General features: G+C 46.8%; 4 protein-coding genes across 6 annotated transcripts; 2 read left to right on the plus strand and 2 right to left on the minus strand.

Moving 5' to 3' along the window:
* Window positions 1-36,433: 36,433 nt before the first annotated feature.
* Anxa11 (annexin A11) lies at window positions 36,434-82,908 on the plus strand. 2 transcript variants are annotated; one of them, XM_070020711.1, is made up of 16 exons: window positions 36,542-36,606; window positions 38,235-38,341; window positions 65,528-65,590; window positions 67,177-67,286; window positions 68,902-69,288; window positions 71,218-71,305; window positions 71,529-71,623; window positions 72,238-72,351; window positions 73,928-74,018; window positions 74,464-74,543; window positions 74,670-74,726; window positions 76,366-76,459; window positions 79,332-79,427; window positions 80,300-80,358; window positions 80,542-80,664; window positions 82,162-82,908. In XM_070020711.1, exons 3-16 carry the CDS (start codon window positions 65,536-65,538, stop codon window positions 82,219-82,221), a joined length of 1,509 nt encoding a protein of 502 aa, XP_069876812.1. In that variant the 5' UTR covers window positions 36,542-36,606; window positions 38,235-38,341; window positions 65,528-65,535; the 3' UTR covers window positions 82,222-82,908. The 2 variants fall into 2 exon arrangements, with proteins under 2 accessions (XP_069876813.1, XP_069876812.1); XM_070020712.1 differs by lacking the exon at window positions 38,235-38,341 and having other exon boundaries at window positions 36,434-36,606.
* A 4,786-nt stretch (window positions 82,909-87,694) lies between these two features.
* Window positions 87,695-96,090, minus strand: Plac9 (placenta associated 9). The gene is made up of 4 exons (XM_070020370.1): window positions 95,939-96,090; window positions 90,258-90,355; window positions 88,743-88,866; window positions 87,695-88,354 (listed from the first exon to the last, which is right to left on the minus strand). Exons 1-4 carry the CDS (start codon window positions 96,000-96,002, stop codon window positions 88,344-88,346), a joined length of 297 nt encoding a protein of 98 aa, XP_069876471.1. The 5' UTR covers window positions 96,003-96,090; the 3' UTR covers window positions 87,695-88,343.
* Window positions 96,091-107,100: 11,010 nt separating this feature from the next.
* On the minus strand, window positions 107,101-113,394 carry Tmem254 (transmembrane protein 254). Of its 2 annotated transcripts, none has more exons than XM_070020714.1 (4): window positions 113,277-113,394; window positions 110,866-110,969; window positions 110,632-110,691; window positions 107,101-109,111 (listed from the first exon to the last, which is right to left on the minus strand). In XM_070020714.1, exons 1-4 carry the CDS (start codon window positions 113,364-113,366, stop codon window positions 108,991-108,993), a joined length of 375 nt encoding a protein of 124 aa, XP_069876815.1. In that variant the 5' UTR covers window positions 113,367-113,394; the 3' UTR covers window positions 107,101-108,990. The 2 variants fall into 2 exon arrangements, with proteins under 2 accessions (XP_069876815.1, XP_069876814.1); XM_070020713.1 differs by lacking the exon at window positions 113,277-113,394 and adding an exon at window positions 112,945-113,173.
* Window positions 113,395-130,477: 17,083 nt separating this feature from the next.
* Window positions 130,478-131,253, plus strand: LOC138825695 (small ribosomal subunit protein eS4, X isoform-like). Its single transcript, XM_070020371.1, has one exon. The coding sequence runs from the start codon at window positions 130,493-130,495 to the stop codon at window positions 131,219-131,221; it is 729 nt and encodes a 242-aa protein (XP_069876472.1). The 5' UTR covers window positions 130,478-130,492; the 3' UTR covers window positions 131,222-131,253.
* Window positions 131,254-141,769: the final 10,516 nt, after the last annotated feature.

A 141,769-nucleotide genomic window follows, 5' to 3' on the forward strand; every position in this document is an offset into this window, starting at 1 on the left:
GATTCCAAGATAGGGTTGAGCACGTGGACAGGAGATTACACAATGGACTGAACGCTTTGGGAGATAAAAAACAAAGCCTCTAAAAAACACACCGATTGGACAAAATGATAATTATTAATTCCAGAAAGGAAAAATGTTATTCAGAGTTGAAAAAGAGACTGAAGTCTAACTCCTGTGGAGTCACAACTGTGCAATGGGTAAAGATGGGAATCTGGAAAATGTCCCTAACCAACCAAAATGGAGAAGGGGGTCTCACAGGAAGTGTGTGTGTGTGTGTGTGTGTGTGTGTGTGTGTGTGTGTGTGTGTGTGTGTGAAAGAGAAAGAGAGAGAGAGAGAGAGAGAGAGAGAGAGAGAGAGAGAGGGAGGGAGGGATCCTATATGTGTGTGTGAGAGAGAAAGACAGGGATAGAGACAGAGAGAGAGATGAGGATGACTATGGAAGATGTGTAAGAGATAGGCCACTCATTCCCATAGTAAAAAGTCCATAATAAGGCTTAAAGTGGGGCTGGCATAGTGCCTTCAGTGTAGAGCTTCTACCTAGCAAATATAAGGCCCTGAGAAAAAAGAAAAAAAAAAAGCTTAAAATGGAAAATTCAAAAAGTACAAAGTTAATCAAGCTTTTTCAAAATATAAAAATAAGCTGGGTGTTGGCACCTATAGTCTTAGTTACTCTGGAGGCTGAGATCTGAGATCATGGTTCAAAGCCAGCCTGTGTAGGAAAGCCTGTGAGACTCTTTCTCCAATTAACTACCAAAAAGCCGGAAGTTGCCTGGCACCAGTGGCTCATGCCTGTAATCCTAGCTATAGCTACTCAGGAGGCTGAGATCTGAGGATTGTGGTTCAAAGCCAGCCCGGGCAAGAAAGTCTGTGACATTCTTATTTCCAATTAGTCATCCAAACGCTGGAAGTAGAGTTATAGCTCAGGTTGTAAAGTGCTCTTCTTGAGCAAAAAAGCTAAAGGATAGCACTCAGGCCCTGAGTTCAAACCCTAGTACACACACACACACACACACACACACACACACACACACACACACACACTGTAATCCTCAAAAAGTATAAATGCAAGCTAGTTGTTTGAAAATACGTAAATAAATATCAGAGTTTTAAGATTTATTTTAGTATTTATTCCCATCCAAAATATGGAATACAAATAAATACCAAAGAATTGAGAGGGCTTGGAATATGGCTTAGCAGTAGAGTACTTGTCTAACATTCATGAAGCCCTGTGTTCAATTCCTCAGTAGCACATAAACAGAAAAAGCCAGAAGTGGTGCTGTGGCTCATGTGGTAGAGGGCTAGCCTTGAGCAAAAGAAGCTCAGGGACAGTGCGCAGGCCTTGAATTCAAGCCCCAGGACTGCCCTCCCCCCGCTCCCCCCCAAAAGAGGGATTGAGCGCAGTTTCCTCTGGGAAGAAGAAATATTGAGGACAAATGGGAAGTTGGTTGTCATAGTGACAACATAGTAATTCATCTGGCTAACTACGTTCATGGATAACTGGTGCTGAGTGAAAACAAAAGCCAAGGGACAGAAAACAGAATGAGAGAGGAAAGAAAGCTGACACACAGACCCACTGAGCACCCATCTCAGCCAGCACGGTTCCGGGCACCTCCTTGTGCTTCGCCTCCTTTAAGCCTAGCCTACACAGCATTGTCCAGGAGAGGAGAGAGGCCCAGAGATGCTGACAATCTGCCTGAGGAAACAGAGCTAGAAAAACCTCCATCATCCATCCCCCTGCTGCTCCATCTTTGTTTTCCTTCTGAGTTAATGCCTCTGAAGAGGGAGGGCCTGTCTCTTTCCCAACGCCTTGCTCCAGCCCTGCTGACTCGAGACATGACAGAAATTTAATGGGATCCAGATGGAGGGCTCCCCTTGGCTCTTCAGCAGGCCTTTGGGGAGTGCTGAGATTTGCAGATAAGCCGGGGGAAGAGGGAGGGGACAGGACCCTGCAGGCTGAGGGAGCAGGAGTGACTGTCACTTGGGGCGGGCTCAGGCCTGGTGGGGCAGCCTCCTCCACAGTTGTCAGGCCTGTGGCCAGGGCTTGAGGCCTCTTCGAATCAGAAAAACATGAGCTTTACCTGCTCACCACACACAAACACTTGGAAATGAGCATCCAGCGGCCAGCTGTGGGTGGGAATCGGCTATAGTGTTGTCAGACAGATTCAGCCTAGCAAACAAGAAGGCAAGACAGAGGGACAGAGGGACAGAGGGACAGCCATGGGATCATGGATAGCTATTAGAGGCAGGGCAGAGTAGGGAGGGAGGTATAAGAGAAGTACAGTCATGGAGGAATTGACATGGGGCTGGGTCACGGCAAATGCACAGGCCCAGGCAGGGGAAGATGTTGAGAGGCAGAGAAAATAGGAGATGGGGGACAAAGCAGTGGGATGGGTGGGGAATCATGGGAGTTGGAGGAGTCACGGTTAGACTTGTCCAGCTGAGAGGAGCTGTGACATGAATCATCCATCCCTGCTCCTTCCTCTTCAAGCCTTGTGACTATAGTTTGCAAACCTGTTTCTGTATTTTTGTTTGTTTTTTGTGTCCTTATTTTTCCAGTTCTAAGGCTTGCATTCTCAGCTTGCTTCTTCACAGCTGGTGCTCTACCTTTAAGTCATGCCTTCAGCCTGGCTTTTTTGGGTCAGTTGTGGGGCTTGAATTCAGGGTCTGGGCACTGTCCCTGAGCCTCTTTGTGCTCAAGGCTTGTGTTCTGCCACTTAAGCCACACTGTCACTGCCAGTTTTTGATTGGTTAATTTGAGCTAAGACTCTCATGGGGACTTTTCTGCCTAAGCTAGCTTGGAACCATGATCATCAGATCTTCAGCCTCCTGCAGAGCTAGGATGTGAGCCACCAGGGCCCAGCTCAGCCTGGCTTTTTGCTGGTTAATTTGGAGGTGGAATCACATTGACTTTTTTGTCCTGTCTGGCTTTGAATTGTGGTCCTCGAGATTTTAGCCTCCAGAGTAACTAGGATTATAAGCATGAGCCACCAGCACCCAGCATCTCTCTCTCTCTCTCTTTCTTTCTCTCTCTCTCTCTCACTCTCTCTCTCTCTCTCAGTCTCTGAGTCTATCTCTTATCTCTCTCTCTCTCAGTCTCTCAGTCTCTCTCTCTCCTCTCTCTCTGGCTCTTTTCATCTGTTTAATGAGAAAGGCCATTTTTAAATCTGAAAAAACAAGAAGTAAGACATTATTTTGTATTTTTTAACACCAAGAAATGCTACACACATGTTTTTGATGAAGCACAAGATTCTTTGTCCAATTCTCCTTACCCTGGACTCACTTCCCCGGGGAAACTTCTTTTTAAGTATTTTTGCTTATTTAAGAGGTTAGCCTTTGTAACTCTCCAAAGTGCTTGTGCATGCAGGTCTGATTTAACAACTTTAGGTAATAAAAAATTGTTTGTAAGGAGAATTTAATTCACAATAAGTTAATTCCTTTTGCTCTCAGCCTTTGTGAATTGATCCATCTATCTACCTCCTGTAAAGGCTGCCTTGAAATCAGAATCCTTCTGTCTCTGTCTCCCTAGTGTTGAGATTACAGGTGAACACCACCATGTTCAGCCTCTACTTCTCTTCCTTCTATTTTTTTTTTTTTTTTTGGCCAGTCCTGGAGGTCTTGAACTCAGGACCAGCCCACTGACCCTGAGATTTTTTTGCTCAATATTCTACCACTTGAGCCACAGCTCTACTTCGGGCTTTTTTTCTGGTTAATTGGAGGTAAGAGTTTCAAAATTCCCCCCCCCCCCAGCCCCACACACAGGCTGGCTTTGAACCACAATCCTCAGATCTCAGCCTTCTGAGTAGCTATGATGAGAGGCGTGAGACTGTAAGACTTTTAACATGGTGTGAGTCACATCAAATATTTCCTTGAGCTGCTGAGAAAAATGGGGGAGGGAAGGGCAGTAGGGCTGTCAGTCTGCCCTGCATTGAGCAAGCAGAATCCCTGGCAAGGCTTCTAGTGAGGGCCTTGAAGCTCCTCTAGTGAGGAGTTGTACCACTGGACAGAAGTCACAGCCTGGACCCCAGTCACTGACCGGAGTGTGCTGTGGGGTGGGTCTGAGAGAGAGGAGAGCCAAGAGACTCCCTCCCTGCTCAAAGAGATGCAGAGGAAGGGGGAAGAGAGGTATCAGCCGCCCAGTCAGGCAGCCACAGCGTGGCCTCTTGCCTGCCTCCTGGTGGCTAAAACAGGTACTGCAGATTGGGGCAACAACTGCGTTCAGAAATAGAAGCTCCAATGCTCAGCTTCACTGGTCTCTTCCAGAAAGGTTCTTTTAACTTCCGGCCCTCTTCTGTGCCCCCCCTCCTCCTGATGTCTCAAAAAATGGCCACCTTCGGGTTTGTGGGAAGGCTATGGATATGTACAGCTTTGTCTCAAAGCTGGGTACCTGAGCCATACTGTCCAGAGGTACAGGCATGAGTCTGGTACTCAAACTCACAAAGACAGCACCAAGGAACAAATACCAGTGACTTAGTGAGGAGGAGGGGAAGTCACCAGACTTCTGTGAACAATGAGTCAGGAGGCTACAGAAAGGTACCTACGGAATGGCTCCATTTATACGACCTCATGCAAAAGGCAAAATCAAAACTGCATGCATTTGTTTCCAAGTCTTTCCATTTCCTTACAAATGGGGGTGGCGTCATTCTTTCTGATGGAAGCAAAGAATTCCATTGTTTGTGTGTGTGTATCAAATTTTTCTTGATCCATTCATCTACTGAGGGACATCTGGGTTGGTTCCATATCTTAGCTATGGAAAGACTAGGAAAAAGTTATATTAAGTGAAGTAGGCGAGATCCAAAGAAACATAGATCTCATGGTTTCCCTCGTTTGTAGCAATTAGTATATGTCTAGGATAATCCTAGCAGATGAGCAGAATAGCTCAATAACTATGAACATGTGACCATATAAGGTGATGCTAAGCAAAATGAACTCCAAGACATGGAAACAAGAAGTTTTTCTTTGTTGTTGTTGTTTTTAATATACTATGTAATTTTTTTTGGGGGGGGGTCCAGTCATGGGGCCTGCACTCTGGGCCTGGGCACTGTCCCTCAGCTCTTCAGCTCAAGGCTAGCGCTCTACCACTTGAGCCACAGCGCCACTTCTGGCTTTTTTCTTTTTGCTTATGGGGTGCTGAGGAATCGAACCCAGGTCCTTATGCATGCAAGGCAAGCGCTCTACCACTGAGCCACCTTCCCAGCCCCTACTATGCATTTTTTTTAAATTTTGAGGTTTTTTTTTTAATTTTTCCTATGGTTTATCCCCTGTTGTCACTGTATTTGATTTTGGTACCCTGTGTACTGTATATATGTTTATCTGAATTAGGGAAGGGAAAGAGAACAACAAATTGATCAGACAGAGGACAAAGTATTGCAACAGCAATACTCACAAGACAGTATGTTGGAAATGAACTTACAACTGCGGCGGGGGAGGCTGGGGAAAAGGAAAATGGGAGAAAATTGAGGGAGGGGTAACAATTCAACAAGAAATGTACTTACTACCTTACGTATGTAACTGTAACCCCTCTGTATATCGCCTTGACAATAAATTTTTTTTAAACCACCTGTGTGGACATCCATTGGATCGATGTCCATTGGGGGAGCTTAGAGGCTGGGCAGAAGAGCTAGCTGCTATGAGGTGAGGCTGGGAGACAGGAGGACACGGAACTTACTGGAGATGGAGAGGTAGAGAAGGTGTCCTAGCTCAGGTACCCACTAATCAGCTGCTCGACCAGCATCAAGTGGATCTCTTCCAATCCCTGCTGTGTGTGCTGACTAATATCTTAGGGATGTTGGAGGTCTAGGAAGGGGGGGAAGGGCTGTAGCCAAGGATTCTGGGAGAGGTAGGGCACAAGATGGGTACAGGGAACAATAAGAGTGACTGACAAGACCAGTGACCAACTGCCATTTGCCAGGCATGGTATATAGAAGGCTTTTTTATGTAGCATATCATTTAATCCTCACAAAAAACTAATGGTGTGTGTGTGTGTGTGTGTGTGTGTGTGTGTGTGTGTGTGTGTATGCGTGCACACGCATACCTGTGTGTGTGCCTGTGCCTGTAATGAGATTTGAACTCCTCTTCACACTCTCACTTGGCCTTTTAGCTCAAGGCTGGCACTCTACCACTTTGAGCCACAGCCCTACTTCTGTTTTTTTTGCTGGTTAATTGGAACTTCATGGGCTTTCCTGCCTAGGCTGGCTTAACTGCAATCCTCATATCTCAGTCCTGAGTAGCTAGGATTACAGGCATGAGCCACCAGCACCTGGCTTTTTCTAATGAACTTCTTCTTGCTCCCATGTTATGAAGGAGGAGACTGGAGCCCAGAGACAATAATCTTCACAAAGTAACACAGCTTTCAAGTAGACACAGGATTATAGCACCAAAACCTTCATCCTTAACTGCTTTATATTGTCACACAGGCCAGGCCCCTAGTGATGGTAGAGAAACGTCAAGTACCTTCCTGCAGTGCCTATCCTGTCTCAGTCCATGCGCTTCTGTCCACAGGTACTGGGAAACATCATACTTAAATGGACTCAAAGTCAGCTTGCTAAGACATTTCTCCACCACTCCTTTGGCCTTGAGGTGGTTGTTTTTCTTGTCCATCAGACATTTCTATTTGCTCCTGAGCCTGGCCTCCTGGGATGTGCTTTTGGGTGCCCCAAGGCAGGATATTCCTGTGGATAGATTATGGTTTGGGTAAGTGTCCCAACCGCCCAGATGTTGTAGTCCTGGATGGGGCCTTGTTGAGCCACATGAGGACTTGTTCTTGAAGGGACCCTCACCCCCTCCTTCTCTCTGTAATTCTCAGCATCCTCTGTGACCACGTGATCCCATCCTGATATCCTGATTCACCACAGGGCCCAAACCAATGACAGCTGACAATCTCAGACATTTGGCCACGGTCTCCTAACGCATCATGTGATTTCCTTTGGCCAAATGAAATGGGAGCAGAAGCTTTAAAAGCCAGTAAGTATGCTTCTTCCCTTTGCCACTGCAGCAAGATGTGGGGGAACCCGTGTCTGGAAACTTGATTTGATGGGGGTGAATAAATAATAGAAGCAAGAAATAAACCTTGCTGGGGATGTGGGGATTGTTTGTGATTGCAGCCACACCTTACCCGATCCAGGGTGAACTGGGCCCCCTAACTAAGCCAGTCTCCTCAAGGACCAGCAACCATCTGGCTCCTTTGTCCTCTGGAAGTTACCTTGCCTCCATTGGCTTTTTCAGCGAAGCCTCCACTTTATACTCCTCAACATGCTCTTTCCTTTGCTGACACATTTGCAATATGAGAACAGAACAGAATCACCTGCGAAGGGTTTGCAAAGTTGGATCGCTTCTCCCCTTCTTTCTCAGGGACACAGTAGGCTACTGTGCATGGGCTCCAGCAAAGCTGCAAGGCCACCGCACTTCTGGCCTTCATTGTGACCTGCCTCATTCTAATTCGTTGGGTTACCAGTGACATAGGGACTCACGATTCAGAACCAGGCAGATTCAGACTTGGATCTTTTATTGTACTGAATCGCAGGGGCAAGTTCTCTTCTTTCCCCATCCCTCTCCCCTTCAGGCTCATGAATCTGGGGAGACTTCAGGCAGCTCCTGTGCTTTTGTTGAGCCTCAATTCCTGAGTCTTCTTCCATCCCCTTCCCCTACCTTCCTGAGGGCCACAGCTGTCTGTGCCCCTCCCCCATCTTTGGTGGTGGGGCTTCCTCCCCCCACAGTGAGGAGGCAGTTGGGTGCTGGGAGATCAGGGAGTGGACCCCAGGCTGCAGGTGTTCAGGCTCAAGGATGGCTGCTGAGCTAATCCTAGGCTTGCTGGCCAGGCTGGGTCAGTGCTCAGAAGTGGGCTTTCAAAGGGGCCCCTCCTACCTGCAGGGCCCTGGGGCCTCCGCTTGAATTTCCCACAGCCCCATCTAGGAACAGCTGCAGTAGCTCCCTCCCTCTCCCCTATCCCCAGTCAATAGGGTGGTGAGGCTGGCCTGGCTGAGGTTCTAGATGGAGTCTATAGGCCCTGGGCACTGAACCCAGGGCCCGCTGGAGGCTTGGCACAGATACTGGTACGTGCTCTGGCCTTTCAACTCACACGTGGGGTTCCTGGTGCCCTTCCTCGTGCCCCAAATTCCATCCTAGCTTTGAAGTGTGGAGGCCTGTTGGCTCCATGGCTCCCGGGATGTCTCCAGTGCTCCTCTGTCTCCCAGGTCCTGTGATGGGCTTTGTGGTTCCCTGTCCCTGTCCCTTCCTCTCCTCCCCACCCAGGCAGGACTGTATCGCTGTGTCACAGCGTGCATGCTTCTGACAGGAAAAGCTTGTTTGGTTTTTATCTTTTATCTTTAGCTACTGGGCCTTTTTTTCCTCTCTCTCTTCGACAAATAAGGAAACGATTGAGCCACAGAGGGGGACAAAGGTGGCTGGTGCACTGAATAGTGGCAGCGTGGCCCTTGAGTCTACTGTCTTTCACCCCATCATCTGCCCACGGTGGGTGCTTTCCATCTAGATACTGAACCACATGGTATGAACCAGACACCAGGATAAGCCGATTCAGCAGAACACATTTGACCAAAGCAGGGCTGGGAGGAAGAGAATGAGAATAAATGACTTGGCTGGTATAGGAGCCAGGGGCCCACCATGCCAGCTAACTAGCCCTCCTCAGCTTCATACCAATGAGCTCCGAGTCTCATCTGATGTGCCTCTTGTATCTGGCTTCTCTCGCTGAGCTTGATATTTTCACAGGCATGTGCCCATACTTGGTTCCTGTTTTATGGCTGCATAGCTTTCCATTGTGTGCATGACCCCTGTCTTGCTTATCGCTCAGCTGTTAAAGGACATTAAGGTTGCCCTGCTGGTCCCCTTTTGAAGGAAAAGTCTTTGAGAGGTTGGAGTCAGGCCCACTGTCATTGCTCAGCCCTTTGGGGGTATCATAACCCCACCCTGGTCCTCTCAGTGGGCACATCCATCTACCCAGGTGTCCAGTATGGCTGCCCATGGCCCTCACCAGAGTAACTGGTAGGCAGGGGGCTGGCCCTGGAGAACATCTCTGAACTGTCTTGATTTTTATTCAGACCCCAAACCCAGGGTGGGGGAGAAGAGGAAGGAAGGAGACAGGGAAGGTGTTAGGGAGGATAGAGTGAGAAGGAACTCCCTGCAAGCTTCTAGAAGCTTTGAGCTGGTGATGGGAGTCCAGTGGTTCACTCAGACTATTATGGCTTTAAATTTCCTGGAAGTCCATTGAGCACTTCCAATTGGATGGGTTTGGCTTTTCTAGATGGGGAAACTGAGTTCCACAGAAGACAATAGCTTGCCCCTTCTTTGGCACAGAGGTGGTCAAACCCTGAGAATCTGGTTCTCTGCATGTATTTGCGCCGCCATTCTGGAGGTGGCCCAGGCCCAGTGTAGACCTGGTAGACCAGGCCCTGTTCTTCAGAAGCTGACCATCAAGCTGGCAATTTCCATCAGACAAGTGGACTGCAGAAGATTTCACCCTGGATCAGAGCCTGGGCTCCACCTGGGTGCTATCTGTAGCTGCTGCAAGCCTCTTGGCCTTCCTGCCTCCCTCTCTTTACATGTTTGAGTCCCTGACAGGTTCCTCTGGAAGAGTTTTTCCTTTTTTCTTTTTTTGGTGCCAGTCCTGGGGCTTGAACTCAGGGCCTGGACACCATCCTTGAGCTTCTTTGGCTCAAGGCTAGCACTCTAATACTTGAGCCACAGCACCACTGCTGGCCTTTACCGAGTAGTTTATTGCAGATTAGAGTCTCACAGACTTTCCTACTCAGGCTGGCTTTGAAGTGCAATCCTCAGATCTTAGCCTCCTGAGTAGCTAGGATTACAGGAGTGAGCCACTGGCACCCAGCTGAGATTTTGTGTGTATACACGCATGCCCACATGTGCACTGGTATTGGGGCTTGAAGTCAAGGTCTGGGTGCTGTCCCTTAGCTTATTCACTCAAGGCTGGAGGCACACCTCCACTTCTAGATCTTATTCATTGGAGATAAGAGTCTCTTGGAATTCTCTACCTGGGCTGGCTTTGAACTGTGATGCTCAGCTCTCAGCCTCCAGAGTAGCTAGGATTACAGGTGTGAGCCACCACAGGCCAGCATCATGAGAGAGGTTTGCAGATTGTAAAACCCTGAACTGAGGGAAGGTGGGCACACCAACTGCTGCCTCTTGTTGTCTGGCAGCCTGCTCCCACTCGCTCATTCTCTGTTGGAAAGATTGCTCTGTGTCAAGGGGCTGTTTACCTCCACTCTCTCTGTGTCTGGCTTCACATGTTTGGTTTGAACCAAATCCTGGCTCCCAGACAAGCTCCCAGCTGGAGAAAAGACTTACACCTGACCCACCCTGGCCTGGTTAGACTCAGGCTAAATTCAGTCCACCCCTGGCCAGCAGCTTTGGTCCCATAAACCAAAGACATTCTTCCTATTTCCTCCCACCCACAGCTGTGCCTCCTCCTCGGGCTGGGTGGCGGAAAGCCTCGGACCTCCCGTCCTCAGCCACCACAGGATGTCCTCTGGCCCTGGCCACCTCTGGACAGTGAGCAGAAGGACAGGGGTACATGCACCTGGACCCTTGGCTCAACCCCGTGGGGATGCTAGTGTTAGGCCTCTTCCATGCTTGCACACATTTATTTTTAACTCCTTCAAAAACAACAGAGCCAGTTGCTGGTGGCTCACTCCTGTAATCCTAAGGTACTCAGGAGGCGCTGAGATCTGAGGATCTTGGTTTGAAGCCAGCCGGGGCTGGAAGGCACCTTTGAAGATAGCCCTTTGTAAACAGAAGGTGCATGCACAATAAATGCTGTTTCCTCCCACAGGCCCTTAGTTACAAAATCTTTGTGGTTGCTGTTATATGGGAAATTACCAGCAGAGGGAAGCATTGAGCTTTTTCCAGTTCCCACCTCTCTGCCATAGCAGGCTTAAGAAGGATCCTTTTTCATTCTTCAAACTGTATAGTCTGTCCCTCCTTAATGGAAGTCTCATATTCCTGCTCCTTTCCTAAAATAAATAACCAAACATGTTATTTTAGCATCTTTAGGAGCTCTACTTTTGGGTGGCAGGAGGAGAATGTAAGGAAATGCAACAAGATCATGATACTTTGTGTGTGTGTGTGTGTGTGTGTGTGTGTGTGTGTGTGTGTGTGTGTGTGTGTGTACTAGGGCTTGATCTCAGAGCCTGGTGTGTGTGTGTGTGTGTGTGTGTGTGTGTGTGTGTGTGTGTGTGTGTGTGTACTAGGGCTTGATCTCAGAGCCTGGGCACTGTTCCTGAGCTTTTTTTAACACAAGGTTCGAGCTCTACCACTTGAACTACAGCTCCTCTTTCAACTTTTGATGGTTAATTGGAGATAAGAGTCTCACAAACTTTCCTGCTCAGGGTTGGCTTTGAATTGTGATCCTCAGATCTCAACTTCCTAAGTAACTAGGATTACAGATATGAGCCACTGATAACCGGTTTGGAGTTGTGTTTTGGGATTGTCCAGGGACCGCAAGCTGTTCTAGCTCAGACAACCTAGGCGATTTTTTCTGCCACCTAGAGTCTGCCATGGTGCCTTCAGCAATGCTCAACCCCTCTAGGCTGGGGAGAATGCCCCTTTGCAAGGTTGAATTTTCGGGGTTCCCAGAGCAATAGACTCATAAAGTTCTCCTTACACTATGTTCACTCCTTCATCTTAGGTTATTAATTCTATCAAACTCTCATTGTGTAACTAATATGTGGTTTCTGTCTTGGGATTAGATCCAGGCTGACATAATGCATACAGCCCTCAAATATTAAGACTCATCATACCTAATCCAAGATAAAACAAAAAACATGAAAGCTTTCTGCTCGTTGCCTGGTACATAGAGAATTGTAAGTCTAAGTAGCTATGTTACTGCCATACATTGAAGATGGAGGTTTGGGATTTGCTCCCAGGAGCTCTTACTGCCAGTAAACAAAACTCAGACTACCTTCTCTCCTGGTGTAGATGCCAAAGACCATGTAGGGACAACTGTCCTAAATAGGACATATATTTCAGACAAGCAGGGTACAAGAAGTATTGGGTGCAGAACCAGCCCCATTTCACAAATTAAAAGAAGCTAGGGGAACAAAAAGACACTACAGCTGGGTACCAGTGGTTTACACCTTTAATCCTAGCTACCAGGAGGCTGAGATCTGAGGACTGCAGTTCAAAGCCAGCCTGGGCAGAAAAGTTCATAAGACTCTTATCTCCAATTAAGCAAAAAATTGGGACTGGGAAGGTGGCTCAGTGGTAGAGTGCTTGCCTTGCATGCATGAGGCCCTGGGTTCGATTCCTCAGTACCACATAAGCAAAAAGGAAAAAAAAAGCCAGAAGTGGCGCTGTGGCTCAAGTGGTAGGGCGCTAGCCTTGAGCTGAAGAGCTGAGACAGCGCCCAAGCCCGGAGTTCAGGCCCCACGACTAGACCCCCCCCCCCAAGATAAAATATACAATAAAACAAGCAAAAAATCCAGAAACCAAATAAAGATGCTCTTAGGGGAGGAAAACAAAGGTGCCTCTGATCATATAAAATAAGATTTATTGAAATAAACTCCAGGAAATGGAAATAAGAGGGTTTTCTTTTTCTTTTTTGTATTGTTTATTCACTTTTCCATCTTTGGGGGAGGGTAAGAGAGGACACAAAAGTGGAGGGAGAAAGGGTGAGCAAATGTAGCAGTAGCACTAAGTAGAAACTATCTTGAAAATGAACTATACAACTTGTGGATAGGGACAGGAGGGAAAAACTGGGAGAGAGCGAGGGAAGGAGGGGACATTGTCCAAAAAGAAACATATTCTTTCCCTGACTTATGAAATGGGGACCCCTTTGTACACAACCTTTATCATAACAATTTAATTCTTTTTTTTTTTTTAAGCCAGAAGTGGAGCTGTGGCTCAAGTGTTAGATTGCCAGGTTTGAACAGATAAAGCTCAGGGACAGTGCCCAAACCTCAAGTTCAAGCACCAGGAACAGCAGTAGCAGACTCAGAAAAAGGAGGAGGAGGACAGCAAGGAAAAAGGGGAGGAGGAGGAAGAGGAAAGAAGGGGAAGGAGAAGAGAAGAAGAAGAGGAGGAGGAGGAGCCACTAGAGATTTATCCAAGTTTTCACAGCTGATCTCAGAAAAACTAGAATGTGAACCCAGGTGCATCCAATTCCAAAAAACAAATACATTTATATTCTCTGTCTTTCCTCTCCTTCTCCTTTTCCTTCTTCCTCATCGTCTTCCTATAAGGTTCACCCTAGGAAGGCAGGCAGGCTCCTCCCTCCTCTTGGCTAAGTCTCCGCCCAGTACCTGTGTCACCTAGGCAACTGGCACACCTGGAGCTCACAGCCTGGGCCAACCCTGTCACCCTTCCCATCAGACCAGGGGAGGGTTCCAGGCCCTAAGGTCACATCTGCATCTAGTGTGGACCCACCTTCCCTCACCTGGCCGCATCTTCTCCCTTTCCCTTCCCTACATAAACCCAGGTCAGACCTCAGCCCACCCCTTTTCAGCCATGCCTCTCCACCACGCACAGCCAGGGCAGCAGTTCAGTAAATAAACTTCTTTTCCTGCCTGAATACCGCATGGTATTCTCTTCATTGGCTACCTAATGAAACCTACCTATTTAATATACCTTACACTTCCCTTTTATCCCTCGCCTCCCCCCTTCCCTGCCTTCTCTCCCTCTCCCCCTCTCTCCTCTCCTCTGGGTTGAATCTAGCCCTTGCTATGTTAGCAGTCCTCATAAACCAAAGCCTTGCCTACCATATGATGTTTGCCCTCAGTCAACACCTATTGCTCCATCCAGCTTGGATGTGTCTAACAACTCCTAGTTACCGACTTGTTCCCCGTAACCACAGTGTTTGGTAAACAGGATTTTTGTTCCTATTTTACAGATAAAGACACTAAAGGTTTTTTCCAAAGTCATTCAACCAGTGAGTCACAGAGCTATGATTTGAAAAGCACCTGTCTGCCTGACTCCAAAGCCCACACTAAACTATCCATATTCTGCTTCTCTGGTTCACAGGAAAAGTGGACTTTGGAGGTATGAATGCATCCAGACCTGGGAACCATGATGGCCTTTACCCACCTACATGTTAACAATGGATGCTGCCCTGTGAGAATTAGTGAGCTAGAGCTCTGGTGAGGGGGCAGGAAGGAAGGAAGATCAGATGGGACAAATCATCACCCTATGATTCGGGTACTGCAGAAAGAAAAGAGGTTTGTTCAGTCACAGCTTTGGAGGCTAAAAGGGCTGCCCAGCATGGCTGTCCCTGGTGAGGCCCCTTCTCCCTTGGTTGCATCACTACACAGGGGAGAGTAGGAGTAGATGAAAGAGGGAGAGATTACATGGAGAACTAGGAAGCCAAAGACTGGGAAAGGACCAGGCCTGTGGCTCACACCTTTAATCCCAACTCCTCAGAAGACTGAGATCGGAGGCTCAAAGTTTAAAGCCAGCCCAAGGAAAGAAAGTCCGTGAGACTCTTATTTCTAATCAGCTAGCAAAAAGCTGCAAGTAGAGCTGTGGCTCAAGTGGCAGAGGTCCAGCCAGCCTTGAATAAAAAAGTGAAGAGGCAATGTTTGGGCTCTGTCCCAGAAGTGGCCCTAAATAGTGAGCAGAGGAGAGCCAGTTCCATGTTTTTATAACAACTTACTCTCTCAGGACACCCTGACCCTTGATATCCACGACCGCCTATGACAGGTGGGGCGGCTGGAGCATCCTGTCACTGCTGTCTTCAGCGGTCCACACTTGCCAATCCTGCCAGCCTGAGAAGCTGGTCTGCTTTGTCCGGTCTCTTGGCTGTGCACTAACGTAGCTGTAAAGACCAAAAAGCTGACCAGGAGAGGGCTCTCCGGCTCCTAAGAAAAACCGCACAGTGTTTGCAGGTTGCTAAGAAAAGCCACAACAAATTCAGATCCTGTGACTCAAGCACATATTCTGGACTCTTTGTAGAGAAGCCATGCCCTCCACAAGATCCCATCTGACAGGGAGAGCAATTCATTCCTGGAGCCCACGAGAAGCAGTTGCTTGCCCAGCTCTGCTGCTCTGGCTAAATCAATGCAATGCATTTACGAACACATGTCTAGAGATTGTGTGGGACACTATTCGGCCGGCACTTATCCATGAAGAGCAGATGCCAAGCATTTGAAAGGTACAATGTGGCCCTGAGGTTGAGAGGCTATAGCGAATGCTCGTGCTTTTGCACTGCCAAATAAAAGAAGGGATGAGTCACATAGCTTAAAATAAACAGAAGCAGGGCTTCAATTAGATACTCAAGCACCAGAAAGAATATCTTCCTCAACAGAAGGTCAACAGTGTTCTTAAAGGCAGAGCTCAGATTCTTTTTAGGAAAAACATGGAAAGAGCTTGATAAGGCACTGAATGGATGGTTGCACGCCCATCCATAGCTCCCCGTCCTGAGGTGCAATGGTAATTAAGATCCATCCTGGAAAAACTATAAGACAGCTGAGTAACTGGGCAGCCTCCTTTGCCCCACCCCCAAACAGTGTAGACATGCACATACACACACACATAAGTACATCTGTAGTTAAGGAGAATTTTAAACCATAGGCCCTCTCCTCCTAGTCAAATTGGCTGAAAAATATCCATGCAAAATGATTTCTTTATTGTTTATAAACTGTTTTCTATAAACTTATTTTCTATAGATAGCCTGTAAGTTTGAAAGATATTTCTAAAATGATTCTTGTAGGGCCGGGAGTATTAATTACACAGAGGTGGAGTACATGCTCAGCATGCGGAAGACCTTGGGTTTAATCCCCAGGACAAAAACAAATTGTAACTGCAGATCTGTAAGTGGTAGCCATCCAGCACGCAAATGGCCCACACATATAATCCTAACTACTCAGGAGGCTGAGATCTGAGGGAGGTTGTTTGAAGGCAGCCCAGGCAGAAAAGCCTGTAAGACTCTTATCTCCAATGAAGTACCAAAAAAAAAAAAAAAAAGCCAGAAGTGAAACTGTGGTTCAAGTGGTAGAGCACTAGTCTTGAGCACAAAAGCTCAGAAACAGTGCCCAGGCCCAGAGTTCTAACCTCAGGACCAGCAAAACCAAGACAAAACAAAAGTGGTAGCTCTTTGCTGGGTGCTGGGGGCTCACACATCTAATCTTCGCTACTCAGGAGGCTGAAATCTGAAGACCTGTTTCAAAGCCAGCTTAGGCATAAAGTTTTATGAGATTCTTATCTCCAATTAACTAGCAACAACCCCCCCCCCAAGAAGTGGAACTATAGTTTAAGTGGTAGAGCACTAGCCTTGAGCAAAAGAATCTAATAGATAGTGTTCAGGCCCTGAGATCAAGTTCCAGTATATAAGTAAGTAAATTATTGGGAAACACTCTTTCTGGAGGTCATTACACAGCAGCATTGACTAGCTGGGTCACTTCTCCTCCATAGCAGTAAAGCATGCAAGGGGATGCTTGGCCTTCTGTCCTCCAGGGTACAGTGGCAAGCCAGCCCACATGGCACAAAAGCTGACTTGCCTAGAGGCTGGGCAGGCCTGTAGGAAGGCACACGTGATCCCTTCCTAGGCATGGAGGACTCTGGCTGGTCCCACTTGGGAAGTATGCATTGTAGTGTGCACAAGAATAGATGTGTTCTATTCTTGGCCACAGCTGGGCTGCAGTGCTAAATCGGATCCTGTCTGCTTTCAGCCCATGCTTTCTGATTCTCTGCATACACCCTGTTATCTGTTTGATGATGCTCATCTTCTTCCCCCTTCCCTATTATTTCTGGAACTTGTGGTTGGGGTGAAAGACAGCAACCCACACTCAACCCATTAGGAAAGGGAAGTCAACGTTTCTAGTATAGATGAGAATTAGGTAGATTCTTGGACCATGAGTCCAGGCAGCCAAAGTGAAAAAGGACGGGGGTGGCATTGCAGGCCAGAAGACGGAAAGGTGGGAGATGGCCATAGTTCAGAAGGGGGAAGGAAGACCCAGCATGACCCTTGCAAGAGAGGCCAGGCTGAGGGCTGCAGAGGCAAAGGCAGAGGCAGGTCAGGAGCGTGAGGCACAGGTCATGTTCAGGGGTTGAAGCAGATCCTGCAGAGCCCGTGGTGGTGATGTTAAGGCAGATACAAGTCAGGTTTGACTCTTATACACCCAGACAGAAGAGCAGCAAGGATTCCCTGCAGCGAGGAAGCCCCTGAAGAGGTCCAGGTGACATACTAAGGGCCTTCCCAGTGCTGCCTAGGGATTCAGACTCCAGGTCAGAAACAACGGAGAGACAGGAAGTAAAATTTGTAGGTGAGCTGAGTTGTTTTCATTTGTTTCGGGTTTAAAATTGTTTGTTTGTTTTGGTACTGGTCCAGGGGCTTGAATTCAAGGCCTGTCCCTGAGCTTTTGTGCTCAAGGCTAGTGCTCTACCACTTAAACCAGAGCTCCACTTCTGACTTTTTTTTTTCCTGCTGGTTAACTGGAGATAAGAGTCTCAAGGATTTTCCTTCTTTGGCTGGCTTCAAACCAGGATTCTCAGGTTCAGTTTCCTGAGTAGCTAGGATTACAGGTCTGAGCCACCACCTCCTAGCTGTTTTTTTTTTTTTTTTTTTTTTTTAAAAAAACAACTTTTTTTTTCAGGTAGAAAAGAGTTTATTACAGGTATCCAAACTGCTAGCCCCCATGAGATATAGCTGTGTAGAGACTAATGCATGGAAAGACTAGGTTAATGGAGGAAGAGAGTAGAGAGGAGGAGAAGCCATAGCAAACAAGGATGTGAATACAGAGTCTGGCAACCTCCCACAGTCCAAAGGAGGTGTAACTGGGGCAGTCCAGTATGTGATCTCAGACAAAGGGGGAGTGACTTTCCAGCCTGGGAGACCTCCCACTGCCCCCTGGTGTCCCAGTCACCTGGGTTATACAGGTGTTAGGCAGAGACTTCTAGGGTAGGACGTATGTAGTCCACATGGAAAACAAAGGGGGAGGGAGGGTCTACATGCACCTTCACACAGAGGGAAGGGGGCCATTTTCCCAGGTGTACCTAACATCCCAGCCTTTTGATAGTTGTAAAGGGGCACTGATTCTCTCTGGCTACTTCCTTCTGTCAAGGAGCATCAACATTAGGGGCAGAAGGCAGAGATGTTGTCTGGTCCAAAAGAAGGCAGCAGTGACTGTTTCTTGGTGGTAAACATGTGTATGTGTCTTTGGATGAAATCTGAAAGAAATCTTACAAGGCAGCAAGAAAAAATATTAGAGAGCACACCAATGGCAGAAGGAAGGGTTCAAGGCAGAAAATTAAAAATTGGATGACTTGGCTAGTTCAGCTAGTTCCTATCTTCTGCCCTCCAGGTGGTTCTGGAGTTGGTAGAAAATGTCCCTAGCTACTTCTGACTGATTAATATCTGGCAACTGGGTAGAGGACAGCATGGTAGACTGCTTAAGAATAAGTTGTCAGAAGCTGGGGCTGGATAGGAAGTGGGGCTGTGGCTCAAGTGGTAGAGCACTCACCTTGAGCTGAAGAGCACAAGGACAGTGCCCAAGCTCAGAGTTCAAGCCCCGCGACTGATCAAAAAAAAAAAAAATCCTGAGAAGCTGGGGCTGGAATGGAGTGGTTAAGGGCATGGTGGGAGGCCTTGAAAATAATTTTCTGTAACTGGACTATTGATGGTGGATGGGAGACCCAGGAAGGTGCCAAGGCAAACTGTTCTGACTTACTGTAAGTTCCTGCCCATTGAGAAGAAAAACAGTTGTGGACATTCAATAGGCATATTTATTATCTATTTTCTTTTGATCTCCTGGCTCCAGTTAGCCTTGAAAGGGCAAGCGCAAAGTGATTCCATTTAGGATGTGACACCATCCCCTCCTACTCCTCTCCATGATCCGTTGTTGCTAGGACTAGCTTTGTCCCAGGAGTTTAGGTGCTTGTTGCTGGGAGGGTGTTTTGTTTTTGTTTTTGTTTTTTCTGTTGTCAGGGGACTTGAACTCAGAGCCTGGGCACTATCTCTGAGCTCTTATGCTCAAGGCTAGTGCTCTACCGCCTTGAGCCACAGTGCCACTTCCAGCATTCTGCCGGTTAATTGGAGATAAGAGTTTCAGAGGGACTTTTCTGCTCTGGTTGGCTTTGAACCACAATCCTCAGATCAAATGAGCCTTTGCCCTTTTTACTTCTAATTGAAGCAACAGAAATAGTTTTAAGCAGGGCTTACCTGGAACTTGTTCAGAATTGACCAATAAACACTTGCAAAAGTTATTTATTCCTCTGTGGGTTTGACTAAATGCTGCAGAGAATAAAATCTGCAGTGACAAAACTCAGTAGACTTGATGAGCATTTTAAAACAATCTAGTTAATTTTTAACTGAATGTAGCACTTTAGGATACTACTTGAAGCCGTTATTTTTTTTTTCATTTCTTTTTTTTTATTATTGTGAAAATACCATACAGAGGGGTTACAATTACATGAGCAAGGTAATGAGTACATTTCTTATCAAGCATTCTTGCTTCCTCCTTTGTTTTCCCCCTACCATCCCTTCTCATCCCCCCTCCCCACTGCCCCCCACCCCCCAACCCCGCCAAAGTTGTAAAGTTCATTTTTGAGATGTTCATTTTGGACCTAACATCTTGTACATCTCATTGCTGCAATGGGTCCAACTGTGTCCCTATTTAAACAATTTGTTTTTTCCCTTCCCCTCCACAAATTATACCAATATCAAATACAGTGAAAACAGGGGTTATACTGTGTGGAAGGGACATACAAAGCAACAAAGAAATCATCTTATAAATATGTTAGAAACAATCACATGAGCCACAGTGCCACTTCCGGTTTTCTAGTGGTTTATTGGAGATAAGAGTCTCACGGACTTCCCTGCCAAGGCTGGCTTTGAATCGTGATTCTCAGATCTCAGCCTCCTGAGTAGCTAGGATCACAGGCATGAGCCACCAGTGCCTGGCTTGACCTTATTTAAATCATAGCCGAGAGGGGGGACCAAGATGGCGACGGGGCAGTAGGGAAACGCCACAGCGCTCTCCAACCAAAAAGAGAGTTCGAGTTCCAACGCTTAATCTCCCCAAGAGACCGACAACAACAAAAAGACGAACACTCAGAGAAAAACCAGAGGCGGAGAATAACAAAAAAGAAAGAGGAAAAGAATTTCAAAACAGAGAAAAGCGAAGACCCCTCCCCCAACCTTTACTGGCCGCGCGGCAGCGCGCCAAGCCGCCGGCCAGCCGGCCCGGCGGGGGCTGTGGGAGCCCCAGAGAAACAGCAGAGACACAGGGGGCCACTTTCAGAACATCAGGTACTGGTTTGCAGAACAGCAGATCGCCAGGAACAGAGAAACCTACCAGCCGGGAGTCTCCACGAGGATCCCACCCCCACCCCTCACTCTCCACCCGAGCAGAGAGGCTCCATCCCGCCAAAGCCGCTCGGCATCAGCAGAGTGACAAAAGGACCTGCGGCAGACCACCCGGCCCGCCTGATCGCGATCGCAACGATCCAGCACTCTCCACCCGAGCAGAGAGGTTCCATCCCGCCAAAGCGGCTCTGCGCGACAAAGGGTCCTGTCTGCAGACCACCCGCCCGCCCGATCACGATCGCAACAACCCGGCGGGGTCACTTGGGCCCCAGAGGTACCGAGAAGAAGCTGCCTGAGCGTGGACACTCTTGACCCAACAGCTTCGACAGAGGCAGAGACAGAAAAGAATCACACAGAGCCACCACCGCCCAACCCAGCCCGGATTGCAACAACAACTGACGACCTACACCACACAGAAACAACCAGCTCCAGGGTGAGTACCCCACAGGGGAAGTGTATCCCTCAAGGGAGACCAGAGCTGGAGGGAATCCCCAGACCCTGACCTAGACTCCCTACCCCAGCACCCGGACCACAGGACCCACTAAAACTGGGAACTGTTTGAGAGCTCCACCAGCCCGTGGAGCACACTCAGCTGGCCAGGCTAGAGCAAGAGCACCCCTGGAAGGGAGCTTAAATGCCCAAGCCAGGAACAGCGCCCCTGGGTCAAGACTACCAACAGTAGAAGAAATTTGAACTGTGTCCCCCAGGCTGTATAACCTAGGGGGTATACACATCAGCACAGGCCTAACAAGCGCGCTCCAGGCTGGGGCCGGAACCAAGCCCGGGGATCCGGCGCCTGAACAACACAACCAACTCCTCCCAATTGAAGTAAAAAGCTGAGCATACGCCTCAACAGAGGGGAGAAAACCAGGAAACAACACTCCCCCGGGAAGCACGCCTGTGACAACAAAAGACCTGGAGGCCCAGGACAAGAGAAGCCCAAACCCCACCAAAACTCCACCCATATACCCTAGACTGGGAATTGGGCAACACAGGCTGCCAGCACCTGATAGTAAGCAGGAGCTCAGACTGTTAAGGCGGCTCAGCAATAGAGTGATAGTCTTGGATGTATGAGGCCCTGCATCTGATTCCTCAGCATCACAAAAGCAAAAAGGGTCAGAAGTGGTGCTGTGGCTCAAACGGTAGGGTGCCAGCCTTGAGCTGAAAAAGCTGAGGGACAGCACCCAAACCTAGAGTTCAAGCCCACAACCAGCCCAAAACAAATAAACAAAAACACATCAGGAGCCCATAGCAGACTCCAGCATTTGGGAGAGTGCATCCAGAGCATCTGTTCTTCACAAGAGCACCCGTAGGAGCAAACACAAGCAGTCTAGGCTGCTCAACCCTTCCAAAGGCAGGAACTGTCAGCAATCTACAGCAGAGAGCTGAGAATCCTAAGTAAGTCAGAATAGCAGCTGGAAATAGGCTCCCAACAGAACCCAGATCAGGCACAGACTCTCTCTACCAATACAGAATCAGCAACCAAGCAAAGACAGACACACCAAAACAAAATTGAAGAGCAGTCTCCTGAACCTCCATGCGAAAATCACAGAGAAAAATCACAAGGTTTACTACCACCCAGGACAGCAAGCTCACCCCAAAAGCCAGCAGCCACACAGGGGAGAGCCCCAGTGGGAGCAAAGCAGGAATGGAAGACAAAGGCTACTTCCAAGGGTTGCTGGAGGCAATGACTCAAGAAATAAAGCGAGAAATTTATCAGAAATTGAAAGAGCACAAGGATGAACTATCCAAAGAGATACAGGGTATCAAACAAGAGATGCATGCAAAAATAGAAGCTGCACAAACCTCAATAAGAAGTGAGATAAACGCCAAATTAGAGGTAATGCATACCTCATTGAGAGGTGAGATCAGTACTCTGAGAACCAACATTGAATCCATAAAGGGATCCATTTCCTCCATGCAAACCACAATAGAAGCCACTGTCAACAGAGTGAATGAAATGGAAGGTCGAGTGTCAGATACAGAAGACAGAATACACCAACTGGACCAAAAAGTGACAGATATGGAAAAATTACTCAAATTAAACCAAAGGGATATTCAAGAGCAAGCAGATAATGCTAAAAAATTTAACCTTCGCATAATTGGAGTGGACGAAGGTGAGGAATTCCAGAGCAAGGGAATGCAACACCTATTTAACAAGATAATCAATGAAAATTTTCCCCACCTCAAAAACGACCATCTTAACTACATCACAAAAGCTTATCGAACACCCAACAAGCAAGACCCCAGGAGAAACACTTCTAGACACATTATAGTAAAAATGATAGATCTGAATAATAAGGAAACAATCCTGCATGCAGCAAAAATGAAGAAGGAGCTATACTACAATGGGAAAAAAATAAGAATTACTGCAGATCTCTCCACACAAACAATGAATGCAAGAAAAGCCTGGGAAAGCACCATACGAGCCCTGAGAGCCAATAACTGCCAACCCAGACTGATCTACCCGGCAAAGCTAGCATTCACATTTGATGGAGAACTGAAAACTTTTAATAGCAAAGAAAAACTAAATGAATTCATAAACATTAAGCCAGCATTACAAAGAATTCTAAGAGGGGGGACACAACCTGAAGAAAGCAGCCAGGAACTGGGGCCTGCCCCAAACAGGCATTACTCAAAGTCTAACTGAGCAAGCACAGGAGGAAAGGAAAAAAGAAAAACTTAGGAAAACGGAATGGCAGGGACAACAATGCATCTCTCTATACTTTCTCTTAATATAAATGGGCTGAATTCGCCAATTAAAAGAAAACGAACTGAGGACTGGATAAGAAAACAAGACCCATCCATCTGTTGCCTTCAGGAGACCCACCTCTCAGCCAAACATACAAACAAACTCAGAGTGAAGGGGTGGAAAAGGATCTACCAATCAAACGCCCCCAGTAAGAAAGCAGGTGTAGCTATCCTGATATCTGACAAAATAAACTTTTCATTAAAATCAGTACAGAAAGACAAGGACGGACACTACATATTAATAAAGGGAACAATCCAAGAGGAGGATATAACCATCATCAACTTATATGCCCCAAATATTGGTGCACCTAGATATGTCAAACAAATGCTCTCAAACTTACAGAATAAAATAGATCCCAATACGATAATACTAGGAGACTTTAACACACCACTCTCACCAAAGGACAGGTCTACCAACCAGAGGATTGGCAAAGAAGCTACCGAATTAAGAGAGGCCATACTGCAAGCGGAATTAACTGACATCTACCGAGTATTTCACCCTAAAACAACACAGTACACATTCTTCTCAGCAGCTCATGGAACTTTCTCCAAAATAGACCATATCATAGTTCATGCAAGGAACTTAAGCAAATACAAAGGGATCGACATAATCCCCTGTATCCTATCTGACCACAGTGGAATCAAGCTAGCTCTCAATAACAAAGCATACAGCAGAAATTTCTCCAATACATGGAAATTGAACAGCACACTCCTTAACAATGCCTGGATAACAGAAGAGATCAGAGAAGAAATAAAGCATTTCCTACAACTCAATGAAAATGAAAACACCTCACAAAGAAACTTGTGGGACACAGCAAAAGCAGTCCTGAGGGGCAAATTTATTGCCCTCAGTGCCCACATCAAGAGAATGGAGACAGACCAAGTAAATAATCTCATGTTGCAATTAAAACAGCTAGAAAAACAGGAAAAAATGGAACCTAAAGCTACTAGAAGAAGCCAGATAACCAAATTAAAAGCAGAGATTAACCAATTAGAAAATCAGAAAACCATAACCAAAATAAACCAAACAAAAAGCTGGTTCTTTGAAAAAATAAACAAAATTGATGGCCCATTGGCTAGATTAATTAAAAAAAGAAGAGAGGAAACCCATATTAATAGGATTAGGGATGCCACGGGAAACATCACCACACGTACCCAAGATATCCAAACAATTCTAACAGACTACTTTCAAAAGCTATACTCTCTAAAGGAAGAAAATCGGGCAGAAATGGATGCATTTTTAGAGAAATACAAGTTGCCCAAACTGAGCAAAGAAGAAGTTAACCAATTAAATAAGCCAATATCCTATAATGAGATACAGGAAGCTATCAAAAGTCTTCCAACAAAAAAAAGCCCAGGACCAGATGGATTCACAGCAGAATTCTATAAGACCTTTAAACAAGAACTAATACCCATACTCCTCAAGCTCTTCAGAGAAACAGAGAAGGAAGGAGCTATCCCAAACTCATTCTACGAAGCCAATATCACACTCATCCCCAAACCAGGCAAAGACCCAACCAAAAAGGAGAATTACAGGCCAATCTCCTTGATGAACACAGATGCAAAGATCCTTAACAAGATTCTAGCTAACAGAATCCAGAAACACATAAAAAAAATAATTCACTATGACCAGGTAGGCTTCATCCCAGAGACACAGGGATGGTTTAACATACGTAAGTCAATAAATGTAATCCAACATATCAACAGAGCCAAGGTCAAGAATCACATGATTATCGCTACAGATGCAGAAAAGGCCTTTGACAAAATTCAACATTCATTCATGCTAAAAGCTCTGGAGAAAATAGGAATAGAAGGAACATTTCTAAAAACAATAAAAGCCATTTATGACAGACCAATAGCCAATATTATACTTAATGGGGAAAAGCTACAACCAATTCTCCTAAAATCAGGAACAAGGCAAGGATGCCCACTGTCTCCACTCCTCTTCAATATAGTCCTAGAACCCTTAGCCAGGGCAATAAGGCAAGAAAAAGACATTAAAGGGATCCTCATAGGAAAAGAAGAAGTTAAACTATCCCTTTTTGCAGACGACATGATACTATACCTCCACGATCCCAAAAACTCCATCCCCAAACTCTTAGAAATCATAAATCACTTTGGCAAAATAGCAGGATACAAAATAAACCCACAAAAATCAGTTGCCTTCCTATACACTGATAATGTACAGGAAGAGAGGGAAATAAAGGGAGCAACCCCATTCACAATAACCTCCCGAAAAATAAAATATTTAGGAATTAACCTAACCAAAGATGTAAAAGAACTATTTAATGAGAACTATAAAAAGTTAAAGAAAGAAATTGCAGAAGACACTAGGAAATGGAAAGACCTCCCATGCTCCTGGATAGGCCGACTTAATATAGTAAAGATGGTAATACTTCCAAAACTAATATACAAATTCAACGCAATTCCTATTAAAATCCCAATGACGTACATCACTGAAATACAGAAAACAGTCCAAAAATTCATATGGAACAACAAAAGACCTAGAATAGCCAAAACAATTCTAGGGGATAAAGACAATATGGGAGGGCTATCCATGCCGAACTTCAAACTCTACTACAGAGCTATAATAACAAAGACAGCATGGTACTGGCACAAAAACAGACCCGAAGACCAATGGAACAGAATAGAAGATCCAGAAATAAATCCACAGGCCTACAGCCAGCTGATATTCGACAAAGGAGCCAAAGACATACAATGGAAGAAACACAGCCTCTTCAACCGTTGGTGCTGGGAAAACTGGGCAGCCACATGCAGAAAACTAAAAGTGGACCCCAGCCTATCACCATGCACCAACATCAACTCAAAATGGATTAAAGACCTTAACATTAAACCTGAATCTCTGAAACTACTGCAGGACAGAGTAGGAGAGACACTTGAACTAATAGGCACAGGAAGGAACTTCCTGAACAGAGTCCCAGGGTCACAACAAATTGGAGAGAGACTCGACAAATGGGACTACCTTAAAATAAAAAGCTTCTGCACAGATAAAGCTATCGCAACCAAGCTAGAAAGACAACCAACTAATTGGGAAAAAATATTTACCAGCAATATATCAGACAAGGGGTTAACATCCTGTATATACAGGGAACTCAAGAAACTAATCCCTCCCAAACCCAACACACCAATTACTAAATGGGCAAGGGAACTAAAGAGGGACTTCTCAAATGAAGAAATAAAAATGGCAAAGAAACACATGAGGAAATGTTCATCATCCCTGGTGGTGAAGGAAATGCAAATAAAGACAACCCTGAGATACCACCTTACCCCAGTCAGAATGTCCCACATCCACAAATCAGCCAACGACAAATGCTGGAGGGGATGTGGAGAACGAGGAACGCTATTACACTGCTGGTGGGAATGTACACTCATACAACCACTTTGGAAAGCAGTCTGGAGGGTCCTTAGAAAGCTAAAGATTGACCTCCCTTACGACCCAGTCATACCACTTCTAGGCATCTACCCTGAACAACAGGAACCAATATACAAGGACACGTGCACCTCCATGTTTATTGCAGCACTGTTCGCAATAGCTAGGATATGGAAACAACCTAGATGCCCCACCACAGATGAATGGATCCAAAAATTGTGGTATCTATACACAATGGAATATTATGCAGCCATTAGAAATGACAAAATAATGGCATTTGCAGGGAAATGGATGGAGCTAGAAGGAATCATGTTGAGCGAGGTAAGCCAAGAACGAAGAGACAAACAGTACATGGTCTCCCTGATAAGTGGATGATGAATCCAAAAGGTTAGGTGATATGACAAAACTAACAGGACTTAAGAAACAAAGAACTCCCACTCATCTGGTTGAACCACTACTAAATATCCCCATGCTGCTGATCACATATATGGTATATAACATATGAGCACCGTTATATATTACAGACTGTGATAGACAATTTGCTCCAGGAAAGTTAGAATGAACTTGTGACTTTAAATGAGCATCATTATTCCACAATACTGTGAATTTCCGGAAATTAAGTAATCACTTAATCACGATCAAAAAAAAAAAAAAAAAAAAAGAACCTTGGGGAAGGGAGGGAGGGAGGGGATGGTAGGGGGAAAACAATGGAGGGGGTAACAATGTTCAAGAGGAAGTGGAAGTGTACTCATTACCTCACTCATGTAGCTGTAACCCTCTGTATAGTATCTCTAAAATAAAAAAAATTAAAAAAAAAAAAATCATAGCCAACTTTTTTTTTTTTTAATTGTATTTTATTTTATTTGAGAACATACTGTACAAAGGGGCTACAATTACATGGGCAGGATAATGGATACATTTCTTACCAAGCATTGCAGCCTCCTCCTTTGTTTACCCTTCACTTCCCTTCCCGGCCTCCCCCCTCCCCCCACCCAATTTTACCCCCCTCCCCCCACCCAATTATACCCCCCTCCCCCCCCACACCGGCATTGTAAAGCTGGTTTTGACATGACATTTTGTACTTCTCATTGTTGCAACAGGTCCACCTGAATCCTTAAACGACTTGTTTGTCCCCATCTACTCCACATGTTATACTGACATCAAATATAGTGAAAATGGGGGTTACACTGTGGGGGAGGGACATACAAAGCAACAAAGAAATAATCTTATAAATGCATTAGAAATACATGCATGAAAGAAACGAAAACATTAAAATACATATTTAAGGGTTCATTTTCCTAGCATCACATTATCTGACCTTTTCCGCTTGACTCATACCTATACTAGATATTGCAAATAAGGGAAACCATGGGACCTATGCTTCTTTGGGCCTGGCTTACTTCACTTAATATAATTTTTTCCAAACCTTTCCATTTCCTAACAAATGGGGAAATGTCATTCTTTCTGATGGAGGCATAGAATTCCATTGTGTATATATACCACATTTTCTTGATCCATTCATCTACTGAGGGGCATCTGGGTTGGTTCCATATCTTAGCTATGGTAAATAATGCTGCAATAAACATAGTTGTGCTGGTAGCTTTAGTGTGGTCTTGTTTGTAAACATTTGGGTAAATGCCCAAAAGTGGGATTGCTGGATCATAGGGGAGATCTATGTGAAGTCTTTTGAGGAACCTCCATACTGCTTTCCAAAGTGGTTGAACAAGTTTACATTCCCACCAACAATGAAGTAGGGTTCCTTTCTGTCCACATCCCCTCCAGCATCTGTTGTTATTGGCCAACTTTTTGACATATCAACTTTACTAATTTTCTCCCAAGTTCTATCTTATAAATTCAAGACATACTTGTACCAACTTTTACTTACCTGAACTGTCTGGGGTTTGTCTTAATTTTCTCCCTTTTCCATTTTGGAACAAACATTTAAGACAATTTTTATTTTCCAAATCCTTTCTTATCCAGAGAAACCATTTTTCCTTCCTAAATTCCTTTCTCTTTTTTACATTTTGTACCCAAATCTGATGAACTTTGTGGCTTGAGTTTAAAACTGACTGGTTTTTTTTTTTTTTCCTCCTTCCTTTGGCCTGTGGAACCAGTTATCAGAAAACCTTTAAAACAATTTTGGTAAAGAGATACATTGGCATACAAATTGACCTTTAAATGCTTGTTAGAGGGGAGGGGTTTGCAAGAAAATCCATCAAGTTGGCAAAAAGCAAACAACAACAACAAAAACAAGTCAGGATGGTAACAAAACTTGATGGAGCTTTAAGTGAGCAAGCAGTCAAGCAGCAGACAAACAGACAAGCAGAAAGGCAAGACACACAGCAACAGTGAGAGAGAGTGCTCTCCATGAGAGACAGAGAGACAGTTTTAAGTAGAGACAGAAAGAGAGAGAGAGAGAAAGAGAGAAGGAGAGGAGAGAGAGGGGAAGAGGGGAAAAGAGGAGATTGAATTCCTACAAGATAAGGAAAGTGGCTAGAGGAGATGGCTAGGAAACTTTAGAGACAGGAAAGACAGGAATCAGACATAGAGAGTCAAGGACAAGGGAAGAAAGCCTGAATGCATAGAACCTCTGTCCATTTACCATTGTGTTAGCAGAAACTGTGGCAAAAGTAAAGTGTTTGGGCTTTACAGAGTCCTTTAGAGGGTGTGTGGTGATGGCTAGAAGGGAGAAGTCCCTGAGGAAGTAGAAAGTAGATGGGAGTCACTCACCAGATGTAGAAAATAGATGGTGTGGTGAATGCTTGGCCCGCCATTGTAAAGGTGAGAAATCTGGCTTAGAGCTCCTTGGGCAGTTCCGGTCGTGGAGGGGTGGTCAGGATGCAAATTAGCCCTCAGAAAGAGAAGGGGAGGGAATCCAGCAACTCCTCCCAGGTATGGGCACCACTGTGGAAGGTTAGGCCAAAAGGAGACTGCCATACAATTGTTCAGGCTGGAAGGTTTATTAGAGGTATCCAAACTACTAGCCCATATGAGGTGTAGCTGTGTAGAGAACTTTTTCTTTTATATACATAGATCTAATAGACATTTCAACTTTCTTCCCAATCAGTCATATGATTTTGTAAAAACATACACACACACATACAAAACCACAACAACATTACTATTTTAACTTCAGGATGTAAATTAGTTTTCTTTCTTTTTAAAGAGCATATTGCTAGGTAACCTAGCTTACCTCAAACTTATACCCTTCCTGTTTTAGACTCCCACATGTTGATATTACAGACATGTATCAGCATGTCTAGATTTAGCATGCATCTTTCTTCTTTTTTTGCCTTGTTTTTCATATAGAATCTCATTATTCCCACTCCCTCAGTCCAGCTTCATATTGTAATCCTCCTATCTCTGCCTCCAGAGTATCTGGGATTACAGTTGTGCACTACCACTTCCAGCTTGTTCCTTGATATACTTCTAACTTTCTGCTTGGACTGACCTTAAACCATAATCCTCCTATCTCTGCCTCTCAAGTATTATAGGCTCATGCCAGTATACCTGGCCTCTACTCACTCCCGTGAAAGTTGGAAAGATTTCAATCAAGTTTTCTATGTAAACCATAAGATTACATAGCATCTTATGTTTTCTTGTGCTGTGTCTAATCTTACACTTTTTGTATTGATTCGGTATTATGCATTTTATCATGGCTGCATTTACTATAATGGAACAACTTAACGATGTATTTCATATCATAAACTTTAAAATTTTTCCCTCTCTCTTTTTTCTTTGGGGTGCTGGTACTGAGGCTTGAAGGCTCTCTACCACCTGAGCTACATCTCTGCTTCCAGCATTTTTTTTTAAGGTTCATTGGAGATAAGAGTCTCTCAGATTTGTCTGACCAGACTGGCTTGGAGCTGCAGTTCTCAGATCTCAGCCTCCTGAGTAGCTAGGATTACAGACATGAGCCCCTAGCACCTGCCTTAGATCCAGCTATCTTAATAATTTGCTTATGTCATAAAGTTCACAGTAACATAAGACTACGTAAAACATTGCTGAGTTTCTCCATGATCCTGTGAGGAATCCTCACAAGTAAGAAGCAGGCAGCTTTCAAATGAACTTCTCTGCTGACCAGAAGTGTACAGTGGTTCTAACTGAAGGGGAGCCCTCACTCACTGCCAGATCCCTGGCCCCAGTGGCAGGAAGTGGGGCTCTACTAAGATCTGGGGAGAAAGGTGGCCTTAATGGGGACACAGAATTAATTTTTATGGGATAAATTTAAGGGTTTTGAGGTCTATTTCTATCTAGGAGATACCAACATTTGTAAATCTGGTATCCCTTTCCTATTAAAACACAGGAAATCCAGTAGGATGATGGTAGCTCAGGTCTGTAATCCCAGTTACTCAGGAGATTGAGATCTGAGAATCAAGGCTGTGAAATTCTTGTTTTTGTTGTTGTTATTGGTCATGGGGCTTGAACTTGGACCTGGGTGCTATCCTTGAGCTCTTTTGTTCAAGGCTAGGATTCTACCACTTTGAGCCACGATGCCACTTCCAGTTTTCTTTTTTTTTTGGTCCGGAAGTGGGGCCTGAACTCTGGGCCTGGGTGCTGTCCCTCAGCTCTTCAGCTCAAGGCTAGCCCTCTACCACTTGAGCCATAGCACCACTTCCGGCTTTTTAAAAAAAATTTTCTGCTTATGTGGTGCTGAGGAATCGAACCCAGGGCCTCATGCATGCAAGGCAAGCGCTCTACCACTGAACCACCTTCCCAGCCCCCACTTCCAGTTTTCTAGTGATTAATTGGAGATAAGAGTCTCATGGACTTTCCTGCTCAGGCTGGCTTTGAACCATGATCCTCAGATCTCAGCTTCCTGTGTAGCTAGGATTATAGGTATGAGCCACTAGCCCCTAGTATGAAGCTCTTATCTACAATTAACCACCAAAAAAAAAGAGACAAAAGTGGACCTGTGGTTCAAGTGGAAGAATGCTAACCTTGAGAGAAAAGCTAAATGATAGCCCTGAGTTCAAGGCACATTATATCAGAAAGAGAGAAGAAATAGGAGGAAGAGGAGGAGGAGAGGAGGAGAAGGAAGAAGAGGAAGAGATGGGGAGGAGAAGACAATCCAAATAATACAAAGGAATGTAGGAAAGGAGAAGAAAGTAAGAAAGCATATCACCATAGTTAGGCACATCTACTAACCAATTAAGGCTAGTCTTTCTTTGGTACACTTGCCCCTTATGTTGGCAGATCAGGTGAAGACCAGGGCTGGGGGGATTGTGGGGGTCTATGGGCAATGCTATGCACCAGACAGAATGGAACAATTACAATTTCTGGCAACGGATAGGGCTATACCATTGTATTCTGTATGAATATCAACCCCAAAGGCATATATGGGATTTCTTTGTTTTTCCGTTAAATTAGGAGGTGTGTTGGGAACACAGGGATCAAGCTAGTTGCTGGTAACTCACACCTCTAATCCTAGCTACTCAGGAGGCTGAGATCTGAGAATCAAGGTTCAAACCCAGCCCTGGCAGGAGTCTGTGAGACTGTTATCTCCAATTAACTATCAGAAAACCGGAAGTGGTACTTATAAGGTTTTAGGCGAGGAAAGAACACGCAGGAGGAGGAAAAGGTGAAGGAAGGAAAGTCTATTGGGGTACGCTCCTGGGCGAACTCCCTGGTCAGGATCAGATTGGGACAGGTGGTGTATAATTTGGACAGGTGGTATATAAGGAAGTAGCTTTTCTCCCTGCCTCTGCCCTCCAGCGGCCAGGGAGTACTGTGGCTCAAAGTAGTAGAGAACTGGCTGGAGGATTGACTCCCATCTTACACCCACAGGTCAAGCAAAACACCTGGTATGCACTCATTGCTTGTCCCCAGGCAGGTCACTCTGACCTGGGCTTAGCTGAAAGTCTCCCCAGGCGAGACATTCCACTCTGTACCTAACAGACAGTACCCGCCCTTTGCCCTCCCCCCCTCCAACTTCAGCCTGATTTTTCCATTTTTACTTCTGTTTCCTTGTTAAGATCGCTGTAAGCCAGACCCCAAACCCAGTCCATCACACAATCTCCATACTTGGGGGAAGGTCTGTGCCTCTCACTGGAAATAAACAGTCCTAGACTGTTGAAGATCAAGTGTTGTCTATTCCTTTTCTATTCTCATCTATTTTGCTGACACTAGTCTTGAGCAAAACAGATCATGCACAGTGGCCCAGGCTCTGAGTTCAAGCCCCAGAACTGACGAAAAAACAAACAGAAACAAATAAACAAAAAAATACTCAAGAATTTTCTTATTTTCTTTCTTTCTCTATCAAGGTACTAGCAAGCACAGGGCCAGTCATAATGACTGGTCTTTATCTGTTGACCAGATCAATTTAAGAGAGATTCTAATGATACAGCTTTATTGCATGTGATCTCTCTTTTATGAGGCAGGGGCAGTTATTTCCCCTTCTCTGACTCCAAGTCTGTGCCAGTTTGAGCAGCCATGAGCCTGGGTGATCATGTGGACATTTACAGATCACTTGGAAGATGACCTGAAACCAGGCTCAAAGACCTTGTAAATGTCATAATTGCAACTGGAACATGGCAGTTAGAACATTAACTTTGGTACAGTTTGTCTCACTCTGCATTCCTTGCAGACTTCCTTTCAGTGTCCTCTGCCCACTGGCTGTGAGGCCCTGGGCCTTGGCTAGTCCCACTGTGGTACCTCCTTGTCCTTTAGTACCTTGCAAGGATCAAGGCAGATTCCACATGTTTGTTGAAAATAAATAGCAGGGTGAGAACAGTTAGTGGTGACTCAACATTCTGACCTTGAAGGGCTTCCAGGCAGGAAATCCTATGCCATTGGAAATCCTGTACCTCTGTGTGTGTGTGTGTGTGTGTGTGTGTGTGTGTGTGTGTGTCTGTGTGTGTGTGTGTGTGTGTGTGTGTGTGTGTGTGTGTGTACTGGGGCATGAACTCACAGCCAGGGTGTACTCTCTTAGCTTTGCCAAAGATGGTGCTCCACCACTTGAGCCATGTCTCCCCTTTCAGCTTTTTGGTGGTTAATTAAGAGTCTCATAGAGTTTCCTGCCCCAGCTGGCTTTGAACTGCAATTCTCAGGTCTCAACTTCCTGAGTCAGGTAGGATTATAGGCATGAACCTCGGCATTTGACTCTATAGGATTCTTTTTAAACACAGCATCTACAGAAAAGTGGGTTATCAGAGGCTCATCTGGGGGCGCTGTGAGGGGAAGAGGGCAGGTGCTGGAATCTAGGCAGAGGAGCTGGGTCAGCACTAGGTGACATTCTTGCAGTAATCTTCTGGGCTCAAACAGAGCGAGAGGTGACACTAGCAACTCCAGAGCAAGAAAGGCACATGGGGAGGTGTTTTATTTATTATTTATTTATTTATTTATTAGTTAGTTATTGTTGGTGGGGCTTGAACTCCAGACATGGGCACTGTCCCTGAACTTTCCTGCTCAAGTACTCTCTCACTTTAAACCCATAGTCGACTTCCAATATTCTGTTAGTTGATTGCAGGTAAGAGTCTCATAGACTTTCTTGCTCTGGCTTTGAATCTTAGATCGCAACCTTCTGAGTAGCTAGGATTACAGGCTTAAGCTACCAGCACCTGGCACGTGGGGAGGTTTTGTTGGGGGCTTCATGCCTACATTCTGAGTCCCGTAGGCTCCTACACAGTACAGGGATAGTTGCCAATCCTGGTGGGTGGGTGTGGGGAGAGCATCTTTCTTGCTCTCTCAGACCCTGGGTTCCTCTTCTGCTCTGGGAGGTGTTTTCTTCATGCTACCCAAAAGTTCTTAGCCTTGCTTTCTCCCCATACCCACCCACTCATGTCCAAAACGTACAGTTCCACAGAGAACAAAAAGTGCATGTGGATGTGCTTGGGTTATAGAAACTTCAGGAAAGACTGGGCTGCCAGAACCTGGGGGAGGGGGGAATGGAGGCAGCTTCACTTCCCACCCCATCCAGCCCTGCTATTCACCTGGGTCCTTCCAGCTCCAGTTCTCCAAGCCTTTGAAATACAAATAGCATTGGAAGCTTCCCACTACAGTTAGAAATAAGCAATCAAATGTCTTCTGAGGAGCTTGATTTAGACTGGGGGAGGGCCTTCCTTAAGAAGAACCAGGTCCATCTTGCCATGCCAAGGATGCAGCGGGAACACCCTCACACACACACACACACACACACACACACACACACACACACACACACAGTAACTTCGTTTTGTAAACAATACATTTGGGTAAGTATACATAACCCTGTTTTGTAAACAGTACATTTGGATAAGTATGCACAAAATATTCACTTATAGAGTTTGTTGTAACCACAGAGAGATCCAGAAATATACACTTAGAAGAGACTTGGGACAGTGAAGAATTAATCCTTTTTTCCCCTCAGTGCTGGTCCTGGGGCCGGAACACAGGGTTTGGGTGCTATCTTAAAATTTTCTTTTCTTTCTTTCTTTTTTTTTGGTTTCATTTTGTTTATGTGGTACTGAGGAATAGAACCCAGGACCTCTTGTATGCTAGGCAAGCACTTCACCACTAAGTCACATTCCCAGCCCAAAAGTTTTTGTTTGAAAATCTTGAAATTTTCTTGAATCTTTGAAATTTTCTATTGCTCTAGCACTTTGAGCCATACATAGCTCCACTTTCGGTTTTCTAGTGGTTAATTAGAAATAAGAGTCTCATGAACTTTCCTGCTCAGGCTGGCTTCAAACTGTGATCTTCAGATCTCAGCCTCCTGAGTACTTAGAATTATAGGTGTGAGTCACCAGTGCTTGGCACTAACCAATTTTTAAAACTTATTTTAAAAGTATTTTATAATAATCATATATTCATATATTACATGCATCATCTTTTTGGGGGAGGGGGTAGGTCATGGGGCTTGAACTCAGGGCCCGGGGACTTTATCAGAGCTTTCTGAGCTCAAGGCTAGTGCTCTATTAATTTGAGTCACAGTACCAATTCCAGTTTTTAGGTAGTTAATTGGAGATAGGAGTCTCATGGACTTTCCTGCCAGGGCTGGCTTTGAACCACAATTCTCAGATCTCAGCCTCTTGCGTAGCTAGGATTACAGGGATGAGCCACCAGCAATTCTGGCAACATCATCTTTTTTTTTTTTTTTTAATAAAGAAATAGTTTTAGAACAGTTGAATTTAGAAAAATTGTGAAGATAACACAAGAAGTTGCCATCAAATCCATTTCACCTGATATTAACACCCATTAGCATGTTGTTTCCCTAGAATGGAATGAACCAATATTGATGTGTTAGTAATGTTTTATTGATAGCTTAAGTTTTTACCTAATATACTTTTTTCTCCCCAGTATACTATATTTAACTGTTCTTTAGATTTTTCTTTCTTTCCACTAGTGGGTATTGAACTCAGGACCTTATGTATGCTAGGCAAGCACTCAGACCACTGAGCTCCCAGAGTTTAATATTTCCTTCAGAGTCCTTTTGGTAGTGATAGCGTCTCAGACTTCCTTTTTGATGACTGACAGTTTTTGGGAGCACCAGTAATGTATGCTGGAGCAGTTCCTCTCTTGGGGTTTGTCTGATGTGCATGCACTGGGGTTTTGTGTTCTGGTGGGGAGACCATCACTCTCAGGAAGCCCCCCACCCCCTCCCATACTGCCTGTAACCTTCTTAATGTGGGAAGTATCCTTCACTTTAAAAAGAGCCACTAACGACATGCCCGGACTGAATGCCCTCTTCTCTTGCAGCCCAGGGCAGAACAGGGCTCAGGTGGGGTCGGGGCGCTGCCCAGGTGCCTCCCGGATTAGCCCTTAGGCAGCTGAAAATCCTGGGCATCCAGGTAGCAGATGAAGGGAGGTCTTTCCTGCTGGCCACGCCCATACCACCGCCCAAGCCACGCCCCGGAAGGCAGCCACTGACTCGTGGGGGCGTGACCAGAGCCCCAGGAGCAGCTCCGCAGTCGCCGCATGGGGGGTGTGGTCTGAATAGGCCCCGCCCCCACAAGAAGGCCCGCGGCTCCACATGGGGGCGTGGTGAGGGTCAGGCTCCGCCCCGGGGCACGTGGGAGCGGCCGCACCCGGGAGTTTTCCGCCTGCCGGGCTCCTCCTTCCCGCCCCTCCCGAGGACGGACGCGTCGCCCTCGGGTCGCGGGTGTCGGAGAGCGCGAGTGAGAGTGAGCTCGCAGCAGCACCTAGGCGTCGGTCCGCGGAGAGCGTCCCGCTGCCCCGGTCCGCGCTTGCTCCTCGCTCCCCGGGCGTCGCCGTCCCCGGGGCCAGGTGAGTGAGGGACCCGGCCCGCGTCCCCGGCCTCTCCCGGCCCCGCGCCCCGCTCGGCCCTGCGCTTCCTGGTTGCTCGGCACCCGGCGGCGCCGACGGCCTGACCGACCCCCCACGGCCCGGGTCGGAAGCTCAGGGCCCACCCGGGTGGAACCAGAGACCGTGAGCGAGTTGTGCCGAGTGGGTGCGGGATTTGTGCGCGGGGCCAGCGGACTTCAGGAACTTTCCGAGCGGGGAGGGCGCAGAGCCCAGGTTGCAGTCTGTTCAGAGGCAGGCAGGGTCCCGACTTGGCCGGCCCTTCCCTTCCCAGGGGCTCAGGCCAGGCGCTTCAAGGAGAGCTGGGAAGTTCCTCCTCTGAGACTGAGGAGGGGAAGAGGTAGACGCAGAGATAGAGACATTTTCTTCCGGGGCCTGACGGTCCCAATCCCTGGAATCTTCAGTGACCTCTCTGAGCAGATCGGATGTGTGGGGACAGATCCCCAGTATCCATCCTGGTTGCTGTCGTCTCCCCCGATTCCCTCCACAGGCCTTCCCCTCAGCTGCCCTCTGCTCTGGCCTATCTGCCCTGACAGGCCCACACACCTACCAGGAGAGTCTTGCAGGGCAAGGCCAGCTATTTAATCGTCCTTGCCCTTTGCTGGCTCTCAGGTTCCTTCATTCTTTTCTCACTACAATCAGTGTCTGGCAGTTCCAGGAAGATTAACGGAGCGCCTTCCCTTCCAGGCCCTGTGTGGGCCTGGTGGGAGGGGGGAGCAGGTAAGGCCAGTCTGTTTTCTCACCCTGGATGCCCACTCTGGTGGGCACTTGCATTGCTCCCTGATCTCTTAGTATTCTCAGGTCTCTGGTTTCCAAATCTGGATATTTGAAGATGATTCTGTAATTTGTACTATATAGGCTTCCATGAGGGTTTGCTAAGTTGGTGTGTGTGTGTATTTATTTAGTTTTGTCTGTCATGGGGCTTGAACTCTGGGCCTGGGCACGGTCCCTCAGCTCTTCAGCTCAAGGCTAGCTCTCTACCACTTGAGCCACAGCTCCACTTCCAGTTTTGTGGTGGTTTATTGGAATAAGAGTCTCAAGGACTTACCTGCCTGGGCTTGCTTTGAACTGTGATCCTCAGATCTCAGCCTCCTGAGTAGCTAGGATTACAGGCAAGAACCACTGGCCCCCAGCCTAACTTGATATTTTTTACCCCTGTCTCATGCTCAGGTATGACCAGGCCAAACAGTACTTTTGTGAATGTTACTCAGTCATAAAGTGCCCAATGCAGGGACTGGTGTATAAGTAATCAGATACAAGTGCCAAGGAATAGACTGTTACTACCAGTAATAGAGTAAGTCCTCTTTATTTGTGGATTTATTACATATGGTTTTGACCAAGCATGATTAAGAAAGAAAGCATTAAAAAAAATCAAAAGCTCACAACGAAACTTAAAAATCCCCACACCTGTATGGCATTGTCTGCACTGATGCTAAGAAGCTTCCAGTCAGTGCTGAGTGATCGTCAAATTGTGTCTTATTTAACTTGTTGTGTGATCTGCCATGTGTTTCTCTGCCCTTGGCTTTGTCAAAATCTTCCTCCAAAAAAAAAGTGAGGTAAAAGTTAATGGTGTCTTGTGCCTGTAATCCTAGCTACTCTGGAGCTGAGATCTGAGGATTGCAATTGGAAGCAAACCCCAGGCTGAAAAGTCTGTGAAAAGTCCTGTCTCCAGTTAATCACCAAAAATCCAGGAGTGGAGGTATGACTCAAGTGGTAGAGCACTAGCCTTAAGCATAAAAGCTCAGGGGCAGACAACACCCACACAGGCCCTAAGTTAAAGGTACAGAACAACAACAACAACAAAAAGTTAATGTGCTTCACTGGTGAAAACTTGAAGTTTGTTGAAAGGCAGTGTGCTGAGTGTGCATGTTTTTTCCTTGGTGGTCTCCTTGCAACTGTAGACTCGAAGATCTCAAGGCTGTATGTAGTTCTTCCTCATCCCGCACAGGAGAAGGCATATCTCCTTATCTCAGCACCCACTGCCCTTGTCCTCTCTCCCCCACTTTGTGGACCTGCCTCCTCCCCAGCAGGAGCAGGGGACGTGTTCTGTACACACACACACACACACACACACACACACACACACACACACACACACACACACACACACACACACACACACACACACACACACACACACACACACACACACACACACACACACACACACACACACACACACACACACACACACGCAGGAGCAGGGGACGTGTTCTGTATACACACACACACACACACACACGCAGGAGCAGGGGACGTGTTCTGTACACACACACACACACACCTCCTCCTCCTCCTCCTTCTTCTCCTCCTCCTCCTTCTCCTCCTCCTCCTCCTCCTCCACTTCCCTGGCACCCGTCCCAGTTCTCAGGGCTGGCCTTGGGGAGTAGTTGTGCGTCTACGTGTCTTAATCCCTGCCCTGTCCTCTTTTTTTCTGGAGGGCAGGAGCTGTTTCTTAATCATCTCTTGGTCTCTGGAAGATCCCAGTGTGGGCTTTGCTGTGTGAAATGTTCGGGAAATGTCAGTTGAAGGAGAGGCAAGTAAAGGAGGTAGTGTTTCTTGGTTAAGTGTTGGCTCTATGGGACAGACAGAGGAAAGAAAGCAGGGAGGGTAAGATGGAAGCAAATCTAGATTCAAAGAGGCTGAAAGGTCAAGTACAACAATTTGAGTTTATTTAGCTAGGACAGGAAGACAGCAAGGGCCCGTTTCCATTTTCCTAACTACAAGGCCAGGGTTAATTTAGTGATGCTTGATGATGTGACTAGGGAAGGTAATAGAAAGTTTGAGATGACCAGAAAAGGAACATAAGATCAAAACAGAAAAGAAACTCATTCTGGGCCAGAATCCATGCTGGGTTATCTGGGATTTTAGAAGCCCAGCATCTTTTCTTGCTCTTTTTTTCCCTGGCTGCTTTCTTTTTCCTTGAGCCTGGAGCGATTCCTGGTTCTGGGTCCCTTGGGAAGGGGTGTGTCTGTGCTTGTGAATCTGAGGCAAGAACTCACTCCAGTGCCTTTGGGTTTTGCTTCACTACACCCTGACCCCCCAGTTCATTCTCAGATCCTCAGGAATTTGAGTGGTACCTAGATAAGAACATTCTTAGGTAAATGTACAAACCAGTAATTTCCATTGTAAAGGAGGTGTTGAACTCCTTTTAGAAAGGAACTTTCTTGCTGCCACTGGAACCAATCCACTTTAGGTTTATTGACCCTGACTCCTGTAACTCAGGAAATAATGGTCTAATAGTGGTTGTTTGCTATGGGCAGGATCCCTACCTTGATTTTCCCTAGGAAGTAATGGTTGGGGCCAACTGAAGAATCTGGCTGAGTTCTCATCTGTGTGTGTGTGGCGAGGGGGGCGGGGAGCACGAACGTGTGGACAATCACAGGCCCACAGGGTCCTAATATTCTGAATGACAAATGGTTGCCTCAAACTGATAATCCTGGGACGCTTTGCAGAAGGGGTTTGAGCTCAGTGAGGTGGTGATGAAGAGTGTGTGTTGGTATTGTGGGTGCATTTGTTATGGAGCCATGAAGCTGGAGGTGGTGTGTGTTGTGGTTAGAGTCTGGCTCTGATCACTTAGTATCCACATTTTCAGGGCCTTTGGAGAAAGGAAGGGCAAACAAGCAAGGGAAGTCAGGATAGATCTCATGATCTGCCTCACCCCTGGGCTGGGGGGAGGCTGGCTTGGAGCACTGGGAGATTAGTACTGGGCTATCATTTATTCAGCGGGGTAGAGGGGAGAAATGAAGCTTCTCACAGGGAGGGAGGCAGACATGGCTCATTCAGCCTGGGGTGAAGCATCTCTGGGGAAAAGGTTGTTGGTGGAACACTGCTACTGATAGCAGATGTAAGCTTACTGTGTCCACTAAAAAGGGTATGGCTATCTTTTAGAAGTAGCTGACCAGCTGGGCACTGGTGGTTCGCACCTGTCATCATAGCTACTCAGGAGGTGGCCAGTCAAGGCAGGAAAGTTCATGAGATTCTTATCTCCAGTTAACCAGCCAAAAGTGGAAGTATGGCTCAGTGGTAGAGTGCCATCCTTGAGTGAAAAAGCTAAGGGACAGCACCCAGGCTTTGTGTTCAAGCCCAGTACCAGCACCAAAAAAAGAAAAGAAAAAACAAAACAGGTCACAGATTTTCAAGTGAGTTCTTCCTAAGTGAGCCCCTATTGTTTGCCTGGCTCTGTGCTATGGGAACGAAAAGGGAAGACCCACAACTCTCCCCCCACCCCCCTTGCTCCTCCATAAGACATAGGACACTGGGTGAGAATGGGGTTTGAAGATGGAGAAATATGTTGCTTCTGAGGTGCCCTAGACACCAGGTAGTTGGGTCTGGGGCACAGGAGTTGTCTGGGTAGATAGATATTTTTTATTTATTTTCTTTTTCTTTTCTTTTCTTTTTCTTTTTTTGGTCCGGTCATGGGGCCTGAACTCTGGGCCTGGGCGCTGTCCCTCAGCTCTTCAGCTCAAGGCTAGCACTCTACCACTTGAGCCACAGCGCCACTTCTGGCTTTTTTCTTTTTGCTTATGTGGTGCTGAGGAATCGAACCCAGGGCCTCAGGCATGCAAGGCAAGCGCTCTACCACTGAGCCACCTTCCCAGCCCCTTTATTTATTTTCTTTAAGGAGTTGTACAAAGGGTTTCTGTGTGACATGTCAGTTTATAAGCACCATGCATCTTGATCACTGTCATCCCTTCCATCATTCTCAACCTCATTCAACCCCTCAAGGTCCCCCTCCCTCAATGTACATTTTCACCTATGTACATAGAATGTAATGATGGTATTCACCCACCCTGCCTCTCTTCACTCATCTGCTCCACCCCGCAGCATGTTTCAGCTTCCTGGTGTTCATTATGTTAAACTCTAAGTGTTTTAAACAAGTCACACCATGGGACTCCACCCCTGTATATACCATATTTGTGTCCATTTTTGTACATATGTATATGACCTCTATCTGTTTTCATACGTTTAGAATGTGGATGTCCCTTCCACTTAGGAGAGAAAACGTACTGTTTCTGTCTGGACTGTATTTATATTTGAAGTCAAGGACTGGCCTCAAACAGCCGAAGGAATGAAGACAAGCCATGAAAGGAGGGGAGCCAGGAGCCAGGACCAGCCTGCCTCAGTGGGACTGTGTGGCCAGTGGCGGCTTGGTGCAGTGGTCAGTGGCAAGGAGGAATGGGGCTGCCTTAGCAGCGATGTTTAGATGTGAGGATGAGAGCAGAATAGCTCACGCCTATAATCCTAGCTGCTCAGGAGGCTGAGATCTTTGGATCGTGGTTCCAAGCTCTGGACTGGAACACATGGGTGAGAAGTGGCAGGTAACTCATCTACTGGGTTCCATGGGCAGACAGGCTTTGATGGGGGAGGGTATCTAGAGAATGTTGTGTCTCCTCACCTCACCCCACAGCTCCCTGAGCTCCTAGGAGTTGGCCTGTGGGTGCTGCGGTTGGCACCCACTTCTTTCTTCCGTCTCCATGTTCTGCAGACATATGCCGTCAGAGGTTGCTCTGTCTACAAAATGCAGTGTGGCCTGAACCTCACCCTGCAGCTTGTGTATGTGTGATTTGTTTATCACAACAGTAACTCTGGGTGACTGTGCTCCAGGTCACTGGTTGTGGAATGCTCTTAGTGTGGAATTACCATAATTTATTCAAACTCTACCCTCCCTAATAGGTGTTTTAGATCAGTTACTGTGTTTTCTGTTTTGACTTTGGGGTACAGCCTGATGGAACGTTCCCGGATGTGTTCAGGAAGATTTTGCATTTTTATGCTGTTAGGAATGGGATTGTAACTGGATACAGTGGAATTATACATTTTTCTGAGTTTTTATTTTTTTCTTTTCATTGGTCATTCACTTCATCCTCCTTTTGGTTTGTTTCATTGCTCCCTTTTGAATACTTGTCGTAACTGTTTTTCGTTTTTTTGTAGTTAGGGATTTTTAATGATCGTGGTTATTTATTTTTAGCCTTAAAAATTTGGAAACCATGCAGGGCTCAAAATCTGAGGGCTTTCATATCAAGTGCTAACATTCTCCTTACTTGCTAGTTATCTTGCAAAGTGTGTGTGTGTGTGTGTATGTGTGTGTGTGTGTGTGCACGCTTTTTTGTTCACAGCTGGTGTTCTACCACTTGAGCTACCTCTCCAGTTCCCACAAAAGAGTTTTGATCCAAGGATTATTTAGAAGGTGGGATCCTGAGTTTTCCAGTAGGTAGACGGAGTCATGGAGAGTGTGATTCTGTTTCATTGTTGAGTGCTGGCATAGTGCTGGCACATAGTGGATGTGAACCGTGAAGATCTGTTTGTATCAAACTGAATTTTTCTGTGTGGTCAACTGTGCATCTTAAAGGCTTTCATGGCTTTAAGCTGGCTGCTGGTGGCTCACGCCTGTAATCCGAGCTATTCAGGAGGCTGAGATCTGAGGATCAGGATTCCAAGCCAGCCTGGGCAGAAAAGTCTGTGAGACTTTTACCTCCAATTAACCACCAAAAGCCTGAAAGGGTAAAGCACTAGCCTTGAGCTAAAAATAAAAAGGTCAGGGATAGAGTCCTTGAGTTCAAGCTCCAGTACCGGCATAGAAAAAAAAAAAGATTCATAAAAGAAGAAAATGTGTTCTCTGTAGGACACAGGCTTGTCCTTTCTATCCTTAGGTCTACATTAGTCCAATTCTAAGCCATATGTTAAAATTGCTTACTATAATTCTTTCCCAAGTCAGATTCTACTTGTACTTGGTAGGAATTCTATGGCTTTATGAACTAGTTTTCATGTTAATGTTTACAGATTTATCAATCTTGTGGATCATAATTTGTGTTATTATTTAGTTTGTTGATTAACGCTTTCAGTCTTAAGTTTCATATTATCTCTGTTTTTGAAAAACATATGGCCAAGGATCTGAGAGAATTCCTTTCCTTTATTGTCCTAAAATTAAGAACCAAGTACACATGAGCTGAGGATAGTGGTGCTTGCCTATAATTCTGGCTCTTGTGATGCTGAGCAGGAGAAACTGTGAGTTTGATTCCAGCCTGGGCTATATAACAACTGGCTTAAAAACAAGCAAGAAAAAGAGAAAGGAATAAGCACATTCTATAAAAATAGCAAGATTCAGATGCTCAGGCTGAGATGGAGTAGTTAGAAGTCAGGTCTGGCTTCTTCTCAGCCTGCTGAGTATCACAGGCTCTCCTTCCATGGCTGCTCTAGAGGTTTGCCAACAAACTCCAGGGACATAGCCTGGAAATAGCTTTCAGTGCGTTTTCTGCAGTTATAACAAAAGCTGATGTGGATAATTTGTAAAGAGATTCATTTAGTTCTTAGTTTTGGAGCTGCAGAAGTGTGGCATAGCATCTGCTTATGTCACAACATTACAAAGAAGGGGAAGGGGAAGCTAGCATGTGCAAGGGGAAACATGCACAACAGAGGCTGGACAGAGGATTTAGAATAGCCAGTTTTCACAGTAACTCATGTAGTCCCAGTGACCTAACCACTTCTCACTAGGTCGCACCCCTTAAAGGGCCCATGACTTCATTACATTAGGTAACAAACTTTCTGCTGGTGAATCTTTGGGGGACAAACCATAGCAGGACCTCGTTACTCTCTTTGCAGTTTAGGGCCCCTTTCTTTTAGACCCTAGGATTTGGACAGCTCTTACTGGCTCTTTCACATTTCCTTCCTCTTTGAGGCAATGAGATGGGATTGCTCTGTTTTTCTAGGGAGTGATAAAGTGGTAAGTACACAAAAGTTTTTGGGTCTGAACATTAGAGACTGTCCCTCAGAATCTCACTCTTTGCTTGTGTTGAAGCTAGCTCATAAAAGATCTCAGTGGACTAGGACGGCCTGAGCCTTGCTGGTCCTGCATTGTCGTGAGTTGTATTAAAGGCAAATGATGGGAAAAGCCCTGGGTCTGCAGAGGCAGGATCATCAACCAGCCTTCAACTTCCTTTGAGTGCTGATATTTCTAACTGCTATCTTGGACCTTTGTTTTTCTTACTATCAACCTGTGGGCAGGTAATGGAGGGAGAGAGGATTGCAGAAGTCATTAACAACAACAAACCTTGCTTGGTGGTTTTTCTTTGATTCAGGAATTAAGCCTGTTCACACAGTGGATAGGCTTGATTTCATATACTTGAAGTAGAGTCCTTCCATTCCTAATTTTTGCTATGTTCTTCCTGTTTCTCATTCCTTTTTCTCATCCCACCTGAAATAGGATGTAGGTTTGGTAGTGAATCTCTCCTCTCCTTCCTCCCCCCTTCTTTCTCTCTCTCCCTCCCTCCTTCCCCCTCTCCTTCCTTCTTTCCTTCCTCCATTCTTCCCTTCTCTGAGTGGGACAGGACAGACAGCTCACTCATCCACTGACAGGGCTCTGCTCAGTCGCCAGGGAGACTGGCAACATGGTACTGGCATAGGGCTACTGCAAAACATTCTGTACCCAAAGCATGACAGGGCAGATGGTTGAGGGGCGACAGCTAGAAGTTTCTGGAACACCACCCACAGTTCTCCTTAATTTGAAACTCCTCCTATATGTATCAGTCATGCCACTGGCCACACCAGTGTTATTTGGGCTGGGAAGTGGAAACTGTGTGTCATGACAGTACTGTGCCAGCAGCTCAGCCCTGCAGCCGGGCAGCTCCATCATGTGGGCTGGTGAGCTGGCTAGCAGGCCTCTGCTTCCTTGCTTTTGCTCAGAGAGTCATCTGCCTGCTCCCCAAGGCCAGGACTGGCAGCCATCTGCTCAGCCCTGGAGCCACTCCACGTCTCCCAGCCCCATGGGATAGGGCGGCCTCTTTAAGAGCCAGCTTTGGGATGGGGGAGTATCTTGTGGTGCTGATTCCTTCCAGCTAGCCTTCTGCAGCCCTACATATGACCCTGTAGGCGACTCTTTCCAAGTGAGTTAGGGACAGAGGCTGTGAATGTCCTGTATGCCCTGGCTGAGCTAGGGCTTCCAGCCAGAGCAGTACCTTATACCCCTGGGAGATGAGTGCAGTGGCTGCCTTCCCTTTGTTCTCATCTATGGCCATCAGCTTGTAGGGAGGTGAATTGGAGGGAACAGTGAGTGACTGGGTGGTGTGGGATTATGGGATGGGCAGCACTCACACCCTCATGGTGGCATTCCCAGGATCAGCTGTACATCTCCAGCGTTCCTGTCCAGAATGGAAGGCTGAGATGGAGCCCAGGAGGTACCATGTAGTAGGGACCAGCCTGGGCCAGAGTGTATTGGCTGGAAGACCTGAGCAATGGTTCCAAGCCCTGTCCTGTCCCTAACCAGCCTGAGGCCTCAGGCAGTCTCTTCCTGTCCCCTAGGCCCCAGCTCCTGCCCCAAGTAAAATAAGACAGTTGAAGCAAATGGGTTCATGACAGCCCCATGCAGCTCCTGTGTCAGGATCCCCATGTAGTCCACATGCCAGTGGGGTGGACATTTTATTTTTATTTTTATTGTTTGTGCTTGAACTCAGGGCCTGGGCATTGTCTCTGAGCTTTATTGCTCTCAAGGCTAATGCTCTACCATTTGAGACACACACACAGCTCTACTTCTGACTTTGTTTTCATAGTTAGAGGTAAGAGTCTCATGGGATTTCTTGATGGGGCTGGCTTCAAACCACCATCCTTAGATCGCAGCCTCCTATGTAGCTAGGATTACAGGCATGAATCACCAGCACTGGGCTTGGGGTGGACTTTTGATTGCTAAGAAGTGTCTGGCCACAGGCAGTGTCCAGGGCTTCTCCAAAGGGCTGACCCCAAGGCCACTCTTCCAGCATGCTCTGCCCTGGATTTCTCCAGGCTGGGCTCCCCACGTGCCTGCCCTTAGAGGGCAGAGTCTGCCACACCGTCTGGCTAATGATTGACGTAGGTGCCACTATTTTTAATTCCTGGCATGTGGGTGGGGAGGTGAATGTATGACAGCACCTTCTGTTGGCTCTTTGTGTAATGCCTGGGAAAATGCAGTCAAAGTTGGTGAAATGCTGCCCCAGGGCTCCCTGGCTTGCCTCTGTGACCTGGTGAGGCTGTGTCTTGTAGGGCAGGACATGGGCGTTACCACCTGTGCCTAGCAGCGCTGGGATGTTCACATACCCTGCCAGCTCCCCAATTCCTGCACGGAGGGAAGGAGAGAGGTGTCTACACACAGGCCATCAGAACCGGTGCTTTTCAGGATATGGAGAGGCGAGTCAGGGGTTCCTGGCAGGAGGCACTATGTGTCTCACGGTGCTAAGTGTCAGTGAGAGACACAGGCCTGACCTGTAGCCTGCAGCACCGACTATCTCATTGGAGGTCTGGTGCTGGCTTCTCAGCCTCCGTGTTGCCTTGTTTGTCAAGTGAGGGTGCCTGTGTGTTTTTCTAGTATCTCTAGGAGGCCAGTGAGGTAGTATAATGTGCCAATCCCGGGACTAGGATAAGGGGCACACTGGAGGACTTAGTGAACATCTTAGGCTGAGTGCTGGAAGAGGCCCATTGTGAGTGGGGAGAGCAGGGTAGGCATCCTGAAAGAGGTGGCATCCTACCTCCCTCCCTGGACCAGTCAACAGCATCTGGGCAGAAGTCTAGAGACGGAACTTGCTGAGCTTGGGCTGAATGAAGGACATTGGTTTTTTTCCTGTCATACCAGTTCTGCCATTTCTTGGTGGCTCAGGATGCCAGGCACAGAGGGCCGGTCCACCTGTAGTGTATCTGTGGCTTTTCCAGGGCCTCTCATGAACGAAGCTGGCCAGGGGCTTTGTGTCACCACTGGAAGATCTGCCTTTGGAAAGAAACTTTTTTTCTTGGTGCTAGTACTAAGGCTTGAACTCATGGCCTGGGTGTTGTCCCTTAGCTTTTCCATTCAAGGCTAGTGCTGTACCACCCAAGCCACAGCTCCACTTTTGATTGGTAACTGGAGATAAGAGTCTCATAAACTTTACTGCCCAGGCTGGTTTCAAAGCATGCTCCTCAAAAGTATTTGAAAGAAGTTTCTGAAGTTTCTGGGCAAGGTTCCACTGGAATGGACCCTTGACTGTTGTGTTTTGAGGGGCTGAGCTTCTGGGGAGGTTGATAGACCTGTGAGTGGGACCCTGGATCACTCATCAGTAGAGGAGAGCTGGCTCAGCTTCCCAGCCTCTGTTGTTCTATTTCTGGAAAGATGTAAAGCTCAATGTCTCTTCTGCAGCACTTGGTGTACCCCTTCTCTGCCCCCAAACACCACAGTGAGCTGCCAGAATTTCATGGGGCTCCAGCTGCCCAGATAGGTGAGACAGAGAAGCCTGGAGGAGACTCCGGTCTGCTCAGAATCTCCCCTTCCCCTCCCGCCCCCCATGCATTTCCTGGCTTCTCATTCTTTGCCCCTGTGCCCTGCAAATGAACCTAGAGCCAGCTAGGTCTTTCTACCAGATTCCATCTTCAAAATAACCAGCAAAAACTGGACAGGAGACATGATTCATAATCACTGTTGCATGTGTGTGTTCCTGGAAATGCAGTTGGGTTAACCTCCCCGGCTAGAGAGCCTGGTGCATGTCTGGACTGCCCTTGCCCCTCCCCCGCCCCCCTTGGGATGTCCAGCCCAGTCCTGGGGCCTCCCTGAGCCCAAGCAGAATCATGGTGAAGGTAAAAGTCCTCACTGGGCTCTGCTGGGCACTAGTTCCTTGCGTCAGGAAGGTGTATTGTATCCCCTTTCCCTAAAATTACATAAGCTTGACTTGTCTCTACAGTTGCTACTAAAAAATGCAGACACTAACCAGGCACTGGTGGTCCATGTCTGTAATTCTGGTTACTTGGGAGGCTGAGATCCAGAGTATCAAGGTGCAAAGCACAGCCCAGGCAGAAAAGTATACCAGACTCCATCTTCAAAATAACCAGCAAAAAGCTGGGGTGGGGCATGGCCCACTTGGTAGAGTGCCAGCCTAGTAAGGGTGAAGCTGGGAGAAACTGACATGGAAAGCAAAAGGTGCTTTAACTTTCACCTAAAAATATGTTTATTGTTTTGTTTTTTTCAGAAAGTAATTTGATGCTATAATTCAATTGTACTGATAGTCATCTGGTTCTAAAATAAGATGATAAAGGGCACTGAATTTATTTTATGCCTTTTAACTTGTGTGTCTTATTACTGCATTGTAAAACATTTCATAATTAAAAAATGAAAGAGATCAGATACATTGTTTGGAAAGGCTTATAATGAAGCCAGCTGTCCTGAAAACATCCTTCCCTTCCCCCTCATTCCACATTTACTCAGTTTTAACAACCTCTTTGTCTCGAGTTAATAGGCTTATATTACTGTTTCATATCAAGGTAGACATGTGTTGATTTTCTGCTTAGAGAGGGAATCAATAGACATATCAATATTTAAGGCTTGCTTATGATGGCTATAAGTGATACTGTTCAGGGCTCTGCCAGGTAACTTACCATGGTGACATATTGTCACCATGTTTTCTTATTACTGACACCTTCGGTCTTGCTTGATTTATTTATTTTAAATTATTATTATAAAGGTGGCATACAGAGGGATTACAGTTACATAAGTCAGGTAATGACTTTTGTCATTTCTTTGTGGCCAATGTCACCCCTTCCCTTGTTCTCTCCCAGTTTCCCCCCCCCCCCCCCCGTCCCCACCTACAAGTTGTATAGTTCAGCCTAGTGTCCTAGTGAGTACTGCTGCATTTATGTGTTCACCCTTTGCCCCTTTATTTCTGTCCCCCTTCCCTTACCCTCCCAAAGACATAAACAAGAAAGAAAAGAAAAGTTGCAACAACAACAAAGAAAACAAAAACAAAACCTCTTGTCTCCATTTCCTGGAATTCATTTGATTTGATTTTTTGATTTTTCCTTTTGTTTTTTTGCATATCTTTGCTACAAGCCAGACAAGTTGTTCCTTAAGTCTACTGCTCAGCTGTCATCCTAGGAATTCCTTCTACTGTTTTCTGTGTTAAATTCCTTGTTTCTGGGGTTCTGTGTATTTCATGTCTTTAATTTATTTGCTTTCTTTGCTTTGTTTTGAATCCGTCTGAAGTTCAGTGAATTAGAGGTAAGGTGTTTCTTGTTTTGTTTCTCTGGGGCTAGCCTCACATGGGGAGGTATGAACCTTCATGCCTTGCTCATTTGTTGAGATGGGGTCTTGCTGATTTTGCAAGCCTCCTGAGTAGCTGGGACTACTACAGGGGGCGTGAGTCACAGCTCCTAACTACCTGCTTGACTTTTTTGTTTGTTTTTGCTCTCTTTTCTTGACCTAGTCTTCTAACCAATCAGTTGCATTTTTAAATACCCCCTCCCCCCCTTGGTGGTCCTGGGGTTTAGGGCCTTGGTGTTATTCTGAGTTTTTGTGCTCAGGGCTAGTGTTTTAACCTCATTGAGCCACAGCATCATTTCTGGCTTTTTGGTGGTTAATTGTAGATAAAGTCTAACAGATTTTCCCATACAGGCTGGCTTCAAGCCACCATTCTCAGATCTTGGCCTCCAGCATAGTTAAGATTATAAGCATGAGCTAAGATTATATGCATAAGACTCTTGTATTTTTTGATTTCTCAAGAGACTTTACTGATCACTTTAAAAAAAATAACATCTTGTTTTTTTATGAATGCAGTGTTTTATGTGTCAGGATATTAACTACATATTTCTTCACTACATCTCATCAGTGTCTCTTCTTCCTTTGCTCCTGTTCTTGTTTTTGCTTCTTTCTTTTTTTTTTTTGGAGGGGAGGAGGCAGCACTGGGAATTGATTGAACTCAGGGTCTCCTGCTCTTGTTTGGCTTTTAGGCTCTACAACTGTAGTAGGAAGACCCCTATTCAGGCAGGCAAGCCCACCATGTCATCCAGAGTAACAGAGACCACCGCAACAAAGTTGTTAACAAAGAAGCAACTTTATTGAGAAGGTTCCTTCCTACACTGACTGGTTGTTAACAAAGAAGCAACTTTATTGAGAAGGTTCCTTCCTACACTGACTGGTCAGGGCTGCAGCACTAGCTAGGGAGCTGATACTGCAACCCTGAGCAGCCCCCATTCTTTGGTTTTTAAAGGCAAAAATCCATGAGGTCGAGCCCTGACCAATGGGATCGTAGCACACAAAGGATTGTACAGTCATACCAGACCACACACAGGTGGCCAATAGGTGGAGTTTACCGTAAGCTCGTGCAAACGGCAGGGTTTACCGTAAACACGTGGTGTTGCCAGTTGGAGCCAGATTACAACCTCTCTGTTTTATGGGTCAGTCTTTAACCCAACAATCAAGGATGGGGTAGGTTGTTAAGGGGGGGGGGACCAGATGCATTTTTTTCATTCTGGAACTAAGCCCATCAAGTCTAAAATCCCTCAAACAAAGGCAAAGCTCAAAATGGAATCATACCAGCTGGTGTCCCATCTCAGGGTCCACTCCACAACTTGAGCTATAGCTCCAGTCTAGCTTTTTGCTGGTTAATTGGAGATAAGAATCTCAGAGACAGAAGCCTAAGTTGGCTTCAAATCAGGGGCCTCACATCTCAGCCTCCTGAGTAGCTAGGATTACAGGCGTGAGCCGCAGGTGTCCTGCTTGCGTCTCCCTTTGCTGTGGGAAGCTGTCCTCAGGTGTTCTGTGGTGTTTTGCTGTTTACAGGAAGAGCTGATGAGAAGCTGGGCTGGGGGAGGCCAGGGTTTAAGGCTAAGAGGCCTCTTCTGCCCTCAGTTTCTCTTCACTTGTGCCGATGTCCTAGTCAGTGAGCCATGCTAGAACTGTCAGCCACAGTGGTGGATAGAGGAACCAAAAGAAATGTCCTGGGAAGTGGCTCTGCTTCCCTTGATGCTCTGAGCCACTGCCATGCCCTTTGTACCATGAGCTCTGGTATGGGTTGTGGGAGGTTCAGAACTCGCCTCTTAGGGTCTTGCTGTGTCACCACGGCATGTCACTTCTCCCTCCCGGTTGTCCTTTGTACGCAGTGCTGGGTGGGAGTGACCTGAGTCACCCCTGAGGGGCCACCTTTGATTGTCCCATGCGGAGTAACTGCCCTGCCCTGCTCACTTACTCATTGCTCCCTCCTTGGATCCATTTGCATCACTGCCTGGGAGTGTGGCCTGGACACACACAACCCACCCTGGAGTCCCATTACCTGTGGTGACTCATGGTGACCTACAGTGCTGGTGAGCCAGTTGTTTGGTGAGCTTTTATCCCTGGGCACGCCCAGAGAGCAAACACCTGGTCCCTCTTTTATTGTTGAAAGTTTTTTTTTTCTTCTTTTTTTATGATCTTGGTTTAATGCTTTTCTTGTCAAAGGAGACTTGGCTGAGCTATGTCAGTTTGTCCACAAGGCAGAGATCTCAGAGGAAGGATATAGAGGGGAAACAGAAGACATGGCCACTGCTAGATTGTTTTCTGCTCCTGTTCTAATTAATTATTCCACACTTTGGCTTAAACTCATTGAACATTTTTTCCCCATTAATGCCAGTACAGGAGCTTGAACTCAAGGACCTTATTTTCTCCCTTAGCTTTTTCACTCAAGGGTGGTGCTGTACCGCTTGAGCTACATTTCAGTTTCTGGGTTTTTTGTTTTTGTTTGTTTTTTGGGGGCTGGTTACTTGGAGATAAGAATCTCACAGACTTTCCTGACCAGGCTGATTTTTGAATCATGATCCTCAGATCTCAGCCTTCTGAATAGCTAGGATTACAGGTGTGAGCCACCAGCACCCAGTTCCCATGTAAAATATACATGACATAAAATTTGCCACTTTACTTTGAGGTGTGTTGTTCAGTAGCACTAAGTGCATTCACACTCCTCTGCGACTGACCATCACCGTCACAAGTCTCACAGTTTCATCACTGCACAGGTCCCCATTTCACACAAACTCTTCTTCTCCTGTGCCCAACCTCTGATAGCAACATTCCCCTTTCTTCTCTAAATCTTAGAGAGATGGAATCAACAGTATCTGTCCTTTTGTGGCTAGCTTTTTAAAACTTAGCATAATGCATTTAATGTTCAACTATCCTGTGCTTATGTCTGAATTTTATTCCTTCTTTTTTTTGGGGGGGGGGTTTGAGACTGGGACTTGAACTCAGTACCTGATACTCCCTCATTGGCTAGCTCTCTATCAGTTGGGCCATGTCTCCAACCAGCCCCCTTTTGTTCCCTTCAATTTTCATGTTCTTTGAATGGAACCTAGTGTCTTGCATATGTTAGGCAAATGCTCTACCACCAAGCTACAATCCTAGTCCTTGCATTTCCTTCCTGAATAATAGTCCATGGTGTGGGCAGGCCACAATTTCCTTGTCCACTACCCGTGTGTGAACACTGGGTCACCTCTACCGAGGACTGTAGTGACAGGTGCTGCCATGAATGTGGGGGTGCCAACATCTGTTCTCAACTTCCCTCTGTGTGGCCCACTGGTAGGACTGCTGGACCAGAAGTTAGTTCTGGATTGAACCGTAGCTGGTTTCCAGTTTTATCTCTGTCTAGCCTTGTGGTGCTCTATTCAAGTTGTTGGCAGGGTTGCAACCTCTCTGGGGGCTCCAGGAACATATGCTTCAACCTGCTTTCCAGCTACAGTGGCCATCTCTGGTCCTGTCTGTGGCCCTTCCTCTGTAGGGATCTGTCCTCATTCTCTGTCTCATCCTTCACATCTTTGTCCCAGCCAGGAGTCTCTGCTTTCAGGACTTTCACAATTGCGTTTATCTGGATGATCTAGGCCGGTGTCCCCTCCCTTGTATCTGGACAGTCTCTTATCCATGTGGGTAGCATTCTCAGGTTCTAGGGGTGGGGTGTAGGCCATCTGGGCTATTTTGGGAGGATCCAACCAAGGTACCTAGTGGTGGCCTAGTCTTAGACTTAAAAGGGCCTTGCCTTGGACTTTTTCTCCAGACTAACATCATCCTGGGGGCCCTGTCACCTTCATGGCTGCTCCAGGTCTCCCACCACTGTGTTTGGTCACCTAGCAGATGTGCACATGCCTCTCAGTGATCCTTTATTCCTTCATGCCCATGTGTCTGAGCTTGTCCTCCCTGGCCCCTAGGGAGGTGGGAGTGAAGGTAACTGTCCTGTACTTTGCAGAGACTGCATTCAGTCCTCTGCTTAATCTAAGCGGGGCAAGTCATGTCTCTACAGAGAGCCTGAAGGTTCACAAACATTCAGGTGTCCTGGGAGGAATGTTCAGCAAGTGGCGAGGTTAGGTTCCCAGGCTAATGCTTCTTAGGGAACAAGTGCAGATTACTAGCATAAGTACTTGCTTTGCTAACAAGCAACATGGTAGATAGCTTTGTACATGGATATTTGTACATGGATATTTTTGGTTAGGTCTGTTGAAAGGAAGCTACCACACGGTCTTTAGGCAGAAAAAGAAACGTTTATTCCAAACTGCTGGCCCCGCATGTGGTACACAGAAAAAGGGCCAACATTTTTTGGGGTTGGGGTTAAGTGGGAGGGGGTGGAGAGAAGGTATGGACGTGACAGATGCAGATGTGACTCCAGAGTCTGAGAATCTCCCACAGCCTGAAGGAGGCATGACTGGGGCTGTCCGGGATGTGACCTTAGGGAAAGGGGAGGTAACTGCTCCCAGGTGTGCCAGCCACCTGGGCAACACAGGTGTTGGTCTGAGACTTCTAGAGTAGGGTATGTGGGGTCTTGCATAGAAAATGGAGGGAGGGGAGTCTTTGTGCAGATTCGCACACAGACTCAGGTGGAGAAAAGCAGCCTTCCCAGGCGGACCTAACACCCAAGTTCACACAGTGAACAGTAGCGATAGAGCTAGAACTGTAATCCTTGTTACTGGATTCCAAAGCCTGTGCATCACCCTGGCCGCCCAGCAGCAGGGATGGACGATGATATCAACGTGTGTGGGCTGCAGAATGAGGAAAGCTCTTGTGACTGTCCTGTGACTTCGGTGGTTTCTGATAGAGAAGACAAGGCTTTGCAAAGATGGAGAGTGGTTTAGAGTATGGGGAAGTGAGTGGAAGTGGTAGGCAGGCCTACAGAGAACCTGGCTTAGACATCGTGTATGAGCCAGCATTTGGGCTGCTTAGGTCGTGTGGCCTGAGATAGCTGCTCAGCCTCTGCCTCTCACCAGATGGGTGAGGGCTCTGGAGAAGCTCCCCATAGTCCCTTCCAAGCCTGACATTTGAAGGACTGTGTTGTCCAGACAGTAATGGACTGCTGCAGGGCTTGGGGGGTGTGGGGCCTCCCTGAGGCCTGGAGGACCTGAGAGCAACTGGGTTGGGATGTGTAGTGGGCCGTGGGTATGTCACCAGACACGGGTGAGGGTTAGTGGAGTCCCTTTAGAAGCAGGGACTCTTCACTTAGGACCCTTGACTCTGATCATAGAATAAGAATTTCTGAACAAGTCATGATGGTAAGAAAACTTGATGGAGTGACTAAGCAAGCAGACAAAAAGCAGACAGACAAACAGAAGATCAGAGGCACACTCTTAACAGAGTGTGGATGCTCTCAAAGAGAGATGAGAGAGAGACATCAGCTCCTTGGCTGTGAGGGGTATTTATATGGTAGAGGCAGAGGGGATCTGGCTTCAAAGTTATGCAAAGCTAGGTGTTTATCTTTGCTTTTATCACTTCTGATCTTACTTTCTGAGTTTCTGGATGTTTTAGGGGCATTTCTTCCAGGTAGGAATGCATCTTGCCATAAAACAGATCCTTATCCTTGAGATAAGGAAGGCACTCTGTTATCTGCATTTTGGTAGAATAGGTTGCTTAAGTTTTGGGGAAGCATTTTTCTCAGGAAGGCATATTATCCTGTCAGACAAGTGATCATTCTTGGAGTGAGAAATGCATCCCTCAGGAAGGAATGCATTCTGTTGTCTCACTTTGAAGCAAAGAGGGCATTTATATGTTTCTAAATACCATATTTCTGAGTTGCCTTACCAGGTTTCATTTCCTCAAGTTATCCTGTCTCAGGTGGAGAGATTTGACATCATGGAGGGCTGGGACACTTGTGGGACTTGTGCTCCATTACCATCTGTGTGTGTGTGTGTGTGTGTGTGTGTGTGTGTGTGTGTGTGTGTGTGTGTGTGTGTGTGTGTGTGTGTGTGTGTGTGCTGGGACACTTGTGGGACTTGTGCGCCATTACCATCTGTGTGTGTGTGTGTGTGTGTGTGTGTGTGTGTGTGTGTGTGTGTGTGTGTTGGTCTAGGTTGTGTCTCAGTCCGTTCAGGCTGCTATAACAGATGACCATAGGCTGGGGTGGTTTAAACAACAGAAATGTATTGCTTACAGTTGTAGAGGCTAGAAATCCAAGATCAAGGTGTCAGAAGGCTCAGTGTGTGGTGAGGGGCTGCTTTTGGGGTCTGTTCATGGCATCTCCTCACTGAGTTCTCACATAGTGATTTCGCTGGGCACTAATTCCATTCTACCCTTCCACACTACCCTTGATACCTAATCTCCTTCGAGAGGCCCCAGTTCGGCTCCTGATCCCACCATACCAGGGTTTAAGATTCCACGGATGTGACTGGGGGTTGGGGGTTGGGGAGAGGGTACAGATCTTTAATCTCCAGCATTTCTGATCACACCGTGGAGTTAGGTTTGGCTAGGGGGCTTTTTCTGCCACTGCTTATTGCCTGCCATAAAAATCTTAGTTGGGCCGTTTTTCAGAATTAGCTACTTTTATGTTACTGTGAAGAAATACCTGACGGAAACAACTTAAAGGAGAAAGGATTTCTTTTGGCTCATGGTTTAGGAGGAGAGTTCAGAGTCTGGTAATTTGACTCCATGTTTCTGGACATCATGGCTGTGGGAGCATGGGCAGAATAGAGCAGTTGACATCATGGCAGACAGGAAGTGGGGCAGAAGGTAACAGGAAGTGGCTAAGGGTAACAGCTCTCCAAGGACCACCTCTTCCAGTGACCTAATTTCTCCAGCAGTGTATCATCTCCTAAGGTTCCAGAACCTCTCAAAATAGTGCCACCAGCTGGGGGCATCTTTCATATATTCAGCATTTTGGGGGGACACGTCATGTCCAAACCCTATTCTGAATTGCAGCCCAACACTGACTGACTCCAGATTTGTGCTTGCCTTCTTCCAGCCCTAGAAGTCTGACTTGAGGTTGGCATGGTACTGAGTGTTGGTGCTCTGGGTGCCTGTTTTGTGTGTTTGGAGTGACAGGGCTTGCTTGCTGGAGGAAAGAGTTATGCGATGGTGTGATTTGCAGAACTGAGTTCAAGGCTGGGTGTCCAGGAGAAGTGGAACCTTCTCTGCTCTGGTGCTTCCTTCCTTCGGAAGCCTACCTTTCCCAAAAGCCTTTCAGAGGTGTTTCTCCTGCCTCTACTGGGCCCCTGCGCCTGGAACTTGACAGAGACACTCATACATTGAGGAAATAAAAAGAAAACACAGACAATCGTCTGTTGGTGTTTGAAAACTGAACATGCCCAAGACCAGTGTACTCCATTATATTAGCTTTCTATTACTTTAACAAAACACCTGAAATCAATTAACTTGGAAGAAAAGGCTCCTTTTGGCTCACAGTTCCAGAGATTCTGTCTGTAATCTATTGGTCCTGTTGCTTTGGAAGGTAGCATATCATGTCAGGAAGTGAGTTTTTCATCTCCTGGCAGCCAGACAGCGAAAGAGTGAAAGAGGAGGGGCCAAGGTCCCAATATCTCCTTCTGGCCATCAACCTCAGTGACCTAAGGCCCCCCAGTAGGTCCCACCTCTTAAAGTTTCCACTGCCTCCCACTAGCGCAAAGCTTGGGACACAGCCTTGACACATGGGCCTTTAGGGGACTTCTAGAATCAGGCATAGCATCACTCTTCCTGTCTTCTACCTTTCATTCTTCTTCTCAGCTTCACACCTGCCTTTTCCCTCCCCACAGTTCTCATCCTGAGCATTATCAAATGTCCTGGGATCCCCCATTCTATTTGCATTTTTGTATTGTGGAAGCCCAAACAATGAGAGCTTAAATAAAACAATGAGAATAATCTTGCTATTCAACTGTTACTACTTCCATTTTACAGATGTGGGAAATTTAAGGCCCAAAGAGTAAAGTAACCTGCCAAGACCACACAGTTGTAATAGCAAGCAGAGGTGGATGAAACCCGGCTGGCTTCAGAGTCCGTGTGTTCCCTTCTACCCTCCACTGCCTTAGGATGGACAGGGTCACACCCTTGACAATTGGATGTAATTACCAGTTGTGTTCTGATTCCAGATCCATTCTGTTGCAGCACATCAGCATTTTTTTTTTTTTTTTTGTCTGTTGTGGGGCTTGAACTCTGGACTTGGGCACTATCCCTGCGCTCTTCAGCTCAAGGCGAGCGCTCTACCACTTGAGCTACAATGCCACTTCTGGTTTCTAAGGGTTAATTGGAGATAAGAGTCTCATGGACTTTCCTGCTCGGACTGGCTTTGAACCATGATCCTCAGATCTCAGCCTCCTGAGTAGCTAGGATTACAGGCGTGAGCCCCTGGTGCCCAGCTCACATCAGCATTTCTAAACCCACTCTTGAGCTCATGTTCCTGAGGATGGTGGGCCTGTGTGAAGAGTGAAGTGGTGGTGAAGGACCTGGCTTTGAGTCTGACTGCTTGGGCTTGAGTCCTGTCTCTGCCATTCACTACTGTAGCCTCTGCTTCCTCTGTATTAAGAGGATATTTATGTTAGTACTTGTTGTAAAGTTAAATTCTCTGTAAAGTTCCTAATGCTGTGCCTGGCGCTTAGCAATTATTGGTTAAATGGTGACTATTAGGATGGCCTTCTGAGTTTGGGTAACTTGAGGGCAGAGTTAAGTAGGCTTCTTTGTTACAGGACTTCTCGGAGCTTTTCATTTTGTTACTGTGAATTGTTAGTTTCTTGAAGGAGAAGAGGAATTAGTTGCAGTACAGAACCATGTGTGGTTGTTAGCATTTGTAAACTAGGACAGCTAGTCTCCCTGTCTCTATCTCTGTCTCTCTCTCTCCTCTCTCTTTTTTGCAGCGCTAGGAGTTAAACTTCGGGCCTTACAGTGCTAGACAGGCATTCTACTTCTTGAGCCATGCCCTCAGCCCTTTTTACCTTCATTATGTTCTGATTCTTCTATTTACACTTCCCATTCAGCTAGATGAATCAGGTCCACTTCTGGAAATTTTAGTAGTTAATTAGAGGTAAGAGTCTCATGGAATTTCTTGCCCTAGCTAGCGTTGAACCACAGTCTTCAGAGCTCAGTCTCCTGAGTAGCTAGGATTACAGGCATAAGCCACCATGCCCAGTTAATTTCTTTTGAACTATGCACCTGGTAACTTACAGCATGTCGAGTTAAGGTCAGGCAGCACCAAGCTGCAAGTCACACCACCTGTTTTAGCTTGGCAAGCTGGGTTGGCTTCCAGGTCAGTCCTGAGCAAGACTTGGGGGCAGAGGCTGGTGTAAGCATGTTTACAGTGAACAAGAACAGACCTGGGGCCTGCAGACTTAGCTTATGTGTGCCCAGAGGCCCAGTGGCTGCCTTTAGGGGCTTGTGCTCTGCAGAAGCAAAATTGCTTATTGGAGGAGCTTATCCTTGCTAAGAGCCTTGCACTTAAAAATGTGCCCATTGTGTTATTCTTGCCCTGTACATGCAGGGCACCTCTATTGTGACCCTTATGTGGGCTTAGGAACAGGCAAGGGAAGAAATTTAAAGGGAAAAATGGAGGTGACAGGACATGAAATGTCATGCCTGTGTCAGTTCAGTCAGCTGCCAGCCAGCATACAGGCTGAACTCTGGGCCTTCATTCATCCTCTCATTCAGTCTGTTTATGGAGTACATGTTAAACCAGACACCGAGTAATACAAATACTAGATGTGGGACGGACAGTGCCACTCAGCGAGAACTCTCTGGTCCAGGGACGCAAAAGTCTTGGGAGGGCTGGTTTCCGGGATCCTTGGGGCTGATAGGTGCCCCCTCCAAGTACCCCAAGCTCCCATTTTCCTGAGACACTCCAGCGCCTGTGTTGCATGGAAGCTGGGTGCTATCCTGGAGATCCAACTATTAGGGGTGTGTGTGTGTTTAAATTTCATAACAGTTGGAGAGATGAAAGATGATAGATAAGGTTCAGGCATGGTGGCACACACCTGTGATCCCAGCTACGTAGGAGGCAGCAGTAGAAGATTGTGATCCAAGGCCAATCCAGAAAGAAGCATGAGACCTTACAGGAAAAACAAACTCAAAGCAAAAGGATTTGGAGGAAAAGCATATGTGGCAAGGCACTTGCCTAACAAGTTTAAAACCGTGAGTCCAGTCCCCAGTACTGGAAAAATGGGGGGGGGGAGGGGTAGGTGAAGAGAGAGGGGGGAGAAGAAGGGAGAGAGGGAGAGGGAGAAAAGGATCAGAAAAACTACAGATGAAACTGGGCGCAGGTGGCTCACACCTGTAATCCTAGCTACTCAGGAGGCTGAGATCTGAGGATCTCGGTTCAAAGCTAGCATGGGCAGGAAAGTCCATGAGACTCTTATCTCTAATAAACTACTAGAAAACCGGAAGTAGCACTGTGGCTGAAGCGGTAGAGCGCTCGCCTTGAGCTGAAGAGCACAGGGACAGCACCCAGGCCCAGAGTTCAAGCCCCACGACCAATAAAACAAAACAAAAAAACCCACTACAGATGAAATAATATGCACCGTTGAGGATTTCTTTATCATAAGGTATACAGGGGAGAGGGTGGGGTCTGCTGAATCAAGACTAGCCTTGTGGTGACCTTTGGTGAAGCTGAGGATTTATGGCTCTGGTCTCTTTGGTGTGTGATGTCTGTAATAAAGGGTTGTAAAAAGCGCCAGTTAGTGCTGATCACTGCCTCTGGACATGGTTTACTCCTTGGCATCCAGGCCATTGGTCTTTACCTGGTCCATCCAAGGCTGGCTCCTGCTGCTCCCTTTGAGAGCCTGGGACCTGAGCAAGCCTGCCCTGGGAGTATTTTAGCTATAACACTGAGGGATGGGGGAAGCAGAGGGTCTTCAGGATCCTATCCAGTGTGAACTGTGTGTGTGTGTGTGAGTGCGCGCACGTGTGCATGTGTGTGCGTGTGCGTGCGTGTGCGTGCGTGTGTGTGCGTGTGTGTGTGTGCGTGTGTGTGTGTGCGTGTGTGTGTGTGTGGTGTGTACCCAAAGGAATCTTTTTCTAGATCCCAGAGGAAGGAAGAGCAGGGCAAGGGGAGAGCCCCATCTCTTGGGAGGAGGGAAAGCCTGCCCTGGGTCTCTCACTGAGACTTGCTGCTGAGATGTGTAGGGCTGTGCCTCATGTGCACATTCCTGTCCTACTTCAGGCTCCTGCTCACACCTGTCTTCTGCTCCTCTCCCACTCCACGTGACCCAGAGCACCCAGATATCCCCAAGGGGGCATGTGGCATGAGCTGCCCAGAGCAGCTCAGGACAACTTCCTCTCCCCAAACAGGGCCAAGAGGCACTGCAGCTAGGATAGGAATGTGGACTGAAAGGAAAACCAAAACAATAGTGTTTTTTTCTTTGCGAATCTTGTTCCCTTGCTGTGACTCGAGTGGGGGGGTGGGTTCATGCACATCTACCAGTCCTCCAGCACCAGCTGGGTAGGTGTTCACAGATCAGCCTGCTTCTGACCTGAGCCAGAGTGAGTACAGGCCCACAGCTAAAGCCTGAGCCCCACAAGTGTGTAAATGTGTGGTTCATCGTATCCCAGCATTACTCAGGCCATACAGTAGAGCCTGCTTCCTACTGGGAAGCAAAGAATCTCATTTATGATTACATTGGTTGCACGTATAAGTGAGCATGCATCTATGTGAGCATACATACAAATGTATTTGTAACTGTGTGTGTGTGCACATGCACACGTGTGCGTGACTCAGACTACATTAGCTGGTGGCTTTTAGACAAAGGTTGAGGATATAGGAACTTTGTGTCTTTCTGCTCGCATTGAATTTCCCTATAATGTGTCTGGATACTTCAAAATTTTTTAATCTAAGGCAAATTGAAATCATATATACACAGAAACAGTGGGACAAAGGGTGAACAAATTCAGCAGTGATACTCACTAGACACTATGTTGGGGGAAGGGGAGTTGGGAGGGAAAAAAACCGGAAAAATGAGGGAAGGGTGACACTGTTCAAAAGAAGTGTACTCAAGGCCTCACGTATGTAACTGTAACCCCTCTGTAAATTGCCTTTACTGTAAAAAAAAAACAAAAACAAAAACACATACCTCATAAAAATCGTATATACAGGGGTTGGGGGGGGAAGATGGGAAGGGATGGGAAGGGGAAACAAAGGAGGAGGCTACAATGCTTGATAAGAAATGTACTCATTACCTTGCCCATGCAATTGTAACCCCTCTGTACGGTATTTTCACAATTAAATAAAAAAATAAAAATAAAAAACGTATATACAGACCATGTTAAAATAACCACCATGACACTAAAATAGACATTGTACCATTCATAAACTGAGACTGATCTTAGTCTGGTTGTTCTGGGGAACGGATGCTTCTCAGGTGGCACTGGACACCATCACTGCCCTGACTCTCCCAATTCCATTCACTTATTTACTTATGGTGCCAGTGCTGGGGCTGGAATTCAAGGCCCTTAGGCTTTTGCTCAAGGCTGGTGCTTTAACACTTGAGCCACAGCTCTACTTCTGGCTTTTTATTTTGGTGGTTAATTAGACATAAGAATCTTATGAGTTTTCCTGTCTGGGCTGGCTTCAAACTGCAGTCTTCAAATCTCTACCTCCTAAGTAGCTAGAATTGTAGGTATAAACCACTCACATACTTAAAAAAAAAGGGGGGGGTCTTTCTTTTTGTTTGTTTGTTGTATCCGTGGTTCTAGGTTCACAGCAGCATTGAGAAGACATTTCATGGTCTCCATGTACCTGTGGTCCATACTGGGATTTGCTGCTGGCTGGAGCTGTCTTTGCTTCCTACAAAGATGAGGCTCCCCACTGTGCTTTGGGATGGCTGAGGGCAGGGACTGTAGCTCTCTTTTAGATATTTTTACATTTTGTCTCAATATAGCATTCTAGATTTCTGTATGTGGGACTCTGGCTAGTGCCCTTGGGGAAGCTCTTGACTTTATTTTTAATTTTTTGGAGGGGGCTGGTCTAGGGGCTTACACTCAGGGCCTGGGAACTATCCCTTAGATTTTTTGCTCAAGTCTAGCACTCTGTTATCAGAGCCACAGCTCCATTTCCAGCTTTTCGGTGATTAATTGGAGATAAAAGTTTCACAGACTTTCCTGCCCTGGCTGGCTTCAGACTATGATCCTTAGGTCTCAGCTTCCTTAGTAACTAGGATTATAGGTATGAGCCACTGACACACCCGGCTGTTGGCCTTTTTATGTCAGCTACTTAGAAGAACACAAATGCCATGCTAACCAAATCAGTGGTTCAGGAACAGAGCTGAGAGAGAACTAAGGCATTTGATGTTGGTAAGAATCACAAGAGGTCTCAAGCTAGATCCAAGGGGAAATTTAGCAGGAATCCATATAGGGCTTCTTCTCCCAGGCAATGTGGAGGAAGGGGGGCTGTGACAAGATCCTCTCCCTCAGGCTACACATTGGGAATTTGGTTCTGAAGAGATCAGAGAGAGAAAAAGAGTTGGGCATAGGCTGGAAAGTAATCCAGGTGGGAAATAGTTGAGAAAAAGTGAGCCTGTTCTTTTCTGAAAGGGGGAAGGCTGGAAGTGGTATCTTTGGGAGAAGGGAGGACTCCAACTCAGGACTAGGGTCTGCAGTGGGATTCTCCAGCCCAGGGGTCTCCAGGGCAGAGTTCTTTCCTGGATATAAACCCTACTCTTGACAGGAAGCTCCTTGAATGCCCTTCCAGCAATGAGGGCCATCCTGTGTGTGGGCTGCCCCACCTATGTCTCCTGTCCTTTCAGGTCTGGGTGGGACTGTTGGGAGCTGAATGGACCCTGTGTGAGTTATTTTAATCTTGGAAAAACAGCCAAGACCACCCGAGATGGGAGGGGTAGCCCCAAGTGTGGCCAGACCTGCCTGTTTGAATTGAGCTTTTTCTACAAGGTAGTTTTTTTTTTTTTTTTAATTAGGAGCACATGAAATGAAGAGAGTGAGACCTAACCAGAGTGAAGGTCACTCGGTCCTCTCTCCCCCTGTGAGGCCACCAGTGTTACCCAGTGTCTTGCTTATCATTCAGGGTGGTCTTTGTATGCATGGACCCAGGTTCCGCTTCGTTATGTGTGTCTGCTGTCTCACTTTTTTGTTATGTTAGTATATACACAGTTTGCATCTTGATTAATAATGGTTTTTTTTTTTTTCACCTCTTATGCAGAGTTGGCCAATTTTGACAACAGCAATGGAGCTCAGGCAGAGCCCAGGAAAGGGAAATGACAGGAACTCCCATAGGGCTCCATCTGCACTGTGGGAGCTGTTGTGTTGTACTTACCAGATGTTGGCTCCAGGGGGTTTTCTGCCACAGCAAAACCCAGTTCCTCATTTCACATAGCCTAAGTGTGACCAGAAATAACTTAAGCAGAATTGTTGGGTCAAGAGATGTGTCTTTTCTCATTTTAGCATCGATCCTTCGGCATGTTGGTGAAGGTGAATCTTCCATTCTTTTTTTTTGCAACTTCTCTAGTGTTTATCAGTTTTGTTGTTATACATTTTTTCCCCTCAGTTGATTATTTTCTAGTTCTCATGTTATTTCCTTGGTTGTTGTTGTTATTGTTCCATCAACAAGCTTTTAGAAATTTATTTCTATGTCTTTGGGGTTTGGTGCTGCTTCTTAATCCTTGGCTCAGATGAAATTGAAGTCCGGCCTGTAGTTTTACAGAGAGGCAGGTACCAGGGACAGTGGGTGCTCAGGCTGCCCTGCTCCTCCTGCATTCACACCCCCAGGCTGCCTGTGGGCTTTGAGGCTGGTGAGGCTAGACCCACTATCGGGCTCTGCTGACAGCTTACCTGGCCAGCCCAATGGGGAACCTCAGTCAGCTGTGTAAGGTTGCTCTGCTGGTTCACTCCAAGGCCACTGGACCCACTGCTCAGAACAAATGAACATGCATGTAGTGCCGGGCCTACCTGTGAGGACCAGGTCTTTCAGCTCCATTCACAGGCCCAGTTCTTCAAGGGAGAGATGGATAACAACTAGAATCTTGTGGGAGGTGGTGTCTAGAGAGTGGTTCTCAAAGTGCTATCACCTGGGAACTTGTTCTGAATGCAAATTCTGGTTCTGCTGACCAAGAAGCCCAGAAAACACAGAGCTCAGAGTGTATGACCAATCCCTTGGGTGATTCTGAGACCCGGTGCCATCTGAGGATGGCGATGTGTGAGAGGAAGGGGGTGCTCTGGGACTGCAGCAGGGGAGGCCACAGGCTTCCCCATGCACTCTCACTTGGTCCTGGGTATATCTTCTGATTGGTAAGAGCAGGGACTGCTGCCCTGGGTCCCAGGCCCTCTCCTTCCTTTAGCATCCAAACTCCCAAGTAAGTCTTTCTCATACTGTCTGGGAGCTGCCTCAACTGTCTGAATTCAGACCCTGCAGCAGATAACCCCTCAGGCTCTGCTGAAGGCCCTTCTTGTTCCGGGAGTAGTGATTTCATTCCTGACCCAGATTCCATTACCTGATGCACAGGAAGTTGGAGGCTGCAAAGTGTGGCTTGGTATCAGGTCCCATATGGGCATGGTGGTGGCTAGTCAGGGGTCTGTAGATGGGTGCTGGGAGACAGAGTCCTCTGGATAGGGATGGTGAGCACACGGAAAGATGTGAAGCAGATGGGGAGTGAGGCTCTGCATTCTCTGGCAGCTGCTGTCGGAGAACAGGTCCAGACATGCAGCTGTGTCCTTGGCAGTGAGTGGAGTGCAGCCTGGCTGAGGGGTTCCCCAGGAAAACTATAGGCTTCTGGTTAGTGGGGACTCATGGGCCCTTAGAGGTGGGTCTTGGCCCAGAAGTCCTAGCTGGAAGGCCCATAGGATGCAGGCCAGTGTGGCTTGCTTGGGGTAAGACAAGCCCACAGTTGGGTGATTGTGGAGCTGTGCTTCTGAGAAGCAGGTACCAGAAACCTGGGTGGTGAGGGCTCTGGGCAGAGACTGAGTGGGCTTCTTCTTCTTCCCTTCCAGGTCTAACCATGAGCTACCCAGGCTATCCCCCACCTTCTGGTGGTTACCCTCCAGCTGCACCAGGTAAGAGGCTCTGGGGAGGTTAAGGTGGAGGAGGGTAGAGCCAGAGTTCCTGACTCCTTATTCTCTCCAGAGAAAGTGCAAGACCTTCCCAGTGAAGGCAGGGGCAGGAGAGACTGGGTCTCACTGGTTCTGGAAAGCCTCAGGCCAGGCTAGAACTGGATCTCCTGCCTCATCAGGCGACAGCAGTGGACAGCCTCCAAGTGTTCTGAGACGACTTGTTATTTGCAAAGTGGCTTCAAAGATCTCTCCCCCACTGAGCTGTCCCTGATACTGATCAGCAGCCAAAACCTCCAGCAGCATCTCCCACAAACACTTTAGTTGTCCCTTTCACTCTGTGCTGAGGGGCATGGTGCTGCAGCGGGCAGATCCCTCTTCTAAGAGGCAGATGGATGCCAGGCATCAGATGTCCCTGCCACTGTTAGGAGCCTTATGTGGTGGAGAAAGAAGTTCCACCTGGGTGGGTACCCAGAGATCCTGTCCTGTCTTCTCCCTTTAATTTTGTGTGTAAGTGTATATGTATGTTCAAGACCTGGTACCAGGCCTTGTGCTTAGGCCTGGGCACTTTCCCTGAGGTGTTTGTTTGTTTCATTTTGTTTTTCCTCAAGGCTAGCACTCTACCATTTGGGCCACAGCTCTACTTGAGGCTTTTTGGTGGTTAATTGGAGATGAGAGTCTCATGGACTTTCTTACCTGGGGTTGGCTTTGAACCATGATCCTCAGATCTCAGCCTCCTGAGTAGTTTAGGATTACAGTCATGAGCTACTGGTGCCTGGCCTCTCATTTTCTTGAATGATGTTTGGTCCCAAGCCTTATTTGGGAAGGAATATGAAGCTTTGGGGATGAGAGTCTTTGTAAGGATCTTGTCTGAGGGAGTTTAAGCTGTGCCAGCCACTCCTGCAGACCCCTAACCTTTGTCCATTTCTTTGACACTAAGATCCTGAGCTGCAGAGTGGATCGGAGGCTGCCCAGGCAGGCGTCAGGCCAGTAACAGCCATGATGTTGGTCTCAGTGGCAGCATCATAGGTGCTCCTTGGGCCCCAGCCAGGCTCTGCACAGGGGTGTGCTTGCTCAGTACTCATGGTAGCAATTCCGGGCCCCCATTAACCACTGCCCTCCCTGTCTGCAGGGATAGCCTAGAGTAGCTGAGAGCCCTGCCCATCACACATAGCTGGCCCTGCTGTGTGTCAGGGCAGCTTCTCAGGGCTGCCTTTTACTGTGCTTCTATGGATGACAGTGGGTGTCTCTTTTACCCACCATCTCTATCAATGTCACAGACTCACCGTGCACCGAGGGTGACCTGTCCTTGCATCTGTCCTCACATTCCAAGATGAGGGGAGGACAGAGCCCTTTCTGCCCTCTGTACCCCACCATGGGCCAAGCCCATCTTGCTTCCTGGAATGGGCAAAGGCCTCCTCTCCTCTCCTCTGACCCTCTTGTCCTAGAGTTTCTGTGTGGTATTAATGCTGATCTGAAGCTCTGATTGTCTGCTTTCCTGACTCCACCCCCCCTGGAACCCGAATCTCTGCCTTTTCTCTGTCAACTCAGGGATGGATGGAAGGAGCTGACAGATTTGATGTTGCTTTCAGGTGGAGGTGCCTGGGGAAGTGCTGCCTACCCCCCGCCCAACATGCCCCCCATTGGCCTGGATAATGTGGCCAGCTATGCAGGGCAGTTTAACCAGGACTACTCAGGAATGGTGAGTCCAGCCGCTCTGAGGCTGCCCCGAGCCCTCACTGCATGACCAGAGGGATCAAGGCCGCTGCCTCCAAGGTGTCTCCTGTGTGTTCACGAGAGTGTAGAGTGTACTGAGTGAATCAGAGTTTTCACCAGGTGGCTGCCTACCCTCCATCCTTCTCCAGGCCTAGGTTTCTCTGTCTGTAAAATTAGGGGAAAGGATCGCATTGGGCCAGTCCCTCAAAGTCAGATGTGCTATGTACAACTGTCCATGTGTGTGTGTGTGTGCGTGTGCACGTGCCCACGTGTGTGACACATACATGGCTACTCTGGTTAGTACTGTGTGAACATACAGCAAGTAGCTTGAACAAACATGCTTTTATTTTTTAAAACAGTGCATTTTGTAACGCTGGGGATAGGTGAAGAGGACAAGTAAAACTCTTGGCCCTTGTGCAGTTATTGTGGGAAAAACACACAGATAAAAACACATCGCCTGGGTCTTGGCACTGTGTGTGGATGCTGTGGGAACAAGAAGGCAGGGGGAAGAGAAGGGCAGGGGGTAGGGAGGAATGATGCAGGGAGACATGGATAAGGGTTTTGTGGGACAGGGCCCTGGGGCTTGAACTCAGGGCCTAAGCACTGTCCCTTAGCTTTTTTATTCAAGGCTAACACTCAACCATTTGACCCACATCTCCTCTTCTGGCTTTTTGGTGGTTAATGGGAAATAAGAGCCTCTCAGATTTTTCTGCCCAGGCTGGCTTTGAACCCATGCTTCTCAGATCTCAGCCTCCTGAGTAGCTAGGATTATAGGCGTGAGCCACCAGCACCTGGCTGGGGCTAGGATTTTGGAGATAGGGGTCAGGAGGGCTGAGATAAGACCCTGAGCCATGTTGTGTGTGTGTGTGTGTGTGTGTGTGTGTGTGTGTGTGTGTGTGTGTGTGTGTGTGTGTGTGTGTGTGTGTGTGTGTGTGTGTGTGTGTGTGTGTGTGTGTGTGTGTGTGTGTGTGCGCGCGCACGTGTGCACGGGTGCACGTGTGCAGTGCAATACCCTGAATTCCCCTGCCCTGAGGTGTGGAGGGACAGTGAGGAAGCTCACATGACTGAAGAGGAGAGAGGAAAATGGTGGGCCCAGGTGTCACAAGGCCATAAGAGGCCTCCTGAGGATTCAAGTTTCTAGTCCACTTGAGCATTTGCTGCTGAGATGGCCACTAATAAAGTTGTATGATGCTATTGTAGGTCTGCCCTGAGCTTTCTGGAGCTATGAGCCCTTTCCTTTCCTGTGGAGAGGGATGGCTGTGTCCCTACTGGAGGGTCTCTGGTTTGGGTCCAGGGAGGATCCAAGTTAGCTGTCACTGAATTGTCACTGGTGGGGTGGCACTGAGCAGGTGTCCCTATCTCTGACATTGTCCTGTCATTGGGGTGGACACACTGTGAGGAGTAGGTCAGCTATGGAAGAAGAAGGCTAAGCACACAGTAGGGCATGCAGCAGCCTTTGGTGGCCACAGCCCTGGTGGGTGGTTTTGATCTGGAATGAAGCTTCTGGAAGCCTGCTGTAAGGTTCTCACCAGGGAGGAAGAATGGTATCCGCTGGCCCCTGCAGGGCCCAAAGCCTTAGGCTTTGTTTTGTGTACTTCCAGGCAGCCAACATGTCCGGGATGTTTGGAGGAGCCAATGTGCCAAACATGTACCCTGGGGCACCCGGGGGTGGTTACCCACCAGTGCCCCCTGGGGGCTTTGCGCAGCCCCCTCCTGCCCAGCAGCCCGTGCCTCCATATGGCATGTACCCACCCCCTGGAGGAAACCCACCCCCTGGCATGCCCTCATACCCACCGTACCCCGGTGGCCCCGTGCCAGGCCAGCCCATGCCGCCTCCTGGACAGCAGCCCCCAGGGCCCTACCCCGGGCAGCCGCCAATGACCTACCCTGGACAGTCGCCAATGCCACCCCCAGGGCAGCAACCAGTGCCAAGCTACCCAGGGTACTCAGGATCCGGGAGTGTCACCCCTGCCGTGCCCCCAGCTCCGGTGAGTACAAGGCTGGGGAGGTGGGGGCAAGGGAAAGCTCAGGACTTCAGCCACCACTTTCTGTTTTATCAAAGAGCATCCTTTTCTCAGGGACACCTTCTGTCCCCCAGGCCTGGGGAGCTGCCCTGCTTCTTCTCCAGGTAACACCCTGCTGGATGCCCTGATACACTGCCTGGACCATGTGTTTAGGAAGAACTGTCTGGGCTATGGGTTTCAGGCCTCGTGTCCAGCAGAATTCTGCCCCCCTGACACCGCCCCCCCCAGCTCAGTGTGCTTGCCCAGACACGTTGTGGAGGATTCTTAAGATCCCCTTGGGTGGGGAAAGTCGTTGGCAGTTCCTACAGCGTTGATCTTGGCTCATTAAGAAGTAGCTCATATTTGCAGAGCCTAGAATTCATTGTCATGGTTACCCAGCCAAGCACAGAACTAGTGGTATGTGCTACGGAACTATTTTTAGACAGAGGGTCCCCTCGGCTCCCTGCCCCCACTCCCTCCTCTGCTTACCCCCTCTCTCCCTGCCTCCCTCCCTTACTGTGTTAGCACTGGTGGGCACTGGCCACCAGGCAGCAGGTTAGCCTGTATGTGGATATCTGAGAAAATGCCTTAAAGGAGGAACCATTTCTTTGGGCTCATGGTTACAGACCATGGTTGCTTTGTGCCTGTGGCAGTACAATGGCGGGCAGAGTATAAGGGACCTGCTCATCTCACGGCTGATATCTAGCAGATATGGGGAGGCCCAATATCCAGTTCAGGGCCACACTTTCCAATATCTGGTTCAAGGCTATGCTCCCCCAACAGGCTCTGCCTCCAACAGTTCCACCACTTCCAGCAGTGCCACAGGCTGGGGCAAGCCTTCAGCACCTGTGCCTTTGGAAGGCATTTAAGATCCAAATCATAACAGTCTGGAAAGTGCAAATTTGCTGACAAGTGTAGCTGTCAGGGTCAACAGCTTAGCCCAAGGTCAGGACCAGGGAATGAAGCCTGCTGGTCCAAGTAGTCGGGAGGCCTTGCCTGCTGTCAAGAGTGGGTGCCTGTGGGCTGGGAATGTGGGAATGCGGCAGAGTGCTTGCCTACCATGCATGGGGTCCTGGGTTTGATTCCTCAGTATCACATAAACAGAAAAACCTGGAAGTCGTGCTGTTGCTCAAGTAGTAAGAGTGCTAGCCTTGAGCAAAAGAAGCTCAGAGCCAGTGTCCAGGCCCTGAGTTCAAGTCCCCAGGGCTGGCAAAAGAAAGAAAAAGAGAGGGGGGAGGGAGGGAGGAAGAAAGAGTGGATTCCTAGGCTGGGGGCCAGTGAAATGGCTCACGCCTGTAATCCTAGCTATTCAGGAGGCTGAGATCTGTGAGTCATGGATCAAAGCCAGCACAGGCAGGAAAGGCCATGAAACTCTTATCTTCAATTAACCCACCAGAAAATTGGAAGTGGAGCTGTTGTGCAAAGTGGTATGGTGCTATCCTTGAGCAAGAAAGCCCAGGGACAGTGCCCAGGCCCTGAGTTCAAGTCCTGCAACTGACAGAGAAAGAGTGGGTGCCTATATCCTGCGTGGGGAGGTGGTGAGGTTGAATTAGCCAGGACCTCCTGTCAGGACTGCTCTGACTTGTGTGAAGAATCAGAAGGCTGGGAACCTGCCTTTCCTCAGGCCTAGCAGTCTGGAGGACTGCTCATGGGGTAGATTGTTACACCAGGAATCATCTGAAGAAGCTCCGAGACACAGGAGCACTCAGCCATGGGAGCCAGGCCTTCTCTGCTGGAACACCAACTCAGATAGTGCCACATGTGGTGGACAGTCAGCTGTACTATAGTTGATTTAGGGCTCCTTCAGGTTCCCTAACTCAAGAGAAAGAGGTGTTTTGGGGGCTGGGGGTGGAGTAGTCTCCCACCTGAAGGAGATGGTATACAGGTAGTCTGATTTAAAACTCTTATGAGCAGTTTGGAAACCGAGGCACCATCACAGATGCTTCTGGCTTTGACCCGATGCGAGATGCTGAGGTCCTGCGGAAGGCCATGAAGGGCTTTGGTGAGTCCCCCTGGGATGACTCAAACCCCACCCTGACCATCTCCCGGCCACTTCTGTGGTGATGGGGGACTCAGGTGGCTTCCATGGTGGTGAGAGAGGTGGTGGGTGGGGTGGTATGGTTGGGTGCCCAAGAGAACTAGATGCTAAATGCCCCAGGCCAGGAAAGCCCACAGCTGTGGAGTGGCTCCATGACCCTTGCCTGGCTACGGCCTGTTTTCCTCAGGGACTGATGAGCAGGCCATCATCGACTGCCTGGGCAGCCGTTCCAACAAGCAGCGCCAGCAGATCCTCCTGTCCTTCAAGACCGCCTATGGCAAGGTGAGGGGTAGGTAGGGACTGGGGGGCCTCTGGGTCTGGCCAGCACAGACCACTCATCCAGCTTTTCCTTGGGCCCCAGTGGGCCTGGACCTCTGCCTACCAGCTCGCACCGTTAGAGGTAGAGGGTGCCCTCTGGGAGCAGCCCAGCATCTATAGTGTACAGGGACTTGGAGAGGTTTCTGGACCCTGGGTTCTGTAGCCCTGACTCGACCACAGCTCACTGAGACTAGAGGCATTCCATTTCTCCCACACCCACTGGCCTCAGTTTCCATCCCTGCCTCCTCATGACAGCTGTATAAGAGCTCTCGTAAGAGTTTGTGTTTAGCTACCTGAGAGCTTTTTAGGAAGAGGCCTATATAGGTTGTGTTTTGAACTTCAAGTTTTCTGAGTCTTAGATAAAAACTGTATTAACAACCGGGTAGATTAGTGTTCCAATCTAGCTGTTTTCCAGCTTCAGGCTGCTGAGCCACCCTGGCAGGCTCTGAAATGACAGGTCAGGGGCAAGGCCTTAAGTTAGGCCTCTCCACCACTGTTGGGGCTCCTGCACATGTGCACCACTGTTGTCGTTAGTCACCTTCTGTGGAGTCTCAAAATAGTGTTGTTTGACTCCCTAGGATTTGATCAAAGATCTGAAGTCAGAACTTTCAGGAAACTTTGAGAAGACAATCCTGGCTCTGATGAAGACCCCCATCCTGTTTGATGTGTATGAGATAAAGGAAGCCATCAAGGTAGGTAGGGTGTGTGTGTGTGTGTGTGTGTGTGTGTGTGTGTGTGTGTGTGTGTGTGTGTGTGTGTGTGTGTGTGTGTGTGTGTGTGTGTGTGTGTGTGTGTGTGTGTGTGTGTGTGTGTGTGTGTGTGTGTGTGTGTGTGTGTGTGTGTGTGTGTGTGTGTGTGTTCTAGCACATTTGCTTGCTGCTGCTCAGTGTCACTCCTGAGCCCTCCTGGGTTGGAATCCACAGACATCTTCTGATGGCAAATAAGGTGCCATTTGTCATCAAGGAGCATCAGGGTCTCTGAGTCCTGAAAAGCTGAACTTGAAGAGAGTGACTTGGGAGGATAAAGTGAGCCTGGTGTGCAGAAGGGGGCACTGGGAAGGCGAAATTTTTTCTCCATCTCCATTTCTTTGGGACATCCACTTGTCTGTGCCTGTCCTGTGTTTGCCACTGTAGCATGTCTGTCCCCCTCCATCTATCTGTCAGATCCAGCTACAGAAGTCCGATGGGGCAGTGTCCAGGGGCTTGGTGTGGGCTCAGTGTCTCTGCTCTGGTTGGCCTTGACCTTGGGCTGGGTAGCGGCTGGTTTTTAGTCCTGCGGTTCTGTGTGCCCAGTGGCTGGGGGTCAGGAGTCTGCACAGAGGACTTTCACATGCCTCACATAGGCACTCCAAAGGAGCTTCAAGCTCAGAGCTGTGAGAGAACCCAGCTTTCTCTCCCGTTTCTACAGGGAGTGGCAGGGAATTCAGTGTGTGCAGCCTGGAAGGGAGAGGGGACCCACTGCTACGCAGCTGACTGCTTTATTCCTGGGAGCTCTGAGGGCCTGTGTGGGGAATGGCCCCCAGGCCTTGCCCATTGCCTACCTCCAGTAGCTTCATGAAGTGGGAGTGCAGGAGAGCAGGAATAGCACAGGTGTGGGCCCAGCTGTTGTGGGCCAGTGTGTATCTCTGAGCCCAGTGGCTCCTCTCTCAGCATGTCCCAGGGCACCAGGTAAGATGGCAGCAAGTGGGCAGCGGTAGTCAGCTGTAGAAACGGCTGACATGTTTTCTTCCTGACTGGCCCCCTCAGTGTCCTGCACGCTTTAGCTCATTCAGTGTTCATGACGCCCAGGGTATAGGCACACATGCCAGTCCCACTTTATTCCCAAGGAACCCAGAGCCCAGAGAGGTTAAGTAACATGCCCAAGGTCACACAGTCCAGCAAGTTGAAGAGCCAAGATTCATCCTGACATAATCCGGGCTGCTGACCCTAATCTGTCTTTGTGCTGTCCCTGGCATGGTCATGCCTTTTGTCCCCTTTGTGTCCATCTTTTCCTATGTGTCTTTAGATACCACACTCCATTCAGGACTCTAGAGCTTTCCTATGTCCTCCAGTGCACCTCTCTGACGTTTTCTTGTTGGTGGGGTGACTCCTCCAGGCCATGCTGGCAGCATCTGGTGTGTGCCTGGGGTTGGGGCTCAAAGCTTCGCTGGAGCCTCATGGTGGGCTTGGCTCTGCGTCCCGAGTCTCTGTTGCTGTGCGATCCCTGCCCTGCTTGCTGGGCTCCTATGTGGCACGGTCACCACTGTAAGGTCTGTGTTCTCTGTCACAGGGGGCTGGCACCGACGAAGCCTGCCTGATCGAGATCCTTGCTTCCCGCAACAATGAGCACATCCGGGAACTCAGCAGAGCCTACAAAGCAGGTCTGTCCTGCCTTCCCCTCCTGGCCTCCCCTCCTGTCCTCCCCTCATGCCCTTCCCTGGCCTCTGCACATCCGGGCTTTGGCCGCACCCTCTCTCAGGGCCTCTGACTCCTCCCTGGCCTCCTCATCACCCCATTTCCTGCCACTCCCCACACACTGGGCTTTGACCCAGGGTGTGGCCCTGCCTGCTGTTTGTACACAGAGCAGAGACTGTGCGGCAGGGCAGGGCAGGGCTGGGGAGAACTTTGGGGTCTGGGCCATGCCTGACCAGAGGCCAGGTCAGCCTGGAGATCTTGGGCTGTATGACCTTGAAAGGCCGTGTAGACCACCAGTCTCTTCAAGCCAGGATCCCTCAGGCCTTTGTTCTGCCATTGCCCATGGTCGGCCAGCAGGGGCAGCTCTGGCTGCAGGCTTCAGAGTGAACTTTCCTTGTGTCTCCCTTCCAGAGTTCAAAAAGACCCTGGAGGAGGCCATTCGAAGTGACACATCAGGCCACTTCCAGCGGCTCCTCATCTCTCTCTCTCAGGTACCTTTCCCAGGACAGGACAGGAAGTCAGAGAGGGGGAAGCAGTGAAGGGAGGGGAAAGAAGTGGGGAGGGAGGAGTTCTCCACCCCGGAAGTGGGCTCCACCTGACAGCCTGCTTCCTTTCAGGGAAACCGGGATGAAAGCACAAACGTGGACATGTCACTTGTCCAGAGAGATGTGCAGGTGAGTGTGAGGGGTGTCCTGGCCGGCCCCTCCGCAGCCAGGGCTGCCCTGTTTTCTTGCTTGGCGGGGAAGGCCTCCGGGATGGACATGGGCTGGCCAGGTGCTGCGAGTTTGAGCCATGCTCCGCCATTTGTCCACTGTACAACCCTGGGTAGGAGACCTGGGGACATACAAGATCAGCAATATCGCTGCAGTCCACAGATGCTGGCTATGGTGTGGTACTCCACTGGACGACCTGGTGCTTTTCTGTGTTGAGGTGCAAATGCCACTGCTTGCAAAGTGGCAGGGTTGGCACTTGCCTGTTAACCATTTGAGCTTGTAGGTCTAGGAACCACTGGAGTTGTCCCAAATGAGTGGCAGACAAAGGGGGACACATGCAAGCACCTGAGCTCTCCTTGAGAGAATGCACACATTGCCCACCTGAGTTCAGCCCCCGGGGCCCTGGCCAGGCTTCCTACTTCCTGCTGAGGTGGCACTCACTAGGCCTCCAGCCCTCTCTTGAAGGCTTTTCCTCTGCTCCTTACTGCTCGGCCTCACCTGGGCCAGTACGGTCTCTGAGCCTGCCTGTCTGCTCTTGGCTATCAGTAAATGAGCCAAGTGCTGCTGCCTCAGACCTCCAAAGCACTTTAGAGGCCTTCTGGGAACAAATACTTTTGACCTAAACCGTATAAAGATTAACAGGGAAAGTTACCTGCAAATTCTGCAGCCTTATAATTATGTCAGTTGGGCTCTGATGACTCACACCTGTAATCGTAGCTACTTAAGGGGCTGAGATCAGAGTATAGTGGTTTGAAGCCAGCCTGGGCAGGAATGTCTATGAGACTCTTATCTTGACTAAACTCAATATAAGATAGATAGATAGATAGATAGATAGATAGATAGATAGATAGATAGATAGATAGATAGATAGATAGATAGAGATGGAGCTGTGGCTCAAGTGGCAGAACACTAGTCTTGAGCAAACAAGTTCAGGGACAGCACCCAGGCCCTGAGTTCAAGCCCCAGGACTAACACCAAGACAAAAACATAGATTAGGAAATGTTTGCTGAAGATCAGACATGGTTTCTCATGGGAGGTGGATTTGTGGCAGTTGGAGCTGAGCTCCTGTGTCATGGTGTTTATCACTGAGTGGCTGGCTGCAGCCCACTCAGCCCTCCCACTGTCCTGTTCCTTCACTTGGCAATAGACTAATTTCCATCCATATGGCCTCTTTGGGGGGCTGGAGGCATGGCTTAATGGTAGAATGCCTGCCTAGCAAGCATGTGGTCCTGAGTTCAAGTCCCATTACTGCCAAAATAAGTTGAATCTGCGTTTTAGTCCTGATGCACCGTGCTGCCAAGATGGGGTTTGAGCCTAGCCTAGGCCTCTCCTCCCATCTCTGCAGTTTCGCCTCCTTGGTCAGGTGAAGGCCCTGGACTCCTGGCAGTCCTGGTCTTAGCCCCCAGTGTGGGAATCACCCATTCTGCTCAGGAAGAAGATGGGGGTGTCTGGTTTTGCTGTGGAGCACAGCAGGACATGGCAAAGCCTTGCTCCCACCGCCAGGGGCCCGTCCCATTTCCTGTCTATCTGGGCCTGCAGGGCATGACCCTGTTCAGAGGTTTTAGATGACCTGGGCCTGTGCATCCTCTTCCCTGCCCAGGAGCTGTATGCCGCTGGGGAGAACCGCCTGGGAACAGATGAATCCAAGTTCAATGCAATTCTGTGCTCCCGGAGTCGGACCCACCTGGTGGCAGGTAAGACCACCCTGGGCCTCCTGGGGCCAATTAGGTGAAGGCAGGTGGACAGTGGAGAGACTAAGCTTTCCATGTGTGGGGTTCTCGCTTCCCCAGGGAGCCCCTAGTGGTGAATTAGAAGATGACGTCCAAAGCTTTCCCAGTTCAGCCAGCTTCTGTTGTAGAGCACAGGAAGCTGTGAGGGAGTGGACTGCCAATGGATGGGTCATGTGTGTACATGTTTGTGTAACATATGTCCACACACGTGTGTGTGTGTGTGTGTGTGTGTGTGTGTGTGTGTGTGTGTGTGTTCCAGTGCCATTCCTGGGTCTTGAACTCAAAACCTAGGCACTGTCCTGCACTTTTGTGCTCAAGGCTAGTTGTACCACTTGAGCCACAGTCTACTTCTGCCTTTTTAGTGGTTAATTGTAGATAAATGTTCTGGATTTTCCTATCTGGATGACTTTGAACCATGATCCTCAGGTCTCAGCTTCTTGAGTAGTTAGGATTACAGACATGACCCACCAGCACCCAGATAGATGATAGATAGATAGATAGATAGATAGATAGATAGATAGATAGATAGATAGATAGATAGATAATATAGATCGGTAGATCGATAGATCTATCTATCTAAATACATATATATATATATACATGTAAATATAAAAATTATCTTTAGGGGGCTGGGAAGTTGACTCAGTGGTAGAGTGCTTGCCTTGCATGCCTGAGGCCCTGGGTTCGATTCCTCAGCACCACATAAGAAAAAAGAAAAAAGCCGGAAGTGGCGCTGTGGCTCAAGTGGTAGAGCGCTAGCCTTGAGCTGAAGAGCTGAGGGACAGCACCCAGGCCCAGAGTTCAGGCCCCACGACCAGACCCAAAAAAATAAAAAAATTATCTTTAGTTCAACAAAAGGCAACTGGGTCTTTGTTGGCTGGATTGTGAAGGTTAAGAGTTGGGAGAATGTGGCATAACAAACAATCCTATTGCTATTACTAGGTAATACTTATTTTCTCATTCACATATAAGAAGCTCTGACCCTGTGCCATCCATTAACTAGTGTGGTTGGGGTTGAAATCAGAGCCCTGAAGTCTCTGTTCTTGTGGGCTTTTGTTCAGGAGACAATAAGCTAATACTGGATAAAGTCTGTATCAGGTGGCAAGTCCTGTAGAGAATAGTAATAGAGCTGGAAACCGGGGCAGGACAGGGAGCAATGGGAGGGACTGGAAAAACATTTCACCAAACAACCTGAAGGAGGCTCAGGTACAGAGGCTCTGTGGGTGGGTGGGGGCTCCAAGTATACTCCAGACATTGAAAGGGAAGTCCTTCCAGTGTGGCTGAGGCAGATAGAGTGAGAAGAGCAGGGAGTATGGTCGCAGGTGGAGCGGGCCCTGCCCACAGTGCATGGAGGTGGAAGGTCTCCCTGAGTTAGAGCGGAAGGGGAGCTGTTGGAGGGCTCTGAGTGGGGGAGACTTGCTTGTTTTGTTGGGCTTCACACAGCTTCCTAGGGTGACCGGGGCCCACGCGGTTCTGAACACAGGGTGAAGGGACAGAGCAGGGGACCAATTAGAGGTTGCAAGTGACTCATGGGAGATACAGTGGCCTGGTCTAGGGTAGTGGCAGGTTGGTGGGAAGGAGCCGGCTGATGAGCTGGACAGAAGGGGTCTGGAGAAGATACAGGATTTCTTTTGGCTGAGTGAGGGGAGGGATGGAGTGGGCCTCCAGTGCATGTAGTTGGTGGAAATCCATTGGCATGGAGAAGCCAGGAAAGTGGTTGGGCCATGTACTTGGTCTCAGCTGGAGATGGATGGAAGTAAGGGGGTTATGAGTGGTCCCCTCGGGTGGGGACTGGAGAGAGACCAGCATTGTGAGGACAGGGCCCTGGGCCATTCCTGGCATCCCAGAAGCACTGGCGGGTGGGGTGGGTGCACAGGAAGGGCACGTGGGAGGCCAGTTGTCAGAAAGGCCCTGGGGGCAGAGTGCTGAGCATGGAGCTGCTTAGAGGGGTGTGGGGGGTGTGCAGCGGACCCCCCACACTGTGCCACTCGCACCCCAAGGCCTCTGACCCAGGCACGAGCATGTGTTCTTCTTGTCTCTGGAAGGAGTGGGCCTGGGGTGATGGGGGGGAGTTGGTTCATACAGCTGTGAACAGGGCTGAGTGTGGGGTTGAACTCAGGCCCCAGGGCCCACTTTTAATCCCACTGATTATAGTAGAGGGCAAGTGAACACGTTTCACCTTTGTAATGAAACCTGCTGGGGTCCCACTGCACACGGGAATACAATAATAACTGAGAGACACAATGGAAATCACGGCTTTGACACTCACATGACCCCAGCTTCAGGACAGGTGATGGACACTGTGGCCTAGGCTGGGGAAGGAGAGCATTATAGCCAGTGCGCCCTCCTGCCCAGGGCCAGCTGGCCGTGGCTCAGCAGCTTGTAGGTTACACAGGGGTCCCCAGGGAGCCCCTTCTTTATTCAGTACCAATAATGGGGCTTAATCTCAGGATCTGGGCATGCTATCTCTTAGCTTTTTTGCTCTACCATTTGAGCCACAGCTCTGCTTCCAGCTTTTTGGTATTTCATTGAAGTTATAGTTAGAGTCTCAGACTTTCCTACCTGGGCTGGCTCAGATCCATGATCCCCATATCTTAGCCTCCTGAGTAGCAAAGAGTACAGGAGTAAGCCTGGCCAGCGCCTGGCCTGATCTTGTCTCCTTTAGGACACCAATTAGATTGGCCTCGTTCCCACACCAACAGCCTTGTTTTCAAGGAGCCACCTCTTGAAAGGGCTGACCTCAAATCCAGTTACATTTTGAGGTACACGGTTCAGCATGGGAATTTGGGAGGCAGATGATTTGCTCCATGACATATCCCTTCTGCCTTCTCCCTAGTTTTCAATGAGTATCAGAGGATGACAAGCCGGGACATCGAAAAGAGCATCTGCCGGGAGATGTCTGGGGACCTGGAGCAGGGCATGCTGGCTGTGGGTAGGTGTCTGGCAGGCCCTGCAGGGTGAGACTCGGAGCAGTGAAGCAGCCAGGGTGGACAGGAGCCCTAAGTCATGGATTCTCTTCTGTGTCCTGAAGGGTGGGGTCTTGTTTATATTTGCAGGGTAGATCAGGGAAGGGTGCTGGAGTGTGGGCATTAGTGGGAGAGCATCCAGCTGCTCTCCTAGAGAAAGGTGACTCACATCCTGCCAAGTTTCCTCTAAAAATACATCCCTGTGGGCAGTTGTCACATGTTTGTGATGGAAACACGTGGAAAGATCTCTGCTTGCAACAGCAAAACAGCCCTGCTCCTCAGGGGGAGAGGAGGGAGGGTGCTGGGAAGCTGGCTGGGCTCCTGAGATGGCCCTGTGCCCTCTACAGTGGGGATCCAGGCATCTTTCACACACTCTGCCTTTGCTATCTCTCTCTGTGCCCAATTGGAGGGACTCTATTTGCTCATTTCTTTGTGCCTTTCTGTAGGGACTTTGGGTAGAGTAGACAGTATACCTCTTTTTTCCTATGCATCCCACCCCTCCTGTGTTGTGACTTACAAGCTGTGGAGTGACATTAAATGCCCTCAGCCTGCCTTCCCCATGGGAGTCCCAGCCGCTCCATGACCCTCCTGGGTGAGAACATGGTTCCTCTTTGCCACTCTCGTCTCCGGGCCTCGTTCCACTTGGGGCCCTGTGCTTCTTGCTCCTTTCACCATGGTGCTTGTTAGGAAAGAGATTTGGTAAGTTGGGGTTGAAGCCCTGTGTGTTTCAGGCCATGCCCACTGGGTAACAGAAGGAGGAAGAGGAGAAGGAGATGCTGGGTGGAATGATGGGTTGGACGCGAGCCTGCAGACTGGTGACGCTATGTTTCTCTCCTAGTGAAATGTCTGAAGAACACCCCAGCCTTCTTTGCTGAAAGGCTCAACAAGGCTATGAGGGTATGTAACTCCAGGAGCAGAGGGCTCAGGTCAGGGTGTCTGAGCTCCCCCTAGGACTGGGACCCCAGACTGGCTGTAGTGCATGGCAGCCCCGCCTCAGCCAGGATGTGGGAGAACCCAAGGCTGGGGAAGTGGCGGGGGTGAAGCTTGATGCTCATACTCTTTCTTGGGTGTGCTCTTTAGGGAGCAGGGACGAAGGACCGGACTCTGATCCGCATCATGGTGTCCCGCAGTGAGATCGACCTCTTGGACATCCGAGCAGAGTATAAGCGGATGTATGGCAAGTCACTGTACCACGACATCACGGTACGCACCCCTGGGGCTGCCCGGGCTGCCTCTTCTGTCCATTACCAGTACAGCCATGTGCGTGTCCTCTAGGCCACATGTGGCCGTGTTGCCAATGGAGCCCAGGCTTGTTCTCTGCAGCACTTGCTGACCACCCAGGCACCCTCAGGCAGCCTGTCAGCTCCTGAGGGCAGCTGACCCCTGCCCCTGCCTCTGGAACCCCACTGCTCAGGAATTACCCAGCAGGATCCACTTAGGACATAGAGAACCCTCAGAGCTGCTCTGCGCCGAGGCCTTAAGCCTCAGTCTCAGGCACACCATGCATCTGTGGTCTGTCAGGCAGAACTTGTGTGAGAGGTTCCGCGAGCCCCAGCTGTGGCTCACTGCGAATGCCTCCTCTGAGTAGCTTGACAGTGGCGGCTACACAGTAGGACATCCCAGAACATCTCAGCACTGGGAGTCCAATGCTGGCTTTTCTACTCGCTAGCCAGGTGATCGAAGGTTTCTTTAAGAGCATGAAGGTGATGCCAGTTCCTCCCCAGGGGTGGTGTATTAGCCAAGGCAGCCATGAACAGCTCTAGTAGACACGGACTTTGTCAGTGTACATTCGAGCCAGGACACAGCCTTGAGCCTCTACACTGAGATCTCTAGAACCAGGTCCCCATTTGGAGTGCAATGTCACCTGGTGTTGTTGGGCTCTTCCAAAAGAAGCTAATCCCATTTTTTTTTGTGACAGCGACACTGCTGTGGGTAACATGCAGGGAGGCATTCTGGGCAGGATGTCTAAGTGCCAGCCACCCCGTCATGCCCCTCAGAAAGCTCCGGGGGACTGAATGTGGTTAGAGGTTGGCGAAGGCTGGCCTGCACTCCAAGGGGGCTTGCAGGTATCAGAGCAGAGATCTGTGGGCAAGACATAGTGATGCATTGTGGTAGTCCCCCCTTCTGGAGCAAGGTAAAAGCACTGGATCAAGAACAGCACCAGTTAGCCCTTGTGGGAATGGCCTGCAGGCTGGTTTCAGATTTCACTGTGGCTATTTATTTCACCTTGGTAACCAGGATGAGTGTGTTTTTTTTCCTTCACGCCAGTATTGGGGCTTGAACTCAAGGCCTCACACTCTCTCCCGTGGCTCTTTCACTCAAGGCTTATGCTCTGCCAGTTGTGCCACTGTTTCACTTCCAGCTATTTTAATGATTAGTTGGAAATAAGAACCTCACAGACTTTCCTGTTCAGGCCGGTTTTGAGCCATGATCCCCAGACCCCAGCCTCCTGAGTAGTTAGGATTATAAGTGTGAGCCACTAACACCTGACTGCTTTTTGTTTTGTTTTGTTTTGTTTTCGGGAGCCTGGGTTGGGCTGGGCAGCACTAACCAGTGATGTCCAATGGGGTGGGTCAGGGTACTTGGGGCAGTGAGAATGGAGGCTTCATCACCTCCTCAAGCTAAAGGAAAGACCCTCAAGGGAAGTGACCCTGTCCCCCCTCCCCTCCCCATAAATGATGTTCTCATTTCTGTGACCAGGGAGACACTTCAGGGGACTACCGGAAGATTCTGCTGAAGATCTGTGGCGGCAATGACTGAGCCAGAACACTGGCTCACCTCTGCCCCCTGCTGGCAGCAGTAGTGCCAGGGAAAAGACCCAAAGAGTGTCAGTTCTTCACAATCCACACAAGCCCTGGGGTACACCTTCGGTCTGCAGAGCTTTGGTCCTGTTCTCCCTGCCCTGTGGACAGGTCTGGGAGGGTCTGCAGCACTCGGAAGCCTTCTCCACCACCCCCGCCCCCCCCCCCCCCCCAGCCACAGAACCTGCTGTTCCATCCCCTGAGTGTACTCGCCCCTCCCCTTGCTGCTTGTGGCCGTTTTAGTTGTGCCATTTTTTATTTTTCTTTGGATGCCTATTTTCTACTCATCTCCAGATAGATGCAGACTTGTCTGTTTGTACAAATCTCTAGTGAGAATGGAGGTTTCCCCCCCACACACACTCAGGATAAAAGGGAGACCCTCAAGGGTCATGGTTGAATTTGGCAAGAATGTATCATGAGGATTTTTTTGTTTTTTGTTTTTTTTGCCAAGTCAATCCTTTTTAAAAAAGAAAGGAAAGCCAGGACATCATTTGTTCCATCTTCCATGCAAAACCACAGAACAAAGCCAATCCCCTGCCAATGACAACTCTCTCCTTGTTAGTTTGCAATGTGCCTTAAACCTAAATGTCTGTAGCCAAAAGCTGTTTCCAAATTAAAGCCAGCAAGCTCTGGAATGTTCTGGAAATATCTGTGGTGCTAGCTTGTTTTCTGCTTCATGACTCAGGGGTTCCAGCCTCATTAGCATAGAACTTGAGTAGAAATTCTGAGCCCTATGCTATCTTGCAGGGACTGGGGTGTGAGGGCTGGAGAGAGCCTGCAAATTCCATGCTGGGCACACAGGCACAGACAAGGCACGCGACCCTGCCAGGGTTCAGGGGAGGTAGAGGGAAGGTGTCACCCAGAATGGCCAGTGCATGGTTCCCGGGTGACCTCTTGGAGGGAGGCCAGCAGGAAGACTGGGACAGTGCAGTGAGGCCAGTGCCTTCCCTTGGGTGCTCCTGACTCTAACCCCACAGTCCTCGAGTCTAGCAGGGACAGAGTTTCTAGAAATTTCCATGTCATATCCAGAAGCTTGGATATGACAGAAGCTTGGCTTCCTGACTAGAGGCCTCTACTCCCTTCCTTCCTGGCCTACTGGGTTGAAAAGCCTAGGTAGGGGAGAGTCCAGAGAGACCAGATCAGTGAAGCTGCTAGGCCCGGACAAGAGCTCCAGGGTGTAGCCTCTGTGGAGTGCACATCTTCTTGGGGATATTTCCTGCCCCTGCACTGTGAGTGGTGGGTGACTTGGGTGTAGAACAGATGTGAGCTGGGTACTGGCCTCTACCTGGACCTGCCCTGGTGGGGATGACAGGTTTCGGTGTCTCAGGTATTCATGTCTGGAGCATCTTAAGCAAGACCCATCCTGCCCAAGTTAAGGTCTCACTGCTACCGGTCCTCCTGGAAGCCCTCTAAGACAAGCCCTTGCCTCTGCATGCCGCTTGGAACCCACGCCAGATTTGGGCATGGTCCAACGGGCCCTGACCTCAGAGGGGGCCTGGGCCTAGAAGCAGAGTGCTGCAGTGTGCCTGCCTGCTTCCACTTTGGTTCTCAGAGTACTTTTAGAAATTGAGAGATGGATGTGGTCGCTTATGCCTGTAATCCTAGCACTAGGAAGCTGAGCCCGGATCACAAGTCTGAGGATGGCAAGTTTGTTTTTCTCAAAAAACAAAAACACCGCATGAAAAATTTACATTTAAACCTTGGGATATTTCAGATTTAAAAAATCAGCACACACACACACACACACACACACACACACACACTGGTTCCAGGGGCTTAAAATCAGCACGCGCGCACACACACACACACACACACACACACACACACACACACATACACACTGGTTCCAGGGGCTTAAACACACACACACACACACACACACTGGTTCCAGGGGACACACACACACACACACACACACACACACACACACACACACACACACACACACACACACACACACACACACACACACACACACACACACACACACACACACACACACAGGTTCCAGGGGCTTAAACTCAGACCTGGGCACTGTCCCTGAGCTTTTTTGCTCAAGGCTAGCATTCTACCAGTTGAGCCACAGCTTCACTTCTGGCATTTTTAGTGCTTAATTGGAGAAAGAGTCTCAACAAACTTTTCTGCCCAGCTGTCTTTGGATCATGATCCTCAGATCTCAGCTTCCTGAGTAGGTAGGATTATAGGTGTGGGCCACTGGTGCCTGGCAGCAGTGAATTGCCTCAAAGCATTTCTTTGTTCTCTTTAAAACAAAATCTATTTCTGCATTCTTGGAGCCAGTAGTAGCCACCTGCTTGAAGCATGTAGTCTCCCCTGCCACAGACCTTGTTCCTGATTGTCTCCAAGCCCAGGCTTCCTGCCTGGCTCCTGTAGGCTTTGGGTTTGAGACACTTGGTCTACAGACTTAGCCCTAGGACTGGGTCTCTTCTGTTGTCTTGTCCCTCTCGCTGTCTGCTTGGTCATGTCTCAAGGACCCAGCTAGCATGGCGGAGACAAACTGAAAGGCTTAGGAAGGCAAGAATGAGATCCTTTGGGGAATGATAAAGATTTTAGAGAGCTCCCACATACTCCTGGGAATGCAGAAGGCCAAATGCATACCCAGGGCTGGGTGGATGTTGAGAAAGGGCTTTGGTAAGGTCCTAAGATGTCACCTGTAGTTGACCTTCATGCTCTGCACAAAAAAAGTGAAGGCTAAGACAGAATAATGAACTGCCTTTCTGAGCATTGTGCATGCACACATGGATGCACGTGTACCCAGGCGCGTGCGCGCACACACACACACACACACACACACACACACACCTGTAAAGACTGTAGGTCTTTTGGTTGTCATTTCTGATGCTCAGAGAAATATGTTGAACAACTACTGATTAGTAAGCAAAGCAAGCAGAGACTTGGGAGTGAACATGTTTCAAAAAGTCAGTCTAGAAAAGTTATCAAATGAATGACAACAAGCAAAAAACAGCAACTCCAAACTCTTAAGAGGGGAAAAATTTGATTTCCAAAATTGCCACATTCTAGGGTTCAAAAATAACCAATTTTCAACAAAAATTATTAGGCACATAAAGAATGTGGCTCATGCATGAGGGATTTAAAAAAAGTTTTATTAGAAACTGAGGAAAGCCTAGACATTAGATCTACTGGACAAAACTTTAATAAGAAAACAAAAAGCCTCAAGGAGCATAAGAAAACCAGTAGAACTAGATAGAATATCAGTAGAAGTCAAATAAGACTAAAGTTGAGTTTTGAGAATTGACATAGCATACAAATGAAACATCCACTAGAGTAGTTCAAGAGAATATTTGGGGAGGGAGGAGAAGCTCCACAAACAAAGATAAGTCAGTTGGCATTATTCATTCTTAAAGAGCAGAAAGAGAAAAATAAACATGAAGCCTACGAGACCTTTGAGACACCATCCAGTGTACAAAAGTGGAAATCACAGGAGAGGAAAGAGAAAAGGAATAGTTGAGGGAAAAAAAATGATTGCTACCTTACAGATTTGATGAAAGACATTAATCTATACATATCAGTAAGATTAAGTCAGAAGATCCACATCAAGACATACTGCCATGAGACTGTCCAAAGAGAAAAAGAATACTGCAAGCAACAAGAGAAAAGTGTCTTATCTGAGCATGTGCTCAGGACACTCAGGAAGGTGGACAGCCAATTACTCAGCCAAAGTTATGGCGATCAGAAGTTAATGGGATGTTGTGTTCAATAAACTCAAAAATACCAGGATTCCTGTATTTGACCAGGAGTGGTGATATACACCAATAATCCCAGCCTTTAGAAGGATTGAAAGTTCAAGGCCAGCCTGGCTATACATCAAGACCCTGTCCTAACCAGCCAACTTCCAGCAGAGGAAAGCCCAGGGCCAGAAGGCTTCACTAGTGAGTTCTACCACATGCTTAAAGAAAGATAAGTACCAATCCTTTTCATAATCTTCCCACCCCCCAAAACACCACCACAAAAATAGGGGCAGGGATGAAACATTTCTAATTCATTCTTTGAGGCAGTATTACCCTGATTCCTGAGCCATACAGGAGTCACAAGTGAACTAGAGACCCATTACCCTCTATAACAGTTGAAAAATCCTCAGCAAATGCTAGAAAACCAAAATCACACCAGGACCAAATGGTATTTATCCCTGAAACTAAGGATGGTTTGATACATGAAAATCTAAGTGCTATACATTATTAATAAACTGATAAATAATAGATTACTAATAACACCTCAAGAGGATCGTCTTCAGCCTAATGCATGACAAACATCTGCCAAAACCCAACATACTTTTATGATTTAAAAAAAAAAAACCTCAAATAACTGGAAGGGAAATTTCTCAATGTAGTAGACGGTGACTGGAAAAAAAAATCCATTGCTGATGTTACTGGGGGAATGAGCTAGTTCAGCTTCTGTGCCAAAAGAGGTTGATGGTTCTTCAAAAAGTTATACATAGCAGGGGGCACAGAAATGGAGGGACAAAGAATGAACAAATGTAGCAGTGTACACAAGGTTGAAAATGAACTATACAACTTGTGGGTGGGGATGAGGGAAAAACTGGCAGAGAACATGAGAAGGGGAGTGGGGATTGTCCAAAAAGAAATATATTCATTACCTGGGCTGGGAAGGTGGCTCAGTGGTAGAGCACTTGCCTTGCCTGCCTGAGGCCCTGGGTTCGATTCCTTAGCACCACATAAGCAAAAGGAAAAAAGCCGGAAGTGGCGCTGTGGTTCAAGTGGTAGAGTGCTAGCCTTGAGCTGAAGAGCTGAGGGATGGCGCCCAGGCCCAGAGTTCAGGCCCCACGACCGGACCTCCCCCCCCAAAAAAGAAAAATATTCATTACCTGACTTATGTAACTATAACCCCACTGTACATTACCTTTGTAATAACAATTTTTTTTATTATTTTGTGCTAGTCCTGGGGCTTGAACTCAGGGTTTGGGTATTCCTGAGCTCTTTTTGTTCAAGGCTGGTACTTTACCACTTGAGCCACAGCTTCACTTTTGGCTTTGTGCTAGTTAACGAGATTAGAGTCTTACAGACTTTCCTGCTCAGGCTGGCTTTGAACTGCAATCCTCAGATCTCAGCCTCCTGAGTAGTTAGGATTACAGGTGTGAGCCACTGACACCCGTTTAGAGTTTGGTTCAGCAATTTAAGTTCCTATGTGTGTACTTGAAAAGCAAAACATAGGTGTAATAAGTAACATATGTATGGGTTTTTGTAATAGCCAAAAGAGTACAAGCAACCTAAATGTCCTTTAATGAAAGGATGGGTAGCTGGACAGATGGACAAAATGTTGACTGTCCATACCATAGAACATTATTCAGTCCTACAAAGGAATGAAATACCAACACATGCACTCATATGAACGAGCCTTCAGAACATGCCAAGACAAACCACACAGAAGGCCAGATGTGGCATGATTCAATTTATATAGCATGCCCAGAACAGGCAGGTCCATCTGGAGGACAAGTAGCTAGTGGGAGAAGGAAGGGCAGATGACTGCTCAGCAGACCCAGGGTTTCAGTTTGGGGCAATGAAGCTTTTCTGGAGTTAGGCAGTGATGGTGGTTGCCTAACACTTCAAAGTCCTGGAAGCCACTGAACTGTGCAGGTAGAGATGGTAACTTTTACATTATATGAATTTTACAATTGGAAAACTGTGTGCACACGCGCAAACACGGTCATACATGTGTGCATGTGTGCACATGCATATGCTGATATTGGGGCATGAACTCAGAGCCTGGGTGATGTCCTTTAGCTTTTTTGCTCAAGAATAGAGCTCTACCACTGAGCCATAGCTCCACTTCTGGCCTCTTGGAAGTTAATTGGAGATGGATAATCTTAGGAACTTTTCCACCCAGGCTGGCTTTGAACTTTGATCTTCAGATCTCAGCCTCCCAAGTAGCTAGGATTATAGGAGTGAGCCACCAGTGCCCAGCCAAAGTAGTAGCTTTTATTTCTCAAAAGAAGCCAGAAGGAAGGTGAGAAGAGGTGGCCTGGCTCCCAGATGGGTGTGGTCTGCAGGTGCATTTCCTCCAGCTGCTGGACTCCTCCTCTGGTGCTCAGAAATGATCTGAAAAAAGGGATGCCCCCACTGCCATGAGTAACAGGGTGGTGAAGAGTCCCTTAATCCCCATGGTGTACAATGGGTTCCTTCCTCTCTTTCTCAGTCCCCTGGGACCTGTGGTGCTAGGGACTCAGGGCTCAGGGAAGGGTAGGAGACAACCTCCCCCCCCCCACCCCCTGCCACCCCTCACCAGTGGGAGGCCTGGGTTTGGGGTAAAACAGAATGGATTCTTTGAAGAGGGCTGAAAGAGGATAGAAAAATGCTGGGGCAGGAAGGGGCTGAGAGTTGGGTAGAGCCAGTAGATGATGGCTCCCTGAGAGTCAAGGTGGCTGGAAAGCTACTGGCCCCAGATGGATGAGGCCCAGGTCTCCCATGAGCCTCCTGAGTGGCTTACCATCTCCCAGGAGATCAGGGGCTGGGCTGAAGGGCCCCGGGGGCAGGTTCCAGGCCAGTTCCTTCAGCAGACCCAGCAGGCCATGGACTTCCGCCTCCAAGTGCTCCACTGTCTTCTGTATGGTCTACAGAGGGGATGCAAGGGGCAAGGCCTAAGATATGGGCAGGAGTAAGGACAATGCACACTTAGGATGGACCACGGGGTGCTGCCACATCAGCCTCTGCCTCTGCCTGCCTCAGTTCCCACTCGGGTCTCTTTCTGACGTTGGTCTAAGAGTTCACATCTTGAGCTCATGTTTCTTTGGTTGCCCGCCCCCTGGTGGTATCTCTGACAAATAACAGACTAGAAATTGCAAATTTTTCTTTATGGTTCTTTGTGGTGTTGCTTTTTCTTTTCTTTTCCTTTCTTTTCTGGCAAAGGAGTCTATTGGCCAATAGATTTCTTAGACTATAATGTCTTAAATGAAAAAAAAAAAAAGTACAATTGGGCCAGGTGTGGTGGTTCAAGCCTGTAAGAAGAAGATTCAGGAAGAGTTGAGCCCAACTCTGGCATGAAGCATTGGGAGACTTCATCTCAGTCCGGGCCTTGGTGCCACGGTGGGCATGTGTGATTCCCAGCAACTGGGGCAAACATAAATGAAAGGATCAAAGGAAAGACCCAGCCCCTAGCAAGGCTCTTTTTTAAATACCCAATACAGCTGGGCCAGATGGCTCATACCTGTAATCCTAGTTACTCAGGAGGCTGAGATCTGGGGATCATGATTCAAAGATAGCCCAGGCAGGAAAGTCCATGGGACTCTTATCTCCAGTTAACCACCAAAAAGCTAGAAATAGAGCTGTAGCTCATGTGGCAGAGTGAGCTAAAAGCTAAGGCATAGTGCCCAGGCCCTGAATTCAAGCCCCAGTACTGGCAGGTGTGTGTGTGTGTGTGTGTGTGTGTGTGTGCACGCGTGTGCACACACACACACACAAGATCACAAGAACTAACTGCCTTAAGATATTATTTCAAGCTTAAAACCTAAGTCTCTGATATAACACTAGATAGGTTTATTAATTCACTAAATAACATGGAATACATCAGGCCAAATTACCATCATTATGACAGAATTCAGAGTAGAAATTATATGCTGAGATTATTTGTAACGGTGAAGGGATGAAATTCTCTGTGACTTAAAACTAGGACACACGGGAATGCTAGACTTCAATGAAAGGTTTATGACAATGTGTAATTTCCCACACATAAGGGTATGATCCCCAAGTTTTGAGCCATTCTGTATATCACAGAAGACCGAGTTTTCCTGTGGTCAGATGTAAGGCTGGGTGGACAGAGGCCTGGGGAAGACAGGTAAGGAAGTTGTTGAGCACCCAGTAAGGTCAGGTGGATGTTTAGCCCACTGGCCTGTACTTTCTGACACTCAAAACAAGGCTAGGTCTGTACCCCATAAAGTCAGCAACCTAGAAGATGGGTCCTGAAGTTTTATGCCTCCCTCTCCCACCCATACATTCTCCCCATTACCTCTTCCATGACGTCTAAACGGCCTTGGACAGCCATGTGCTTGTCACAGCCAGAGTTCCAAGCTGGGTCTCCTGGGGAGGGGCTGAGGGGTTCAGGAGCTGTGGGACAACAAGTCTGGTCATAGTGGGACCCTCAGTTTCCTTGAGACACCAGAGAATCCTATTAAACACGGGACTTAGGGGAGGATGGTCCTGCACTCAGCACATGGGAGAGGCAGAGGATGATCAGGTGTGAGCCAGTGTGTGTTGTCACTGCCCTTAATCCCTCATTAAAGCAACCGTCCTGTTTGTGTGGGGAGAGGGGAAACATTGTCCAAAAAGAAATGTATCCATCACCTGAGTAATGAATTAAACTGTAGCCCCACTGTATATTACCTTTATAATAATAACAAAAAATTCTACACATTTACACATAGCTTATTTTGTTTTTATTTTGTGCGAGTCCTGGGACTTGAACTCAGGTTTTCTTTTCTTTTTGTCTTGTTTGCTCATTTATGTGTCTTTGGGAGGGCCAAGGGAGGCCCAGAAATGGAGGGACAAAGGGAAAGCAAATGGAGCAGTGGTACTCACTACACACTACATTGAAAATGAACTACACAATGTGTGCGTGGGGATGAGAGGGAAAAACTGGGAGAGAGAAAAGGGGTGACGTTGTCCAAAAGGAAATGTGTAGTTGACCTGACTTATGTAACTGTAACTGCTCTGTACATCACCTTTATAATCAAAACAAAACAAAAAACCCAACAGCAATTCTCAGCCTGGTTTAGCCACTAATTGTGTGGGACCAGGAGAAATTCTCTTGGCTCTCCAGAGCATTTCCAGTCTCCTCTGACAAGAGCCATGGGGTTGGCCTGAAGCTCCTAAGCCCTGATGGAGCTAATCCTCGCATCTTTGTCTTTCAGAGCCTGGTCAGAGGTCTTCAAAGGATTAGTTCCAAACAGCCTAAAAAATTAGCTTCAACAGTGGAGAGCAGTGGTTCATGCCTGTAATTCCAGCTATTCAGGAGGCATAAGTAGGAGCAACAAGATGTTAAGCCACCTCCAGCAAATATAGAAAACTCTTAGTTGGGTGCCGGTGGCTCACGCCTGTAGTCCTAGCTACTCAGAAGGTTCAAAGTCAGCTTGATGGGAAAGTCTATAAGACTCTTTTCTCCAATTAACTACCAAAAAGCTGAAAGTGGAGCTGTGGCTTAAGTGGTAGAGTGCTAGCCTTGAGCAGAAAAGCTCAAGGACAGCACCCAGCCGGGCGTGGGTGGCTCATGCTTGTAATCGTAGCTACTCAGGAGGCTGAGATCTGAGGATCGCTGTTCAAAGTTGGCCCAGGCAGGAAAGTCCATGAGACTCTTATCTCCAATAAACCACTAAAAACAGGAAATGGCGCTGTGGCTCAAGCGGTAGAGCGCTTACCTTGAGCTGAAGAGCTAAGGGACAGCGCCCAAGCCCAGAGTTCAAGCCCCATGACCAACAACAACAAAAAAGGACAGCACCCACACCCTGGGTGCTTACACACACACACACACACACACACACACACACACACACACACACACACACACACACACACACACACACACACACACACCTACTACCAGCACCAGCCACACAAGACCCTATCTAAAAAGTAACTAAACAAAAAAGGGTTAGGGCATGGCTCAAGTGGTAGTGCTCCTGCCCAACAAGAAGATCAATCCCCAGTACTTCTAGAAGGAAAGATGGAGACAGAGAAACAGAGACAGAGAAACCCAGTACTTCTAGAAGGAAAGATGGAGACAGAGAAAGAGAAAGCAGAGCGAAGAGGAGGGGTAGGAGAAGAAGGAGAGAGGCAGGGAGAGGGAGAGACAGACAAGAAAGGAGGAGGAAGAAGAGGAAGAGGAAGAAAGAGAAAGGGAAGAAAGAGGAGGGGAGAGGAGAGAGAAGATTTGGACAAAATTGGGATAAGTAAAGGAGAGGTTGCTTCTTGGAGGAGAAATTCCAACACACACACACACACACACACACACACACACACACACACAGACACACAGACACACACACACACAGACAGACACACAGACACACACACACAGACACACACACAGGCACACACAGACAGACAGACAGACACACACACACACAGACACACACACACACAGACACACACACACACACACACACACACACACACACACACGGAAGCTCACCGAATCAAGCAAGGATGGTGAGAAGGGCTGAAGGGTTGTCAAGTTTTCATGACAGACTTTGAACAACAGCCTTGTGGCTCCCCTCCTCCCTTCCCTCGGCCCTCTCAGCCCTGCCAGTTGGGAAATGGACCTCCTGGCTCAGGGCCTCATTCACATCTTGGCCACGGTGGCCATGGTGGCTCCCAGAGGCCTCTGGGAGGCGCTGGGCTGGCTCTGCCTGGGGGAACAGGATTCTGGCCCCTCCCACTCATGGGCCTTCCTGGGAGACCTTCCAACCTGGAGCTGAGTGAGAGATTGCCCTCAGCCCCTGTGATTCCTGTGTGCCTAGCAGTTGGAAACATTGTTTGGATGGCAGCTTCCAGAGACACTGCTCACCCTTCCACAGCCAAGTCCTAGACTATTTTTACCAGCCACACTGGCCACTTGGGACAAGTGATATTTGACCACATTCAATAAAATTGAGTAATAATTTTTTTTTACCACATCCAAGACTTGTATAAATATTTGTGATTTGTTCAAAGCCATCAGTGGATTTTTTTTTTAAAGAAGCACAGAACATTAGTTTCAAAGGACTGAAATTTAGGATTTGGAAGTGCTCTGGCTGGAACTGGAGGGGACCTGGAGCCCTCTAAAAGAAAGCTCGGATCCTGAGGAATATGTGTTTTGTTTTGTGACTTATCCTATCTCTTTTCTTCTCTGGTTATTTTCCACGTCTGGATTCTCAGCCTTGTGCACTGCTGAGATGTTACCAATGTCATTCCTGTGCTTTTGAGTTTCAGGTTAAGATGGAGTCCCCAGGGCTTTTCTGTTAGGGCTGGCAAAATCTTAGATCCTTTTTTTTTTTGGTCAGTTGTGGGGTCTGAACTCTGGGCCTGGGCGCTGTCCCTCAGCTCTTCAGCGCAAGGCTAGCACTCTACCACTTGAGCCACAGAGCCACTTCTGGCTTTTTCTGCTTATGTGGTGCTGAGGAATTGAACCCAGGGCCTCATGCATGCAAGGCAAGCACTTTACCACTCAGCCACCTTCCCAGCCCAAACTTGGATCCTTTTGCATTCAGCCTCTTGAGTCACTGGGATTACAGGCATGAGCTGCCTGGTGTCAGGCCCTCTAAGGTATTTTTTTTTTTTTTTTGTCAGTCATGGGGCTTGAACTCTGGGCGTAGGTGCTGTCCCTCAGCTCTTCACCTCAAGGCGAGCGCTCTACCGCTTGAGCCTCAGCGCCACTTCTGGTTTTCCTGCCCAGGTTGGCTTTAAACCAAGATCCTCACATCTCAGCCTCCTGAGTAGCTAGGATTACAGGCGTGAGCCACCAGCGCCCGGCTTCCTCTAAGGTATTCTTGCAATAATATAACCAGAGTTAGATCAGTCTTCTAGGTTTAGCCATGAGCTTGTAGAAAGTACAAGGGGCATCAGGACAATTGAGTGACACAGATGTGATGTAATTAGCAAAATCTAATGTGGGAAACTGTCGAGGACAAATGTGTCTCCTCAACAACATAAAAATGGGAGAACTGCATGTCATCTAGCTTGGCTCACAGAGAGGAAATATAAAAACGTATCATGCAGTTAGGACATTCAGATACTGGGTGCATGGGTTTGGGGGTATGATAATATTGTAATTGTGCTTATTTCAAAAATACGTATGTAACAGGTACACAGGGAAAATTGTAGTTGACAATTATATGCTTGGAATTTCCTTGAAAATAATCCAGTGAGGAAATCAGAGAAAGGATTCCCAATTAAGTGAGATTAGCCATGAGTTAATACTTCAAGCAAGGCTCGCCAGGCTTGGTGGTACTTGTCTATAATCCCATTACTCTCCAAACTGAAACAGGAGGATTACAAATTTGAGGCAAGCCTGGGCTACATATTGAGACCAATATCAAAGCACACACACACACACAAAAAGCATGACTGATAGATACATTATACTATGCTATTTTTGTAAATCATTATTTTGTATTCCAATCGTTTTCATAATCAAAAGTTAAGTACCAGGTGCTAGTCCTTATGCCTGTAATTCCAGCTACTGGGGAGAGTGAGTCCCGGAGAATTGTAGTTCAAAGCCACACCAGGCAGAAAAAGTCCTCAGGACTCCATCTCCAGGATCACCAGCAGCAAAGCAGGCAGGTATGATTCAAGGGATAAAATGCTAGTCAAGCATTAGTCACCAATGTGCTAATCAGCAGTGGTTACATAAACAGATTGTGGTTCACACACAGTAGGAAACAAGCTACATAGCTGTGCCAAGAAGGGAGGCAGAGCCCAAGGTCGGGGGCTCACACCTGTCATCCTAGCTGCTCAGGAGGCTGGGATCTGAGGATCGAGGTTCAAAGCCAGACTGGGCAGGAAAGTCCACGGGACTCTTTATCTCCAATTAACCACCAAAAGGTCAGAAGTGGAGGTGTGGCTCAAGTGGTAGAATGCCAACCTTGAGTGAAAAGCCTAACAAGGTCAGTGGAGTTCCTCCGAAATGGCCCCATTCTAATGAAGCACCCCATCCACCCTCATCCAAGGAACTGGAGGTCCTGAGAGAGGTCCTCTAGAAAGCCTACTGCAGAACCTCTCAGGCTCTGGGCTACCAGGCCGGCCAAGCCCGGCCCTTTGCCCTGGGGCACCTGTCTGTCTCTCCAGGGACAGTGCTGGCCGCTCCTGGGGCACTGGTCTTTGTGATCTTGGCATCTATTATTCCCAAGGAGATGGGCTGGGGCTGCCCTGCCCTGCCTAGCCAGTGGACCTAGGCCCTCCTCCAGCCTCCTCTCCCCAGTGCACCCAGGCATTGCTCCACTCCTGCTCACCTCTCTCCCTTGGTCCTCCTGTCCACCATGGCCTCCCCTTTCCCCCTGTCATTTCAGTGCCTCTTTGTCTTAGCTCCTTGTTTGCTTTTGTTTCCCCCAACACCCCGCCCTGATTTTTCTAGGTTCCTGCCTCTCCCCAGACCTCTTTGTGTCCCAGCTTCTCCTTCACTCCTGATTCTCTTCCCTCTGGCCTTTCTTCCTTTCCGTTCTCTTTCCCTTTCCCTTCTCTCTTTGGTGCCAGTCCTGGGGCTTTAACTCAGGGCTTAGGTGCTGTCCCTAAGCTTTTTCACTCAAGGCTAACTCTGTACCACTTGAAATCACAATGCCACTTTCAGCGTTCTGCTGGCTCGTTGGAGATAAGAGGTCTTGGATTTTCCTGTCATTGAATCCTGATCCTCAGATCCCAACCTTCCAAGGAGCTAGGATTACAGGCATGAGCCAGCAGCACCGATGATAGCTGTTTCTATCGTTATTTCTCTGCACTTTGCTTTCTGTGTGCTTTCTACCATCACCACCACCACCACCACCACCATCATCATTATCCATCCTCTCTCTTTCCTTCCTTTCTTCTGTCTCTCTGTGTCTCTGTCAATCTCCCTCCCTTCATTGTGTCTGTCAGTCTGCCTGTCTGTGTGTCTGTCCTAGCTGGTCAGATGCGGGTCTCCCTGGCTCCCTGCCCGCACCCCGCACTGGGGTCTTCACTCACCGGCCACGACCTTGCCGGCGCAGAGCAGGGCGAGCCCGGCCAGGGCGCAGAGCAGCGGCCGCATGGTGCGGTCTGTCCGTCCGTCCGTCAGTCCCCGGTCCGTGGCCGCCCTTTCCCTCCCTTCCCCGGATCGCGTCGCCGGCCGGGCGGGCCTGGAGGGAGGAAATGCTCCAAGTCCATGCCAAAATTCCTGGGCGGCTCCGGGCTTCCAGATCCAAAAAACCCGCCCCTTCCAGAGGCCCGCGACCTCCCCAAGACCGGGCTGCCCTGCCCTGCCTGCCCTTTCCCCTGCCCTCCCCTCCGGTGCGCGGTGGTCGGCCGCCTCCCGCGGGGGTGGGGGTCCCCGAAGGGGGCGGGAAAGGCTCTGGACGCTGTCCAGGGGATCGGGGTTCCTGATGAGCCCGTTTCCCAGGGGGTCCACTGAGCCCAGGGTGGAGGGCTTTGTTCCCCTACCTGGAGGGTGTGAACCCAGGAATGTGGACATCTCTTCTACCTACTGCCCGGGAACATCCCACAGGGTTTGGCCAGAGACAGATCTCCACCACAATCTGTGTGTTCCAGTCCTGGGGCTTGAACACAGCACTGGGCACTGTCCCTGAACTTTTTAGCTAAAACCTATTGTTCTCCCATGTGAGCTCCACTTCTGATTTTTTTGGTGATTAATTGGAGATAAGAGTCTCACAGACTTACCTGCCAGGCTTTGAACTGGGATGCTCAGATCTCAATCACCTGAATAGCAGGATGACAGGTGTGAGCCACCAGCACCTGGCTAGACAAACTTAATGCTTTCATCATGAAGTAACGGTCCTGTTAATAAAGATAATTTTCCAGCAAGAGTGCAAAACTCGTGACTCCCATTCAGATACAAAACGAGACTGGACTTAGAGATCTCTCTCAACTCATTAGCAAAGGGACAAGTGAGTGAGCTACCACAGCCTGTCCTAGGAAAAATGGACCTGCAATGCTATTTGGTTGAGTAATGAAACAAAACCTCCCAGGGAGGCAGAGAGGAATCAAGTGTGGCCCCCACACACAGAATTTGCATATCTGAACACAAGAATAATTTTGCATTGTCACCAGTTATGTGTAATTTGCAAACTTGTAAAATAGTTTAAAAGCCTGGGAAGGCACAGAGTCCCTATAACAGAAAAATCAAGCTGGTCCACTTGAGTAAAATGCTCAAGTCCTTTCTGGGATATTATTAAGTGGACCCTGGGGAAGAAGTAAAAGGAAGTAATTCACATAGTCACCTAGAGCTTCTGTCCTGTAATGGTTCACACTTTGGTGATCACAATGGAGGTAGTAGAAAGCACTGGTGAAATGTCCCTGGGCAAATCATTGTATCTTGTTCTGTAGATTAAGAAACTGATGTTGAGTGGGGAGCCAGTGGTTCACACCTGTAACTCTAGCTACTCAGTAGGCTGACATCTGAGGATCACAGTTCAAAGCCATCCTGGGCAGACAAATCTGAGAAACTCTTATATCAAATGGAGGGGAATCTGCCAGGGGTGTGATCTCCTGACTCATGCCAAAAGGCAGGGAGGCCAAGGGAAACAGAAAATGGAGGCTGGTTGTCTCTGGCATGAGGTGAATTGGAAATGTCAGTAGCTGGGGGGAGGGAGGAGGGCAGGAGCTGTACAAAGCCCTCTTGTCTTCTGCTTTTGGCACAGGCAGGGATTTCCAGAGCCATGCAAATAAGGAGCCACTTCTGGAGAACCCTCTATATATCCGGCAAGGCTGTATCCTCTCTGCTGTACAGAGGGTGGCTGGTAGCCCAAGGCTCACAGAAGTTACAGCCAGCTACCTACTGTAGACAGATGTGCGTGTGGTCATCTCCAGTGGGGATGGGGAAAGGAAGAAGACTGGAGATGTTCAGATTTAAGATTTTCTTCTTTCTTCTTTTGTTGGTCATGGGGCTTGAACTCAGGGTCTGGGAGCAGTCCCTGAGCTTTTTTTTGGTCAAGGCTAGTGCTCTACAACGTTGAGCCACAACTCCACTTCCAACCTTTTGTGGTTAATTGGACATAACAGTCTTGTGGACTTTCCTGCCTTGGCTGGCAATCCTCAGATACCAGCCTTCTAAGTAGCTAGCATTACAGGCATAGCCACTGGCACCTGGTAAGACTTAAAAAAAAAATTCTGTCTAGGGTCTCTTGCTTTCACATGCCTTTTTTACTTAAGGCTGGTGCTCTACCTACTACCCGAGCCATTTTTTGGCTATAATTACTTCATCAGGTAGTATCTCTCTTTTTTTGTCCCAAGCCAGCCTCATACCTCAATCCTTCTATGTCTTCCATGTAACTGGGGTTACAGCCAGGATTTAGGTGGGAGGATCTCACTAACTTTTTGCCTAAACTAGCCTCCAATAGCCATCTTCCTAATCTCCAGCTCCTGAGTAGCTGGGATTACAGGTGTGAGTCACTAAGTCCAGCCCAGGAAAGCTCACCTTAGAGGAAAGAGCTTTCTGAAATGCTGGTATTTTCCTGTCATTTTGCCTGGGTACAGGTCACCTAGGTGTGTTTAATACTTTTCTTTTTTTCCTGTGTGTGCCAGTTGTGGGACTTGAACTCGGGGCCTAAGCATTGTCCCTGTGCTTTTGTGCTCAAGGTGATTGTCAGCTACTTGAGCCACAGCTCCACTTTTGGCTTTTTGGTGATTAATTAGAGATAAGAGTCTTACAGACCTCAATTATAGGTGAGAGCCACTGGTGACCAGCAGGTGTGTTCAATACTATAAATAGATGTATTCTCTGTGGAGTCAGCACTGGGAAAGAGAAGAGGGTCAGGGGAGGCTCCTGGGCCAGGATGGGGAGCAGGAGGGGGACTTTAGTCAGGAGATTATACTGAACCCTCAGTTACCAAGAGGTAAACAGTCTGGGACTTTTCTCCAAGCTTTGTCTTCTTGCCTTTTAATTCTTTAAGATGGGTGAAGAGGAACTCATTTCCCCCATGGTATCAATCAAGGGAGAGAATGAGACTTTGATATCTGGGGCTTCCTTTGTAATGAAGAACCTCTATCCTATGCGCTGTTGAAGATAATTTTGTTCAAAGATAAAATTATCATCCAAGTATTGGTGGCTCACATCTGTAATCCTCGCTCCTCAGGAGGCTGAGATCTGAGGATCATAGTTCAAAGCCAGCCCTGGCAGGAAAGTTTGTGAGATTCTTATCTCCAATAAATTACTCAGAAAAGGCCAGAAATGGCCTGTGACTCAAGTGGTAGAGTGCTAGCCTTGAACAAAAGCAGCTCAGGAACAGAACCCAGGCCCAGAGGTCAAGCCCCAGGACCAGGAAAAAAAAAAAGATAAGCTTATCACTCCCAAACAGATATGAAATGAACACATACTCAGGACCGTCTTGGAGTTCAGTGAGAAAACCAGAGAGATTACAATGGACTGAATGGGAAAGCCAGAAAGCCCAAATGGACCTAAAGTGGAGGAATGTTGAAGTAAATTCACAAATGGAGCCCAAAGCAGCAGCTTCAAGGCTGGGGAAAGGAAGTCAGGGGGATCTGAGCTGGTCTATGCAAGATGGGCAGGCTTAGAATCAGAGCTGACTGCATTGCTCTCATTATCTGCTCCTTCCAGGAAATAAAACCAGCTAATGAGGAAGGCTGGGGTGTAGACAGTACTACTTAGTGTTGAAGACAAGTTGTCTTACAGGTTCCCTTCCTTTGATAAAAAATAATTGCATCTGCAGGCAGTTCATACCTGTAATTCTAGTTGCTTAGCAAGCTGAGGTCTGAGGATCCAGGGTTGAGGCCAGGCTCAAATATATGTTGGTGTGTGTGTGTGTGTGTGTGTGTGTGTGTGTGTGTGTGTGTGTGTGTGTGTGTGTGTGTGTGTGTGTGTGTGTGTGTGTGTGTGTGTGTGTGTGTGTGTGTGTGTGTGTGTGTGTGTGTGTGTGTGTTGCTGGTTCTGGGGCTTGAACTCATGGCCTGGGTACTGTTTCTGAACGTGTTTTGCTCCAGGCTAGCCACAGCTCTACTTCTGGCTTTTTGGGCAGCTCATTGGAGGTAAGAGTCTCATGGACTTTCTTGCCTGGGGTTAGCTTGATTCTCAGACCTCACCTTCTTGATTAGCTAGGATAACAGGCAGGAGCCAAGTACGTGGCCAACCTTCTAGTTTTATGTGATCGTTTAGCATTGGAGCTTCTTTTTTCATGAGTTGACCCTTTAGCTCTGATAGGACTGGGTTTCTTATCTCCCTCCCATGAGGAAACTCAGGTTACTGGAGAAGCCTTTTGATATCGCTCAGTGGGATTCACTCCACATGCTTATTTGCACCTTCCCTTCCCTTCTCTTCTCTTCCCTTCCCTTCCCTTCCCTCCATCTCTCCCTCTTTTTCTCCTTCCTTCCTTCCTTCCTTCCTTCCTTCCTTCCTTCCTTCCTTCCTTCCTTCCTCCCTTCCTCCCTTCCTCCTTCCCTCCCTCCCCCCTCTCTCTTTCTTTCTCATTCTTTATTTCTGTCCTGGGACTTGAACTCTGGGCACTGTCCCTGAGCAGTTTTTGCTCAAGGCCAGCTCTCTACCACTTTGAGCCACAGTGCCACTTAGGTTTTCTAAGGGTTAATTGGAAATAAGAGTCTCATGGACTTTCCTGCCTAGGTTGGCTTTGAATTGTGATCCTCAGGTCTCAGCCTTCTGAGTAGCTAGGATTACAGGTGTGAGCCACCAGTATCCTGCTATGTTTGTAGCTTTGAGCTCCCCTACCTTTTCTCTCTCTTCTTCCTGACAAGCACCAGTAGCTTGTGATTGGTAATCCTAACTATTCAAGAGGTTGACATCTGAGGACTGCAGTTTGAAGCCAGCCTGGACAGAAAATTGTGAGACTTTTCTATTCAATTAACCACCAAAAATGCCAGGAGACCTGTGGCTCAGGTGGTAGAGCACAAGCCTTGTGTTGAAAATGCTAGAGGAGAACATCCAGGCCTTGAGTTCTGGCGCAAACTATTTGCACAAAAAAGAAAAAGAAAGAAAGGAAGGAAGGAAGGAAGGAAGGAAGGAAGGAAGGAAGGAAGGAAGGAAGAGAAAGAAAGAAAAAGACAGAAAGAAAGAAAGAAAGAAAGAAAGAAAGAAAGAAAGAAAGAAAGAAAGGAAGGAAGGAAGGAAGGAAGGAAGGAAGGAAGGAAGGAAGGAAGGAAGGAAGGAAAAGAGAAAAAAAGGAAGAAAGAAAGAGGGGGAGGGAGGGAGGGAGGGAAGGAAGGAAAGAGAGAGGGAGAGAAGGAGGGAAGAAAAGAAAAAGAAATAAATGAAACTCAGGAATGGAATCTTCCTTCCCAATCTTGATTTCATTCCTTTGCATCAGGTAACTGTAAAAGAATAGTTGCAGCCAGAGGGAAATGTGGAGATATGCTCAGCTGGGAAGTGGTAGGATCCTGATCAAAGAACAGGACTCAGAGACACAGAGCAGCTGAACTACACCCAGAAGAATTTAGGGTCAGGCTATATGCAGAAGGCCAAGGCCAGAAAGCCAATAGTTTCTTGATTTCCCAAGAAATTGAGGTCTCATGTTCGCTCAACTGTAATAACTCACTGCTCCAGCTCAGTTTTTCCATCTACCCAGCGGCCTCTTCATGCCCAACTGGCCCATGCTTCAAGATGCCCGGTGTGTGAGGCTGGAGGCCAATGTCTAGTGGCTATTCACTCCATCTGGTCTGGGTGGAACTCCACACAAGAATCATGTATAGTACTTGGGGTCAGTCACAGTGGGCTGCTTTGGGGCTGTCTGATCATGGGAGACAGGTGGGTGGACCTGGGCCTGGGGGAGAGGCCTCTTCACTTCAATCCCACAAGCCCTCAGTCCATTGAACTTGGATGGATGCTGGGTAACCAAAGCCACACCCAACGCTGTTCCCCCAAGCTGGCATCCGATCCTCCTTCTCATGACTTAATTCACTGTAGTGAGAAAGGAGGACCCTGGGATCTTTTACAAGGCTCTAATGACCACAAATGCAAATTCTTTGGGGCCACAAGGAGGCTGCTTTGGCCCTGTCCTCCATCAGATCCAGCTGACCCTCTTCCTACTAGATGCCATTTCAGAACCATCTTTTTTTTTTTTTTTATCATTCGTGGGGCCTGAACAAGGGCCTAGGTGCTGTCCCTGAGCTCTTTTGCTCAAGGCTAGTGCTCTACCGCTTTGAGCCACAGCTCCACTTCCAGTTTTTGAGTGGCTTATTGGAAACAAGAATCTCACAGGGACTTTTGTGTCCAGGATGGCTTTGAACTATGATGCTCAGATTTCAGCCTCCTGAGTAGCTAGGAATATAGGTGTGAGCCACTGGTGCCAGGCTCAGATGCATCTTTGGCTTGAAGTATTAGTGGAGTCATTTTCTGATAAGAAATTAGATGGTGGGCTGGGAAGTTGGCTCAGTGGTAGAGTGCTTGCCTTGCATGCCTGAGGCCCTGGGTTTAATTCCTCAGCACCACATAAGCAAAAAGAAAAAAGCCGGAAGTGGCGCTGTGGCTCAAGTGGTAGAGCATTAGCCTTGAGCTGAAGAGCTGAGGGTCAGCGCCCAAGCCCAGAGTTCAGGCCCCAGGATCGGACCAAAAAAAGAAAAAAAAGAAATTAGATGGTATACTGGGCATGGTTGTATATGCTTGTAACCCCAGCTACATAGTGGGATGGATGGAGATGTGGTGTAAGTTCAGAGGGCAGAAAGTTACTGAGAGCCCATTTCAACCAACAAACAGAGCACTGTGATACACACATAATTTTAAACTAGGTGGGAGGCTTAGATAGAAGGCTGGCCCTGGGCAAAATGGGAAATTTTATTCCCAAAATAGTTGAGGCAAAAAAGGCTGAGCATTAGTGGCTCATGCCTGTAATTCTAGCTACTCAGGAGGCTGAGATCTGAGGATGGTGGTTCAAAGCCAGACTGGGCAGAAAAGTCTGTGAGACTCTTATCTCCAATTAATCACTTAAAAACCAGATGTGGAGCTGTGGCTCAAAGTGGTAGAGTGCTAGTCTTGAGCAAAAGAGTGCAAGAATAGCACCCAGGTCCTGAGTTCAAGCACCATGACAATAAAAAAAAGGCTGGTTTAGGTCTGGGTGTCTCAAGTGGTTGAGTGCCTGCCTGGGATCCTTGAGGCCTTGAAAGAAATTAGATGGTATAGGTTATTTAAATATTTATTTCACAGAAAATTGTATTTCACTTTGTGCTGTGGCTTCATCGGTCATTTACAACCACTAAGCTCTGGAGGTAAGTTGTGAATATCAGCTTTGGAGCTTCAGGGATCTAGGTTTGATTGCTGATTCTTTCACTCACGGCTTCTGACTCTAAACAAGCTACTGATTCATTAGGTCACACTTTCTAAGTGGGAAAAATGGGCTTGCTGCACCAAAGGGTTAAAGTAGGGTTAGCTGAAAGCTTGCAAGAAAGGTTATTATTCCAATGACTGGCTTTCCATAACACAAATGACTGCTTGCTCTTGCTAACCTGGAAGCTATTCTGTAGCATGCCTATAGACTCAAAGGGCATGATGGGATTGCACAAGGGATCATCCTCTGGTCAAAATGTGTTTGGTGGCCAACATGACAGGACACCAGGATAATACTAGTGACACATTAAACTCTGAAATTGCATAATGTGGATATTTTTGGTTTCCTAGGAAATACTCAGAAGTCTGGAAGCCAGCTGTGCAGATGTTATAAATACCCCTATCGTGTGTACATGTGCAATGTATTATCGTTGTACTATTAGCCAATGGCAAGAAAACCCTTGGGTTTGAAGAGTGTTTACAGTATTATGTGTTGCCATGGACATGTTATCGAAGACAGGCGCCAGTAACATGGGCAGAATTCTATTCTCTTTCTGCTTCAGTCCTGGGTAACGTTTGCAAACTTTGGGAGTCAAGGGCATGCTGCTGTATATGTTATATCGGGCACACCATTCTACATTGTTTCACTGATCTGTCACTGAATTGGATGTGTGACATTAGTGGTTACTTTCCTGTTTCTGAGTCCCTTCCAGTATTCTGATTAGAAGTGAGTCACCAACATGATTTCATCTCATATCTATTGTGTGACTTAATGCAATTCTAGCTAAATCGGGTAAAACATTTTTTTTTTTTTTGAGCTATGCTAGTTGGCCAGCCTGGATTTTTTTTTCCCCCTAAGATTGTCTTGTTCACAAACTATGTAGATTTCAATTGGTTCTCACCATCTGGGAGACAAGTTTTCTCTCTCAAGAGAAAAACAATGTGAGCAACTAAGTGCTTGTTGGCAAACTGTCAAAAATTAAATGAAAATAAATCAGTTACCCAAACTCAGACCCCCTTTGCAAGATACCAGAGGTTAGTAGCAATGGACCTATAGCAACATGGAGCCTTTCATTAAGATAAGTACACACAGAACAATATATTTTTTGCAAGAAAACGTGCATGTAAGACACATTGAAATTGTCTGGAGTCAACAGAGAAATGGGAATTACAAGGAAATAAACAAGCTGGGTTTTGGTGGCTCATGCCTATAATCCTAGCTAGGTAGGCAACTGAGATCTGAGGATCAAGGTTCAAAACCAGATGGGACAGACAGATCTGAGAGACTCTCATCTTCAATTAAACAGCAAAAAAAAATCAGAAAAGGAGCTGTGGTTCAAGTGGCAGAGTGCCAGACTTGATCAAAAAAGCCAAGCAAGAGTGTGTGTCCCTGAGTTTAAGCCCTAGTACCCCCAGCCACAGACATAAATGAAATTCGGAGTGATATAGCTTTAAGTGTGGGCAACTTTTTGAACAAAGCTGTGACTCAAAAGCCCAAGGCCTCTTCCATCCCTGTTTGCTAACATTTGCTCCCAAGGAGTAGCAACAGCAGTAACAGGACAAAAGTGTGTCTTGTTAACTGCCTGCCCACTCTGAGGGTTGCTTCGTTATTACATTTTCCTCTCCACTTTGACCTAGGCCTTCATCAGTCCCTGGTCATGTGTTCACTGGACAGTTTGATTTCCCAGTAGCAGGAAGGGTATATGAATTTAGCTCAGGCTTTCTGATCACCTCAGAGTGAATAATTCCCATTTGCTGAGATTGTAGAGAGTTCATGGGGAAAGCAGGCTTTGAAATAGGGTCTCACCATGTAGAATGGGCCAGCCAGGAACACATAGTCATCCTGCTTCAGCCTTCTGAGACTATAGCGCTCCAAAGCTGATTCATATGGCTATGAAGCTTATTTGCATGTGTTTGCTTTTATTTGCAATACAGCAGGAAAGATAAATCACATATTAATGTTCTTTATACAAGGTTAAATAAAAGTAAGATTGCAATAATCATATTTTGTGATCTTAATGTTCCCAGTGTCCAAAGGCAAAGAGCAATTTCTTTTTTTTTTTTTCTTTTTGGTCCGGTTGTGGGGCCTGAACTCTGGGCCTGGACACTGTCCCTCAGCTCTTCGGCTCAAGGCTAGCACTCTACCACTTGAGCCACAGCACCACTTCCAGCTTTTTTTTTTTTTTTTTCTTATGTGGTACTGAGGAATCGAACCCAGGGCCTCATGCATGCAAGGCAAGTACTCTACCACTGAGCCACCTTCCCAGCCCCCAGTTTCTTATTTTCCTGAGAAATTTGGCTTTGTGTTATTACATTCCTTAATAAGCAAATAATTTTTTTAAAATACCACAAGCCTCTGAGAAGTGCTACTACCTCAGACTGCCTTGGTGTGTGTGTGTGTGTGTACATACATGTGTGTGATAGGTTCTCACTGAGTAGTCCAGGCTGGCTTCAAATGAGATCCTCCTGCCTTCCATTGGGTGGGCTTGGGTAAGTTGTTCATCCTTGCTGGGATGCTGTTTGGGGGAGGGGTTTCTCTAAAGTGAATGACCTTCAACATTTGTTCACTAAAGTTCCCTCTAGAAGTCAGGGCAAATCACTAAATAAGATGATAGGATCTTATATGTTTTGTGTTAAAAAAAATAAGTGGGGGGCTGGGAAGGTGGCTCAGTGGTAAAATGCTTGCCTTGCATGCTTGAGGCTCTGGGTTCAATTCCTCAGCACCACATAAGCAGAAAAGGCTGGGAGTGGCACTGTGGCTCAAGTGGTAGAGCACTAGTCTTGAGCTGAAGAGCTGAGGGACAGCGCCCAGGCCCAGAGTTCAGGCCCATGACAGACCCCCCCCCAAAAAAAATAGGCAGAGCACTAATTTCTTGCTGCAGATTTTAACCAAATGCTGAATGAAAATGGAGACACTGTACTCTACTGACCCAGTGAATGTAGGGGTTATGATGGATCATGGGCAGTTCTACAAACCTGCTTGTTGGGGGAGAGGGGGAATACACCATATATTCCACAGCCAGGACATGCTTCCCCTTCACTTATTTTTGCAGTGCTGGGGAGGGAACCCAGGGCCTTGCATGTTGGGAAAGAGCTCTAGGACTGAGCTGCCCTCCTAGCCTGTACTTTTTTTATGCTTGAACTCAGGGCCCGGATTTTTTTCCTGAAACTTTTATGCTGAAGGCCAGTGATACACTATTTGAGCCACAGCTCCATTTATGGCTTTTTGTTGGCTAATTCAAGGTAAGTCTCATGGACTTTCTGCTTAAGCTGGATTTAAATGACTTTCAGGGGCTGGGAAGGTGGCTCAGTGGTAGAGTGCTTGCCTTGCATGCATGAAGTCCTGGGTTCGATTCCTAAGCATCACATAAGCAGAAAAAGCCGGAAGTAGCACTGTGGCTCATGTGGTAAAGTGCTAGTCTTGAGCTGAAGAGCCGAGGGACAGCGCCTAGGCTGGAGTTCAGGCCCCATGACAGACAAAACCAAAAACAAACAAAAAGTCATGATCCTCAGATCCCAGCCTCCTGAGTAGCTACGATTACAAACATGAGCCTGGCTTGCACTTCTTTGTCAGTGACAAACCGTCCCACAAATAGGACCTATTTGAGGAAAAAAAAAAAATCAAACGTGGTCAATATATTCAAAGAGTCAGGTGCTGGTATCTCACACCTGTAATCCTAGCTGCTTAGGAGGCTGAGGCCTGGAGGGTTGAGGTTTGAAGCAAGCTCTTGCAGAAAATTCTTGAGATTCTACCTTTGAAATATCCACCAAAAAGCTGGGTGTGGTACAAATGGCAAAGAGGGCCAGCTGTGAATAAGCACGATGAATAAAGCAGCTTGAAGAGCATGAGTTCAGGCCCCGTACCTGCAAACAAAACCTGACAAATTCAAAAAGGAAGCCCTTTAGCTGGAGAGTTAATTCACAGCATTTTTAATTCAAGTTAATCCATCTTACTTGATAATCTGACATATCAATTGTATGGGGGAGGAGGGGCTTCACTGTGACCTTTTCACACATGTAAACCATGTCCCTCATCAACCTTACCCCCTCTAGCACAGTCCCTCAGTCCATACTCTTAAAACTATTTCAACGGGTTTCAGTGTTCCATTTTCATATATACAAAGGAACTCTTTTGATCATATTCATCCATACTTACTTCTCTACATGCTCCCCCGCCCCCCAGCAGAGAGCATGTTTTAGTTTCCTGTCACTTTTTTTTTTTTTTTTCCAGTCCTGGGGCTTGAATTCAGGGCCTGGGCACTGTCCCTGAGCTTCTTTTGCTCAAGGCTCTACCACTTGAGCCACAGCACCACTTATCACTTGTTTTTTTTCCCCCGTTTTTAGGTGGTACTAGGAATGGAACCCAGGGCTTCATGCATGCTAGGCAGGCACTCTACCGCTAAGCCACTTTCCCAGCTACCTGTCATTCTTTTTTAATATGTATTAATTATACCAAGGGGTTTTGCTGTGGTGCTTCAGACTTGCCTATATATTAATCTTATTTCTTGCTTTCCACACCCAGCATACTGATCAACGGCGTTCAGATTCCTTATGCCAGCTTCATACATGGTTGCACTGTCTTTTTATTATGATTTCCTAGGTGTTCTCCATCCTTCTTCTTCTCTCTCCCTCATCCCTCTAAACCAGAGATAGGGGATCTTTTTCTATCAAAAACGATTAGGATATTTATGATATAGGTAGACAGGCTTGGGCAGCTGAGAATTGTGATTTCTTGCGCCTTCTACAGTCTGCAGTCCAGAAGATCCCCACCTCGGGACAGGGCCAGGGCAAGGAAAGCTGTCTACGATGTGGCCTGAGAGGAAAGAGCATCAAGCAGGGGCCATCAGACCCCTCAGGCTACAGAGCTGGGTGTTCCAGGATCTCCTCTGGCTGGCCTCATGGGGGAGGACGTTCCCACCCTGCTGTTGGGTCTTAGCAGGTGGCTCTAGGCTTCTCTGTCATCCCTCAGCAAGGCCCCTGTTTGGTTCTTTTTCTCTGTAGTTTGAGAAGTGAGTTTCTAAGGATCAGTGTGCCTAATACATGTGTGTGGAACTCAGGTACTGTGAGAATGTCCAACTAGGTCTCAAAAGGTGGGAAAAAAATTTGGGGAAAGGAGAGAGAAGATGGCGGTGATGAGGATGGTGCATTGATGGGAAAGTGGGAGCAAAGGTGACCAATGGGCAAACCCAATATATGCCCTAGCTGAGGGCAGACAAGCATCAACACAGCCAAGACCTAGGGAAGGTGATCTTGAGCTTTCTGCCAAGCTGGTGAGTTTGCAGGGCTGGAAAGCCAGAATCTTTTCTTTTTCTCTTCTTTCTTTCCTGTCGTGGGGCTTTAACTCAAAGCCTGGTGTTGTCGTTGAGCTTTTCTGTTCAAGGCTAGCACTCTATTACTTGAGCCATAACTCCACTTTCAGCATTTCTGGGAGTAGTTAATTGGAGATAAGAATCACTTTACTTGAGCATAACTCCACTTTCAGCATTTCTGGGAGTAGTTAATTGGAGATAAGAATCGCTCAGATTTTCCTGCCAGGGCTGGTTTTGAACTGTGATCCTCAGTTCACAGCCTCCTGAGTAGCTATAGGATTACAAGCATGAGCCACAGGTGCCCAGTTCTTTCTGAAGGAACAACCTGACCTATTCAAGCTTAAACAGAACACAGGAGAGAAAGACGCCTAATTAGAGGGTCTTAAATAACTTAGCAGGACAGGTACTTCCTAGAAAGTGGAATGATCAAGTAAACCTAGCACCTCCATAAAGAAGAAATGGCATGTACAAATGGAGAGAGTGTAGATTCAAGTGCGTTTTTGGTGCTTTGGTCTATAAGCGATCAAGATGGAGAGAGATGCTATCCCAAGGAGAAACGTCTGCAGGAACCAGAGGAGCTGAGTCCGGCTGTCTGTGATTCCTTTAGACCTGAAAAAGAACGAGCAAAATTAAACACCAGAATTTTAATTTTAGAGTTCCATTCAGTTATAGGGTAAAATATTATCTTCTAAATTTATTTTGTTTCATTTATAACTTCCATCAAGTTTTACTGGATTTATTTTGCTGTGTCTCACGAATTTGAATGCTTAGCTCATATTGTTTTCATCTGTCTTCCTTTCTAGATGCATCTCAAATGGTACACTGTTCCCGGAGGACCAGTTTGCTGTTATTTGGGGATACTGTTTCTCAGGTGCTTCTGACCGCTGGGGGGTTAAAAGCTCTAGTATGTCTTCAGAGATCCCCCACAGCCTCCCCACCCCTCCCCGTACTAGGGCTTGAACTTCAGGCCTGGTGCTGTCCCTTAGCTTTTTCCACTCAAGGCTGGCTCTCTACCACTTGAGCCACAGATCCACTCTGGCTTTTGTCTGGTTAATTGGGGATAAGAGTTTCACAGACTTTTCTGCACTGGCTAGCTTCAAAAGGTGATCCTCCTGTCTCAGCCTCCAGAGTCGCTAAGATTATGGGTGTGAGCCACTGGTGCTCAGTGACAGCAAATGTTTTGAAGATAGACCAGAGGAGAATCCTAGCTTTGCCCCAAATGGCTGTGGCCTGGATAATTACTTAGCCACTCACACAGTTTTCCTGTATGAAAAATAGTATGTATTTCATCCAGCTTTGATAGGATTCATACTACAACAGATGCAAAGTGCCCAAATCAAGCCCAGAAACCAGCTTCAAATCAAACCACGGGATTGGGAAAAAGGATTAGGATCTCAGTGCAGAAACTGGTTCAGCCTGCCCGGTGGGAGTAAGGAAACATGGCTACACCCTTGCAGAATTGCAGAGTACTATGTTGGAGGGACAGGAAGCTGCCTGCAGACACAGCTGGTTTAAAAGGAAGCTTGCCTGAAAGGCCCAACTACATGCAGACGAGATTTGTGTTGGGTAATTCCTTTCCAAATTAACCCTTGGGCTGAAGGAATGGCTCCTGCTTACTAAGCTCAAAGCTAAACTCCAAAGTTCAAACTCCAGAACCAGCAAAAACAAACAAACCAAAAATCTAAAACAACTATGAGCAATAATAAACTACTTAATTTGGTACTTTTAGAAATATACAAAAATGATGAGCTGCAAAACAATTTCATATTATCACAATCAGCTTCTGTATTAGACCATAGTTTCTATTTATGCTTACATAAAATATAACTCTTCTACAAACTAGAAGACAGACCCTAATCTTTTGTTGTAGTTGGGACTAGACAGAGAGCTTTTAAAACACAACAAAAGTCATCTAAGTAACTAATTAACCAACATAAGTGAATGGTACTCATTCATCAAATATTCACTGAGAACTCCCTCTGTGGCAGACTTACAGCTTAGGTATAGGGGTTTTGCTCTACTTGAGAGTGCTCTCAGCTTAAAAGTGTGTGAATTATTTAACTGTGCCTCCTTGCAACTTACACTAGACACCAGGAGAAAGGTGACAAGGACCTATTACGAAAAGTTACCTGCACAATACCATAGCATATAAGGACTCTCCCACATGAATTAGCCAGGCAAGCCAAAACCTGAAATAAAAGAAACCAAAAGGTCAGTTGGGTTTAAGGTGATAGAACCTGTTGGTGAAATCTAACACAGCAACTTTAAAAAGAAAGGTATGTTCATGTGACTAGTATCACTTAAAAACCTCAAAAGAGACTGGATCGACAATGTCCACAACCCATTTCTGCAGCTCTCCTTACCCATTGTGTAGGAGGGTGTGATGGTGGTCTATCAGGTACTGTGTGAAGGACCCCAGGGGCCCAAGGCTCTGGTAAGGGATACTCTGGGGCCAGAGGACAACCCACTGAAACAGAATCAAAGCACACAATGACTATTAGGTTTCTTAAAAGCAAGTTTTTGGGGGTTTTTTTTGAGAGTAGCTATCAAAGAATAGTGATTCTACAAAAAACCACTACTGATCAAAGACACAAATGCATTTGGTCCCCAGGTCTTGACTTTTAGTTTCTAAAAGCACCTTAATTGGACAATGTATGCAGAGTAAACTATGTGCTTATCAGATTTAGTGCCCAGGCTGGCTGGCTCTTTTTCTTTCTGAACTTCAGGAAAAACCATTACTTATGAAGGTTTTTTTTTTTTTTTAACAATCTTTTTTTTTTTTGGGGGGGGGGGTCCGGTCATGGGGCCTGAACTCTGGACCTGGGCGCTGTCCCTCAGCTCTTCAGCTCAAGGCTAGCACACCACCACTTGAGCCATAGCACCACTTCTGGCTTTTTTTTTTTTCTGCTTAGGTGGTGCTGAGGAATCGAACCCAGGGCCTCATGCATGCAAAGCAAGCGCTCTCTCTACCACTGAGCTACCTTCCCAGTCCCCCCCCCTTTTTTTTTTTTTAACAATCTTTAAGTGTTTATACATCTTGGCTATCTTCTTATTGCAGAAATTATGACTTGATTCAAACTCCTATTTAATTCACAACTCCTTTTTTTTTTTGTCGGTCGTGGGGCTTGAACTCTGGGCCTGGGCGCTGTCCCTCAGCTCTTCAGCTCAAGGCGAGTGCTCTACCACTTGAGCTACAGCACCACTTCCGGTTTTCTGATGGTTTATTGGAGATAGGAGTCTCATGGTCTCTCCTGCCCGGGCTGGCTTTGAACCACGATCCTCAGATCTCAGCCTCCTGAGTAGCTAGGATTACAGGTGTGAGCCACCAGCGCCCCGAGGCACAACTCCTTTTTTTTCCCCCAGCGGAGAATGATAACAGAGGTGACACTGATCAAGATGCATTGAATTCACAACCTGAATTAACCTTTTATATAACTACTTAAAGATTAAAAAAAAAAAACCAACAAAGTCAAACTCCCTTTTCTCTCTTTTTTGGTAGCTCTACAACTGGGAATGATCTACTTCACCGAGTTGGAAAAACTCTATTAGGTTTGTGAAATTCTAATAGTTACGACTGAGTCATACAAGGTTTCTGTAGTATCAACTTCCCCACAGTCTATCTTTAATCTCTGAAGATAATCATGTGCTAACAGCTCCACATTTTATTGTTCCATTCAGATCCATCACTCCCCCAAACCGATGGAACAGAAGAGGCAGTTTTCTACCTGCTCTACAATGATCTCAATGTGAAGTCTTTTCCTTCTATTGTCTAACTAGAGACATAGCATCATGGGGCAGAAATGGCTTTAGAAAATGTTCAGTTCAGGCCTCCGTGTCGTACATGGGAAAACCAGGACAGAGATGTCAGTCACACGCCACATATCCACCGACCATTCAGGACAAATGCCCATTCTCTAGGTTCTCCTGGGAAATATCGAAAATGGCTCTACTTTCCTTCATAATCGAACCAACTTGGCCCCCCTCCACCATGGATTTCCCAGCGTTTCCCCCCATTCTCCTTTAAACCTCCTGCCAGCTAGACAAAAGCCGTCCTGGCTTGCAGAACTTACTCGCACACCTAAGCCCAGCAGTACCCTAAATCCTACCCATCCTTTACATTCACCCCCCCTTCCAGAAATGAGCTGATTCCCAAGCAATTCCAAGGGCTTCAAGTACAGGCCGATGGCAGTCAACTCGACTATCCCACGCCAGGCCTGGGAACCTCTGCAGGGAGGAAGACTCACGGGCGGAAACATCCAGAAGCAAAATCCCTCCAAGGAGCCCACCAGCACCCGCGTACCCGGTCACCTAGGCAACCGCCCAGCGCACATGCGCAGAAAGACCACCTCTTCCAACCGCCCCCCCCTACACACAGAGCGCTACCTCACGCTACGAGGGCCGGGTGGACCCAAAACGGATGCGCCGCGCAGCGCACGCCTTACCGCGACGTAGCCCAGCATCAGGACAGTAACCAGCGAGGGCAGAGGTCGGGCTGTGCGGAAAAAGGTGGAGGCATTCCGCCGGACCTCGGACTTCGCCTCCACCATCTTGAAAGCCTAGGACTCGAAGCAGTCCCCGCCCCACCCAGGGAAAACCAGGCGGGCCGGATCCTCAGGATCTAGACCTCGGCGAGCCCCAGGCTCACGTGCGCGCCCGCACTTTCATTGTTTTTTTTTCCGGGAGTGCTCACTGCGCACGCGCGCCTCGGTTCCCGGCCCACCACGCGCGCCTCCTGCTACGAGGGGACGCGGAAGACGTGGGCCACCGCCCTTACCGTGTAGTACCCGAAGGACATGGGGATGACCGTGAACCACAACAGGCTGCTCCTCCGGAAGTAAGCGGCGTCGCTTGTGGCTAGTGCCATCGCAGCAGCAGATGCCTGCAGTGTGCACGCCAGCTCTGGCTGCTGCTGCTGCTGCTACTGCAGCGTGTGAGCAGGGGCGGGGCTTGGGCAGAGCCCGCCCCTAAGGTGGAAACAGGGACGGGGTTTGGGGCAAATTCCCCCCCAGGTGCAATTAGGGGCGGGGTTTGGGGAGAATTTCCCCCCCCAACAGGTGGAAGCTGGGGCGGGGCTTGGGGGCTTGGAGAAGAGTCTGCAGATTCCAAAGCTTTGGAAGCTATTTTATCTGCAGAATGCCTGCCAAGCACGCACAAGGCCCTGAGTTTAAAAAAGAAAAAGAAAGGAAAAAAAGATTGGCCTCCTAGTTATCAAGACCTACATAAAGAACTATATAATTTAAAAACTTTGGCATTTCACATGCAAAAATCAATACATAGAGCCATGGAAAACAGTGCTCAGAGGCAGATCTGATTTATATCTAATCACTTATTTTGTAATGAAGGTAATGCTTCAATAAAGGAGGATCAAGTGGCTAATCCACCAAATTATTCTGAGCAATTTGTTATCTATTTGGGGAAAAAAATAACCTCTTCTTTCCACCACTAATCCATCATAAATGTAGTGTCATAGGGCACAGAGATAAATAGTCCTCCCAAGAGACCTCTGACAATTGGCAGGAGAGTAGAATTGGCCTTTTATAGAAAGGCTGGGAAAGGTGGATGTGGCTGTCTCCCACTCAGCAGTCCAGGAGAGCAGGAAACAGGCTGCTGCCTTCAGTACTTTGAGCCTCCAATTATGGTGGCTTTCCTAATAAATCTCCTTGAAATTATTTCTCAGAAATAATGTTTCACAAGCTATCCTAACCAAGAGCCAAACTTTCCTTCATTACAATACCAATATCTCAACTCAGAGAAGAGATAAAGCTTCTTTTCCACGACTTGGGAAGTTGGAAGGAGTCTGTTGCCACACTAAGTGCACCCATATGCACTCACATGATGAGATGATAGTTTTCTCCCCTCTTGAATAAACATTCCCTACCCAAATGAACTGCGTGTTTTGGTGGTGATTCTTCCTGGTTTCCGTTTTTTTGCTGCAAAGAAACATTGCTTGAATGACAGCTGTTTTTCTTGATGTTCTGATTTGGTTCCTGCTAAGAGGTAGGGAGCTGAGATAAACCATGGAAAGGTTCCAGAATCCCATTCAAGATCACAGACTGAGGTGTGGGAATCTAAACAAACTAAAAATATGAATATAGCATTGAATGAGTGTCCTGAGAGCCCAAAGCAGTTTGTGTGTGTGTCTATAAGTTTAAAAAAAAGTGTGAAATTGAGTGAGGAAAGATGAGGCTATAAAGGCAGGAAGAGACCTAATCAAGCATGGTATTGGGCATTAAACTGAGAAGTTTTATTTGATTGCTTGGTCAAGGTGAGTTAGTTCAATTGTTGGTATTTTATAATAATTATTAGGTTTTTAAAACAATAGAGGATTCTTGAAAATGTCTGGTGTACATGGATGGAGACAAAGTTGGAAGTGGGGGAAATGAAAGATTGACTTAGAAGTGTGGTGAAGATGCAAAGAAGTTTCTATCATTTCCTTAACTATTCAAAAAGTGTTTCTGCCAGGCATCAGTGGCTCATGTCTGTAATCCTAGCGACTCAAGAGGCTGAGAGCTGAGGATCATGAATCAAAGCCATCTTGGCAGGAAAGTTAACGAGACTCTTCAGAAAATCAGTAAAAAGCAAAACGTAGAACTGTAGCTCAAGTGGTTGAGCATCAATCTTGAGTGAAAAAGCCAAGGGACAGAACCTAGGCCCTGAGTTTAAGCCCCAGTACACCAAGACACAGACAGCGAGATAGACAGACAGACAGACAGACAGACAGACAGACACACACACACACACACACACACACACACACACACACACACACAAGTATTTCTGAGGACCCATTTAGTGAGAGGCACAATGATGAACCCTGGAGACATAACTGTCAACAAGACCAGTGTAGATTTAGTCGGGGCTCTTGTGTTGGGAGGAGTTGGGGATGGTGGCGCATGTCTGTAATCCTAGGTACTGGGGCCGGTGAGCTCTGATGATTGTGTTTTGAAGTCAGCTGAGCCAGGAAAGTCCTGAGACTTTTTTTTTGGACAAGTCTGGGCACTGTCCCTGATCCTCTTTGTTCTCAGGCTAGCATTTCTACCACTTGACCTATAGCAGCACTTCCAGACTTGAATAGTTTATTGGAGATAGGAATCTCTAGGGACTTTTCTGCCTGGGATGGCTTAGAATCTGAATCCTCAGATCTCAGCTTCCTGAGTAGCTAGGATTATAGGGAGTCACCAGCACCTGGCTTTTTCTAATAAACTTCTTGATTGCATGTTACGAAAAAGGAGACTGGAGTCCAGATAGATGAGATATGAGATATGAAGATTACAATTGGCAGCATGTACAGCCAGAAAAAAAAATCTGAGAGTCATGTTAATTAACCAGCAAAAAGTCAAATGTGGAGTTGTGGCCCATATAGAAGAGGGCCAGCTTTGGGTGACAAAAACTAAGGGACAGCAGCCAGGCCCTGAACTCAATCCACAGTAGTAGCGCGCACACACACATAATATTTTTGCAACTTATTAGATACTTGTAAATCCTGATATAAGATGTTAGTATTTCTGGAAATCTTTAGACAGAATGTCATAACAGTGCTACAAGCCTTCAATTTAGTTTATCACTGTAATTTTAGCTACTTAGGAGGCTGAGTCAGATGATCCAAGTTTGATGTTATTCTGGGCAGACAAAACTTTGACTTGTATCTAAAATTAACCAGACAAAAGCTGGAAGTGGACTTGTGGCCCAAAGAAATGAGTGCCAGTGGAGTCAAAGCACAAAGCTCTGTTTTCAAGATCCTCACCTTGACACAAGACAAGACAAAACAACATACACACACACACACACACACACACACACACACACACACACACACACACACACACACACAGAGAGAGAGAGAGAGAGAGAAAATGTATTAGCTGTCAGATTGGATTCTGAGCCTATTCATAAAACAAGTTTTTGGGATGGCCCACAAATGCTTGTCTTGCCTTTATGACTAAAATTATGGACTGAGGATTATAAAGTGGCTCAGGGCACTGAATGGAAAAAGAGGGCAGGTATGAACCAGGAGGGACTCTGGGGTGTGGCAGTGGGAGGAGGGAGTCTGTTAGCCTAGCCTTCAAAAAAACCCCAAACCCTTCAAATTCAAGTAATAATGACCAATGATGACAGGAATTAGGGTCTGCGCAGGATTTTGCCCTAGCAGTATTCATAAATGCCTCGAGGTTTTTAGGCTAGTTGGAAAAGTGATTAGTGATGGCAGATGTAAAAACTCAATAAATGTTAGCTATGCTTTTTTTCATTGTTACTGTAGAGGAAATTAAATGCTAAATTGTGGGAGAAAAAGAGAAGCAACAGTTAAAATTTATCTGGAGGGAACATAGAATCTATGAATGGGAAATGACTATAAACCATCTCCTCAAGTAGGCTCCCATACTTGTAGCTCATGCCTGTAATGTAAACCACTCAGGGGGCTGAGAGGTGAGAGACAATAAACCAACGAAGAGGCAGACTAGATGTATGGCTCTGAATGCTGGGGTTACAGGGGTGCATTATCCCACAGGGCTTTTGTTGTTTTGTGTTTCCCCTACATTGTCCTTTGAGATTATAGTGAAATGGATCACAACACCAATAAAGTCACAAGGCAGAAAACACTCTGAAAACGACAGTGAAAATATAACTTAAAAGTGGCTGACTCTTAGCAATATATGCAAAAATGAACTATGTTAACAAAAAGCTCAAGTAATATTCTTTTTCCTCCCTCTTTCTCTTCTCCCCTCTTTCTCCTTCCTTTCTTCCAGATCTCCTTTCATTCCATCTTCCCTCCTTCCCTCCCTTTCTCTCCCTTTCCCAGCTTTCCTCCCTTCCTTTCTCTCCCACTCCAGGTCCACGAGGCAAAGTCTCATATTGTCTAGGTAAATCTCAAACCAGCTCAGGCTGATTTTCAATGCTTAATCCTCCTACTCAGGTCTCCTCAGTGCTGGGATTAAAGGAATGTGGAGCCAAGGCAGTCAGGAACATTCTTGTGGTTTCAGTGGCCTGTGGCTACACCTTTCTGCTCCCCTGTGATTGTGATGAGGATCTAAAACCTGAAGTGCAGGGTGTAGAGCTCTTGGTAGACTTCCTTGTATCCTTTTTATTTTGTTCCATTTCCTTTTTCTCCTTGACCTTGCAGCCATCCTGATGGGTTTTCCTCCTCATGATTCTCTTGGCCAGCCTGCTCCCCTGTTTCCTCATTAGCACTAGCAGGGAAGGGGTACCCCTTCCATTAATTCTCCCCCACCACCTCTTTCCCATTGAGGTCCCTGGTTCTAACTCCACAGTTGGCTGATGGCCACTGCTGACAGGTGGGAGTGGATGCATCTGAGTAGTATTTATTCCAGCTGCCCAGGACTGATAGGATTTGAACCTACCTTGGTGAAAGGAGGATGCAGCACTTAGTCAACCTGGCTGAAAGCCTTTTATTAGCCACGTGGTGTCTGTCCCAGCTCGCAGACCTGGAGCACAGCCCCATTTGGTTTTCATGGGGGCTTTTTATAGGAAGGAGTTTCACAGAGGTGACGTTTATCAAAGTGAGCAAGCAAGGGTACATAGCCTTGACTCAGAAGAAAATAGGCCCAACAACAATTTTGACTTAGCATGATTGATACTATCAATACTATTGACATTTTTACAAAAAGTCAAAACATATCCTGGGCTACAGAAGTCAAAACATTACCTTGAGAAGTGGACGTATAATCTAACTCTCAAAACATTACAAATTTATTCCCACGGTTGGGGATGCACTGAAATTTTTATAGAAATTTTTATATAGAAACTTAAATGATTTTTATTATAAACTTCTGATTCATACAGCAACTAGCAACTCAGTACAGCCAGTGATAAGCCTCAAGGTTGTCAGCAAATTTTGTGGGAAACTTAAAAGCTGCCAGCCTGGGAATCTCAGAGAAGAGGAAGAGATGTTCTTTTGCTTTTTAGCAAGGATGTAAAGAGGCTAAGGCTGAAGGCTGGTGGGGGGTTTGTGCCCATTATCAAGAATTTTCTTCTGTTTTCTGATGTCCTATTTTGATCCCATAGAGATCCCTCTTTTCCAAGGGAAAGGGGACCAAGGGGAGCAAGTAGATCTCCTGCAGCAGGAGGAACTGAGGCAGGATAATAGAAGGACCTTCTTGCTAGTGAATAGTAATTCAGATAACTTGATTTTGGTTGGATCATCACAGCAGCCTAAAAAGAAAGTGGGAGGAGTTGTGGCTAGTGGCGTATGCCCTCAATCCTAGCTACTCAGTAGGTTGAGAACTGAGGATAGTGGATTGAAGCCAGCTGAGTCAGGACAGTCCCTGAGACTCTTATCACCAATTAACCAAAAAAGGCCAGTAGGGGACCTGAGGCTCCACTGGTAATCTTCAAGCATTGAGCAAAACAGCTAAAAGACAGTGCCTCGGTCATGAGTTCCAGCACTAATCTGAGTGCACATACCTAGGCACACAACACATGCCTAAAAAATAGCTTGCAAAATGAGAAGTACAAGTTGTCATATCCAAAACGAGCTTTACAACGTCGGTGCGGGGGGGGGGGGGGGGGGGGGAAGGAGAAGGATTGGGATTGAGGGGGAGGGGGGAGGCTGGGAAGGGATGTGAAGGGTAAACAAAGGAGGAGGCTGCAATGCTTGGTAAGAAATGTATGCATTATCCTGCCCATGTAATTGTAACCCCTCTGTATAGTATGTTCACAAATAAAATTAAATTAAATTTAAAAAAATAGCTTGCAAGTATTATCTAAGTATTCCTTCTTATTTGGGAAGGGACAGAATTCCACAGTTGTAAAAAAACAAAACCAAAAAAAAACAACTCCAAGGCCTATAGTTTCCTCAGCCGTACAATGGAGGTTTTAGCTATTTACAAGACTGATTGCTTTTCCTGTTTCTTGAGATAGGGTGTCTCTGCATTGACTAGGCTGGCCTTGAATTCTTAATCCTCTTTCCTCAGTCTCCCAGGGAGCTGTAATTATAGACCTGGACCTGCACTAACTAGCAGTGTGTGAAAGGTGAATGAAACAAAATGATGTCATGTGACTAATAGATGGCCTTACATTGTCTTTATTACATGATCTTCTGGGCCCTTCTACCTCTGATCTCAGTTATGCCTTAAGTGTGTGATTATTTATAAGTTTTTAAGTGTTCAGAATCACCTATGAACCAGGCAAGGCTTCCATCCTCACGGAGAGGAATATGCCATGCTGGCATATTATATTGACAGCAACAAGATTAGAGTACTAGTTCAGCATTCACAATTTCTGGGTTAACCCTAATACTGATAGGATGAGAAGATTCTGGGGAATAAAGACAGTATCAGTGTATGCCCCATAAGATTTGTAAAGTTCTGTTTAGGTGAAGCTAACAGATCCATAAATTGCAGGGCTGGGCGATGCATGTGCTGGTGCGGGAAGTTCTCTAGGGTGGGTCTAGGGTGGGTTTTTATGTGTCTATATAAACCCTGGGTAGGATTGGAGTTCTCATCAAATCTCAGAAAGCCCTGGCCCAGTGTAAGCTGTCTTCTCTTCCAAGCTCGGAAAGGCCTGGACATCTTCTCTATCCATCTCTGAGAGCAGCTACAGGACAGCTTTAACATGACTTCCCAAAGTGAGTTCCTCTCTTGCTGAGCTGACGTGGGTTTGCTTTTCGACCAGACTGGCCACTTCCACATTAGGATTATTGGAGGATTGGGGTTCTTAATCTTTTTAAAGCCAAATTTGTTAGATTGAGGGAGGAGGAATGTAGCTCAAGTCATCAATGTCACTGTGTATGGCTGTTGGACAGAACTGGGATATAGGAGCGTTTTCTCAGAGGCTTGGGTGTTTAAAAATGGGTCTGTGGTTCCATTAAATGAGGTGTGTTTTAGAAGGATATATGGCAGAATATGCAGGTAAAACAGCATACCTAAGAATGTTGTAAAATGATGAGGAAGAGTGTAGAGAGAATAAGTGTTTGTGTGTGTGGGGGGTGGGGCTGAGGTAGTAGAATACTTTGCAATCTTTAGGTTGCTGAGCATTGAGGTTGGCTGGTAGATTCATCAGGCCTTGTACTCTGTGCTTTCCTGTGTGTTAGAGGTTTAGTAGGATGGAATGGGATGTGGCTTGTTGGCAGAGTCCTTTCTTAGCACACAAGGCTCAGGGTTTGTTCTCCATTACTGAACAAAACACAGAAACAAACCAAACAGGGCACAGAGTTTAACTTTATGAAAAGGTCTATAAGGTAAACTGCAGATTTCTCTAACTTGGAACCTAAAAGATGAAATGGTCTTCTTGGGAAGGTGGTGTGCAGCATCTGCCTCAGATTTCTCTTTCTACATGGGCCTGAATTGAGGCAGGGGGAATGCTTTTTTTTTGGGGGGGAGGGTCCGTTCGTGGGGCCTGAACTCTGAGCCTGGGCACTGTCCCTCAGCTCTTCAGCTCAAAGCTAGCACTCTACCACTTGAGCCACAGCGCCACTTCTGGTTTTTTTCTTTTTGCTTATGTAGTGCTGAGGAATCAAATCCAGGGCCTCATGCATGCAAGGCAAGGGCTCTATCACTGAGCCACCTTCCCAGCCCAGGGGGAGTGCTTTGTGTTCAGCTCCATCACAAAGCAGAGCTAATTCACCACCTCCAAATCTCTACTGGGTAAGATAAGGTAGAGGTGCATTTGAGAGTACTGAACTGCACACCTACTGAGTATCCAGGTTTCTCGGGGGGGGGGGGGGAGGGGGGGGCTAGGAAATAGCTTCCAGTGTCCTTTGTGGCCAGGTTCAGTATTCTTTACAATTCATGTATTTTGCCGTTCTTGGGGTTTGAACTCAGGGCCTGGGTTATGTCCTTAAGCTTCTTTCTCACTGAAGGCTATCACTCTACCATGTGGGTCACAGCTCGACTTCCAGCTGTTTGGGTAGCTGGATAAGAGTCTCAGGAGCTTGCCTGCATGGACTGGCTTTAAATTGTGATCCTCAGATTTCAGCCTCCTGAGTAGCTTGGATTACAGGCTAGCCACAGCCTCTGAGTCATTTCTTTCCTTCTTTCCTTCTTCTTGTTGAAAACAGTGATTCACTTTTAAATCTTGGATAATCTGGAGTTTGATCCTTGGGGAAAAATTATAATTTTTCCCCAAGGATCAATGAGTGATTTCTTTCTCTGCATGACACTCATCTTTAATGGTTTGTTTTTGTATTCTATCAGGATCTTCAGAAGAAAATGATCTTAACCCTATGAGAAGTGGTGGAAAACAACGACATAAATTTTCCAAGAAAGACTTGGAGATCCTTAAGCAATCATTTAAAGATGTCCCTTACCCTGATTTTACAACCAGACAGCAGCTGGCCAAGCAATTAGGATGTTACCTCATTGTAATTGATGTAAGTGAACTCTGTCAAGCTTTGTGGGAATACCTCTCTCTATCTGGTAGGGAGTATAGGAAATGTAAAGAATAGTGAGGGGGAGGTGGTTGTGGAGGTGGGAGGGAAGGGATGGTAGGGAGAAAACAAAGGAGGAGGCCACTTTGCTCAATAGGAAATGTACTCATTACCATGCTTACATAACTGTAACCCCTCTGTACAGCATTTTTTTTTTTTTTGGCTGATCACAGGGCCTGAAATCTAGGCCTGGGTGCTGTCCCTCAGCTCTTTAGCTCAAGGCTAGTGGTCTACCACTTGAGCCACAGCACTACTTCTGGCTTTTTCTGCTTATGTGGTGCTGAGGAATTAAAATCAGGGCCTCGTGCATGCAAGGCAAACACTCTACCACCGAGCCACCTTACCAGCCCCTGTACAGCATTTTTACAATAAAAAAATGTACAAAAAATGGTGAGAAAGTTCCATCCTTCTTCCTCACATAGGATGGAGTTAATATTTGGTCACTGGTTTTCATGTTATTTTGGGGCCTGGATGTATGGATTGCTCATTCTTTGAATGGAAGGTCAGTTACTCAGGGTCCAGTTGGGATGCAGAGATAGGTGAAGAGGCTGCTGAGAGTAAATTGGCTTTGACTAGCATGTTTGCTGTGGAATTCTACTTTATGTCAAAGACTGAATAATTGAAGGTAGAGACAGGATATTGGTGGAGTTAGGATAGGGAGAGAAGGAGAAGCTCTAAAACTCTTTCTTGAGGAAGTAGAAGATTGGAGGTGTTCTCGACTGTCAGTGGTTTGTTAGTGGTTGGAGATTTTGGCAGAGACCTTAGGTGTTTACCTGGGACACATCAAGACTAGTGTGCCAAGTAGCTCTAAGAGGACAGTGTCCATCTAAGTTCAGAAGCACAAATGGAACGCTCAGGAGAAAGGACTTGGCTTGTCCATGTAAAGTACCCACAAGTGGTACTTACCCCACCACTGGTGGCCAGATTCTGTTTTGTTTGGGCAATTCATGTTATTATGATTATAAAACTGTTAGTGATGTATGTGTCTGTGCAGATATGTGTGTTTGTATATTCCTGCTGTTGAACCCAAGGCCTCCAGCTGTCTAGACAAACAGGCCATCAACTGAGCTACCTTTTGATATGATTGTTTTTGTGAATAAATTGTCAATTTGCAATAAATTAGTAGCTCAGATTTTATGGGTGAGACATCAGCACCTGGCTTTTTAAAAGCTTAACCTAAAGGACCTGTAGAATTGTAGTTTGTGTGTATAAGTGTCAATATTTTCGGGTGCCAGTGGCGCATGCCTGTAATCTTCATGACATAGGAAGCTGAGATCTGAGGGCTCTCACTGAAGAAAGCTCATTAGACTCCATATAGCCAGCCAGTGTGGCTCAAGTGGCAGAGTACCAGTTGAGCAAGTGCAAAGTGTCCTGATTTCCAACCCTAGCATTACCAACATATACTTTTGACCCATGAAGGCACTGTGTTGGGGCAGCTTAAGTAAAATTAAAAAGGTGGGAACATGAGTGGGGAACAGCTAGGAAGGAGTCTGTTCTGTTTGACTGCAGAGGATTCTAACAGGTTTTCAGGAATATCTAGGTGTCTTCTTTGAACAAGGGGTGAGTTGAGGATTTGGAATGGTGAACAGTACAAAATCTGCATTCCAATGTCTTATACATTCATAACAACAAGTTCATGAATTCACCAAAGATTGCCTTAATTTTTATGCCATCCCAAGGCCAGAAACCACTTCAGTGATAGTGGTGAGTTCTCATTAAACTACAAGCTATTTCTGACACAATGGATCTGTAGTATGGGATGTTACTTGAATACCAATGATTAACAATGTATTTTTTTAATATTTTTTTAGAATTGGTTCCAAAATAAAAGAGCCAGACTACCAGAGCCAGAGAAACTGAAGATATTATCCAAGCGAATGCTGTACAAGCAATCTCCCCAAGAAAATCTGGATTTACACAGCAATGATGCCCAGGCCTCATCTCCACTGGGCAGACAGAGCTATTGTCCTAGGAAGAAGCCGAGGCTGTCTGGAAAGGAGAATGCCAGCCAGTGCGACCCTGTGGTGGAGGATGGGAAAATGAGCCCAAGATGTACTTTGAAGCATCAAGGAGAAACCGGAAGTGGCCCTTCCTCCAGCAGTAGTTCCTCCTTTTGGGATCAGCCTTCCCTTTCAGAGCTCTATCAGCAGAGGGGCAGTGCTGGGCTGGGAGAAAGCCAGCCCAGCCCACCCTCCCTTTGTCATTTTGTTCAGAGTGCACAGGGCGCCGGGCAGCAGCAGCAGCCATCCGATGATTATTATTCACCATTGCAAGGACAGCAACAGAGTGGTTGGGAATATTTCCAGCACCTGCCACAGCCTCTGAATGACCCACAGCAACAGCCATGTCAGAATCAGTTTCTGATGCAGCAGAATCCTTGGGACTTAGGGCAGCAGGTTCAGTGGGGTCAAGGTCACCAACTTGCCCTTTGTTCTCAGATGGAGCCTGCCCCCCCTACACAGGACAGTCAGTTCTCCACCCCTGCCTCCTACAGAATATAAACAGGCAGCTCATGCAGAGGAACCTGGGAAACTGCCAGCTGTAGGCCCCACATCATTCATCCAGCCTGCCAGGATGTTGGGAAACAGGCCTTCCCGGGACCCAGCATAGTGGGCTTCACTTTGATGATATGTGACTGGTTTTTTTTTTTTTTTTTTTTTTTTTGGTGTTTTCTGGATGTAGAGTTTGAGGCTCTTGCTCTACAACTAGAGCTACTGATGGGTTTTTGGTGATTGTTGATAAGATTCTAGAAGACCCCCTACCCCCTACTCCGGAGCTTGCTTAGAACTGTGTTGCTCTGATCTCTGCCTCCTGAGTAGCTGGGATTATAGATGTGAGTCACCACTGCCTGGTAACCATGAATTTTATATTTGACTTTGAGAAAGCAGGGCTTGAATATAGAGTCCAAACCAACCAGCACAGAGGTAGCAATGGCCAATGAGAAACAACATGTGCTTTAGATAGACAGTGGCTCTGCCTCTCAAGAACTCAAACAACTCTAACATCAGACAGGAACAAGCTCAGCCCAGAAGTGTGTCCGTGTGTGTCCGTGTGTGTCCGTGTGTGTCCGTGTGTGTCCGTGTGTGTCCGTGTGTGTCCGTCCATCCCTGGATACTTCAAAGCTCTCCTGTGGGGACTAGAAGAGCATCACCTGAAGAAGCATTCAAGCCTTCATAAACCTTGACTGAAGTTACGTAGGAAGGACTTTTAGCATAACTTCTTTTGGACATTTGACTTCTTTTTAACATACGAAATGATGTGTAATTTCATGTCTTAGAATGTGTCTGATTTTTTTCAACAGATGACTTATATGAAATAGAGATGTTAGTTTTTCATACTAAGTCTTTGAAATCCATGATGTATACTACAATACTAATATATTACTTTATAAAAATGGCTCATCTTGGGCTGGGAAGGTGGCTCAGTGGTAGAGTGCTTGCCTTGCATGCTCGAGGCCCTGGGTTCGATTCCTCAGCACCACATAAGCAAAAAGAAAAAAGCCGGAAGTGGTGCTGTGGCTTGAGCTGTGTGCTAGCCTTGAGCTGAAGAGCTGAGGGATAGTGCCCAGGCAAAGAGTTCAGGCCCCACGACCGGACCCCCCCCCAAAAATGGCTTATCTGCATTTGAACACCAAATTTTCATCAGATGACCAGAGGCCAAGTAATTTGAATTCCTCGAAAATATATTTCATTTGGCCCCTGTGAATTCTCAGTGGTACCATTTGTGCAGTTGAACTGTTGTGGTAATTTCATTAAATATGTGACTGGAAATCTAAATTCACACACCCAAGTGGAGTGTTCATGTATGTATATGAATGTATGAACATTTGAATAAAGGATCAAATTCCAGGACCACAAATGCTGTGTATTGAGTGTTTACTTGTGACATGGTCATGGGTACTGTATGGGACAACACAGACGTAGACAATAGAAAGTTCTTGATTCTGTTTTAGGCAGGCCAAGCTGCCAGATGAGTTTCCTGGTCAGCTGCCTACCCTCCCCAGGAAGGGGGTGCTCTGATCTTCTTGGTAGAAACCAGACACCATGTGTGGTTCTCAATGGCAGTTACAACACTGGTGAGAGCCAGTGTCTTCTGCAGGAAGCTCCTGATCTAGGGAAGGAAATGGTCACAGCTGTGCTGCAAGTGACAAGAGCTGTGATGTCAGACAGTGGCTGTCCATGGAGTGACAGTGAAGAGCTTGTCTTGGAGGGGTGTTTGGTGCATACTATAAGATTACAGAGAAAAAACCGGTACTGGAGACTGAGGCATGTAATCCTAGATACTCAGGAGACTGAGATAAGATGATCATAAGCCTTCTAGGCTGGAAAGTCCAGGAGATCCTTATCTCTAATTAACCCCCCAAAAGGCAGAAGTGAAGCTGCTGTGCAAATGGTAGAGTGATCACCTTGATCTAATGAAGCTAAGGGGCATTGCCCTGGCCAGGAGTTTAAGTCTCAGTGCTGGCCCGCACACACACACACACGCTACACACACACACACACACACACACACACACACACACACACACACACATGCACAGAATTGTGAAGAAGCTATTGTCTTTTTGATGATAGAGGTGAGAATCTATAGATACACATTTAGTTAAGACAGTTGGGGCAATAGAGAGTGCAGGAAACAAGCTGGGCATGGTGTCAGGTGTTACAGGCAGTGGAAGAGTAGGTCTCACCTGCCCAGCTAACAAATGCCAAGAGAATGGGGAAGTTCTAGAAGGGCAAGATGACCCCTATTCTGTGTGCAGAGTCAGAGAAGTCACACAGTAAGATAATCACCATTGCTTTATCCCTGTAATCCTACCTACTGGGAACTTGGGATCTGAAGATTAAAATTGGAAGCTTGTCTAGCCAGAAAAATCCATAAGATTCTTGTTAATTAACCAGCAAAAAGTCAAATGTGGGGTTGTGGCCCACATAGAAGAGGGCTAGCTTTGGGTGACAAAAACTAAGGGATAGGGGCTGGGAAGGTGGCTCAGTGGTAGAGTGCTTGCCTTGCATGCCTGAGGCCCTGGGTTCGATTCCTCAGCACCACATAAGCAAAAAGAAAAAAGCTGGAAGTGGCACTGTAGCTCAAGTGGTAGAGTGCTAGCCTTGAGCTAAAGAGCTGAGGGACAGCGCCCAGGCCCAGAGTTCAGGCACCACGACCGGACCCAAAAACAAAAACAAAAAAACAAAAACTAAGGGACAGCAGATATGCCCTGAACATAATCCACAGTAGTAATGCACACACACACACACACACACACACACACACACACACACACACACACACACACACACACACACACTTGTAATATCTTTGCAACTCATTGAGATTCTTGGTGTACATGTAGGTCCTGATTTAGGATGTCAATATTTCTGGAAATATTTAGACAGAAAGTCATAACAGTGCTACAAGTCTACAATTTTAGTTTATGACTATAAACTGCTTAGGAGGCTGAGATTATATGATCCAAGTTTGATCTTCTCTGGGTAGACAAAACGTTAACTGACAGCTAGAATTTACCAGAAAAATCTAAAGTGGACTTGTGGCCCAAGGGAAAGAGTGCCAGTGGAGTCAAAGCACAAACCTCCTCTTCCTGGCATAAATGAAACAAAACAACACAACATACACACATGTATACACAGAGAGAAAGTGTGTTAGCTGTCAGACTAGATACTAGACCTACAGAGGACCTATTCATAAAACAAGTCTTTGGGATGACCCACAAATGCTCGTCTTGTCTTTAAGACTTGAGATTATGGACTGAAGGATTATAATATGCTTCAGGGCACTAAGTGCAGGAAGAGAGCAACATGACCCAAGAGGGACTCTGGGGTTTGGCAGTGGGAAGATGGAATCTGTTTGCATAACCTTAAAATAATAAAACTTCAAATTGAAATAATGATGACCAGTGAAGGCAAGAATTAGATTTAGTGCATGATTCAGGCCTAGTAGTAATCACAAATAACTGGAGGTTTTTAGGCTTGCTTGAAAAGTGATTAGCAATGGCAGATGAAAAAACTTCAGTAAATGTTGGCTATGCTTTTTTTTCATTGTTACAGTAGAGGAAATTAAATGCTATATTGTGAGAGAAAAGAGAAGCAAAGGTAAAATTTATCTGGAGCGAACATATAGACCATGAATGGGAAAAGCCATAAACTCATCTCCTCAAGTGGGCTCCCATACTGGTAGCTCTTGCCTCTAATCCTAGCTACTCAGGAGGCTGAGAGGAGACAATAAACCAACAAAGAGGTAGGCGAGATGTGTGGCTTAAGTAGTAGAGCAGCAGCTGTGAGCCAAAAAGCCAAGTGAGAGCCTGAGGCCCTGAATTCGTCTTTCCCCCAAATGGTGTCAAAACCACTTTATTGAATAGTTACTTTGTCATTTTCCCCAAATATATGGTTTTTATTGTGATAGGAATGAATGTTCAATAGCTTTAGGGAACATGTTTCCTTGGGGTCATGGAAAAGCAAAATGCTATGTTTTTGCAATTAGAAAAACAAAGACAAAGCATACTTTGAATTGAGTGAAACATTTAATATCAACCAACTATTGGGAATAGGAACTTCAACATTTTACTGGATCACCAGCATGGAGAAAATGTCCCTAAGTTCTTCAGGGAAAAAAATAGAAGCACTAGGTAACAGAAAGAAGCACAAGATTCCAGTCTTTAAGTCAACTATGGCAATAAGTACCATTTTCTTTCTAACCACATGATCATTTAAATTACCACCCTCAAATTTGTCTTTGGTGAAAGGCTTTTCTTGCTGGAAGTCTTGGGGGTGGCATCTAAGCAGGTGTATATGGGACCAGAGGTGCAGAGAGAGCATCTGAGCCTGGGAAAACTGCCTAGCCTGGGGCAGACAATTTCTCACAGAAGATGGGGCACAGCTGAGTGGCAGTTCTAAGCATGGCATGGAAGAAACTCTGTGCAGCATTTGAATACATCCTGACCTTTCCTTGTCCAGGATAATGGGAAAGGATTTAGTTACCAAACTTCCTTGCTTTCAGAGACTGCCTTGTATGTGGGCACAACTGCCCTGCAGAGCCTACTAAGGTGTATGTGAAAGCAACTTTTGCAAAGTAAAACAAGAATGAAGAGATTGGCTCCAGTGTTTGCTGACTGAGGAGAGTTGATTATAAGATCTGGCCAGTTGGGAGCTGAGTTGACCTTTGCCAGTGATGTCTACAAGAGGAATGAGAACAAAGGAGATGCCAATGGGGTGAAGGAAAGAACGCGTAGCCAGGGAGTATGTGGGTCTGCTGCATGGTCTTGTTAGCTAGCTGGAGGTTTGACAAGGAATGTCATCCCTTGTCTGAATTTAAGAGTCTCAAAAACAAAATAAACAGAGCTGAGTAGAAAATGTGGTATATATGTACAATGGAATTCTATGCTTCCCTCAGAAAGAATGACACTGTCCCATTTGTTAAGAAATAGAAAGACTTGGAAAAGATCATATTAAGTGAAGCTACTCAGTTCCTAAAAAACTTTAGGTCCCATGGTTTCCCTTATTTGCAATAATTAGTATACATCTAGGGCAATATTATCAGATGAGCTGAAAAGCTCAAAAACCATGTACAAATGACCATATAAGATAATGCTAAGTGAAATGAACCCCAAGATATGGACACAAGAGGTGTCTTTATAGTTATTGTTTTAAATCACTAGACTCTTGAATTAGAGCAGGAAAATGGAAATACAAAGCAGAGGAATCAGTCTAGGTGTACCATAAATCTTTTTTTTTTTTTTGGGGGTCCAGTTGTGGGGCCTGAACTCTGGGCCTGGGCGCTGTCAGCTCTTCAGCTCTTCAGCTCTTCAGCTCAAGGCTAGCCCTCTACCACTTGAGCCACAGCGCCACTTCTGGCTTTTTTTCTTTTTGCTTGTGGGGTGCTGAGGAATTGAACCCAGGGCCTCATGCATGCAAGGCAAGCACTCTACCACTGAGCCACCTTCCCAGCCCCACCATAAATCTTTTTGTGGTTATTGTTGTTTTTACACTAATTCATCCACATGAATTTCTAATTGTTGGACTACATAGTTTGGTACATGTATTTAACAGGCCTAAGGAAATAAACATCTGATTACTCCTTGGCCTTTGAAAGTATCTTATACCAACCAATAATTTAGTAGCGTGGATTAGGAAAACAAAAAAGCTCCTGGAATTCTTTGAAAAAGGTTTTTTTGAGCCAGAACCCTTTTGTAGTTCATACTGGCCTTAGAATTGATATGTGTCCCTGTCTGAGCTTGAACTCCTGCTTCTCCTGCTTCAGGCTTCTGAATGTAGACAGGGGTTTTGTTGTTTTGCTTTTCCTCCACATTGTTTTTTGAGATTATAGCGGACCAGATCACAATACCAATAAAGTCAGAAGTCAGAAAACACTCTGAAAATGGAAATGATTGTATAAGATCATTAAAAATGGCTGACTCCTCTCTTTCCGTTCCTAGCGCAGGCATGAACATCTCTAACACGTTCTATTGAAGAGAAACCTTGAGAATTTACACTAGATTCCTAGTAAGCTGAAACCACGTCACAACATTGCAATATAAAACTTCCCTTCAGGCTGGTGGTCCCAAGAAGCTTCTGAAGCAGGTAGCTGCTCCTAAGCATTGGATGTTGGATAAACTGACTGGTGTGTTTGCTCCTCGTCCATCCACCAGTCCCCACAGGCTGAGAGCATGTCTGCCTCTCATTATTTTCCTAAGGAACAGGCTAAAGTATGCCTTGACAGGAGATGGAGTGAAGAAAATCTGCATGCAGCGTTTCATTAAGATTGACTGCAAAGTCAGAACTGATATCACCTACCCTGCTGGTTTTATGGATGTCATCAGCATCGATAAGACAGGGGAGAATTTCCGTCTGATCTTTGACACCAAGGGTCACTTTGCTGTTCACCGCATAACACCAGAGGAGGCCAAGTACAAGTTGTGCAAAGTGAGAAAGATCTTTGTGGGCATAGAAGGAATCCTTCATCTGGTGACTCATGATGCTCCAACCATTCGCTACTCAGATCCCCTCATCAAAGTCAATCACACCATTCAAATTGATTTGGAGATAATAGATTTCATCAAGTTTGACACGGGTAACCTGTGTATGTGGACCAGAGGTGTTAACTTTGGAAGAATTGGTATGATCACCAATAGAGAGAGACTCCCAGGTTCTTTCGATGTGGTTCATGTGAAAGATGCCAATGGCAACAGCTTTTTCTCCAGATTTTCCAGCATCTTTGTTATTGGCAAAGGCAATAAACCTTGGATTCCTCTTCCTCGAGGAAAGGGGATCTGCCTCACCATCACTGAAGAAAGAGACAAGAGGCTGACAGCCAAACAGAGCAGTGGGTGAATTTCACTTACTATCTCTATGTGCCATTGGAAATAAGAAGAGACTTTCACTTAATGAAATGGTCTCTATGAATAAATAAGGATGAGAGAATTTTAAATAAAAATGATCTGACGTGATTTAAAAAATGGCTGACTCCTAATGCTAGACACAAAAATGAACTCTTATTAGATAGCTCAAGTAATATTCTATTTCTTTTCCTCCCCTCTCTCCCCTCTTTCTTCTTTCTTTTGTCCAGACTTCCCTTCATCTCTACATTTTTTCACACCTTTTCCCCTCCCATTCCATCCCTTACCCTCTCTTTCCTCCCTCCCTTCTGCCACCCTTCCTGTGCCCCCGAGGCGGTCTCATATTGATTAGGAAATTCTCAAACCTGTTCAGGCTGATCCTCAAAGCTTAATCCTCCCACACCGGTCTCTGAAGTGCAGAGATTATGGGAACCTAGAGCCAAGGCAGTCAGGAACATTCTTGTGCTATCAATTGCCTGAGGCTACACCTTTCTGCTCCTGGGTGACTGTGGCAATGATCTAAGAGCTGAAGTAGAAGGTACAAAGCTCTTGGTAGACTTCCTTGTATCCTTTTTATTTTGTTAAGTTTCCTTTTTCTCCTTGACTTTGCAGCCATTCGGATGAGTTTTTCTCCTCATGCTCTCCTGGCCAGCCTGCTCCCCTGTTTTCTCATTAACCCCACCAGGGAAGGGACATTGTTCATTAATTCTCCCTTGTATACCACTTCTTTCCCATGAAGGTCCCTGGTGGTAACTTTGCAGTTGGCTGATGGCTACTGCTGATAGGTAGGATTGAATGCAGCAGCATAAAAAGAATGAGGGGGTTGTTGTGGCTAGTGGCTCATGCCCTCAATCCTAGCTACTCAGTAGGCTGAGAACTGAGGATAGTGGATTGAAGCCAGCTGAGCCAGGAAAATCCAGGAGACTCTCACCAATTAACCAAAAAAGGCCAATAAGGGACCTGAGGTTCCACTTGTAAATTGCCAGCCTTGAGCAAAACAGCTAAAGAACAGTGCTTCCTGCACGAGATCCAGCCCTAGTATAGGTGTGCGCATGCCCTGGCACACAGATACACACCTAAAAAAAAACTTGCAAGTATTAGCTAAGTCTCCCTCCTTGTTTGGGAAGGGACAGAGTCCCGCAGTTGTGAAAAAAAAAAAACTCCAGGGCCTACAGTTACAATGGAGGCATTACCTATTTTACAAGATTGCTTGCTTTTCTTGGTTTTTGAGACAGGCTGTCTTTCTTCGACTAGGCTGGCCTTGAACTCTTAATTGACCTTCCTCAGTCTCCCAGGGAGCTGGAATCCTAGGCCTGGACATAGGCTAACTAGGAATGTATGAAAGGTGAATTAGACAAAATGATGTCACGTGAATAATAGATTGCCTTGCATTGTCTTTATTACATGCCCATCTGGGCCCTTCTATCTTGGATCTCAGTTGTTTTTAAGTGTGTCATTATTTATGTTTTTCAAGTATTCAGAATCACCCATGAAACAGCCAAGGCTTCCAATCTCACAGCAATAAGCAGGAGTTCAAGTTCAGTGTTCACAATTTCTGGGTTAACAACAATACTGACAGGATGAGAAGATTCTGGAGAATAAAGACAGTATCAGTGTGCGCCCCATGGAAGATAGGATTTGTAAAGGTGTTTTTTAAAAATTATTCTTAGGTCTGTTTAAGTGAAGCCAGCAGATCAACCAAGGGTGGGGTTGGGCTCTGAGAGAGTTAGGGCTTGAAGCTCTCTAGGGTGGGTCTAGGGTGGGTTTCATTCAGTGTGCTAAATAATCACTGGGTAGGGATTCGAGTTCTCTTCAAATCTTGGAAAGGCCCGGACCAGCTGTGAGTTCTCTTCTCTTCCAAGCTTGGAAGGACCCTGGACATCTACTCTATCCAACTCTGAGAGCTCCTGGAGTGCAGATTTAACATGACTCCCCAAAGTGAGTTCCTCTCATGCTGAACTGATGTGTGTTTGCTTTGCGACCAGACTTGTCACTTACACATTTAGGATTATTGGAGGGTTGGAGTTTTTAATCTTTTAAAGTCCAGGCATGTTGGATTGAGGGAGGGCGATGTAGCTCAGGCCATCAATGTCACTGTGTATGGCTGTTGGACAAAACTGGGGTACAGGAGCATTTTCTCATAGGCTTGGGTATTTAAAAATGCATCTGTGGTTCCATCAAATGAGAAGAATATATGGCAGAATTTGCAGCTAAAACAATTCTGCTGAGAATCTTTCAAAATAATGAGGAAGGATGTGGAGAGAATTAGAGTGTATGTGTGTGGAGGGGGGTGAGAGGGGAGTGAGGTAGAACCATTACGTTCTTGGTTTTGCTGTGCATTGAGGTTGGCTGGAAGATTCATCAGACCTTGTACTCTCTGCTTTCTTGTGTGTTAGAAGATTAGTAGGATGGAATGGAGATGTGGCTTGGTGCCAGAGCCTTGCTTGGCACACAAGGCTCAGTATTTGGTCCCCAGTACTGTAGAAAACACAGAAACCAAACAGGGCACAGAATAAAACTTTATGAAAAGGTCTACAAGGTGAACTCCAGATTTCTCTAAGTGGGAACCTAGGAGATGGAAGAGCCTTTGACACGGCCTTTGGAAGGCAGTGTGCAACATCTGCCCCTGATTTCTCTGTCTACATGAGCCTGAGTTGAGGCAGGAAAGAGGGCTTTGTGTTCAGCTCCATCGCAAAGCAGAGCTAATTCACCACCTCCAAATCTCCACTGGGTAAGATAAGTTAGAGGTGCATTTGAGAGTATAGAACGTGATACTCACCGACTGTCCAGGTTTTCTTCACTGGTGGTCTGTTATGTCTCCTATGTCTCAGGAGGGCCTAGGAAATAGCTTTCAGTGCCCTTTGTGGCCAGGTTCATTATTCTTTTTGATTTACTTATTTCGCTGTTCTTTGGGTTTGAACTCAGAGCCTGGATGCTGTTCTTAAGCTTCTTGCTTACTCAAGGTTATCATTCTACCATGTGGGTCACAGCTGTACTTCCAGCTTTTTGGGTAGTTTGGTGGAGATAAGAGTCTCAGGAACTTGCCTGTATGGACTGGCTTTAAATTGCAATGCTCAGATTTCAGCCTCCTGAGAAGCTAGGATTACAGGCAAAACCACAAACCTTTGGATCAATTTTTGTAGCAACAATTAGCTGTTACTTTTAGATTCTGTGGTAGAGGTGGTTTTGCCGGGGGGGGGGGGGGGGTTACATTGAGGTTGACCACAAAGCAAGTCTAGTAATCTACCTCTTGAACCACACCACCAACACATGATGGGTGTTTTAAATGGTCTAATTTTATGGCCACATGATCTCCAGTTTTGATGAATGTGACCTATTGTTTGCTGTATATCTTTTCTCCCTTGTTTATTGGGTTTATAATATTTTCAAGCTCTTTCCCCTCCTTCATTTTGAGTTCAAAACAGATTATGTTGGGTCAGTTCTTTCACAGGTCAGAGCAGATATACATAGTAATAATTCATGAAAAAGATCTGTTATTTGATCCTTCTAGAATCAAGGACATGATTACACAGTGGGTAGATGGACTATTGCACTTCAGCACGAGGGTTTTAAGCAGTACCAAGGGTTTTAAGCGGGACCAAGGAAAGGAAGGGAAAATTTGATGGACTTAGGCAAGACTCAGGTGGTAGCGTGCTAGCCAATCAGTGTAAAGCAATAGGTACCAAGTTCCAGTCCAGATCTTGGACAAAAAAAGAAAGAAAGAAAGGAAGGAAGGAAGGAAGAAAGGAAGGAAGAAAGAAGAAAAGAAAGAAAAGGAAGTGGAAACTTGATATCAAACCTACTCATGGGCTGGGAAGGTGGCTCAGTGGTAGAGTGCTTGCCTTGCATGCATGAGGCCCTGGGTTCAATTCCCCAGCACCACATAAGCAAAAAGCCGGAGGTGGTGCTGTGGCTCAAGTGGTAGAGCACTAGCCTTGAGCTGAAGAGCTGAGGGACAGCACTCAGGCCCAGAGTTCAGGCCCCATGACTGGACCCAAAAACAAAAGCAACCCGACTCAGAGTCTGGGCATGGTCCCTTAGCTTTCCAGACACTGGCTAGTGTTCTTCTATTTGAGCCACACCTTTCTGTCCTTTTGTTCCTTAATGGCAGTTAATATTCACAGTAGCTTTCTTGCCTTGGTAGGCTTGTATTGCAATTCTTAGGTCTCAGCTTCCTGAGTAGCTAGAATTACAGGTGTGAGCCACTGGTGCCCAGCTGGTATCCTCTTTTAGAGGATATAAATTATTGTTAGACAAAGGAAATACTTTTTTCCACACTGGAGATTGCAAAAGTAGACCTTATTTCATCTTCATCAATTTAAAGCTGGGTCTTTACCCCAACAGTAATTTTGTTCTCTCGAAGAATTGTGAAACAAAGGTTCAGCTTTCATTCTGTGTGGGCAGTATATGGGTGGGAACTCAGAGCCTTGTGCTTGCCAGGAACCTGCTGTGCCACTTGAGCCACAATTCCAGACCTTTCCTCTTTCAGTGTTTTGAAAACAGTGGTTCACCTTTATATCTAGGGCAGTCTGGAGTTAGATTCTTGGGAGAAAAAAAATCACTTTCATGAGTAGTTTCTCTCTCTGCATGACACTCATCTTTAATGGTTTGTTTTTGTATTCCATCAGGATCTTCAGATGAAAAAGATCTCAACCCCATGAGAAGTGGTAGAAAACAACGACACAAATTTTCCAAGAAAGACTTGAAGATCCTTAAGCAATCATTTAAACAGAACCCTTACCCTGATTTTACATCCAGAGAGCAGCTGGCAAATCAGTTGGGATGTTTCCTCATTGTACTTGATGTAAGTGAACTCTCATACTTTGTGGGAATACCTCTCTCTATCTGGTAGGGAGTGTAGGGAAAAAAAGTTGTCCTCAACTCGCAGAGGTTTGCTTGTGGTTGAGGTTTGTGGCAGAGTTAGGTGTTTACCTGGGACACATGAAGTCTGGTGTGCCAATCAGCTCTATGAGGACAGAGTCTGTACAAGTCAGAGGCACAAATGAAAAGTTCAGGAGGAAGGACTTGGCTTGTCTGTGTCAAGTACACACAGGTTGTACTACAACCACTGGCGTTCATATCCTGTTTTGTTTGGGCAACTTTTTATAATCATGGTTATTGAACTGTCTATACTCATGTGTGTGCATGTGTGTGTGTGTATTTGTGTATTCCTGGTGTCTGAACCCAAGGCCTCCAGCTCTCTAGACAAGTAGGTTACCAATTGAGCTATGAACCTGGCCCTTGAGATACCTTTTGATAAGAGTGTTTTTGTGAATAAGTATCAGTTTGCAATGAATTAGTAGCTCAGACTATAGGCCTGAGTCATCAGCACCTGGCTTTTAAAAACACTTAAAATAAAGCACTTCTACAATTGGAGTTGGTGTGTATAACTATCAGTATTTCCTGGTGCCAATGGCTCATGCCTGTACTCCTCACTACATAGGAAACAGAGATATGAGGGAATCACAGTTTGAGAAAACCCCTCAGACTTGATATAGCTTGCAAAAACGAGGGCTTTCTGTGGTTCAAGTTGTAGAGTGCCAATTGAGCAAGTGGGAAGTGTCCTGAGTTCACACCCCAGCATTACCAATTTATACTTTTGATTCTATTGACCCATGAATGCACTGTGTTGGGGGAGCTTGAGTAACATTTTAAAAAGGTGGGATCATGTGTGGGGAACGGCTAGGAAGGAGTCTGTTCTGTTTGCCTGCAGAGGATTCTAACAGGTTCCCTGGAATATCTAGGTGGCTTTTGTGAGTCAGAGATGAGTGGAGGGTATGGAATGGTGAACAGTATAAATCTCCATACCAACGTCTTGTACATTCATTGCAGTAAATTAATGAATTCACCAAGGATTGCCTTAATTTTCATGTCTTCTCCAGGCCATAAACCAAGTCAGTATAGAGCTGAGATCATGCTAAACTATAAGAAATTTCTGGTACAATGCAGCTGTACTATGGGATGTTACTTGAATACCAATGATTAACAATGTATATTTTTTTTTATCTTTTTAGAAGTGGTTCCAAAATAAAAGAGCCAGACTACCACCGGCAGAGAGACCGAAGAGATTAACCAAGCGAATGCTGCATAAGCAACCTCCCCAAGAAAATCTGGATTTACACAGCAATGATGCCCAGGCCTCATCTCCACTGGGCAGACAGAGCTATTGTCCTAGGGAGAAGCCGAGGCTGTCTGGAAAGGAGAATGCTGGCCAGTGCGACCCTGTGGTGGAAGATAAGAAAATGAGCCCAAGATACTACACTTCGAAGCATCAAGGAGAAACCGGAAGTGGCCCTTCCTCCAGCTGTGGTTCCTCCTTTTGGGATCAGCCTTCCCTTTCAAAGCTCTATCAGCAGAGGGGCAGTGCTGGGCTGGGAGAAAGCCAGCTCAGCCCACCCTCCCTTTGTCATTTTGTTCAGAGTGCACAGGGCGCCAGGCAGCAGCAGCAGCCATCCGATGATTATTATTCACCATTGCAAGGACAGCAACAGAGTGGTTGGGAATATTTCCAGCACCTGCCACAGCCTCTGAATGACCCACAGCAACAGCCATGTCAGAATCAGTTTCTGATGTACCAGAGTCCTTGGGACTTAGGGCAGCAGGTTCAGTGGGGTCAAGGTCACCAACTTGCCCTTGGTTCTCAGATGGAGCCTGCCCCCCTACACAGGACAGTCAGTTCTCCACCCCTGCCTCCTACAGAATATAAACAGGCAGCTCATGCAGAGGAACCTGGGAAACTGCCAGCTGTAGGCCCCACATCATTCATCCATTCTGCCAGAGGCAGCTGTGAAAGAGCTTTCCAAATCAATATCACTTATCAGGCCTTCCCAGGGACCCAGTATAATGGGCTTCACTTTGATGAGATGTGATTGGTTTTTATCTTTATTTTTTGGTGTTTGCTGGTCTTAGAGTTTGAGGCTCTTGCTCTACCACTTGAGCTACAGCTCCACTGATGGATTTTTGGTGATTAAGTATCGCTAAGAATGTTGGAGACATTCCCCCACCCCTGAGCTGGCTTTGAACTGTGATGCTTTGATCTCAGCCTCCTGAGTAGCTGGGATTATAGATGTGAGTCATCCCTGCCTGGAAACCATGGATTTTATAGTTGAGCTTGAGAAAGCAGGGCTTGAATATGGAGCCCAAGCCAACAAGCACAGAACCAGCAATGGCCAATGAGAAACAACATGTGCTTCAGAGAGACAGTGGCAGGACCCAGCTCAGCCCAGCAGTATGTATGTGTGGGTCCTTCCCTGGATACTGCAGAGCTCTTCTCTGGGGACTAGGATTACATCACCGGGAGAAGCATGCAAGCCTGCATAAGGCCTAATGGAAGTTATAAAGAAAGGACTCTTAGCATGACTTCTTTTTGACATTTGACTTCTTTTTAACATACAAAATAATATGTAGCCGGGCGCTGGTGGTTCACGCCTGTAATCCTAGCTACTCAGGAGGCTGAGATCTGAGGATTGCGGTTCAAAGCCAGCCCGGGCAAGAGAGACCGTGAGACTCCTATCTCCAATAAACCACCAGAAAACCGGAAGTGGCGCTGTAGCTCAAGTGGTAGAGCGCTCGCCTTGAGCTGAAGAGCTGAGGGACAGTGCCCAGGCCCAGAGTTCAAGCCCCACGGCCGACCAAAAAAAAAAAAAAAAAATGATATGTAATTTCATGTGTTAGAATGAGTCTGGTGTTGGGACTGGGAAGGTGGCTCAGTGGTAGAATGCTTGCCTTGCATGCCTGAGGCCCTGGGTTCAATTCCTCAGCACCACATAAGCAAAAAGAAAAAAAAAGTCGGAAGTGGTGCTGTGGCTCAAGTGGTAGAGCGCTAGCCTTGAGCTGAAGAGCTGAGGGACAGCGCCCAGGCCCAGAGTTCAGGCCCCATGACCGGAAAAAAAAAAAAAGAATATCTCTGGTGTTTTGTTTTAACAGATGACTGATATGAAATAGAGATGTTAGCTTTTTATATAAGTCTTTGAAATCCATGATTCATACTATAATACTAATACATTACTGTATAAAAATGGCTCATCTGCAGTTCAACACCAAGTTTTCATCAGGTGACCAGAGGCCAAGTAATTTGAATTCCTAGAAAATATAATTAACTTTACCCATGTGAATTCCCAGTTGCACCATTTGCACAGACCTTGAACTGCTATGGCAATTTCATTAAATATGTGGTTGGAAACCTAAATTCACACACCCAAGTTGGAGTGTTCATGTATGTATATGAGTGAGTCAATATTTGAATAAATGGTCAAATTCCTGGACTACAAATGCTGTCTTTTGAGTGTTTGCTTGTGACATGATCATGGTTGCTGTATGGTACAGCACAGACCTAGACATTAGAGATAGAAAGTTCTAGATTCTGTTTTAGACAGGCCAATTAGTCAGATGAGTTTCCCAGTCAGCTGCCTACCCTCCCCAGGAAGGGGGTGCTCTGAGTCTTACTGGTATAAACCAGACACCATGTGTGGTTCTCAATGGTGGGCACAACATGCCGAGAGCCAGTGTCTTCTGCAGGAAACTCCTGATCTAGGGAAGGAAATGGTCACAGCTGTGCTGCAGGTGACAAGAGCTGTGATGTCAGACAGTGGCTGTCCATGGAGTGACAGTGAAGAGCTTATTGTGGAGTGGTGTTTGGGGCAAAGTTTAAGAATCCAGAGAAAGCTGGGTACTGGTGGCTCAGGCCTGTCACCCTAGATACTCAGGAGGCTGAGATAGGATGGACTTAAGCACCTGGTCAGGAAAGTCCAAGAGACCCTTATCTCTAACACACCAAAAGGCAGACGTGAAGCTGTGGTACCAGTGGTAGAATGATCAACTTGATCTACGGAACCTAAGGGACATTGCCCTGGCCAGGAAAGAATCTGTAGATCTATGTTTAATTAAGACAGTTGGGGCCATAGAGAGGGCAGCACACAAGCTGGGCACGGTGTGAGGTGCCACCAGCAGTGGGAGAGCCGTTCGCCCCTGCCCAGCGAATGCTAAATAAATGAGGATCTTCTGTCTTTGCACAGAGAGTTCTAGAAGGGTAAGATGATTCCAAGCCTGTATGCATAATCAGAAAAGTGAGGGCAGCAAGAAATCACCATTGTTTCATTCCTGTAATCCTACTACCCGGAACTGGAGACAGGAAGATTACAATTAGAAACTTGTCCAGCCAGAAATAACCCAGAGTCAAGTTAATTAACCAGCAAAATCAAACGTGGAGTTGTGGCCCACATAGAAAAGGGCCAGCTTTGAGTGACAAAAACTAAATAACAGAAGCCAGGCCCTAAACTCATCCACAGCAGTAACATGCGCATGAGTGTGCACACACACACCCCCCCCCACACACACACGTAATATTTTTGAAACCCATTGAGATACTTGGTGTACAAGTAGGTCCTGATTTAAGATGTCAATATTTCTGGAAATCTTTAAACAGAAATTTGTAACAGGGCTGGGAAGGTAGCTCAGTGGTAGAGTGCTTGCCTTGCATGCATGAGGCTCTGGGTTCGATTCCTCAGCACCACATAAGCAGAAAAAGCCAGAAGTCGTACTGTAGCTCAAGTGGTAGACCACTAGCCTTGAGCTGAAGAGCTAAGGGACAGCTCCTAGGCCCAGATTCCAGCCCCACGACTGCCAAAAAAAAAAAAAAGGGTCCAAGTTCAAAAGGCCTTTTCAAAGAATTCCAGGACCTTTCGTGTGTGTGTATGTGTGTGTGTGTGTGTGTGTGTGTGTGTGTGTGTGTGTGTGTGTTTTCTAACCTACACTGCTGAATTATTGATTGGTATAATATACTTTCAAAGGCCAAGGATTAATCAGATGTTTATTTCTTTAGGCCTGTTAGATACATGTGCTAAACTATGTAGTCCAAAAATTAAATAGAAATTTATGTGGCTAAATTAGTCTAACACAACAACAATAACCACAAAAAGAATTATGGTATACCTACACTGATTCCTATGGTTTATATTTCCTTTTTCCTGCTCTAGCCAGCACTGTTTATTTTGTTTTTGAGGCACTTTGTAATCCTTCAATCCATAACCTCAAATCATAAAGGCAAGACAAGCATTTGTGGGCCATCCCCAAAACTTGTTTATCAATAGGACCTCATTAGGTCCAGTACCCAGTCTGATAGCTAAAAACTTTCTCTGTGTTTGTGTGTGTGTGTGTGTGTGTGTCTGTCTGTCTGTCTGTGTGTCTGTGTGTCTGTGTGTCTGTGTCTGTGTCTGTGTTTATTGTTTTGTTTGTTTGGGCCAGAATGAGGAGCTTAAAAACAGAGCTTTGTGCTTTGACTCCACTGGAATTCATTCCTTTGGGCCACAAGTCCACTCTAGCCTTTGTCTGGTTAATTCTATAGACAAGTCAAAGTTTTGTCTTCCCAGAGTAACATCAAATTTGGATCATCTGACCTCGGCCTCCTAAGCACCTAAGATTTCAGTCATAAACTAAAATTAAAGGCTTGTAGCTCATACTGGACTTAGAATTGATATGTGTCACTGTCTGAGCTTGAACTCCTGCTTCTCCTGCTTCAGGCTTCTGAATGCAGGGGTTACAGGGG

Source organism: Dipodomys merriami, unplaced genomic scaffold (genome assembly GCF_024711535.1).
Source record: "Dipodomys merriami isolate MVZ:Mamm:240054 unplaced genomic scaffold, mDipMer1.0.p SCAF_14, whole genome shotgun sequence".
Taxonomy (NCBI): domain Eukaryota; kingdom Metazoa; phylum Chordata; class Mammalia; order Rodentia; family Heteromyidae; genus Dipodomys; species Dipodomys merriami.

Excerpts from the sequence above, each read along its gene's own strand:
- Plac9 (XM_070020370.1), bottom strand. The coding sequence starts at position 96,002 with ATGCGGCCGCTGCTCTGCGCCCTGGCCGGGCTCGCCCTGCTCTGCGCC. Across the intron at positions 90,356-95,938 it reads CGCCGGCAAGGTCGTGGCCG|CTCCTGAACCCCTCAGCCCC; the intron begins GTGAGTGAAGAC and ends GTTGTCCCACAG. Across the intron at positions 88,867-90,257 it reads GTTTAGACGTCATGGAAGAG|ACCATACAGAAGACAGTGGA; the intron begins GTAATGGGGAGA and ends TCCCCTCTGTAG.
- Anxa11 (XM_070020712.1), top strand. The coding sequence starts at position 65,536 with ATGAGCTACCCAGGCTATCCCCCACCTTCTGGTGGTTACCCTCCAGCT. Across the intron at positions 69,289-71,217 it reads CTGCCGTGCCCCCAGCTCCG|TTTGGAAACCGAGGCACCAT; the intron begins GTGAGTACAAGG and ends TCTTATGAGCAG. Across the intron at positions 71,624-72,237 it reads TCAAGACCGCCTATGGCAAG|GATTTGATCAAAGATCTGAA; the intron begins GTGAGGGGTAGG and ends TTGACTCCCTAG.
- LOC138825695 (XM_070020371.1), top strand. The coding sequence starts at position 130,493 with ATGTTGGATAAACTGACTGGTGTGTTTGCTCCTCGTCCATCCACCAGT.
- Tmem254 (XM_070020713.1), bottom strand. The coding sequence starts at position 113,049 with ATGGTGGAGGCGAAGTCCGAGGTCCGGCGGAATGCCTCCACCTTTTTC. Across the intron at positions 110,692-110,865 it reads CACACCCTCCTACACAATGG|GTTTTGGCTTGCCTGGCTAA; the intron begins GTAAGGAGAGCT and ends CTTTTATTTCAG. Across the intron at positions 109,112-110,631 it reads TATGCTATGGTATTGTGCAG|GTCTAAAGGAATCACAGACA; the intron begins GTAACTTTTCGT and ends GTTCTTTTTCAG.